Raw genomic sequence first — 143,804 nt, 5'->3', positions numbered from 1 at the left:
ACAATCATCATTTCAGTCATTTTAACACCTGATTTACCAACGTTAACAAAAGGAACACAAACACACACGTATCTTATGACATACCTGGACAACCAATTGGATCAAATTTAGAATGTTTCTTAAAATTACATAATTAAATGCCCATTGTTCTTTACCCAGAGCACAACTTGCACAGTTTTTTTTTTCTCCCATTCTTAGGAGTGGGGCAGTACAACTCATTTTTTGCTTAACCATGTTTTTAATTAGATAAAAAAGATAGAAGGACAAGGGAGAGGGTTTTAAAAAAGAACTGACATCCACATAATGGAAGACCACTGCTAAAAGTCACTGCTTTTTAACCACATAGTACATTACCAATTATTGAAATACTCTATTTTAACAGACAAGCTGATGTGCTGACCAATTTGTTTGACTGGGAGTGGACCGACCTGATCTACAGCATGTGAGAAAACAAAACAGCTTTGCATGGAATGAGTAATACTCCATCAAGGTTAGTAAAAAAAACGACATTTCAATATGCAAAGCACCTGATCACAAAAACAGCTGTCCTCAGAGAGTAGCACACACATAAACGGTAACTTGGTTAGCACTGGTCTACAGAGAAGTTTTAAGGTCAGATGAGTCATTCTTCACCATAAGTGGTGCATGTGTGGTGTACACCATGAGAACGGTACAGGCCCGAATGTTTGACCCCCACAGTGAGGGGGTCCGGAGGCTCTGTTATGCTGTGGCGGGCATTTTCATGGCATGCTTTGGGTCCACTTGCACAATGAGAAGGAAGGATCAGTTCAAAATTAATTTTGAGTGATCACCTAAATCCTATGCTGAAACTTTTCTATCCTGATGGGATTGGTCTGTTCCAGGATGACAATGTCCCCATCCACAGGGCACCAGAGTTCACTGAATTGTTTGATGAGTAAATAGAATTTTGTGTTTATGGCCTTTGTAATCACCAGACCTCAGTACAATTGAATATCCATTGGAGATTTTGGACTGACATGTTAGACAGCGCTCCATCTTAAAATATTTTAAAATAAATATATTTTTTCATTTGGGACAGTATTTTCAGGTATTGTCTGATAATAATAAAATAAGTAGCCTCCAGGAATGTGGATGGGAATACAGGGAGCCTCATCCCATTGTCAGTTTGTTGAAGACCGCGACCATAAGGAAGTCGAGTAGTGTCTTCCACCCTTTTCAAATCAAGGCAGATAGTTCTGTAATAATGGCAAACTGTATCTCTTTCCAAACAACACATCACTCACAACCAGTGACTAAATGGCCTTTGTCATGTGATAGCCCCTCTTATCCAAATAAGAAAATGGATAGATGATCTGCCAAAAAAAGGAACCGGATATGAGGCATATTGATGGTATGGCGGAAACATTGGTGGAAAGAAAAGAGGTAGTACTGTCTGCCCCCAAGCACTGTCTGATGATTAGTTATTAGATCCCTAACATTGCCCATTTGAGGCAAAACCACTGAGATCCTCTGTAGCTCTGTTGGTGGAGCATTATGCTAACAATACTAAGGTGGTGGTTTTGACACCCATAGTAAGCCAGTATGAAAATGTATCCACACAGTACTGAAAGTCACTTTGAATATGTCTGCTAAATGAATATAATATTCACATGCCGGTAACTGTAGAAAACAATTTTCAATATGGCCAATGACATTGACGGCATCCGCTAATTTAATGTTATCAAAACGGTGCAACTTAATTAGCTGATTCTTCCCAAGGTCAACAGGCAACTCAAACAGGGTCATCAAGACAGACCAGCCAATTAATTGTACTGAAACTGACTACTTAAACATGTAGATGACCTCGATGGCTCTACCAAACCAGAAAATACTCTTAATTTCCCTGGGCAGAACAAACTGACCCTGAATAAGGTATTTAAAGTGCTATACACTATATAACAGGTCCGCGGTTACCTAGATCTTGCATTGTCATGGAGCTGAATCTCCATCCGTTCACGCCCCATCTACCCGATCCCAGGGATCCTTTAGTTATTGATGCAGCTGACGTCATGAGTGGCCTTGTGTTGCCTGTTCACCATGCACCATCAGCTGTCCTGTCCTTGGTCCCCAATGTGTCTCATGTCTTATTCATGCGGCCTGTGAGGAGCATCTGAGGCTATAGTGAGTCATCCTATAAAGATGTTGCTGGAGATGTGGTGACTAGATTTGGCTAGGTAATGCTACGCTAAGATAGGCTAGGCTAAGAGCGGCAGAGATAAGATTGGCTGCGTTAGGGAAGGTTACAATAGGCTAGTCTTAAATAAGATAGGCAAGATGATATTAGAAGAGAAAGGGGGTTTACACTGCAACAGTCTCCACCCTATCTGACCTTTTTAGGATTTTATTAGGATCACCATTAGCCACCACTGAAATCAGGAGCTTCAGGTATTGAATTTCCAAGCAAACATTCATATAAATGAGCCCCTTGTACTTTCACCGCTCCGTTCCACAAACAATTGCAATGAGTCCTACTCATCAATCCATACAACAAGTCTTTGTCTTCACTGCAAAACCAGCCAGCCACTTCCTAACACAAACAGGTAAACACACACACACACACACGGATTGAGGAGGGAGGGACCTATACATCTATATGAATAACAAATATCTGAATACCATATTCAGACATAATAAGCCAATTGACCAAATCGTGTCAAATGAGAAGCATGGATTTGATATTTTCAAATCAATCACTAGCCTTGACAGTTTTATATATACAATGCCTTTATCAAAATGTTGTTAAGAAATAGACTCCATTCATAATTGCTTAAATAAAATTGCCATCAATCCACACACAATACCCCACAATGACAAGATGAATACACATTTTTAGCAGTTTCCAATTTATTTAAGATAAAAATAAATATATTCAGATCCTTGGCCATGACCCTCTAAATTGACCTCAGATGAATCCTGTGCTTTGATCATGTTTGAGATATTTCCACAACCTGATCGGAGCCTATCTGTGACAAATTCAGTTGATGGATTAAGAAAGGCACACCTGTCCATATAATGTCCCAAACTTCAAAGTGAAATGGTAAAAGTTTGAAACCACCAAGACTCTTCCTAGAGCTGGCCATTGTGCCAAACTAAGTAACCGGACAAGAAGAGCCTTGGTGTGCAAGGTAACCAAGAGCCCAATAGCCAATAACACAGCTTCAGATATCTCTGCAAGGATGGGAGAACCTACCAGAAGGAAAACCATTTCTGTAGCACACCATCAATCAGAAGAAATAAAGGACTCAGAGCTAGAGAAAAAGTTCCTCTAGTCTGAGGAGAACAAAATCAAACTATTTGGCCTGAACGTCAACTTTTGGTGAAAACAAAGTACAGCTCAACACCTACCTAATACCATCCCTACAGGGAATTGTAGTGGGAGCATCATGCTATGGGGATGCTTTTCAACAGCAGGAACTTGGAGCCTGGGTTGGGTTGAGGGAAGAATCAATGGAGTGAAATACAGCAAAACAATATTCAGCACAAAAACACCCACCAACCTGAAACACATAGCAAAGAAAACATTAAAGTGGCTTTGTGACATGTCTGTGAATGACCTTGAATGGCCCAGTCAGAGGACCTGATTGAACATCTGTGGGGAGAACTAAAGATCACAGTTTCCTGACGTTTCCCATTAAATCTGACAGTGCTTGAAAGGAGGAATGAGAGAAACTTCTCATATCCAGGTGTGTAAAGCTTGTAGTGGCATAACAAAGACTTGATTGTTGCCAAAGATGTTTACAAAATACTGAATAAAGCGTCTGAATATTAATATCTATATTTTCTAAGTTTCAATGCAACGGAACAACCGTTTAAAAACATGTTTTTGTTTAGTCATTATGGGTTATTGTGTGTAGATTGGCAAAAACATTAAAGCCCTGGAACTCAGCAATCGCAAAGGGTCTGTGTATGCCAAGGAAGCTTCTGCAATGGATAACCCAAGAATGTTCACCATACTGAAGAAAACAAAAACTAAATTTTCAAGAACATTTTCAATACAGAGCCAAAAGTAGAAACATGTATTAACTGTCCCAGTACTTAACAAGGGCACTGTGAAAGGTCTTGCAGGCAACTATCAAAAGTCAAAGTAAAGGAACATCCATAGATCTTTAAACAATGCTACATGTAATTTTCATCTGGTGCTTAAAAATAACATTCAATCAAATGTATTTCATAAAGCCTTTTTTACATCAGCAATTGTCAAAGTGTTTATAGAGATATACAGTGCTAGCTTATGAGCCACTTGAGACAAAAGAAAAAACAGGACCCTAAGAACAAAACAGCAAGTCTGTGCTCATCTCTAAAGACAATTAAACTATGTGTAACTCTGTAAAACGCCCTAGGATACTCCAGCAACAATGCATCCACCTGCTGTATTGAGAGTGAGGGAGCACAGGCTGGGGGTAAAAGGTCTCATTGTGAGATTCCACCTGTTGTCAGCCCTACAGTGTTCCAAGTGACAGGGCAGTCCCACCCAAACTCATTAACCACTGTTTCCCCCTGCCAACAAAGAAAAGGATTTAAGGTAAATGCACAAAGGCTCTTTAAAGTTTATCTTTAAAGGAGGGGAACTGTGGATTGTAGAAGCAGCTTTTCAGCCCTGAGGATACTGTAGCTAGATAAAACACAACACAGTGATTGTGTGTGTGTGTGTGTGTGTGTGTGTGTCATTCCGACTGTAGTGTACATGGGGGGACGAAAAGCCCCAAAGACAGGAAAACCTGACACATCGGTTCTGACTAAGGTTTTTAGCTAGATATTACAAGGGAAAAATATATTTCCAGCTTTGGGGTAAAGTTCCCGAATTGGGTTCAGGCATAGGCAGGTTATTGTTTCAACCGAACTGAAAAACTAAGTGTGTTGAATTAAGTCAATCAGTGAAGTGATAAATTAGCTCAGATAATCAGCTCAGTGACTTAGTCTTCCAGAGCGGTAAAATAACATCTTGCAGCTCTCCAGGAACAGGATTGCCCCCTAGCCCATGTAGACATCCCATGAATCTCAAACCAACCCCTATGCCCTGCGCACTTACTTGGAATGCCATCTAGGGTCACGTGTGGTTGTACCTTAAACACTGAGGGTTCCTTCCACAGAGTGGATAGGGGTTTAATAATTAATGGATCAACTTAGAGACACACTTGTGACTTGAATTCCTAGTCCACTTTAATTGAATAAAATGTGCTTGATATTCAACTTAAATTCCACATATCGTTTTAGAAGAAATTAACCTCAATTTAACATTTCATTTTAGTTTTTTTGGGTCAAGTCACGCAATCAGAAAAACAAATGTAGGTACACCAAGCCATTCTATTACGTGGAATTGCAGAAGTAATTAAGAATGTGGTACCTTATGTCTTAGAGGATCGCTCATAGAGGATGCATTGCTGTTCAGTCTTCGGAAGTGCCCACTGGACGGTATATTCAGCCCCTACACCCTTGATCATTTTCAGCCCATACACTCCCTCTGTAATTGGGAAGCTGTAAATGTACAAAAGAGCTAGGGCGAGCATGGGTGGGCAAAAGGAGGGCTGGAGGTTGGAGTGGAGGAAGAAGTGGTTTGAGATTTGGCAATCCTCTCCCTCACTACATCCTAAAGCCAATACTGGGGCCCTGTCTCTTCCTCCTGCACATCACAGGGTGATGAATTATCCGGCACCCCAAAGAGTTTACTTCCAGTAGATGTTTGAGTGCTTGTTAATACCCGCACAATGAAACACACACACACCAGAGTGCTAGGTAAACCCTGCAGCGCCAGTGCCTTTCATTCACACAGTAGGGGTAGAGAGAATCTGCCTCACAGGGATTAAGCCCATACAAGTCTGTCACCATTGCCGCAGTAACACTTATTAGAAGAGACCAGCTTTGTAAAAAGTTAACAGGGGGAATGGCACCTATGCTCTTGAACTTGTTTGTTTTTCATCCTAAATATCCTTCATCAATCTTTGGACCTATTAATTCATGATATTTATCAATTCATTCTTGAAAAAATATAACCCATAAATGCATTAAGAGCTTAGTTTAACTGTTGTTACCCTATCAAAAACCAAAATGTCAGCTGTTTTACTACAATTGTTTTAAACAAATATGTAAACAAACACTGCACAGCTATAAAACATAGTTCAAACTATAGTGTTAAATAAAGTAAATGAACAGTCATTGCACCTATAAATCTAATAATGGACTTGAGTGGGTACATTTGGGTACATTTGACAGCACGGATATATTTCACATGATTTTTCATAAAAACAGGAGGAAAACTCAGAGTACGATTTCTCATTGACTCAACTGCAAATGTATATCTTGACTTGAGTAAAATGTGAAAGAGGTACTTTTCCATATTGAAAACCTTTTGATTAAAGACCTGAAATAGACCTTCCTTTGTCATCTAACTAATCACTTGAAACAAATCTTACTTATTAAGATTTATTATTTTAGTAGAGGCTCTTTTCCAGCATTATATGCAGGAACAATTAGGGTTAACCATCCTTTGCAGTCAGAACAACAGACTTTGCAGGCTCAGAGGACTTAAGCAACCTTTTCAATTTTTGTCAAATACTCTAACTGCGAGGCTATCTGCTGCCTCTATCTCTACAAATGTTTAGCTGTTTCATATTGGAGTGGGTGATTTGGTCTAAAACCATGACCACTGCACAGGTCTGTGTCCAGTATTATGGGATGAATAACCTAGGGCTCCATATTCCTTCATTCCTCCATCCTCAATCATGGCACCTGACCAAACCTGTGTGAGCCCTGGCCTCTAGCCACCCTGAGTCATGTTTTTATTCATTTTTATAATTAGAAATGTGATTAAAGAAATATAAAAATATTGTTTTTATGTTTTATATATTCAGAATGCATTTCATAAAGGATTAAACATGTTAAGTTACAAAAGTATTTGGTTATATATTGTAACACTGATAAATTACAACTTGTAAGGAGGGACAGTAAAAATGGTTTTGGGGCCAGTAAATTTCAAACCCACTGGCCCCCTGGCATTTTTCTTATTTTTACGTTGAGCCCTGTAAAGTGTAGGCAACTAGAGCAAAGTCAGGCAGGAAAGTTTACTGAAATGGAACTACAAATTGATCACCACTAAGCCCCAATTAATAACTGTAACTTCCAAATGTGATAACTAGGAGATATAATCTCTTTTGATTTATGGAAATACTTGGGGACAGACTTGAAGTTATGGTCAAATTTTTTTTTTTATCTGTTGCCAACCACTGCCTTAAGACATTGGCAGAGCACCTTGAATAACAGAATACGAAAGCTTGCTCACTTCCTCATCCTCTGACAGTCTGTTTACACACAAGATGGGAGTTGGCCGGGCAAACACACGCACGCACACAGTTAAGGGAGGGGGGGTGAGCTAGCTTAGAAAACTATAGCAAACAACGAGTTGAGCTGGGGTGTCTAACTGTGTTAGATTTAACAATGATATACGTTCACACATGCACACACACATCATGCCTTTTTACAGATACCAAGATATCTGGATGCAGGAGCCTCTCAGCCTTTCAATATGAAAAGACACGACCCCTAGTCAAAAAACGGATATGCCTCAACATAACCAGAATGTCAGGAGGTTGTGTCATGGTCCCCCGGATGTTTTAGGATGTCCCCTGTTTTTTGTTGGTTGGTGGCAGCAGAAATTGCAGTTTATCATTCAGACATTGTAGGCAACAGCTTACAGCAAAAAATGCATCTCTTTTATAAGTTGTAGATTGCCTCGGGTTAAAGCAGCTGACAAATAACTGAAAAGCTGCTGGATCCAATCCCTGAGCCAGCAAGTTGAAAAATCTGTTGGTAACCCTGTTGTTCCTTTGTTGTTGCTGTAAATAAGAAAGCGTTCTCTGCCAATTTACCTGGAGAAAAATATTTGTAAGTGCTGTTTATCTACCTTGTTCTCATCCATTCTGGTCTATTGCAGAATGTACCCAAAATCCTGTTATGCTATAAGCCTGTGAAATGAGTACAATGCGTCGTCATACCTGACAATACTAACTACTCAAAATTGTTATTAGCACAGACAGAAACATAATCTGTCTATTGTTTAGAATCACACAACAGCTACCCTAACCCAAATAACATTTGAATAAATCTGCCGTTCAGTGTCTGGAGGGAATGTTAGGTAATAGTCTGAACAACAGGGGCTTTTATTAGGCAAATCCAGCTCAGATTCAGGAAAGAATGAGGATTTATGAAATAATTTGAGACAATGAGATTAAGATTAGTGCTTGGATGGAACCTGTACATTCTGACTGAACATCATAGCTCGGTACAAGTAACTCTAATTCCAAAAACTTTACATAGCCCACAAAATGTTATCCAAGTTGCTGTTCTAAGTAGCGTCTGCCAAATTCAGACTGGAACCGTATTGACCTCCATGTGGCGCAGACAGAGAGGCTCCATCCCAAATGACAGACCCATAGATTTTGACTAGAAGTTTAGGTTTTATGGGCCCTGGTCAAAAGTAGTATGATATAGAGGGAATAGGGTGTTTTTTTAGGAAAGGTTTTCAACTCTTACCCTACCAAGTCCAAAGCCTGTTGGTTTTCGGCTCTGCCTCAGCATTAATTGCACCTACCTGATGTCCCAGGTCTAAATAACAGCCGGATTAGAGGGTTGTAACAAAAAATAATTGTGAAACTGGCTTCAAGGTCCTGATTTGAATACCCCTGGAATAAGGTTTCTGTGTCAATGCAATAATCACAAAAAAGAAAGAAACATATATTTGCAATTTGCATCAGTACAGGTGAATGATTAATTCAGGGTTCAGAATTCTGGATCAAGAGGAGTTATTCAGCTGGATGTGTGAAGCATTTCTGCTGCGATAAGTCAAGATATCACAACGTGCTGGTCATATAATTAGAAAATCATCAAAAAGTTGATTTATTTCAGTAATTCCATTCAAAAAGTGAAACTTGTATAACTTACAGATTCATTCAACAAAGACTAATTTATTTTAATTTTGATGATTATAACTGACAACTAATGAAAACCCAAAATGTCAGTATCTCAGAAAATTTGAATATTGTGAAAAGGTTCAATATTGAAGAGACCTGGTGCCACACTCTAATCAGCTATTTAACTCAAAACACCTGCAAAGTCAAAAACACGTTGCTTGAAGTTCAGTGTAAAGTTTCCACAGTCAGTGATGGTTTTAGGTGTCATGTCATCTGCTGGTGTTGGTCTACTGTGTTTTCTGAGGTCCAAGGTCAACGCAGCCGTCTCCCAGGAAGTTTAAGAGCACTTCATGCTTCCTGCTGCTGACCAACTTTATGGAGATGCAGATTTCATTTTCCAACAGGACTTGGCACCTGCACACAGTGCCAAAGCTACCAGTACCTAGTTTAAGGACCATGGTATCCCTGTTCTTAATTGGCCAGCAAACTTGCCTGACCTTTACCTTATAGAAAATCTATGGGGTATTGTGAAGAGGAAGACACGATACGCCAGACCCAACAATGCAGAAGAGCTGAAGGCCACTATCAGAGCAACCTGGGCTCTCATAACACCTGAGCAGTGCAACAGACTGATCGACCGCATGCCACGCCGCATTGCTGCAGTAATTCAGGCAAAAGGAGCCCCAACTAAGTATTGAGTGCTGTACATGCTCATACTTTTCATGTTCATACTTTTCAGTTGGCCAACATTTCTAAAAATCCTTTTTTTGTATTGGTCTTAAGTAATATTCAAATTTTCTGAGATACTGAATTTGGGATTTTCATTAGTTGTCAGTTATAATCATCAAAATTAAAATAAATAAACATTTGAAATATATCAGTCTGTGTGCAATGAATGAATATAATATACAAGTTTCACTTTTTGAATGAAATTACTGAAATAAATCAACTTTTTGATGACCAGCACCTGTACTCATTTACTGTTAGGCCTACATGTTGGAACTATGTTAAATGACATTATATGACCTATCCTTCCCGAAAAAGATGCCACCACCTTCCTGTGCTACACAGACTGATCAAATTTGGTAGAAAAACACTGAAAGACAAACTTGACATGTTAACATAAATTAAACTTAAACTGATAAAATTATTCACTACAATCTTTAGAAATTCAACAAACCTTAGAAGTTTAAAAATTTCATAAATCACTTTATATCTTCCTTGGCTTAAACAACAAAAACCAAAGCTTTGAACCAAATTCCTAGAAACAAATAACTCACTGTTCAGGCTCTCAGTATACTAGATATGTTAGCAATATATTAGATACAGTGGGGAGAACAAGTATTTGATACACTGCCGATTTTGCAGGTTTTCCCACTTACAAAGCATGTAGAGGTCTGTCATTTTTATCATAGGTTCTCTTCAACTGTGAGTGACGGAATCTAAAACAAAAATCTAGAATATCACATTGTATGATTTTTAAAGAATTAATTAGCATTTTATTGCATGACATAGCATTGTATGTTACCGCTCGGGTCGATTCTGCGAAATACAAACAAACAACTAAACCTGACTGCATACATGAGAGGTTTGATAGAATTCTGTGGTTTGTTCAAAGAAAAATGTCCTGGCTATTAATGAACTTTCACCAGTCTATAAGTAGAAAGAGAGCACACTATGTGGCTTACAAACAACACATAGAACAATAACCCATGAGGGGTGAACAGAAATGAGGAAACATAAAGCAAAGGTAATTCAGGTGCGGGGAAAGGGTGTTGCTGTCATTGTTCCAATGCCAGCGATTAATACCAGCTTCAACTTCCTGGGTGTCCACACCTCTGAGGACCTCTCCTGGACCCTCAACACCTCAACCCTGGTCAAAAAGGTGCAGCAGCGCCTGTACTTCTTGAGGAGGCTGAGGAAGGTAAGCTTGTCTTCCCAGAACCTTGTGAACTTCTACCGCTGCATAATCGAGAGCATTTTCACCACCTGTGCCACTGTGTGGTTTGACAGATGCTCCGTGGCCAACCGGAAGGCCCTACAATGAAAACTGCCCAGAACATCACTACTGCCCGGCTCCTAGCCATTGTGGACCTTCAGCACAAGCGGTGTCTGTGCAGGGCACCCGCCATCATCAGAGACCCTTCATATCCATACCACAAACTGTTTGCCCTCCTACCATCAGACAGGTGGTACTGGTCTATTAGTTTCCACACCAGCAGGCTCAGGACCAGTTTCTTACCTACTACTGTAACCCGGCTGAACTCTGTGACCCAACACTAACCATACCCACCCGTCCACCGCTTAGTACTGCCTCTCAGGGACCTTGTTTCACTACTCCCCTGACACTGACTTGCAGAGTCTGATAATTAAGTTAATTTGTTACATGTACATGTCTACCTCAGGAACCTCATTGCTGCTATCCCAGTATTTCAGATGCACATACTACCTTACACCTCCAACTTGCTTCCCAGTACAGTCAGAATTGCCATTTGTACTTGCATTTGCCTCATCACAACTATTCATTCCCACTAGCGCATACATATACTTAATACTTGTAAATATGAACATTGTATGCCCTCCCCCCTTCATTGGTCACTTAGAATTGCCATTTGCACTGTATTTGCCTTCATTGCACATCTATACATTCCACTTGTAACATACACTGTACTTAATACTTGTAGATTTCCTGCCCTCTTCTATTTGCACTTCTGGTTAGATGCTAAGTGCATTTCATTGTACTGTACTCCTACTGTTCAATGACAACAGAGTTGAATCTAATCTAATCTTATCCACTGGCGAGGAGAAGTGTGGCAAAGAGGTTGGCAGCGCCACCCCCCGGGAAACCGGCATGACAAAGACTTGTGTACAACACTAAGAACTAGAAAGAATTAGGGGTACAACAGAAGTTATTCCACATTGCTAAATGTTCTGTGAAAAAACTGAAAATGTTTGGACACTTAGGTGGTGCGGTTTTACCGAGGTACTCCTCCATTTTGCGGTTACTTATTGGAACCTAACTGCTCAAATGAAAAATGATGAATTTAATCTACATAGTAGACGCTCTTATCCGAAGAAACAATTGTGTATATGCTACATTTCCATTCTATTTCATCCTGCCCCAACCCAAAAACCAAGGTATACCAACTGTTGTTAATTATCTGTATGTTATACTTTTAGTGTGCACAGACTTTACCCTCCTAACACATCTGAAGAATATACATAACATGAAACCTGTTTGATCAACACACACTGTAAATCATTCTGGCTGTGGATACCATGGATACAGAGAACAACAAAATATCAACATCTACATGGCAAAGGATAAACCCAATGGACTTGGGACTCTGCCGGCAGTTTAACTGGTATTTTGACATTTTACTTCAGTTTTACTACCAAAATCGTAGTTACAGTGAGCTTCAATCATAAATAGTTACGTACAGACAAATTCATGATTGTATAATTTCTGTCAATTTTATACTGAGCAATAAAAATAACTGTGATAATGTGTTTATTAAAAAAAAATGAAAATAAATGTATGGGGGTTCCCATAATCTCAATTTGAAAAATCTATAATGCATCCGTCAGGAAGGTTTTCTTTCTGAAAGATTAGTGTTACTAGACTTTCTCTCAGGAAGTGCAGTTATACAAATCAAATACATTACTATATATTAATGTCATAATTAGATATTCAAGCTGTAGGTTTATCCATATTAAATATTATATTGTAATAACCAAATATTGCAATTTAAGATATTTGTTTGATTTGAGAAGCAGTCATAAACATGTACAAATTTTTTTATTTTTAATTATAAATGTTTTAAAAATATCTATGATGTGGAGAGAATGAGTGACAGATATTAACACATTGCTATTCATTCTCTCCACATCATCAAATTGTTAATGGTGCAAGAGGGGCCACCTGACAGTAACTACTCTTAATTCCTGCCTCTAGTCATTCTGCTCGGCGGCTCCAACTATTTCTTCCAACCAGTCATTTTGTAATTGAGTGAAGGAAACCTTGGTTTATGTCTATAACTTTCATACCATGGGGAACCCACAATGGGGACACATATGCATCAAACATTTCCATGAATACAAATTCAAATACCACCTCCTGTTCTATAAAATACCCAGCTACATCTATATTAACTGATTTCAGAAATTCTCTTCATAGCGACTCAAACAGCCTGGGGCCCAAAAGGTTTTGGCACCTTGTTCCCTCCCTAAGGGGACACAGTTTATAGACATAACCCAAGCTCCCCCTTGGGTCGTTCACTTTGGTGCCACAATGAGGAAACTACAAAGCCACCCTGCTGGTTAGAGGCGGAATCAGGGTTTAAGTTAGTCAGCAAATGCTGGTTTTTCACCGGTATCAGGTGTAGTTGTCTGGCAGATGAAAATATCAACGGTCAAAATGTCCGGTGGGAAATATGCCAAATGAATAAATAAATAAATTAGTAACACATAAAATAGCCTAATATTTTGTGACCTATATGATCTGTTGCCAAGAGAACAGCGAGCCTTCACAGCAGCTCCAGCATACGACTCTGAAATGTCGAAGGCGATGCAGACAACCCTGGGCCGGACTGAAAAAAAAAAAACACAAGAATGGTGCAACTGCGCCCATCAAGACCACAGTAAAGCCTAGTTATTTGAAATAGCTTTCCTTAGTAAACGGGTTTCAACTTTTAATATGCAATGGGACAACAAATATCCATACATTTTAATACGCATTATCTAATTAGGAAAAATGGTTGGAAATGACAAAATGAAACTTACAATATTAGTCAAAATATTTTATAGATGCTTGAGTGTTTTATCCTTGCGTCGATCAGATGTGACAAATAAGCGACTGAAATATGTTTGTATATTAAATAATAGGCTAATTTTGCAAAAATAGGCTACATTATGGTGCAATTATGGTACAATTCTAAACCAAATCTAAAAATACTGAAATTTAGAAGCAAACAAGTTTCAGTAACTGATCTGACATCCTATGAAAAAAGACATAATTCGCATGGTATTTTTTGAGACGTCTCTAACATCGGCCTCAAAATCTATTCAGATTGGAAACATGATTTTGGAACCAAGATATTGTGCAAAAAGATTGTTGACTATAAAAAAGAATTGCTATCTGGCTCAAATAATCAGGCAATTAATAATTTCAATTGCCCTAGACGTAGCCTATATGCTCAGTTCAGAGTTGATTCTGCTGACTAAATTAAAGTAAAAAAAGAATTGGGATCAGAGTTCGTGTTTTTTTTTTTATGTAAGCAATTATATGGCTATTTATAACATATGTCCAGTAGCGGATCTAAATTCTGAAATTTTAACAGCCATATTGGCCGTCAAAAAAAAGTATAGTGTAAACTCTGAGTGGAATACAGACGTGAGGCAATCTGCCCCAAAAGAGGCCAGATGAGCAAGGCTGTGAGGCCATCTGTCCCCCAAGCCGGAAGAATGAAAGGCTCAAGGCCAGGGGCAGTGGCATAAAGGTGCACAAAAAAGAAAAGAGGGAAAAAAAACATGAGTGCCATGCTAATCTCAGTCACAGACACCCCAACTGAGAACATGCAGGGCCCACCACCCACCTGGTGCACATACTCCAGGAGGCATCACCTAATCCTTGCCACCGCTAGCCATAACAATGACCGCCACAAAACAGAGGAACAGACATTACCCCGGAAAGAAATCCACAAGACAAATGTCACAGGACCAGAACTTCCCAGTCCAGTCCAGACAAAGGCCCAACAGCTGAAGCAAGGGCCACAAAAAAAAAAATTTACACAAGATACAACCAGTACTGGACAGCGAAAGGCTCAAACGGGGCCGTACAGAATGTGTCATGCAGAACTAGACATTGTCATGACCAACAGCAACAGGGAAAATATGGCCCAACCCCAAAACACTTGCATAAAAGCAAGCACCTCTCTCTAACTGAGCTATGGAGCGCAGGAAAATATAAAAACCTACCTGAACATCTGAGTCACAGCACAGATCAGGGGATGGCCTTTGTCTGAGACACACGTACCCTCTGGGGCAAGACCACACAGCCTCCCTTTCAGAACCGAAGCAAACGATCGCTAGGTAGGGACCAGAATGGGAATTCCAACCACCAGGAGAGCAATCCGGGGCCAGGTGTCACCTGAGAGCAACAGCCGCAAAGGGGCCTGACAGCACTAGGGCCTAGCTTAAGGGAAGGCTGCAGCCCAAAAGTGAAGCCCACATAGGGTCTGAAACAAAGGTCCAACTCTCAGGGCCGTGGGCACAGAATTTGACAATAGGCTCAAGATACTATGTCTCGCCGAATCCACAGACGCCAATAAGAACAGTTAAGCAGATGGACACACTCAAGAACCACAGCTCAGTGGGTCAGCATGGAGCCACAAAAAGGAGGAACAGACTCTCCAAGTGGACTCTCCCAAGCTTGGCTAGATGAGATCCAAATTTGAGAATGTGTAGAGTCCACTGGTACACAAACCCAGAGCTGAACCAGTATGGAATATTAAACTTCAAAAAGTGTGTGCACTTGTGACTCAAATTCTTTGCAGTTGTATACTGAGGGCTGTGGTCATAAGTCTGATGTTCAAATCTGTAATTACATTTAGCAAACTTGTACACTGTGGTACGTGCTTGCAAGCTTATGGTCAAAAGTTTGTATATTTAGTTCTTGCTTGCAAGCATTTCTATACATTCAACTTGAATTGCAAGCAGCAGTAATCGTGATTGTTTTTGTATTCACAGATATGCTTGAGGCATGCACGTCCCCACCGAACTGACCAACTGATAGGGAACTAGGGATACAGATGACACAGAAGATGGCTGCCATATTTGTAATACTGTGGAATTATCCATAGGAGTTGTGGTGTGACGGTGTCATACAGAATCAACTTCTATGATGAATAAGCCTTCATGCAGCTGAAATTATATCGCCCCTGTGCTGTGGGACATAACAAAGAGACAGGCAGTAACAACTCTAAAATGATGGAGCTACAAAGACGGAACCAGCAGGTCAAAGGACCGGTTTCATTAATGTCATTGTAGAATATTACTGTGAATTCTCTTTAGTCTTTTTTAAGACAGGATTTTCCTTTAAAGAAACAAAGTCCCAGACCTGCCTGAACCAGCCTCAATTCTTTCCCTTGCTTTTTTCCGCCACTCATGCACATAATACGCACGCACTCAAGCCTGATTGCAAAATCAAAACCTGGATAAGGGGCTCAATATTTACTACAGTTTTTCTACATTTGATTTAACAATCTCATACACCTGTCAGTTGCAGATTACATAGTAAAAACATCATTAATGACTGTGGACTTCAGTGGAAGCCTGCCAGCTGTGCTAATCACAGCCCATCTTTTCTGCTCGGTTTTCACCATTAATCCTCAGAGTTGTTAGAGAAGGTAAATCTGGAGAAACAAAGCGTGCGCTCTCAAGATCGACTAAACTGCAGTCAGACTGCCCATGCAGTGCCCAGAATCACTGATCTACAAATCACCTTGACTCCCAAATAGACACTTAGTATGTGATCAAGATCACCTTACTCAAACTGATCTTTACAAAACTGTCAAAAGGATGGAAATGCAGGTGTTTTATAGTCAGCTTTCTTTTCCTAACTCCCAGCCCTTCACATTCAACTAGTGTAGCTATAATTTGTGTACAAATAGTCAATAGTCAATTCAGGCCAGTTTTGCAGAAATAGATTAAGCCTAACCTAGAGCAAAAAAAAAGAGCTCAGTGGAGTTCTCTGGCGAAGTGGTCTAAGTCGCTGCCTCTGGGGCGCATGTACTGCAAAATCAGAGCTACCAACCTTGGGCCAAAGTTTAATCCCCCTGAAAAATACTCCAAAAAGCACCGTTTCACAAACCCTGTCTAACATAGAGAATACGTGTAGCAGATAGGTTTTGTGTGCACAGGAAATTAGTTGGCTGCATAGTAGGTCTCATCAAATATAGATGACATTGTCCCCAAACAATACAAACAAAGTTGTTATTCTAGAACGAGAGCCCAGAGAGAGTTGAAAGTTATGGCAACACAGCGCGTTGAAAGATGTTCTGTGTGGACATATCTAAAAGAAGCTCTGGCTTTACAACATTGCCTATAGCCATGTGAGCATTTTTTTAAGAGGGTATTTCTGTCAGGAAAAGCAATCCAGATCAATTGACCAGGGGGAATGAGTGAAGGGAACACAAAACAGGCAAACACAGTGAATGGAGCTGAGGATCAAAACAAAGGATTGAATAAGTCCTCTTTGTTCCATTGTTAACAGGTGGTGAATGTCCAGCCTGGAGGTAATGAAATACTGAGGGAGCCTCTTGTATTTTATTGTGAATTTTGGCTAAATAAAAAAGATAAATAAAAATAAAAAAGAATGTTTCATACAACAGTACTACCGCACTTACCTTTTAAATAGATTTTAAAAACTGATAAAAATAGATTTTAAAAACTCTTAACTCTGATAGTGACACCTGACACAGAAAGCTGATCAAATTGGCCAAGGGAGATAGAGTGGTAGGCGTCTGGGTTACCATAGAGATGGTAGGTGGGGAAGCAGGAAGCAACTGAAAACACCTGATGTTTACATCAGTAGAAAACCTAAGTAACCAATGCTCAGTGAATCCAGATAAAGCGCTGCTTTATGTTTATTTATTTCAAGTATTATCATAGCTAATCCGGAACAGTTAAAACATAACTGTTCCATCTCCTTTGGGTATACCTAAACAAATTATGTAATATGAATCATAAAGAAGTTTAACTATTTCGTAATAGTAAGTTACACAGACTTTTAAAGTCTAATTATTCTCTTTCCAATGGATATTGCGGCTTCAAATCCTTTGGCGAAGTAACAACATTGCATTGTTTTTTTACCCCATGTAATCCTGAATGAACTTTACAACACTGACCTTTTCCATCTCCATGACAGTGAAGCTCAGCAGCAGTTAAATGCTGCTTAAAGAAAGTGGAAAGAGGAAAGGCTAATCTTACAAAACATTTTGGTGATGTAACATTTTGGTGACATCACCATTTTAGACTTAATCTTTCAATAAAATCACATTAAGTGTATTATTATTAGTATTATTGTGCAATATGCAGGTGCCTCGAAAAAAAACTTTTCAATAATCTAACCCTATCATAAGAAATATTTAGGAGAAAATAATTGTAGAATTTAAAGTAGACCCCAACTTCCCACCGATTTAATCATCCTGCTCCCACACAAATCAATCAAGCTTCTTCTATGGGTCCTTTTGCTATCGGAAGGCCATTGGTGTCACAAAATTGAGTTTTCCCCACTAGTGCCGGCATCCACGGTAACGGGGTGATACCAACACACCCCTTTGACGTGACCTAGGGAGGGAAGCAACTTTACCCCCCCCCTTGGGCATTGTTCCCAACACTTCAATGGATTGTCTCTAATTCATCTCAGCATGCAAAATGGCGTACAGAGGCCAAGGAAAGCAGGCTTTTGGGATTTGAACAAACTGACCGACACAGATACAAAGCCTTACATGTACACAAACAGGTTGAGGGGTCTCACAGCTTCTGGTCGCATTGGTTTTGCCGTTGATTTTTAAGATGTTCTATTCTGTTTTGCAAGGACTTGTTAAAAAGCCACATTAACCATTGCCAATGTCAAGAACAGCAAGGAAGTTATTATTTTTTTTTTTAATAAATACAGTTTTCCTATGACAGTCTAATACTATGTTGGTCAAAACATTATATCAGTACCTTAGATGGGCTAATGTCACACTTTGAAATATTCCAGGCAAGCCAACATAATATATTCATGGCAACTGAAAAACACCAAATACTGAGAAAGCTGAATCGATTAGAATATTGAATGACTGTTAAAATCATTAAATGAAAGATATGTGTATGAATTACAAAACCTTAAAGTGTCAAGATGATATTGATATATATATATATTTTTTTTTTTACACACATTTGGCTATTTGGAAACACTGTTACCAATAGTAAAATTTTATGATAACAAAAAAGAATACTGTATACATACGTGCCCAGCAAGAATAGATTAACATAAACTATTGTATGATGCCACATCACAAGTAATGCGCGATGTTATCAAAGATAGGCCAATATGCAGTTTCTTAACTGGTACATTTGTCCTGTCATTGTTCATTAGAATAGGCTATGTTGTACTTTGCAATAGTAATCCTAGCATATAACAGAAAATACGTTGTGTACCAGCTCAAAAAACGAAAGATCGCATGTAGGCTCGCAAACTCAAGGTTGAAACAACCATAACCACATACATCGATACACAGAGCGTATATAGTTATTAACATCAACTCTAGAACCACTGAGTTGCATGATGTCATTTTACACATCTTCACAGGTGCAGTAAACAAACGACTGATAAACGACTTACCCGGAGAGATAGGAAGGTAAAATACATAATAGGTAATCCGCAAGGATAATGCTGTAGTTAGTAGGTGGAGTGATCAGAAAAATACAAGGTATATAGTTGGTAAATAGAGCAAGGACGGTGTCCTCTGTTCGATGCGGCAGCTTTGAGGGACCTGCATGAATCTGTTGAAGGGTGGCCGAGACAACAGCAGAAGGCAGCAGCAGCGGATGCGTGCACAATCTCAAAACGTGATTGGCTCAGGTGAACGCGGTGTATCCAACCATCTCTTGCGATGAAAGTTACGTTAGCTATTACAATTTGGTGCAACGCGTTCTCATGCGGTTACTGAGTTGAAACGTAATAACCGTATTCATATTATAATACGTTATTGTACGGCAATATTTTGGCACTGAATTGTTTTTGTTATTATTTTGTACAACTTGTGTCCCAAATAAGTGAACTCCTGATGTGATAGTAAGGTTTCTGAATATGATGTGACCATCTTTGTTAATGTAAACATAAACACTGGTTCTTCTGGTGACTTGAGGCGTCTTTAGCTATTTCATTTAGTGCAAATTGCGAATCTTGTCCCTATCATCACATTTGTCATTATTCAAAATGATTAAGGCTATACTTTTTGGAGTTTTTTCTCTTCAACCCCATTATTGACTAACCTGATTTAGTTTTTCATCGATCTAATTATAAGAATCAGGTGTGCTAAATTGTTGGTGAAAAATAGTTGGTGAAAAAAACCTACAGGAAATTAGATCCGCGATTTGAAGGCTTTGGGATCCACAACCCGGGACAAATATATCTGAATGTGAATCAGCCTATTCATCACAGTAGCGATACCATGACCCAACATCAAATTATGAACTTGATTCCAGAAGTCCACCGCCACTGGACAGTACCATTTCATTGTGACAAAATCTGCACAGTGCTGACTGTTCAATTCTCCATATATTCAGATTTTTGTAGGAAATAATTTTACCGTCTGTACTATTCCTGCCCTTAACAAACATGATCTATTTGCCATATATGTTTTCTATGAAAATCTCTATTAATATATTTGAGTGATATTATATATATTAAATAATATATTTTGCAATATTATTTGCTGTATTATCTGACATAGGTCTTCTGCAGGATAGAATGGGAATAGTCACCAACTCAGTATGGATTCATTTAAAAAGGTAAATGTTTTAAACATTGTTCCATCATCTATCCATTTAAAATGACAAGTTATCATCTGTACCATCACAAAGAGACCCCTTTTAAATATTGGATGAGCCTTTCTTATTTAGCTGTTTCAAAAACCATTTTGGATTAGGATTTTGGTATGATTGATGCTTTCAGAGACTGATATAAAGCCCTAATTAATAGAACTATCCCCAACTTACATTCATTACGTAAATGTACCTGTTTAACTTTGTTTGGTTTACCATTCAAAGTGGTTTACCACAAATGTGGCTCGGGAAAGGGAAGTTTGGGGTCCCCTGCTGGAGCTGCTGCCCCCGCGACCCGATACCGGATAAGCGGATGAAGATGAGATGGTTTACCATTCCAAAATAACGTGAATACTTTTTTACATTATATAAAAAAAGATGATCTTAGTGTAGATAGAGCCATGAATACTAAGTGAATTGTTAAAGTAGATCCTCAGGAGGTTGACCAAGGCAACCATAAACATTTAGATGCAGTCCCTTTCAAAGCTTCAGTATCCTATCTAGTTTGTCAATTTTCCTATCAAAGTTACTAGAGGCATGATCTGTAATCATTTTTGGTATGTATTTACCAAGGACATCCATTTCACCATCAGCCCATCTGACAGTAAGACCACATGGAAGTTTAAAGCTTGGACCTTTTAACAATCCTATACTGTACGTAATATAGCATACTTTGGTTTATAATTTGGTTTTAGTCCAGAGAGATTGGAAAAGTTATCTACGTCCTGGATAAAACAGTAGAGTGATTACATTTTTGGACTTACAAGAAAACAAGTTTCCCCAGACGCTGATTTTAGTGCTGGACCAGGTAAAATGTTTAGTTATGGGCTTCAAAATCATGTTCTGACTGGACTTCTCTATATGGGGCACACATGACTTATTACCGGTATATCTAATTTGAGTATTCATATCCAAAGTCACTTAAAGTTGTAAGTGCATACATTTTTATAATGGCCACCATGGGAATTGAACCCTCAAATCTAGTGTAGCAAACACAATGCTCTTACTGACTGTGATAGGGCCCTTGTAGCTCAGTTGGTACAGCTACAAGGGCCCTATCACAGTGACCATGAATGCAGGAAATGAATGAATGCAGCTAACTGACAATTGCAGCATTTTAACTTTGTCATGGCAAAATTGGTAGAATTGCAATAGATTCACTCTATGATAAGTTATCACTCCTCTGTGGCAAATTAATTAGAATTCCATGAAATGTTTCATAATATTGCGATATATCTTATTCACCAATTGGCAATAGCAGCAGAACTGCAGGAAATATACATACTTTCAATCTTAAATTTGTCTTTGCTGTAAAGGGTGTGGCCGCTAAAATGCACCAAATAGAGATCAACAAAAGAAATGTCCACAAAATTCTCAGGCATGGGATCTTAGAAATCTTGAGTGTGCACTGTGTAATTGCTCATTGAGCTTCTGTTAATTAGCCCATGGATCCATGTGGTGTAGCTAGTGCTGAACCTGTGCTGAATCAGCATGAACATGAAAGACATAATGTCTTAATTTAAAACATTAACGAACACATACAAGTGTGTGTGTGGGCTTAATCACCAGTGTGTGTGAGTGTGCTAAAACATATGCTCTGAGTCAACCCTTAGGTCACTATTCGCAGTGTCAGCCTACAACTCATCATGACACTAATGCTTCATCCTATTTGAATTGACCATTCACATATAAGCCCATTCACATACAAGCCCTCTGAAAATACATTGCAATAATTACCTTAGCCATAATGCCAATGAGGTACTGGAACCTTTGATAATTAATGAATGCACATGACTAGGATATGCTATCTGATAATCTGATGGCTTCTCACAAAACGACAATCTTTTTTCTTCAGCATTTATTTACTTCCCATTCAGGTGTGGTGGAAGGGGTACGGCATACAATATAAACAATTTCAAACTGGTGTCAGTGGTGAATTTTTATGGTTCTTAACCACTGTAGTTATTAGTGTATTTAGGCCTGGGATGAGACAGAATCCATTTAAATATTCAATGATACACACTTGGAACTACAGGTGCTGGTCATATAATTACAATATTATCAAAAAGTTGATTCATGTCAGTAATTCCATTCAAAAAGTGAAACTTGTATATTATATTCATTCATTACACACAAACTGATATATTTCAAATGTTTATTTATTTTAATTGTGATGATTATAACTGACAAATAATGAAAATCCCAAATTAGAATATTACTTAAGACCAATACAAAAAAAAGAATTTTAGAAATTTTGGCCAACTGTAAAGTATGAACATGAAAAGTACACTCACCTAAAGGATTATTAGGAACACCTGTTAAATTTCTCATTAATGCAATTATCTAATCAACCAATCACATGGCAGTTCCTTCAATGCATTTAGGGGTGTGGTCCTGGTCAAGACAATCTCCTGAACTCCAAACTGAATGTCAGAATGGGAAAGAAAGGTGATTTAAGCAATTTTGAGCGTGGCATGGTTGTTGGTGCCAGACGGGCAGGTCTGAGTATTTCACAATCTGCTCAGTTACTGGGATTTTCACGCACAACCATTTCTAGGGTTTACAAAGAATGGTGTGAAAAGGGAAAAACATCCAGTATGCAGCAGTCCTATGGGCGAAAATGCCTTGTTGAGGAGAATGGGCCGACTGATTCAAGCTGATGGAAGAGCAACTTTAACTGAAATAACCACTCGTTACAACCGAGGTATGCAGCAAAGCATTTGTGAAGCCACAACACACACAACCTTGAGGCAGATGGGCTACAACAGCAGAAGACCCCACCGGGTACAACTCATCTCCACATCAAATAGGAAAAAGAGGCTACAATTTGCACAAGCTCACCAAAATTGGACAGTTGAAGACTGGAAGAATGTTGCCTGGTCTGATGAGTCTCGATTTCTGTTCAGACATTCAGATGGTAGAGTCAGAATTTGGCGTAAACAGAATGAGAACATGGATCCATCATGCCTTGTTACCACTGTGCAGGCTGGTAGTGGTGGTGTAATGGTGTGGGGGATATTTTCTTGGCACAATTTAGGCCCCTTAGTGCCAATTGGGCATGGTTTAAATGCCACGGCTTACCTGAGCATTGTTTCTGACCATGTCCATCCCTTTATGACCACCATGTACCCATCTTCTGATGGCTACTTCCAGGACGATAATGCACCATGTCACAAAGCTCGAATAATTTCAAATTGGTTTCTTGAACATGACAATGAGTTCACTGTACTGAAATGGCCCCCACAGTCACCAGATCTCAACCCAATAGAGCATCTTTGGGATGCGGTGGAACAGGAGCTTTGTGCCCTGGATGTGCATCTCACAAATCTCCATCAACTGCAAGATCCTATCCTATGCTTTCAGCACCTTGTTGAATCAATGCCACGTAGAATTAAGGCAGTTCTGAAGGCGAAAGGGGGTCAAACACAGTATTAGTATGGTGTTCCTAATAATCCTTTAGGTGAGTGTATGATAATGTACACCACTCAATACTTAGTTGGGGCTCCTTTGGCCTGAATTACTGCAGCAATGCGGCGTAGCATGGAGTCGATCAGTCTGTGGCACTGCTCAGGTGTTATGAGAGCCCAGGTTGCTCTGATAGTAGCCTTCAGCTCTTCTGCATTGTTGGGTCTGGCGTATCGCATCTTCCTCTTCACAATACCCCATAGATTTTCTATAAGGTTAAGGTCAGGCGAGTTTGCTGGCCAATTAAGAACAGGGATACCATGGTCCTTAAACCAGGTACTGGTAGCTTTGGCACTGTGTGCAGGTGCCAAGTCCCGTTGGAAAATGAAATCTGCATCTCCATAAAGTTGGTCAGCAGCAGGAAGCATGAAGTGCTCTAAAACGTCCTGGTAGACGGCAGCGTTGACCTTGGACCTCACAGTGGACCAACACCATCAGATGACATGGCACCCCAAACCATCACTGACTGTGGAAACTTTACAGTGGACTTCAAGCAACGTGGATTCTGTGCCTCTTCTCTCTTCCTCCAGACTCTGGGATCTTGATTTCCAAAGGAAATGCTAAATTTACTTTCATCAAAGAACATAACATTGGACCACTCAGCTGCAGTCCAGTCCTTTTTGTCTGTAGCCCAGGCGAGACACTTCTGACGCTGTGTCTTGTTCAAGAGTGACTTGACACAAGGAATGCGACAACTGAAACCCATGTCTTGCATATGTCTGTGCGTGGTGGAACATAACTCCAGCTGCAGTCCACTCTTTGTGAATCTCCCCCACATTTTTGAATGGGTTTTGTTTCACAATCCTCTCCAGGGTGTGGTTATCCCTATTGCTTGTACACTTACCTACCACATCTTTTCCTTCCCATCGCCTCTCTATTAATGTGCTTGGACACAGAGCTCTGTGAACAGCCATCCTCTTTAGCAATTACCTTTTGTGTCTTGCCCTCCTTGTGCAAGGTGTCAATGGTCGTCTTTTGGACAGCTGTCAAGTCAGCAGTCTTCCCCATGATTGTGAGCCTACAGAACTAGACTGAGAGACCATTTAAAGGCCTTTGCAGGTGTTTTGAATTGATTAGCTGATTAGAGTGTGGCACCAGGTGTCTTCAATATTGAACCTTTTCACAATATTCTAATTTTCTGAGATACTGAATTTGGGGTTTTCATTAGTTGTCAGTTATGATCATCAAAAATAAAAGAAATAAACCCTTGAAATATATCAGTCTGTGTTGAATGAATGTGTACATTATACAAGTTTCACTTTTTGAATGGAATTACTGAAATAAATAAACTTTTTTGATGATATTCTAATTATATGACCAGCACCTGTATTACGTTCTTGCAGAATAATACATGCAGAACCAATGATTCTATAGTACACTATTATCATCCGATTAATGCTGTGTTACTCTGTAGCTGTAAATTGTGCAAATAGAAAGAACTGGCCCTATTACACATCCTAGTAAATGTCTCTCCCAGCAAATATTGAGATAATGTGGAAATTTACCAATGTTATGGGTTATGGTAATCCTGACGTTCATGTTGCCTTTAGGGCTATTCATACCCAAATTCAGCTTCAACCAATGATTCTTAAGGTTTCAGCATCCCAATTGCTGACTCAGTAACATATTTTTTACTTGAGTTTAGTATCTGGAAAAATTCAAGATTTATGGAAATGGCATATATATTACTGCTCAATTTCCAAGGTGCTGTTAGTGCTCCTGACATCTATCGTCCTCCTATACCGTGCCTGGCAAAATTCATGAGTCTTTAGCAAATGCACAACTTTTTTTCTTATATGAAAATGTTATTTTAAATGTAAAACTATCAGGTATTCGAGCGGGTCACAAAACCACTACTGCTGCATCTTTGGTTGAATGTCAATGTTAATTTTGTTTTAAAGAGTCTGGATAGTAAAAGGCACTATGGAGCCCTTTTTATGTATCTACTGAAGGCTTTTTACACTGTTAATCATACGTTATTGATTCAAAAGTTGTTTAGGATAGGTATGAATCATATGGATCTATTGAAGGCTTTTTACACTGTTAATCATACGTTATTGATTCAAAAGTTGTCTAGGATAAGTATGAATCATATGTATCTTTTGAAGGCTTTTTACATTGATAATCATACATTATTGATTCAAAAGTTGTTTAGGATAGGTATGAATCATATGTATCTATTGAAGGCTTTTTACACTGTTAATCATACGTTATTGATTCAAAAGTTGTTTAGGATAGGTATGAATCATATGTATCTATTGAAGGCTTTTTACACTGTTAATCATATGTTATTGATTCAAAAGTGGTCTAGGATAGGTATGAATCATATGTATCTATTAAAGGCTATATAGTGCAAGTAAAACTAAAGATATGGTTTTAATTACGTAGCTTGTCATGGTTTCTGCCAATGTCAATGTCACTGCCACAGTGATACAACTCTTTGGATAATGTGTATCACAGCGCTTAACATTTTATTACTGGTGACAAGATAGATGAAAATACATTATGATATAATGGTCACATGCACACATTGACAAATTTTTGCCATAAAAGTCTGAAGCTCCTTTGAAGTTGCCATTGGCTTCTTGGTAGCCTCTTTGATCAGTGTCCTCCTTGCAAGTTTGCAACTGCAATTTTAAGGGGGATTGTTCACTTTTCCAAATAGGTTATTTTTACTGTCTTAATATATATATATATATATATATATATATATATATATATATTATTTTTCACCTTTATATTGTGGGTTACTGTGTGTAAATAAAACCGGCAAAAGTCTGAATATTTTCAAAAGGGATGATTACTTTTTATACCCACTGTATTGTATATTGTATTGAAAGGCTGGCTGGCCCACAGATTTAATCAGAAACCAGTTACCAATGCAATAAGACCAGTAAAAAGTTATATTATATATGTTGTATACAGTTTCGTATATTATGGTTATCAGCATTCAGGATTCAAACCACCCAAGTTATAAGAGACTTTATAAACCAGTCAGTTTGAATCTCAAATGCTGATTGCCATAGTATGAGACAATATACCATGGGTAGGACATCACATCAAATGCTTTCCTCTAATTGCTTTGGTAACCGGTTTATAAGAGCAATAGAGCATCTTGGGAGTTTGTGATGTATTTCTAATATACCATGAATGACAGCTATGTCCAGGCAATCTGCGATGCTTCAGCCCAAAGACCGGCACTTGGCTCTGGTATATTGACCTTGTTACTTATTAAGTATACTTAAGTGTACTATGAGTCTGACATCACATAATTTTTTACTGTTGTAATTGCATTGTGTAGAACTGTATGAATGTATGCTTGTTACATATATTCATACAGTCCGTACACAGGACGTCACATTCAGTCAAATCGTGACAATAATCAGCCAGTGGGCTTACAGTACTGTGTTGTGTATTCTGAATTGTGATGTCTATAAAGTAGAGGATGACCGGAAGATTCTTTGAGAATCTCTTGACGACCAGGTACACAATCATTATTTCAACACTATACGAACGGCTGGATATCTTACAATTGGTAATCGGCTGAAGTAGGTAACCGGTTTATAATAGTAATAAGTCACCCCAGGGCTTGTGGTGTACAGCCAATATACCAAGGCAAACGGCTGTATCTTGGCAGTCCATGTTGCGTCATACATAAGAGCCCTAAGGCCTTATTGTTAAAATATATGATTCTGGTAAACATACAATATAAATGCTGATTTCATACCTCAGGCTTACCCTCAGTTGCCTGTTTATTTGGTACAGCCACCCAGTACCAATTTAGAGCCCTTGCCTCCAGAACAGGTTGAATTCTTCGGTGAATGGATTGTACAAGGCATTGAAAATGCTCCCCAGGAATGTTAGTTCATGCTAATGCAATGGATGTCAGTTTATGTTAATGCAATCATGAACTAGCTGCATATTGGACAACTTTATATTCCCAGGAGGGTGGTTGTTTCTGAGATACTGGAACCGGTCTGTCTGGCACTGATGTTCAGATCTGCAGGAACTGTTCAATATATATTTATATACTTTTTAAGTATAAACACTTACTATCCAAATAAATGACTTTAGTTCGACTGCCAGGTGCCTAAGACCTTTGCACAGTACTGCAGTTCTGACATAGCTTGGAGGTATATTTTAGGTCATTATCTTGCTGTAGGATGCAATCGCATACAAAAACCCTGCGTGAAGATTTTCAATTTTCACTCATCAGACCATAAGGACCTTCTTCCAGTCTTCAGTAGTCCACTGACAGTGCTTTATGGCCCAGGCAAGCCTCTTGTTCTTATTTTGCCATTCTAGCAATTACCTTCTTACTGCCACTCAACCTGTCAAACCTGCAGCTCCAAGTCATCTCTTTAAAGCTGAAACGGAGACTTGCTTACTTTGACATGCGTTTTTACGGTGAGTTGCCGATCATGCAAGCCGTTGACACACAGAAACCTGTCCTCTGATCATGCCAATGTCTTTAGGTCCGCCAAACCTTTTCCTGTCAGTTTCCTCCAGTTTTCAAGTGCCTCTGGTGTAGGAAACTGTTCTCAATGACACCTAGGCTTTCTTTGCAATTTCCTTAAAGGAAAGCTCTACACTTAAAGGGGTTAAAATGGTCTGTCTGTCTTCCTTTGTTATTTGCCTATTTCTCTCCATTTTGATAGCAATGTACTACTAACTGCAGTACAATACTGTCAAAATAATGCTTAAGAGGGTCTGTTCCAACACCACTTTTATACTGACATAAAAATGTAAAAAAAAGAATATCAATGTGTAGGGATTAAATATCTTTGCAAGCGGCATAATTTTATTTTACTTACGAAAATGTCCCAACCTTAGAATAATTGATTTTGAGTGCCAGTATTTTAAAAATAAATAATCGAACAGAATGAAATGTGAATGTAACATTTGTAATTCAGTTACATTTGAGAATTGGTTAAAAATACTTGTGCAAAGCACTGTATCAACATAAATATACTTCTGTTTAATAAATAATAATTTTTAGAAACCAACTGCAACAAATTCTTTTGAAAATATTGTGACCAACAAGAACATCAATAATACCCACACTATATTTGCAATGGTTAACAAGCTTACAAAATCTCTAAAGCAGATAGCATCAGAACTCATGTCCACTGTGAAATGTAATTAATTTGTGTTTCTTTAGTGAAAACATTTGATGGACCAACAGAATTACACAGTCAAACAATGACACTGCACATTCACTACGACCACCAAGACATAACTTGGTAATTATGTTGCAATTTAATACAATTGATGAAAAATCCCTAGAAGAAACAATTCGACATCTTAAAGCTTCAATATGCTGTCTCGACACACTGCCTTCTGACTTTTTTTTAACTATTTTTAACTCTATAACAATGGATCTACAGCAAATAGTTCATGGCTCTCTGCAATCAGGCATTTTCCCAACATCTCAAAAACAGCTGATATTAAGCCCCTATTAAAAAAAGAGAACACTGGATGCATCTATATTGAACAACTATAGACCTAATCTTCCTTTTATAGCCAAGATTATTGAGAAGGTTGTCTTCAATCAACTCAGCAAATTTATGAACTTAAGCGGTCTCTTAGACAAATTTCAGTCAGGCTTCCAACCTCACCTGAGAACTGAAATGGCTCTGATGAAAGTTTTAAACGCTATATGACTGAATACTGATTCTGGAAAAATAACACGTCTGGTTCTATTAGATCTCAGAGCAGCATTTGACACTGTAGATCATAGAACACTTCTAGACAGGCTGTAAAATTGGTTAGGACTCTCTGAGACAGTCCTTAATGGGTTCAGATCTTATTTAGATGGCCGGAGTTACTTTGTTACCATTGGCAATCATGAATCTGATGGCTATGGCTATGACATGCAGAGTTCCCCAGGGATCAGTTTCTCGGACTGCTTCTGTTCAATCTGTGCAGAATCTTGGTGTTCTGAGAGACTCAGACTTCACATTCAACATTCGCCAAAACAGCATTCTATCTTCTCAAAAATATAGCCTGAATCAAGGGGTTGGTGTCCCCAAAAGACCAAGAGAAGCTCATTAATGCTTTTATGTATAGTAGTGTTGACTACTGTAATGGCCTCTTAACTGGACTCTCCAAAAAATCTGTAAAACAGCTGCAGCTCATTCAGAATGATGCTGCTAGAATGTTAATCAGGACCAAGAGGACATCACTCCTGTTCTTAAATCTTTGCACTGGCTTCCAGTCAGTTACAGAATAGATGTTAAAATGCTTTTAGTCTATAATTCACTGAATGGTTTAGGCCCCAAATACATGTTTGAAGAGTAAAAATCAAGCAGGGCTCTTAGATCCATGAACTCAGGTCAATTAATAGAGCCCAGAGTCCAAACTAAACATGGCAAAGCTGCGTTTAGCAGTTATGCGCCACACAACTGGAATAAACTACCTGAAGATCTTAGACGTGCACCAAACATATCCATTTAAAAAATATGTATCTTTTCACGTGCCTATGACAGAGCGTTAAAACTCAACCACACAGTTTAGGCTTACAGCTTTTATATCTTCCTCATGGAATCTACTACTGAATATATCCATTAGGTTTTTTTATTTTTCTAATTCCTTATTTCCTTATTCAATATTTTATTATGTTTTATTGTTTTTGTTTTAGTATTTGTTTTTATTTTATTGTATTTTAATATTTCTCATTTTCTTTGTAAAGCACATTGAATTGCTTCTATGTATGAATTGTGCTATATACAGTGGGGAGAACAAGTATTTGATACACTGCCGATTTTGCAGGTTTTCCTACATACAAAGCACGTAGAGGTCTGTAATTAATCATAGGTACACTTCAATTTTGAAATCCAGAAAATCACATGGTATGATTTTTATATAATGAATTAGCATTTTATTGCATGACATAAGTATTTAATCACCTATCAACCAGTAAGAATTCCGGCTCTCACAGACCTGTTAGTTTTTCTTTAAGAAGCCCTGTTCTTCACTTATTACCTGTATTAACTGCACCTGTTTGAACTCGTTACATGTATAAAAGACACTTGTCCACACACTCAATCAAACAGACTCCAACCTCTCCACAACGGCCAAGACCAGAGAGCTGTGTAAGGACATCAGGGATAAAATTGTAGACCTGCACAAGGCTGTGATGGGCTACAGGACAATAGGTAAGCAGCTTGGTTAGAAGGCAACAACTGTTGGCGCAATTATTAGAAAATGTAAGAAGTTCAAGATGACGTCAATCTCCCTCGGTCTGGGGCTCCATGCAAGATATCACCTAGTGGGGCATCAATGATCATGAGGAAGGTGAGGGATCAGCCCAGAACTACACAGCAGGACCTGGTCAATGACCTGAAGAGAGCTGGGACCACAGTATCAAAGAAAACCATTAGTAACACACTATGCCGTCATGAATTAAAATCCTGCAGCGCACACAAGGTCCCCCTGCTCAAGCCAGCGCATGTCCAGGCCCGTCTGAGGTTTGCCAATGACCATCTGGATGATTCAGAGGAGGAATGGGAGAAGGTCATGTGGTTTGTTGAGACAAAAATAGAGCTTTTTGTTCTAAACTCCACTCGCTGTGTTTGGAGGAAGAAGAAGGTTGAGTACAACCCCAAGAACACCATCCCAACCATGAAGCATGGAGGTGGAAACATCATTCTTTGGGGATGCTTTTCTGCAAAGGGGACAGGACGACTGCACCGTATTGAGGGGAGGATGGATGAGGCCATGTATCGCGAGATCTTGGCAAACAACCTCCTTCCCTCAGTAAGAGCATTGAAAATGGGTCGTGGCTGGGTCTTCCAGCATGACAACGACCCGAAACACACAGCCAGGGCAACTAAGGAGTGGCTCCGTAAGAAGCATCTCAAGGTCCTGGAGTGGCCTAGCCAGTCTCCAGACCTGAACCCAATAGAAAATCTTTGGAGGGAGCTGAAAGTCCGTATTGCCCAGCGACAGATCTGGAGAAGGTCTGTATGGAGGAGTGGGCCAAAATCCCTGCTGCAGTGTATGCAAACCTGGTCAAGAACTACAGGAAATGTATGATCTCTGTAATTGCAAACAAAAGTTTCTGTACCAAATATTAAGTTCCACTTTTCTGATGTATCAAATACTTATGTCATGCAATAAAATGCTAATTAATTACTTAAAAATCATACAATGTGATTTTCTGGATTTTTGTTTTAGATTCTGTCTCTCACAGTTGAAGAGTTCCTATGATAAAAATTACAGACTTCTACATGCTTGGTAAGTAGGAAAACCTGCAAAATCGGCAAATTTTTTGTGATTTTTGCTTCTCTTTACCAAAGGGGGCAACTAATTCTGAATCACACTCCATATTTACAGGTGCTGGTCATAAAATTAGAATATCATAAAAAAGTTGCTTTATTTCAGTATTTCCATTCAAAAAGTAAAACTTGTATATTATATTCATTCATTACACACATACTGATATATTTCAAATGTTTATTTCTTTTAATTGTGATGATTATAACAGACAACTAATGAAAATCCCAAATTCAGTATCTCAGAAAGACCAATACAAAAAATGTTTTGGGGGAAATGTTGGCCAACTGAAAAGTATGAACATGAAAAGTATGAGCATGTACAGCACTCAATAATGGCCTTCAGCTCTTCTGCATTGTTGGGTCTGGCATATCGCATCTTCCTCTTCACAATACCCCATAGATTTTCTATAAGGTTAAGGTCAGGCGAGTTTGCTGGCCAATTGAGAACAGGGATGCCATGGTCCTTAAACCAGGTACTAGTAGCTTTGGCACTGTGTGCAAGTGCTAAGTCCTGTTGGAAAATGAAATCTGCATCTCCATAAAGTTGGTCAGCAGCAGGAAGCATGAAGTGCTCTAAAACTTCCTGGTAGACGGCTGCGTTGACCTTGGACCTCAGAAAACACAGTGGACCAACACCAGCAGATGACATGGCAACCCAAACCATCACTGACTGTGGAAATTTTACACTGGACTTCAAACAATGTGGATTTTGTGCCTCTCCTCACTTCCTCCAGACTCTGGGACCTCGATTTCCCAGGAAATGCAAAATTTACTTTCATCAGAGAACATAATTTAGCAGCAGTCCAGTCCTTTTTGTCTTTAGCCCAGGCGAGACGCTTCTGACGCTGTGTCTTGTTCAAGAGTGGCTTGACACAAGGAATGCGACAGCTGAAACCCATGTCTTGCATATGTCTGTGCGTGGTGGAACATAACTCCAGCTGCAGTCCACTCTTTGTGAATCTCCCCCACATTTTTGAATGGGTTTTATTTCACAATCCTCCCCAGGGTGCGGTTTTCCCTATTGCTTGTACACTTTTTTCTACCATATCTTTTCCTTCCCTTCGCCTCTCTATTAATGTGCTTGGACACAGAACTCTGTGAACAGCCAGCCTCTTTAGCAATGACCTTTTGTGTCTTGCCCTTCTTGTGCAAGGTGTCAATGGTTGTCTTTTGGACAGCTGTCAAGTCAGCAGTCTTCCCCATGATTGTGTTGCCTACAGAACTAGACTGAGAGACCATTTAAAGGCATTTGCAGGTGTTTTGGGTTAATTATGTTATTAGAGTGTGGCACCAGGTGTCTTCAATATTGAACCTTTTCACAATATTCTAATTTTCTGAGATACTGAATTTGGGGTTTCCATTAGTTGTCAGTTATAATCATCAAAATTAAAAGAAATAAACACTCGAAATAGATCAGTCTGTATGGAATGAATGTATACATTATACAAGTTTCACTTTTTGAATGGAATTACTGAAATAATTCAACTTTTTGATGATATTCTAATTTTATGACCAGCACCTGTATATAGCAATCTTCTCAATACCAGCAACACACAGTACAGCTATGCTATTTTCATTATTGGAAACCCAGTAAAAACACCACTGGAGCCATTTATGAAGAAAACATTTATTTTTTTCCCAAAAGCTGTTACACAACATTTAGCAACCTGTTTTCAACTGAACATATGTTAATCAGTATGTTTCATTATTACAAAGTTACACTCCACTAGTAAAGTCTTCATTCATATACTGTATATCCAAGGTAAAAGAGGAAATTACAAATATATATATTTATGCTTGTCAGTTAACACCATATTTGCTGTACAAGACACAGTACATTTCCTGCTGTAAAACAGCGTAAGTACAAACTGAAGAAACCCCAGTGGGCAGAAGTGGTTGCAATAAAGTCATTTTTACAGTTTGAATATGGTGCAAAATAGAAGGTGGGCAGGTGTACCAGATGAAAACCAAAACAAGACTTCTGAAAATTAGGTCTATACCCAGTTATTGTTTGATGTTTCAACAACAGAAATACATTTTGCAACCAGAATATTACATGACATTCTATGCCACAATACAACAGAATTATCGGTAGTCCTCTAGAAAACAGAGTTTTCTAGAAGTTAACAATTTAAGCTCAGGCTGAGAATGCTGATCTTTTCTATGTACAAGCAAAAAGTATTGTCTTGTCCAAATCAGTTTGGTTGCCATTTTACACAATTATTCTCTAGGTGTTCATGAGCGGTTGAATGTGGAGAAGAGGAAAGGAAAATTATAAAGACAAACTATATAAAGAATGAGCTGTTTTCAGGGGGTGTTAACAACGCTAACTAGTGTAGAGATTGTCATCATACAATGCCAAGCCAGATTGTTTTATTCCCTTTTTCTTTGTCTCATTCCTCAGTGCAATACATTTCTTGCTAATGTTAAAGTGTAGTTTGGGTTTACAGAACATACAAATGCAGCTTCGGCATTCTTTCTACATGGGTGGTCATAGTGAAATAGGGTTACTGAGTTTAACCATGTTGGCATGGAGTGTATGTAGTGTAGGTGATTGGTCCATTCCTCATCTTTTTAATGGTATGTTACAAAAGCCATTGCCAAGCAATTTGAAGTACATCCTTCCACTTTGAAAATGTATATTCTACAAACAGGGAAAATTCCAGACCACTGGCAATCTACATAGAACAGTGGGGTTACATAAAAATCCACCCAACAGCTGACGTAGAAATGCACATACAAGTCTTTAAGAAACCCAGGGCAACATCACAGTTTCTAGAGTCAATGTCAAAGCACATGAGTGAACTGTCAGAAACTGACAGCACAACCTTTACCTACATGGGAGGTCAAGAAGGAAGACGCCCCTGCACACAAAAAAGAATATCATAACTAACGTTTGCTAGACAACAGCTGGAAAAGACCATAACTCATGGAAAGATTTGCTCTGCATAGTTCAGTCAAAAGTGGAGTTTTTTTTTTAGACACAATGAAAGGCACCATACGGTGAAAACAAAAACTGCCTTTGAACAGAAGAACCTCAAACAAACTGTAAAGCATGGAGTGGATTTTGGGCCAGGCCAACTAGTCAATAATCAAATCCATAGTATACTAAAGTCAAAGCCCAGACCTCACTCATATTGAAATGCTGATGGGGACTTGAAGCAGGCTGTGCATGAAAGAAAGCAGTTTCAACATGACACAGTTGAAACTGTAATGTAAAGAGGAGTAGCCTAAACATTTGTCCCAGTCGATGTAAAGACTGATAGAAAGTTACAAGAAAAGGCTACATTAAGTTATTTCAGCACAGAATGAGGAAAGACCAGCTATGGAAGCTAGGGGTGTACTTGTTTCATTCTACCTTATCTGTGATTTTGATTAATAAATATACATTTCAGTGTAATCTTTAACTGAAATATGTTAAACTAGGTTACCTTTATGTCAATAGTGCTGAGGTTTGAAGATAACATATCCATGACAAAATATGTATAAAAAAAAAGGGGGTTGTAATAGCTTTTTTACATGACAGTATATATGAGATTTTCCTTAAAAATTAAGTACAAATAATGTATTCATACTATGTAATCATTCCACAAATATAAGCCTGGTGTACATCTAACATTGCAACCCAAGCCAATTCAACAGTTCGAGCTTCTTGCTATGGGTAGACAGGCACAGCTAATGCCTTTGCTGTAAATGGCAGCATTGTCTGTGGGCCCAAATTTAGCACATAATCTTTCTCATCAAGCAGGTGTACGCTAATCCTAAACTTGTAGCCTTCATGCTGGACCCTGTTACAGTACGGAAAACTATTGCCATAACATATCAGAATTATTGTTTTAATTCATTATTCTATTAGGGATACAATATTATTCCATTGCAAAAATGTACAAAAGAAGCTGACCAAAACCGCTTATTTAACTGTTAGTTTTACAGCTTGTAAAGTAAAATGTGACTGTGGATAACAACAATAGTTGTTACAGACATTACTAAATAATCATAGCCAACTAAACAGCAAAAAACATCACTTCTCACAGAGTAATGACAGCTCGCAAACCAGATTCATTTTACCTAATTCTTGACATGTCTTTCTATATGCATGTGCATATAGACACATATACAGTATATACATAAAGTGTACGATGCATGATTTCACCAACATCATAAAACTTCTCCTTCTTCTGACAAGTTATTATGGGCTGCTTTTTTATAAATTTAAGTCAGAAATGTGAATTGGCATTGGCAGTCAGAAACGTTTGTACAAACCCTGTTAATGCAAACCTAAAACTAATACAGTCTGTATAACAGGTTTCCCGTCAAGCTTATGATGTATCATGCACACGTAACGACGTCTAACATTAGTGTTACTTCATCAATCATCCAGACATTAACAAAATCTCAAAAACATGGGGTAAACTTGATGGAATCAAACTGACAGCAGAATAGTTTTCTCCCCTAAACAGCGCATCAGTGCAGAGATAGAACATTCATAAGCTAGAGTAAAAAGCCGTAGTTTCCAAAACATATTTATCATCTCCTTAGATTTGTCAGATCATACTAAAAAGTGCAATTCCCATGATTAGAAAAGAACTGCAGCCATTCAAGTAAAACAGATGTGGCCGAGATGAAAAGGCCGAGACAAGAAACCAGAGACAGCTACTCTTCACCATTGGAAAAAAGGTCAATGGATTTTCATGAACAGAAAAAAACAGGAGCATAGTAGGAAACAGAACGTACAGTTTATCAAACAAGAGATTATAAATATATTTTTTTATATATAATTTTGGTCCTTTTTTGCTTCATCTAAAAACATTTAACAATTTTGAAGAATAGAATAAGGTAGGCTGACAGGTAGAGCAGAGTGTTGTTTGTCAAAAAAAATCACTAATTAATTCTGTAGTCTGCCCCAAAAAAATGTTGGGGGAAGGGATGATTGGTTGATTAGTGCTCCTCCAACCAAGATGGCATGTCCCCACCAGGCATTTTCAACTTGATGTGGAACTGCTTGAGCGTCTGTTCCAGCTGCTGCTGGTTTCCTGCATAGTATGCCGCGATGGCATTGTGGAAGAGGATCAGCTGATTGTGCAACACTTTCACCTGGAAGAGAGGGAGGAAAAAGAAACAAAAAGAAACAACATTACCATGCACAGCACAAAAAAAGAAAGCACAGAAAGTCTACAACTCCAGGTCACACAGCAAAATATTTGAACCATAGCCCAGCTTACATATTTTGCTGTTCATTTTGTTTTGCTCAGGGAAAAGCAAAGACTTTTTAAAAACACCAACACTCTGGTTAGCTTGATTTTTCATAACAAATATTGTTGTCATGATGGCAAAAACAGTACTAAGACCACTATATCCTAAAGACAGACAATCTAATCACGTTTATTTTACTAACCCTTGACACAACTACAAAAACAAGCTAAAACTAAAACTAGCTTTGGATATACCTTGTTCTCTTCCAGGAACTTGAGCTTGATGGACACATCATTGCGCATCTTCTCGTACTTCTCACGGTAGATCTGGAACTGCTGCTGGGAATGTTCTATTTTGGGCAATGTGGTGGCATCCCGTGGTCCCAGGTTTAATTCCTCCAGGTCTGTGCGGTACGCGTCATACTCAATCCTACAGGAAATGTCAGAGAATGGATGTCGACATACATCTTTTTCATCTTACAAAGAACATGGGGTGCTGCTGATACAGTAAAGAGACAGGTATACAGCAGAAAAATATCTGGTTCCATGCTAAATGTTGTATATACCCGTCAGTCAAACAAACCCATATAAAACACAAACCTGACAAACACAAAACCTCCGCGATTAGACATCATGACTAAAAGCATGAACATAGGCTCTCAAAATGAATTATGGGGATGTCAATTAGTGAATGAATCACTTTGAAGACATTCAGATTACCTGGCAGTTTCATACTGTTTGATGTTAATCATGGTGTCCTCGATAGTTTTGTCAACCAGTGTGTTCACACTGGCGATGAAGAAGTTTATTGCTCCCAGTAGGGTCTCGCCATTTTTGGACAAGAGTTTTTGGGTGTCAGCATTGTAGCCAAACTCCTCCTAAAAGGAAAACCATTATGTTATTAATTCTGCAAGATAGGGACAACCACAGAACTATTTTATTACAAAGATGCGAATTCCCTGAAATATGACAAAGATGGAAATAAATCATGAAGAGATTAATTTAGAGTGACCCATGAAGTTGATTGAGGATGCAGGTTCAATTCCTACACAGTGTGATTCAAACTACTTGGAAATGGCTCTGCAACCCCTCCCAAAGTCACAGGTATCAACATCTTTTGAAGGCCTGGGAACTCTTTTGATCATGGCATTATCTGTTACCACACACCTCTATGGTTAAGACCAAACCAAACCCAGGTCTCTAACCTTTATGTAAGGCTGGACCCACTGAGTTTCAACAGCATAATTATTTTCTAATAGTGTGCACCTGTTTCTATGTAGGGGTATACTAAAAAGGAAATTACATTTTCTTTAATTGCATAACATTTGTGCAAAGAGTATTTTGGTTACATTAATCAAAATTGTAAATCTATTATAGAACATATCAAAACATATTTGAAACATTTCCTTTTTGGGTGGTGTAGTAACTTCCTAAGAATATTTAATCATTGCATAAGCCTCTAAAATGCTTTCCAACAGAACATTCTTTTTGATAAGCAGTTAAATCAATGGTAATCCAATGACAATTTCTAGTCACAATCAACTTCCAACCATGACGTGTGTCATTTAAATCTTTTTATCCCAACCTTTCACATAAAATGACAGTCTTAACTACAAAGAATCCATTAACATCTAGTGCTGAATGTCACAAGCACACAATCCACTTTGGACAGGCTGATTCATCATAAGGTTGGTGGAATCTAACATGAAACATAAGTGTTAATCTTATAAACAGAACATTGACACGCAAACACATCCTCACAGGCATAGTCATACACCTTTCATTAGGCAGCAGCTGGGGATGTACAGAAATCCTCTAACAATAAGTAAAGAACATGTACTACGTGTCCCACCCAGTTCACTGAACATAATTGCCTTTAGATCTAACAGGGGTTTAAGGAGGCTATAAAATACTATAATTTACGCATCGACAATTTAAACATTATTCACTGTTTAATTTTTAATAATGATTTTTAATACTGCAATAATTTATTTGACGTACCTTCAAAACCACCATCTAATCCAGTTTCATTTGCTCCGGAAGATTACATGAAACATTTACAATATTGATGATGGAGATCATCCCTCCAAGAACTGCCACCTTAACGTGGTGGAGGGGTTTGAGTACCCGAGTGACCCTAGGAGCTATGTTGTCTGGGGCTATATGCCCCTGGTAGGGTCTCCCAAGGCAAACAGGTCTTAGGCGACGGGTCAGACTAAGAGCGGTTCAAACCCCCCTTAATGATGAAAAAAATATTGAGTACCGTGACGTCGCTCGGTATGGCTCAGCCGGGGCCCCACCCTGGAGCCAGGCCCGGGGTTGGGGCTCGTATGCGAGCGCCTGGTGGCCGGGCCTTCCCCCATGGGGCCCGGCCGGGCTCAGCCCGAACGGGCGACGTGGGGCCGCCCTCCCGTGGGCTCACCACCCACAGGAGGGACCATAAGGGGCCGGTGCGGAGAGGATCGGGCGGCAGTCAAAGGCAGGGGCCTAGACAACCCAATCTCTGGACACGGAAACTAGCTCTAGGGACGTGGAATGTCACCTCGCTGGCGGGGAAGGAGCCTGAGTTAGTGCGTGAGGTTGAGAGGTTCCGATTAGAGGTAGTCGGGATCACCTCTACGCACGGCTTGGGCTCTGGAACCACACTCCTTGAGAGAGGATGGACTCTTCACCACTCTGGAGTTGCCCATGGTGAGAGGCGGCGGGCTGGTGTGGGTTTGCTTATAGCTCCCCAGCTCTGCCGCCATGTGTTGGAGTTTACCCCGGTGAACGAGAGGGTCGTTTCCCTGCGCCTACGGGTCGGGGATAGGTCTCTCACTGTTGTTTGTGCCTACGGGCCGAACGGCAGTGCGGAGTACCCGACCTTCTTGGAGTCTCTGGGAGGGGTGCTGGAAAGTGCTCCGACTGGGGACTCTATCGTTCTACTGGGGGACTTCAACGCCCACGTGGGCAACGACAGTGACACCTGGAGGGGCGTGATTGGGAGGAACGGCCCCCCTGATCTGAACCCGAGTGGTGTTCAGTTATTGGACTTCTGTGCTAGTCACAGTTTGTCCATAACGAACACCATGTTCAAGCATAAGGGTGTCCATCAGTGCACGTGGCACCAGGACACCCTAGGCCGCAGGTCGATGATCGACTTTGTTGTCGTCTCATCTGACCTGCGGTCGTATGTCTTGGACACTCGGGTGAAGAGAGGGGCGGAGCTGTCAACTGATCACCACCTGGTGGTGAGTTGGATCCGATGGCGGGGGAGAAAGCTGGACAGACTCGGCAGGCCCAAGCGTACTGTAAGGGTCTGCTGGGAACGTCTGGCCGAGTCTCCTGTCAGAGAGATCTTTAACTCCCACCTCCGGCAGAGCTTCGACTGGATCCCGAGGGAGGTTGGAGATATTGAGTCCGAGTGGACCATGTTCTCCACCGCCATTGTCGAAGCGGCCGCTCAGAGCTGTGGCCGTAAGGTCTCCGGTGCCTGTCGAGGCGGCAATCCCCGAACCCGGTGGTGGACACCGGAAGTAAGGGATGCCGTCAAGCTGAAGAAGGAGTCCTATCAGGCCTGGTTGGCTTGTGGGACTCCTGACGCAGCTGACGGGTACCGACAGGCCAAGCGGGCTGCAGCCCGGGTGGTTGTGGAGGCAAAAACTCGGGCCTGGGAGGAGTTCGGTGAGGCCATGGAGAAGGACTATCGGCTGGCCTCGAAGAGATTCTGGCAAACCATCCGGCGCCTCAGGAGAGGGAAACAGTGCCCTACCAACGCTGTTTACAGTAGAGGTGGGCAGCTGTTGACCTCAACTGAGGATGTCGTCGGGCGGTGGAAGGAATACTTCGAGGATCTCCTCAATCCCGCTGTCACTTCTTCCATTGAGGAAGCAGAGAATGAGGGCTCAGAGGTGGACTCGTCCATCACCCGGGCTGACGTCACTGAGGTGGTCAAGAAACTCCTCGGTGGCAAGGCACCGGGGGTGGATGAGATCCGCCCTGAGTACCTCAAGTCTCTGGATGTTGTGGGGCTGTCTTGGTTGACACGCCTGTGCAACATCGCGTGGCGGTCGGGGACAGTGCCTCTGGGATGGCAGACCGGGGTGGTGGTCCCTCTTTTTAAGAAGGGGGACCGGAGGGTGTGTTCCAACTATAGGGGGATCACACTTCTCAGCCTCCCCGGGAAAGTCTATGCCAGGGTTCTGGAGAGGAGAATACGGCCGATAGTAGAACCTCGGATTCAGGAGGAACAGTGTGGTTTTCGTCCGGGCCGTGGAACACTGGACCAGCTCTATACCCTCTACGGGGTGTTGGAGGGTTCATGGGAGTTTGCCCAACCAATCCACATGTGTTTTGTGGATTTGGAGAAGTCCCTCGCGGCATCTTGTGGAGGGTGCTTGGGGAATATGGGGTCCTGGGTCCTTTGCTAAGGGCTGTCAGGTCCCTGTACAACCGAAGTAGGAGCTTGGTCCGCATTGCCGGCAGTAAGTCAGACTTGTTCCCAGTGCATGTTGGACTCCAGCAGGGCTGCCCTTTGTCACCGGTTCTGTTCGTAATTTTTATGGACAGAATTTCTAGGCGCAGCCAGGGGCCGGAGGGTGTTTGGGGACCACACAATTTCGTCTCTGCTCTTTGCAGATGATGTTGTCGTGTTGGCCCCTTCTAACCAGGACCTTCAGCATGCGCTGGGACGGTTTGCAGCCGAGTGTGAAGCGGTGGGGATGAAAATCAGTACCTCCAAATCCGAGGCCATGGTCCTCAGTCGGAAAAGGGTGGCTTGCCCACTTCAGGTTGGTGGAGAGTGCCTGCCTCAAGTGGAGGAGTTTAAGTATCTAGGGGTCTTGTTCACGAGTGAGGGAAGGATGAAACGGGAGATTGACAGACGGATCGGTGCAGCTTCTGCAGTAATGCAGTCGATGTATCGGTCTGTCGTGGTGAAGAAAGAGCTGAGCCGCAAGGCGAAGCTCTCGATTTACCAGTCAATCTACGTTCCTACTCTCACCTATGGTCATGAGCTTTGGGTCATGACCGAAAGGACAAGATCCCGGATACAGGCAGCCGAAATGAGCTTTCTCCGCAGGGTGGCCGGGCGATCCCTTAGAGATAGGGTGAGAAGCTCGGTCACCCGGGAGGAGCTCAGAGTAGAGCCGCTGCTCCTCCACATCGAGAGGGGTCAGCTGAGGTGGCTTGGGCATCTTTTTCGGATGCCTCCGGATCGCCTTCCTGGGAAGGTGTTCCGGTCCCGTCCCACCGGGAGGAGACCCCGGGGAAGACCTAGGACACGCTGGAGGGACTATGTCTCCCGGCTGGCCTGGGAACGCCTCGGTGTCCCCCCGGAAGAGCTAGAGGAAGTGTCTGGGGAGAGGGAAGTCTGGGCATCCCTGCTTAGACTGCTGCCCCCGCGACCCGGGCCCCGGATAAGCGGAAGAAGATGGTATGGTATGGTATGATGGAGATCATAAGTTGGACCTCTAAGATGGTTCTGTGTGGGCAGTATGAATTAACTTGTCATCTATGTAGATTAAAGGTGGACACCCGTTCACCACATTGGAAGTACCAAGCTCCTACAAAAACACACTGTTCTGAAAAGGTGATTTCACCTTGTCTCTGATAGATTACCACCAATTACAATTCGGATGAAAATGTGCAGGTGTTTAGGTGTGCAGCAGGTTGGCGATGGAGGGGGATGCATAGCTCTGTCTGTTTTAATAAGTTAGAAGCCTATTAAACAGCAGTCACTCTTATTTTGGCTTCCAAATAAATGGCTGGTTTGCGAGTTGGTATGGTTTAGATTAAAAGAGATATCTGTGACAGGAGTGCGACAGGAGTGCACCAAAGAGTGTTTAATAATAACAACCTATCAAATTTATCCCCAAATAATTCAACTAAATATGCATGTGTAATGGTTGATGATGTACATAACTAAACTAAATCACCTCAAAATCACCAATCTTTTCAGGTTAATTTACTCCTAGGAATTGAGTAAAATATACTGTGTCCAATAAAGAAAAAATGTAATTGTGATTCAATGTGATTGTTTGATTAGAGGAATTAAACGATGTAATTCCAAGCACTCCGTGATTGTGTGTATGAACTTGCCAGTATTGCAGATTAGATGTTTGATAGCAATCTATCCAAAAAGATAACTGACATACAATGGGGAGAACAAATATTTGATACACTGCCGATTTTGCAGGTTTACCCACTTACAAAACATGTAAAAGTCTATAATTTTTATCATAGGTACACTTCAACTGTGAGTGACGCAATCTAAAAAAAAAAATCTAGAAAATCACATTGTATGATTTTTAAGTAATTAATTTTATTGCTTGACATAAGTATTTGATACATCAGAAAAGCAGAACTTATTTTTTGGTACAGAAACCTTTGTTTGCAATTACAGAGATCATACGTTTCCTGTAGTTCTTGATCAGGTTTGCACACACTGCAGCAGGGATTTTGGCCCACTCCTCCTTACAGACCTTTTCCAGATCCTTCAGGTTTCGAGGCTGTCGCTGGGCAATACAGACTTTCAGTTCCCTCCAAAGATTTTCTATTGGGTTCAGGTCTGGAGACTGGCTAGGACACTCCAGGACCTTGAGATGCTTCTTACAGAGCCACTCCTTAGTTGCCCTGGCTGTGTGTATCGGGTCGTTGTCATGCTGGAAGACGCAGCAACGACCCATCTTCAATGCTCTTACTGAGGGAAGGAGGTTGTTTGCTGGAATTCTTACTGGTTGGTAGGTGATCAAATACTTATGTCATGCAATAAAATGCAAATTAATTATTTAAAAATCATAAAATGTGATTTTCTGTAGACCTCTACATGCTTTGTAAGTAGGAAAACCTGCAAAATCGGTAGTGTATCAAATACATGTTCTCCCCACTGTAGCCACTGAATAAATATACGTGTTTTTACTCTTTTACATTTTTAAAGAGCATCTACTGCAGGGATTCATCTCTCCTTGATGACTCACTGACACTTTAACACAAAACCTATATGAAAGGTGAATCTAAAGAATCAAAATCAAGAGTTTCTCCTGTAACAACTTTTAAAACATAGCAATGGATAACCTAGCAAATTATAACGGTTGTCACTAAAATGACTAATATTGTGCAAGACATTAAAAAGAAATATTATGCTAAATGATCGGCGCAGATGTGTTGTGCAAGATAAGAAATATGCCTCACTTTTATTGGTCAAAGTGCAAAGCTGGGCAATTCACAGTTTGACTGATCTAGTCTACATTGGCATGCAAAGTTAAAGTGCAAATCAATGACTGTCAAAGGTGACTGATAGAAATGTAGGTGCTAAGTTCTTGAACTGTAAGATCGTATTTGAATTAATTCTCTAACCAAAGTCTCACAAATCAAAATAATGTGAATGGGGGATCCTTGCAGACTATTTTATCATTACATCCCTACCGACCCGAGATCGTAACCTTTGCTATTAAGCATGAATAAAAACAAAATAGTACTTCTGTGGTAACATTCAACTGCTTCACCCACTCCAGTTACAGGGTGCTTGATTAAGGCCAAAAAGTGAATCACTGACTCACGTGGAGCTCTGGAGACTTCAGGCTGAGGTCGGCAAAGGCGTCGCCCAGTTGCCTCTGCGTCTGCATGATCTGAGTGAGCTGGCTGGCAAGCGTCTGGGCCAGTTTGACCACTTGCTCATACTTGCGCTTGTTTTCACGTAGCACTTCAATCTGTCCCTCAAGCTCCAGGTCCACGGTCCGCGAGCCGCGACCCAGCTTCTCTGACAAAATCTGCCTGGTGCACTGTGGGGGTAAGGTTATTTAGCAATCCAGCATAAACACACTAAAGAAATGGAACAAGTCTGTGTTAACATTATAGGAAAACTGCCATTGTGTTTTGTACAAGCTAGTGTTAGCTAACTAACCTGGGTTTCAAACATGTTAGCATTAGCATAATTTACATCAGAGACTAGAAGACCTTGGGTTGTAAATGTGTTAGCCCTAAGAATGTTAGCATTCTAGTGTATCTAATCTGAGTTTCTGAAAAAATTAGCTTTATTCCAGGATTATTGACAAACTGTTTAAAACAAGTATTCAAATAGTTATCAGTTTTCTTGAAATAATCCAGGTATTAAACCCAGGTCACTGACATGACTCAAGAAGACAATGTTAACCCTCAAAGCGTAAGTTTAGTTCTGGAAGGAAAAACAATACTAGATTTAAATATATTTACAGATTGTATTCTCTAGGCTAAATTACACATTATTTTTCACTGGTTATATTGGCAAGGAAATTTAATTCCAACATCATGGTACAACAATTAAGCACAGGAATGTAAAATACATCATCATTCAAACAAAACAAAAAAAACTAGAGAATTACATAAGAAAGTCATTAATCATGCAAATGAGATGTAACTAGGGCTGTCACGATTATGACATTTTAGTTGACGATTAATTGTCACAAATAATTGCAATTAACGATTTCATTGTCTATTGAAAATGCTTTACCACTATTATAGTGTAAGCTTATACATGTGCTGGATCCGGAGATGGTTCTTCAGATTTGTGGTGTTTGCGCTTTTGAGCGCAACTTTTCTGGAGCAAATCTGACAATTTTCCTCCTATTGGGGTCACCGCTTTCATTTAAGCTTAAAAACAAAATGTGCTGAGGGCAGTGCAGTTTTGTTTGGCTTTAGAACTACCACTACGTCAATGTTGTTAACAATTGCGCTTCCCAAAATGCAACCGCAAATCAATGACAATTAAATTTTCCTACGCGTAGTGACGTTTTACCTCTCGCTCAGCTGCAAATATTATAGCCTAGTTATTTGAGTTCATTAACTCATTTAAAAATGTACAAGGACGATGAATTTACATTTTCAAACATTTATATGCCATAACACATAAATTCATGCACATTTCCATCCATATTTTCTAACTGGAAAATGACAAAATTCTATTTTACACATGCTTGTCAATCCATCAGATGTATTTATTAAGCCCTTTTTACAACAGCAGTTTAGGAAGAAACCTAGAGGACCCAGAAATTAAAGAAGAAACCTAGAGAGGACCAAGGCTCAGAGGGGTGACCAGTCCCTGTGTTTTTTCTTTTGTCGATCAGAGTTGATGTGACAAATATATGCAAAGTATACTGAATAATAATGTTGCAAAATACATAATGCTGCACTGCAAAACAATTCTGAACTAGGTTTAAACATAATGAAATATTAAGAAGCAAAAGCGTTTCAGTAAATTGTCTTAACTTTCCGCAGAGCTATGAAACACTCTTCTGCTCTTGGGCTATACATCCTAACTGATGGAAACGGGCTTAATTTGCATGGTATCTGTTGAGAAGTTTCTAACATTGACGTAGAAATCCCTTATTCAGATTGGGAACATATAATTTTAGAAACAAAATATTGAGCAAAATGTTGTCATTAAAATAATTATGATCTGCCTCAAATAATCATGATTAGGCAACTATTTAATAATTGCGACAGACCTAGATGTAACATTCATACTAGTCTATGATCACAACTTCCTTCTTATCATTAATGATTAATCAAACTTCAGTGGATTTTATTATAATCTTGTGTTCTGTAATATGAACAGTTTGGCTACATCAGATGTTCTACCTCAAACCTTTTGTCTGGTCCTTTCGTGAGCGTACAAAGAAGCAGGCAAGTCAAGCCATCAGTAAACATTCATGGCACAATGTGGAATTGCAGGCAAATGAGATCATGGGTAGCTCACCAATTCAACAGTAGATATGAAAAGATGTGTGTTCGTGTGTGTGTGTGCTAGCAGGAGGTAGTTTCAAAAATGAAAAGAAGTTGCCCTACTGGGTCTGAAATGGATTGTGTGAGGAGGGTTGGACTAAAGAAAAGCAGCTGTGCAAGAGAGTGGGGTTACAAGTGAAACAGGAAGCAAGAGAAAGAAATAGACAGTGGGAGAAATGGGTGCAGGTGGGAAAGATTACTTTGTAGGTGTTAATGCTCCACTTCCTCACTAGGTCCAGTTTCTCCATGGCAGGGTTCTTAAGGTCGTCTGCAAGGACCACCGGCCCACTCAGTGGCTGCCCTTGCATAGTGCCTGAAGAGAAAGGTGACGGTCATGAATGTTGAGAGTCTAAAGGGTCCATACACTTTAGATGGGAGTCTATGGAGAATATTATACAACACCAGAGAATATAATGTTGTCATGTAAGATTATGATGAATCATTTGAAATCAGATAAAGGATAATTATTTACATATATACAATTGTGTCAAGCTGTAACATGGATGCAATGTTGAGTCAAAGTTGAATGCAAAAAAAAGTCCTATGTCATCCAAAGGTGAAATACTACACAAACTCGAAATGGTTCAACTGCAAGGGAAGAAAACTGATTATATACACTCACAAAGACTTTCATTTCACGTAGAAGGGGAGGCTTTTCAAATTCAGGGAGCAAGAAAGAACCTGTAGAGATCTATGGGAGCCCATTGGTGCGGGAAAGATTTAGGAGTTAATCAGCGATACTGATTAAAACTCGGGTGAAGCTGTTAAGGGTTGGGTTGGCTGCAGCAAGTGTGTGTATGAAAAAAGGAATAGGACTGCTATAACCAGCTATGGGAGAGATCCAGACAGCGGTCAACCTCAGCCGCTACAAACCTAAGGCCACCATCACACTTCAGGAAATCGCATTCAACACAGCTCAAAGTCAAATCGCAAGAAAAGGGAGGGAGAGAGAGAGGGAGGACACTGATGAAAAATGTCTGACAATCCTGCTAAAAGGATGGAGAAAGTGAGGAAAGCCCAACCAGAAAGAGAGAGGGAGCAAAAAGCTGTTAGTGCAGTTGTAGGGCAAGCGACAGATCCTGCTTTGTCCCTCTCGCTGGTACCTTTCTGAATCTCAGCATGAGAATCGCTGGCGAGTCTTGCCAGGCGGCTAGCCGCGGCTGAACTAGGAGCTACAGGTGCCACAGGAGACCTGGGCTGGAACGCTGACCCTGGAAACGGTAGGTGACAGTGGCGATTGGTTAATGAGACTTTATTAACACACCCCAGAAAAACTGAGTCTCCCACAGGTTGTCTTCCCTGGGCACTGTAAAAAGGATGGCCCACCACTAAGACAAAAATGTGAGAGTAATCCATAGATGACAGGCACAGAACAGTACCACCACTGTGCTTGTCCCTAGACCTGGGGAATACCTATAGGATTTATGTTGCCAAGGGGTGGGAAAAAAAGTTCTCATTAACGTCTCAAAACACATTACCCCAATCAAATTAATCGCTTTGATAGGGTTAATGTGAGGGGCTTATAACAGGTGCTCATGAGAATAATGGCTGCAGTGCAAAAATAGCACGGTGACTTTGAGATTTATCAATATGGACGTTGGCGTACGGCACTCTCAAATCCTACGCCAGCTCAGGAGGTGGTGTACGCACGTTTTTGAGTTGCAGAATGTGCAGAAAAAAAATTCTAACGCACTGACAAACTGAAAGATATATTATGACCCACTGTAAAAAAAACAACAACATAATTACAAACTTCAGTGTTTATTTTTGTGCAACATGGACTTCAATGTTTAATTTGTGTGACTTTACCAAAGCATTTGATTTATATGTATTCCTTAAAACGAATGCCCACTTTAATGTTACTGAAATATCTGATGAGTTTTAATTTAACAAACTCTAGCGCAACTAAATGATATCTGTGAAATGGAGAGTAACTTTTCAAATATTGTACTACAACAGAGTTGATCTCAAACCTCTCATCTGGGATACACAGACATTCCAAAAATGTGTCCAGAGCTAGCACATCTGATTCTCTAATGAAGTGCTTCATAATTAGAAGAAGTCTCTCTTTGACTTCACTAAGAAGGCTTGAATGGGTGTGCTAGGGTAGTTGGTAAGTACTTCCCAATTCCTATCTCTGCCTGAAGTGATTACAGCTTGTGTTAATCACAGTCCGGTCGGTCTTGATTTATTCCAAGTGATAAGCGATATCTACATGACCTGTAGAGAAGGTGGCCATAGTCTGCTGCAACTCCCAGGTGCCAGCGCCTCTAATCCATTGCCAAGGTGGAGAGATTTAATTTATGTGAAGGATGTGCTACTAAAAGGCGAGCCGGGAACCAAACATTGAGATCAGAGGAAATTCATTCAGACTCATTTGGATGTCTCCTTTATATATTTAAATGAAGAGAGGAGTGGCTTGTTAGGGCAACACAGGAAGCGTGTGATGCTTTTGCCACACAAACTGGAGAACCTGCTGTGAATGGGAGGGTGACCGTGGACAAATAATAATTGACTAATCAGACTTGAAACAACATTCATATGAAGCCAACAAAAATCCCTAAAATAGTATTTCAAAGGATTAAATAATGATGGCTTCCTAACCTTCTTTTTGCCTCAGTGAAGAGTAAATAGTGGGATGCAAGACCACATTCTCTATACAAGATCAAAATTAAGACAATCAAATTAAGACACTCTTTAAAAAAAAGCATGCCTAGTAACATAAAAAAGAAGGAAAAACTGCAATTACTGGAACATTTTTAAACTATTGGTTGATAGTCTGGCTACTGTACCTGTGAAAGGTCCCGATTCAATAATGCCTTCTGTTGTCGAGGCAAAGTTCCCAGAGCTGACATGGCTTTCTGACAGGTTTAGGCCGCCAGGGACACTGTGAGAAGGGTCCTGTGTACCAATGAGAAAATGCATTATCAGAGAAGAGTTTTAAGAGTATGTCCTTGACTTGCAGCAAAGTGGACACAAAGGCGTGATTTATATTATGAAAGTACTCCGGACAGAATCGAAAGTGCAGGAAACAGGAGTGTCCTGCACTAGTTTTATGAGCATAGATTCTGAATCCCATCCTTGACCCATAAATAGTAGCTAGTTTAAGATTGACTAGCCACCATTGGACAAGACAGATTTACTTAGAGGGAGACAAATGTACTGTATACCCTACAAAATGATGGCAGTTCCACCAGGAACATAACATTTTACTATTTTAAATTGTACTTTTTAGACCTACCGCTAAGGTATTTAGTAATTTACTCTGAAAGCAATAAATTATGCTAGGAGAGACAGTCATCCCCTGGTTTGGCTTTCAGAGTTATAGTAAGCGAAAGCGCATTAACACATTTGAACTACGGATGGCAGTCTCACCTGGCTGCATAAACATAATTAAGGAATATTTGTAAGGCAATATATGAATTAACATGAAATCTAGCAATTACATATGGAATATAATGAGTATAAAGTAAAAGGTATACACAATCATTTTGAAAAAAATCTGAAATGACTGAAATGTCTTTACTTAATTGGCTCATTGAATACATCTATCTATCTATCTATATCTATCTATCTCTATCTATATATCTATATATCTCTATATCACTATATCTCTCTATATATATCCATATCTATATCTATATATCTATCTATATATCTATCTATATCTATATCTATATCTATATAGGTGCGAACTCTACTGTGCTATACCAGAAAGCTGAAGAAAAATGTCACCTTTCAACATGACTCATTATTGTACCAACATTTTCAGCATTAAACATTTGTTAATATAGGACTGGGTTCATTCTGTGAAACCAGCCCTATGAGATAAACCAATCCTAAGTATGCAATGTTCTCCTTTATCAGTGACTGCAACAAACAGGTACTTCAAATTATCATAATCTAAGGTTTGACAGTTTATCTTTTGGGATGCTTTTTAAATAGGCTTTGGGATGCTTTTTAAACAGAATTTGACACAGACAACCAAATATCTTCTTTAAAGTGTAGAGGTCAATCAATCAATCACATTTATTTATAAAGCCCTTTTTACAACAGCAGTTGTCACAAAGTGCTTTACTGAGACACCCGGCCTTAAATCCCAAGGAGCAAACCACAGTAGTGTTGAATTTCAGTGGCTAGGAAAAACTCCCTAAGAAGGCCGAATTTTATGAAGAAACCTAGAGAGGACCCAGGCTCAGAAGGGTGACCAGTCCTCTTCTAGCTGTACCGGGTGAGATATTTAGAGTTCAATTGGAATAATTAATAAATGCATGTGGGCCAAATCCAGAGTTTAAATTTAGACTAGGTCAGAAGTATGACCAGATGGACAAGGACAGAGAAAGCAACAGGCCCCCCAAACCAGGTACTCTGCAGGTGTGGACCAGGACCTCATGTCCTCCTAAGTTTAAAACGGGAGGAGACTGGGAAAATTCTGAAAATGCATTCCTCATATCAACAACGATTTATAGTGGAGAAGGAGAACTTAGTGGGGAAGGAGAACTGACCCAATCCCCCAGCACAATAGTATAGCAGCATAGAGGTGAATCCCTGTAACCTGATCCTACTGTATAGTAACTAATCCAGTAGTGTCAAGATAAAAATACATTTGATGTTTTTGTCTTAATAGTTCTATGGGAATAAAAATGGCTTAGACTATCTTTGATGTTTCCCAAACTAGGGTTCACAAATATTGGGGGAATATGGGGTTCTAACAGAGCAATTGTAATAGAACAACTTGTTATTGTCCTACAAATGAAGTTCCAACCTTTTAATGGTTTAAGCAAATACATATTAAACAACCCATTCCTAATAGAGAAAGCTCTCTGAAAGATGTGGGTGTTACCACTTAGAACAGAGTTGACAGGATCAATCAGTAAATCAGACACCAGAGAAAGAACACCATCGATAAGGTTGTTGTTTGTTATAAAAAAGAAAATCATAATTATTGCTTGATGAGTTCCCCTCAATGTTTTCCTGAACGTCCCAAACCTTTCAGATGTATGACAAACTTTATTTCCTGCAATACATCCCTTTATTTAGACAACTATATCATGAGTCTTTTTGCTGGACCACGCAAGGGGAGCCGGCCTAGAAGAGCGAATGTCTCCAACTGACCAACCATGTTAAATAGCGTGGTGGTTAGAGAAGCGGACCTGCAAGCTATAGGTTCCGCGATCGAATCTCCTCACAGTCAAATCAAAGTATGCATTTAGATTTGTTCCAGATAGACAAAAACTTAGCTGGATTTGACATCCAGTATCTACACTATAGTAGGCAAAAAAATAAAACTTAACGGTTTTATTGCAACTCTTTCTGGTAGATTTTCGAGGTACACATCCGTGCATTAGTTTTGGGCTCAGGAAGGACAGACAAACATTTAGCTGGCTACATACAACATTCAATAGCTAAAACTAAAAGTCTACACTAAAACAGTTTCAGGTTTGTGATGGCAATTCCATCGATCAGAACTTTTAAAGGAGGAAGTAAAGAGACAAAATTCTCTTGGCACAATTAAGTTTTATTTGCAAATAGAGAGACACGTCAAATGCTTACAAACATAATAATTCGAGGAGTCTCTAACTTAATACATGAACAGTTTGTATTTATAGAGGAAAAAAGGGTGTGGCAAGATGCTGTCCTAACTCAACAGAACACATTCCCTTTGTTCTATTACTACCTAGTCTTCACACAAGGGGCAAACTGTCCTCCCCGTCATGGGTAACCTCTTGAACTCTAAAGAGCTCTTACAGCATCTGGACAGACAATAGATGCCCTGATGAGTTATACAGATGCGCAAAAAAAGAGTAACCATTTCATCTGATGATACCAGTCAATGATGCCCCCTAGGCAAATACCAGATCCCCCACATTCCTTTTCTAATTTGAACAAGGGGACTCAGTCCTTTAATCAGTGAGAATACATTGGTTAGAGAAATTAGAGAAACAGGTTATATTGTTGACTGTTTCTGGTGTGCATGCTTTTGGTGGTAATAATATAGGCTTTATCAAAACCTCTTGGGCAGTAAAAGAGTTGGGGATTCCATGATTCTTTCGTCTTTTCACTTGACGAGAAAGCCAGTTCTCATCACCTATAGCTATTGCATCAACGTCATTCACGAATGAAAGAAAAACTAATGTTTTTGCGCCACAAAATGAAATAGCTTTGGCAGGGAAAAGTTCAACTTTAGTCTTGCTAGCAATTGCTCAATTCTTATGACTATTCCTATGAAGTTAGTAGATACAAGTAAACCTATTACTGGCTAATAAGCTGTTAAAACGGCCAGTGGCAAAAGCCATAGTTCATAGACACTATTTGTGGTGGAGGTAAACTTAATAAGAAACGTTAGTCAGTTTAACACAATGCTGAATGGTGTCTATCGACTGATAAAACATGAAGCGCCTTGGTGTAGTGGTTAAAGACAGTGCCACTCATGTGGGAGACGTGATATTCATACATTTTAATTGCTGGCCGCAATAATACTGTTAACGGTTATAGTGGGACTATTTCTTGTGGATTTTCGAAATATGCACCCGAAATATGCAAGCCTCAACTAAAACAGTTTATGGTTATACAGTATTTCGACTATTTCTGGTGGATTCCACGATTCTCTTGTCTTCTCACTTGACGAAAAAGTCAGTTATTGTCACCTAGTGATGGTCATTCAAGGCTTTATTAAGCGTTATTTTAGCAGCAGGATATTATGCTGGCAGCACACAGATTTTCTTTATCACAATAAAAGCCATCATTGAAAAGTATGCGGCAATATAGTTAATCTAGTCTGTGAAAAAGAACTGACAAGAATAACATTGGAACAGACATTAAACAAGAAATGTACTGACTAGATTGTTAACTATATTACCTTATATATTTAAATGATGGCTTTTATTTAAAAAAAGAACATCTGAGTTAGCACTGCTAGCATAATATCCTGCTGCTAGAAGAATGGTAATGAAGCCTCAAATGGCCATCACTATCGTTACCTATATTGATAGATACTGTATCAATGTAATTTACGAATGGCTTATTAGCTGTTAAAAGGCCAGTGACAAAAGAGGATTTGTTCAGGATAGACAAAAACTTTGCTGGCTACAACCTTCAGTAGCTACGTTATAAGCCTAAAATTAAAATGTTTACTGTTATAAAAAATATGACGCAATGTTAATGCGTGACAGAATTATATATGTCAAGAGGCTATATCAATGTATAGCTTGGTGGTGTAGTGGTTAAAAACACAGCCTTTCACGTGGGTGACCTGGGTTCGAATCTCGGAAGGGCAACAATGATTGATGCTTTTTATTGCGGGCCGGCTGAACTAGGCTTGCAAGGTTTCTTGTTTACATGGTAATGGGATAATGAAAATGTCCACCCAGGATGGACAATCAAGTTATTTGTGTTAGTTTTTTTTTTTATTCAAACATGGTCAGGGAACTAACTACTTTGGGAACCCCCAAAAGTAGGGAGTGATTGTCTCCAGGAAGTGGGTAATGAAATAAAAAAACATTTCACAACTACAGATGTGTACAACTGTTGTTGTGCTTGTACTCACGAAATAAGCCAAATACTGTATTCTGTAAGCACCTTTGAGTGAGTGTATGCGCACTGCCACAGGGGATGCTCATTCCAGGCCTTACCCTGAACACATCTTCGTGGCTCTCCTCCAAGTCTCCATTGCTGGTAACGGAGATCTCTGCTGCAGGGCTGTGGACCTCCTCTGCCATAGCAATCTCCTGCAATCAAAACATTATTGGTATCAGATGAACACTGTTTCATACATCCACGTTACATATTTCCTTGAGTGTGTACAATACACCAGTGCTACAGAATAGATCTACACTTATACTTTTCACATAGTTTGGCAAGAACAGCAAACAGAGGAGACTCAACAGAATGTGACGGCTCTGGACTGCCATCTTGTGGTCACAGCCAACAGAATTAATAATGAACAGTACACTGAAATGTGATGCAGTATCAGGATTTGTTGTTCCCAATTTTTCTCTCCTCTCAATCCCATGCTGTCCAATTTGCAGTTAGGGCAAACTCCACTAGTTTGGGAGAGTAAAAGATTGAGACATGTTTCCAACGCACATTTTGCTTTTGTTCTGTTTTTCATCACACACTGCCAACTCAATCAGAAAGTATTCACTGGGACATGTGCAACAATCACAACCACCATAAAGGTTCCCACATGCAGTCACTACCACACAAGAAGACAAGAGCCCATATAACCTCTGCAAAGCTGGGCTAATTTGCACTGCCCTCTGTTGAAGCCTTCACCGTAGGCAGCATCTTCAGATGGTTTTCAAACATGGAATCAACCTCAAGCACCAATAAAGAAATAGTCAACCTACAGAGCATTTCACAAGTCACTTATTTTATTGTGTTTATGTGAGTCATGTGTCATATTGTTTCAATATTAATGACTATTGTTGCCGGATTGTTGATAGTCTAATACCTTATTTACCACATAGTGTATAAGGCATTAAACACACCCTAGTCGCTCACATGCCACATGTATACCATACAGCAAGGTTGAATTGCGTGCAATAAACAAGCAAAAATCCTTGAAAGTGTAGTTTGTACTGTGAGCACGCCAAATTTGATTTTAGTGTGTTGCGCATTAACCGGGTTGTTGGCGTGACCGGGTCTTTACGACAGGCAAATGTAATGTTGCTATTAGTATAGCTTCCTCACTGAAATAGCGCTTCACCCCACAATGAGTGCAAAACATGAATCCTCGGCTTTGAAACATGTAACTCTCCTTCTAGGCAACATTTCAACCATTTGAACTCAACAAAAGGAAACATTAGAGTATCCCCATCTAAGACATCTCAAAATAGCTGAAGAATGACCTTACAGTACCTTCTTAACTGGCTACAAAGCAAGCTAGCCGGGCAGTTGATCTGTGCTCAACTTACGATCCGGGTCACGGCTCCAGTGAAACCAATGTTGAACATGCGCTTGCTAACAATATAGCTTCCTCTCTGACAGTTTGCCAAATGCCACACTGGGCGCAGACTTGGCCCCTGATTTCACAACACACAACCGCCCCCTTAACAGCATTTCAACAGTGTGAGCTATTATCTTGGGGCCCTCAGGTGGCGCTGCATTAAAAACAGACATGATTCTGTAGTGGAAATCACTGCCTGGGCTCAGGAACACTTCCATTGTCGGTGATCACAGTACATCGCTGTGTCCACAAATGCAAGTTAGACTGCATTTCATTGTACTGTACTTGTTCAATGACAAAGTTGAATCTAATCTAAAACTCTACTATGCAAAGAAAAAAACTGAAAAAGATCCAGAAATGCCAGATTATTTTTGGGAATTATGGGAATTATGTCACCGCGTCCTCCAGGCTAAAGAGAAAAGGGACCACCCGGCTTGTTATCAGTGCACAATTCAAAAACCAACACCTGTGATGGTATGGGGCTGCATTAGTACACATGGCATGGGTGACTTCTAAAGGTGAACATCGCGAGGCCCAGCAACGACTCAGTTTTGCAAACTAGCAATTACTTACTTAATATTTTCTACTTTATTAATTCGGTACAGCCTAGAATACAGATATATATATCTATCTATATCTATATCTATATATCTATATCCAACAAGAACTCCTGAATATTGGAACACAATGCACAGATAGAAGTTGTCAAAAACTCTAACCCCCACCAGAGATTGTAAAGATGCACTGGGAGACGCCAACTACACCGCAGACAGGAAGTGCACGTAAGCGGCACCGAGACTGTAAACAAAAATGTGGGAAGCGGGGTGGCCTCCGGGCAAGGCTAATGCTAACCCCCCACCGGCCTTCACTACCTAACCTCTTCCTCAATAACGTACAGCCTCTGGCGAACAAAACGGAAGAAATATAACTAAAGAATCACCTCAACATAATCCAACTGGAGGGACACGATGTCATTCAGATCTGACTGAACAGCAGTGCATTCCGGTAAGACCAGAAGAGGTGGCCTGTGCATTTATGTAAACAAAGCATGGTGTACAGACACTAACCTGACCGGGAGTCACTGCTCTACAGATCTGGAGTACCTGATGATTAAGTGAAGGCCTTTTAGTTTGCCTCTGGAGTTTACATTTACTGTTGTTACTTCAACATACAAATTCTGTCAAAGTGTCTCCTGCCCCACCAGAGAAGACAATACACTGGACCAGGTGTACACAAAAATTCCAGAGGCCTACAAAGCCATTCCCCTCCCACACCTAGGTCAACCTGACCACCTCCCATTGTTCCTACTCCCCAAGTATTTACCCCTCCTTAAACAGCTGAAACCATCAGTGAGGTCAGTCAAAGTGTGGCCAGAGGGAGCAGACTCACTACAACAACACCGACTGGAGATTGTGTGCCACTCAAGCCACTCTTGACTCCCACCCAGACACTGAAACATACACTTCCTCTGTTCTAGATTACATCAACACCTGCACCAACAACATCATCCCCAACTAATGAAGACCATCCCCAACCAGAAGCCTTGGATGAACAGTGAGGTCCAACAACTACTAAAGGCACGCCATGCTACGTTCAGATCTGGCAACACAGAGGCGACATCCGAGATCCGGCGACATCCAGGGCCAACCTGATAAGGGGCATCAAGTTGGCTAAAAAGGACCACAAACTGCGAATTGAGGAACACTTCAACAACAACTCTGATCCTCGACGCATATGGCAGGGCATCCAAGCCATCACAGACTACTGGCCAAATAACCACACAGCCAGCGATATCTCAATTACTGATAAGTTAAACAGGTTCTACGCTCACTTCGACAGGGACAACAAAGAGCAAGCCATTGAACTCCCGTCATCTGGGGGGAGTTCAATGAACAGGGTGAATGCACGTAAGGCTGTTGGTTCTGATAGCATCCCCAGGTGTGTGCTCAGAGCATTTGCTAGGGAGCTAGCCTGAATGACTTTCGACCTGTCCCACTCACCCCCAAGATCACAAAGTGCTTCGAAAGACTAGTTCTGGCCCACCTCAAATCCTGCCTCCCCACAACATTGGATCCCAACCAGTTTGCCTACTGGTCAAACAGGCCTACAGAGGACGCCATCTCCACAGCTTTACATTCTGCCCAGACCCACCAGGACAAAACCAACACCATGTGAGAATGCTATTCATGGACTTTAGCTCAGCATTCAACATGGCCATCCCCTCTAGGCTGGTCAACAAACACCATTACCTAAGGATCAGCCCTTCTCTCTATAACTGGACTTCCTGACTAACAGACCCCAGTTTGTCAGGTTAGACAACCTCACCTCCTCCACCCTGATACTGAACACTGGTGTTCCACAAGGCTGCACACTGAGCCCCCTCCTGTACTCCCTCATCACCCAAGACTGTTTTTTGTACACAGCTCCAACATCATCGTCAAGTTTGCAGACGACACCACGGTGGTAGGCCTGATCAGTGACAATGATGCGTCAGCCTACAGGGAGGAGGTCAAGTGCCGAGTGGCATGGTGCGCTGATAACAACCTGGTTCTCAATGCAAAGAAAACCAAGGAGTTCATTGTGGACTACAGGAAATCAAAAGGCTGCAGTCATGCCCCAGTTCTCATTGATGGCACTGAGGCGGAACATGTGTCCAGCTTCAACTTCCTGGGTGTCCACATCTCCGGGGACTTTTCCAGGTCCCTCAACACCTCTGCCCTGGTCAAAAAGGCGTGGCAGCGTCTGTACTTCTTGAGGAGGCTGAAAAAGCCCTGTCTGTCTTCCAAGATCCTTGTGAACAACTACCGCTGCACAATCCAGAGCATTCTGTAAAACTGTGCCACAGTGTGGTTTGGTGGTTGCTCCGTAGCCAACCAGAAAGCCCCGCAACAGGTGGTGAAAACTGTCCAGCACATCACGGGAGCCCAGCTCCCAGCCATTGAAGACCTGCAGCGCAAACAGTGTCTGTGTAGGGTGTGTGGCATCACCAGGGACCCTTCACACCCATGCCACAAACTATTTGCCCTCCTCCCTTCATTCTCTCACCAGCAGGCTCAGGAAGTTTATTTCCATCTGCTGTAACCCTACTGAACTCTATGACTTCCCATCACTAACTATGCCCACCCTCTGCACTACTGGAATAGTTTTAAAAGATTTTTCAGTTCACGTGTCATTGCTACTATTCCTGTATTTCATCTGCACATGCCGACTTGCACCTTAAACTAGCCCTCACTGCACATTGCACATTTAGAACTGCCAATATACTTCTAATTTCAACTGTTACATACACATCTACCTCAGGTACCTCATTTCTGCCATGCCTGCATTTCAGTTGCACATGCTAACCTACTCCTTCAATTTGCCTTGACAGCAAATTCAGAATGACATTGAGAACTACTTCTCTCACTTGTACATACATTATACTTAATGCCTGTACATTTGTGAATTTTCCACTGCACATTTAGAATTGCCATATGTAATGCATTTGCCTTCATTGCACATCTACACCTTCCACCTGTAATATACAAATACTTAATACTTGTAAATACTTGTACACTTTCAGCCCTCTTAGCACTTCTGGATAGACGCAAACTGCATTTCGTTGTACTGTACTTGTGACAAAGTTGAATCGAATCCAATTAATGCTGAACAATATAAACAGGTTTTGGAGCAAGAAATGTTGCCATACAGACAACATCTTTATCAGGGAAGGAAGATTTCAGCAAGACAATGCCAAACCACATTTTGCGCATATTACAACAGCATGGCTTCATTGTATAAGAGTCTGGGTGCTAAACTGGCCTAACTGCAGTCTAGACCTGTCACCCATTGAAAACATGGCGTAGTATAAAACAGAAAATAAGACAAAAGAGACCCTGAACTGTTATGTAGCTGAAATCCTATATCAAGCACAAATGGGAATACACTTCTTCGTTTTCACTTCCAAAACTATAGCAATTGGTCTCCTCCATTCCCAAACACGTAGTGTTATTAAGAGGATATGCAACACAATAATAAATATGCTAATTGGTTGCGAGATGTTCCACCAGGTTATTTTTTGTATTACACAACTTTTCCAGTCTTTTGTTACCCTGTCCCAACTTTTCTGAAACATGTTGCAAGAATCAAATTCAAAATGGCCATATATTTTTATCTAAATGACTTTGAAAGAGGGTTCATTATTTGGGCATGGAGATTCACAAAGATTGCTCAACAGGCTGGTGCTTCAATAGGGAGAGAGAGAGACATACGTGACATCTGCATTTAGAGCTAAGAGAAAGACATCAGTCAATAGGGCTGGAACTTAAGGCCAAAGGCGCACATTCGATATCAGTGATGCTAGTGCATTACTGGAATATGTAAGGAACCAGACAAGCCTAGTTCAGCTGGCCCGCAATTAAAAGTGATAAACGTTAAAGCCCTCACAGGATTCAAACCCGGGACTCCCATGTGAGAGACAGTGTCTCTAACCACTACACCATGGCTCGTTATGGTCACCCAGTGGCTAGACACTATTAGGCATTGTGTTAAACTGACTAACATTTCCTGCAAACCTTCCCTCCATCACAAATAGCATCTAACTGCATGACTTTTGCCACTGGCCGTTATTAGCCAGTACATCTTATTAGCCAGTATTAGGCTTACTAGTATCTACTAACCTATTAATTGGAACAGTCATACGAATTGAGCAATTGCTAGCGTGACTGAAGATAAACTTTACACCAAAGCTATATCATGGCACAAAAGCATTTGTTTTTCTTTCATCAATGACATTGGACCATATAACTATCAATATAGGTGACGAAAACTGACTTTCGTCTAGTGAAAAGATGAGAGAATCGTGGAAAACCCTACTGTTTTGCTACAAGGGGTTATGATTTAGCCTATATTACCCCAAAAGCATGCACGGATGCGTACTTCGAGAATCCACCAGAAATAGTCGCAATAATGTATAACTGTAAACAGTTTTAGTTTAGGCTTGCTATAATGTAGCTACTGAAGGTTGTAGCCAGCAAAGTTTTTGTCTATCTGGAACAAATCCTAATGCATAATTTGTTTAGACTGTGACAAGATTCAAACACAGGACCTATTATTTGCAGGTCCACTTCTCTAACCACTATGCTATTTAACAAGGGGTGGTCGGTCGGTCGCTCACTGCCTCACTAAGAGACATTTGCTTTTCTGGGCTGGCTTCACTAAACTCTGGCAAAAACAGAAAAGCAGATTTTTCCCAGGAGAATGAGAACAGCAATGCAGGACATAGCAAGAACATAGGCACTGACCTACAGAGATGTGGAAAAGAGACATAAGGTCAGTCGTCCTTCACAAAAAGTGCCTCCCTGTAACCATCAGCATTCAACAACATCAGGAGATATTGGGTTACGCCCTGATGGCTTATTTACATGATGTTACATTATCCAAGACATATAGAAGAAGACTTGAGACGCTAAATTATTTTGTTGTGTAAACTTTCAGATATCGATATAGCTTTACACGTCATCTTTTTCGATAGAGCCTCCCTGGAGGTTTGTATTCGTGTAAACAATTGTCGGAAGTGTATTACATTTCTGTGCAGCGCAGACACATCGCACAATTCTGCGTAATAGGTCTTGAACATGCTGGTGTAAATTATAATACTATGGAAATTATAATGCAAACTTTAGATAAGTCATCTCTTTCTCGTAATGCAAATAAGCCTAAAATCTGGGAACAGGTTTGAGATTGGCTTGTCAATACTGCTCGACTTATTAGTTTCTATTATCAAGTCAAACAGTGGCTTAGTGTTAAACCACTTCTCTCTAAGAAAATACATGGTTCTATATCTAAAGAAATAGATGTTTTCAACAGACTACTCAATTTTTGTTTTCTTAGTAAAGGACAACTCAAAAACAATAAATTGTGCAGAAAGTGAAACGTAATTCAAATAAATCAGTTAAACCAAGTATACACAATGCATACATTTTACAGAATATGAACAGCCTTAGAGATCAAATCAAGATAACAGAGTTTCGGGCTTCATTAGGGGGGTAGAGGCTTTACTTGCAGTGAGCCTAGGTTCCTGCAGAAAACTTCTCCCACATTTTGTTTCATTACAAAGTTAGATAAAAATAAAACAAGAATATATTGTGAATTGTCAATTGTTGTATGGAATTCCGTGTAGGAACATATTGTTTGCTGCAAAGAACCCATGCAGAAACAATTTTTGATTGCTTTAGCAGCAGTGTGTCAATGGGGCAGACAGCACTAAGTAGAAGCTGCCCACATGCAGGAATGCAACAGAGACATTCACAATTAGGGTAGTCTAACTGTGAAAGTAGATATGAGACTTCAATCTACCCATCGTCCCAGGGAATAATTTGTAACACGTCATCAGGGAGCTGTCGGGTCTTCAAATTTTACATCTGTAAAACTAAACAACTGTATTGATACTGGGTCATCTAACAGCCTTGAACAACTATATCTAGGACTAGGTAAAATACATTTGGTTGTAAAAACCAGCACCAATTCCTGAAGCACAAATGGAATGGTTCTACAGTTCAGAAAAAGCAAACAAGGGGGTAAAAGGTGTAGCGTGTCAGAGAAAGCAAGAGCGTTTTCAGGGCACTAGAGTTCAGTAGCCTGGAAACAAGATAGCAAGGGGGAGGGAGGATATCAGCAGTCTGTTAGCTGTGCTGTTGGAGGAAAGAAGTGCTACTCTTGTTTCTTAAAAAGGAGGAGAGAATATAAAACTGAATAGAGATATGAGTACAGTAATAGCATGGTGTGTGACTACTTCTTTTCGCCCATAAACAAGGCAGGGTTAGGCACCTAAAAGACAAAGATGCTATTAAAAACAAGCCATTTCTTACGAAGAAATAAAACTTCACAAGGGCACTGTCACAAGACACTCAGTTCCAATACGATATTACTCACTCAACATTGGGTCTGGGCCCAAGTGAATAGTAAGTAAAACAGACAGCTTGGTGTGGTCAGACAACGACAGCTGATCTGATATTGCCTAGGAACATGGATGCAGCAGTCCAAATCCCTCTGCCAACAGCAATTACACAGACAGGCCTATTCATGGTGCCACCCACACATATACACACACACACACACAAGTTGGTATGGCTATCCTCATGGGGACCAGAAAATAGAAATTGCATGCTCCCTAATCTTAACCATAAAACTAACCCTAACCCTGACCTAACCCTAATCTAAACCTAACCTTAACCTCAATAAAGTAACATCTATGCCTAAACTTTACCTAGATGTAATGCCTAACCTTAACCCTAAACTTAGCGCCTGGACCTTAAAGAAACCCCAAATCTAACACAAAAATTAATTGTGAGTTTGACCCTAAACCTAAACCCTGAGCCGGAAATTGTCAAATTCTTTCAGGTTTTTCTATACTCATAGGGACATTTCGTCCCCATGAGTATAGTTAGACCTAAAATTTGCACACACACACGCACACACCTTATCTGAGACCTTGGCTGAGATCGGTCCCACGCACAGGCTACATTGGAAAGCAAACCAGTGAAACCACGCCATTACTCGCATTGTCACCATAGCCTAACTTTACTGTTGTGCTGATAAGCAATCATTATGGCATCTACCTGTAAACAAAGTTCAAGTTAAACAGAAGAAAATTATTGTACTTGCATTATAAGACACAGCATGTAGGGTAATTCACAGGAAGCATAGGCCATCACCAGTCATTTCAACGGCTCTACCAGACACCACAATACAAAACAATAAAGCCTACCCCAAAACAAAAGACAGAAAAGCAAAGTTAAACTAACAACACAAATGCAGTAACTCCTATTAGATTAGCACCAAGCAGACATATGTTCAACCCGGCCACCCTGAATTACAAAAATGAGGTAAACAATTAAAGAACACCCAGAAGAAAGCGAGAAGAATTGATTCAGAGCTTCAACTCGAGTTCATGTTGTATTTTGTAAAGAATTCAATCAAAGGCTATATCAGCATTGGAGAACATAATCTTCAAGATAAACTTTAGTGTAACGCTATACACTTTTTGGTGACATAGCAACATGAACCGTAGTGTTGTAATTAATTATTCACAAGGCGGTTGTCTGCATTGAAGATAAATATGTCACCTTGGTATGAGTGTGAGAATCTTCAGGTTCCTTTTGGGTATCATGTTCCTTTGGCGTTTTATTATCAGTTGTCACTGAAGGGTAATTTTCATTTTGAGCAGAAACTCCGTCAAAACGTGCTGTGCCACAGATGTTTGAAACACCATCATGCACAGCATTCACACAGTTTTCCGTTACATCACCTTTGCTCTGAACATTATCACTTTGACAGCCATCTATGTTTTCTGCAATATTGCTGTTGTTTTGAACAACACTGTTGCTTCCAACATCGGCTTCATCATCAAGAGGCACTTCATCGTCTGGAATATACTCAGCACTATCAGAGCTGTAGTTATCATCCTCGCACTGTATTTGAATGTCCTCTGTATTCTGAACCTCCTCTGGGGAATCCATTTGTAGGTCCTGGGCTGGAGCATTCCTGGACACAGCCTCAACACTAACTTCTGACATCCCTGAAAATAAACAGATAGGAGCGCATGAATAGGTCCCCGCTGGCCACCTCACTGAATATTGAAGGCTAGGATCGATCCAAGCTCCTGCACTGGCAGTCAGCACCTCAAGAGGCAATATAGCAGCCCTTCTCAGTCAGTGTTGAAAGACCACAGCCTAAATGCATGGCACCCTTGTTTGTCTGGGGCTAGCAGATTCATTATGGTTTAAAAAGTGTCATAGTATTACAGACTGATTATAAACAAAATAAATAGGATACCTACAGTATATTATTTCTTTTTAATACTCCATAGGTTGGAGCAGAATAAAGAACTTGGGCTGAGACACTATTCCAGGGAGACAAAGGGAACATTCTTGGATTCATGAACAATTGATATAAATTAGGACATCTATGCTGTTAGATAGGCTAGTTCAAAAAATGATTGTGCAGAGATCTTGACCCATGTCTGGATTTGGAGGGTTGGAAGCATTCACTCCAACATTGAAGAAAACCTTGATGGACTTGAGAGGTGAGGCCTTGCTGTTGGCTAAAAGATGAAATAATTGAAATACGCTTTACATTTAATTAACAAGACAGACATTCCTCTAGCAAATATATTCAAGTCATTCAACAGGCGATCTTATAAGGTGCCAATTACAATAGTTCATACACTAATAGCTACCAACTGAGCTATACAAGAGACAGTAACACCAGTTCATTTTTCTTTCATCATAACTTTTAAGACTTTATGACATCAGAATGTTTCCTGGTCGAAGAGACTAAAACTAATGTGCTGGACGTATTGGCTACAGACTACTAATATGGGTATTTTCCCCATTCTTGCTTATGCCAAGCAAATTCGTAAGAAAACAAATGTGAATCTTGACTGGTTACTAATTTCACTTCGTATATTTTTAGATTAGACATAGAACAGGATTGCTGTTATCTCTTAGCTTCTGTAAATATCAAAAACAGCAACCAAAGAAAACACAGTAATACCGTTTTATGGAGAAGAAAAATTACCATTTAGACAACCTCTCCAGAAAGAACATTATTATTCTTCTTCAATATCTTTATAAAAGAGTAGGTCAACCTTTTTCAACTGTCTATGGGACACAAATTTTTTGGGTAAGGAAGTGATTGTCATGATATCATGAGAGCCAACTATGACAAATGTATCCAGATGAAGAAGCAGAGAGAAAAAGTTGTCAACATAAGGTTAAGGATACGGTTATGAAATGGGAAACAGGTTGTTTCATCAACCACCTCCAAGTTCAAAACGCTCATGTCTTTGTGTAAAGTATATTTCAATGTGAACACTAGATCAAGTTTTAAATTAAAGTCAGATTTTTTGTGATATGCAGGCTTATCCTCAAGACTTCCAAAACGTCACTGTTCCTTTAAGAATAATGAAGGAAACACTGGGCTAAATTGCATAACGGACACGTAAACGGTAGTGGCACAGGTTTTGACATAAAAAAAAATGGGACCTACTTATTAGGAGTAATCTATACAGTTCTCCAATTCATTTGTAGTTCCCCTTTTTCCATTTGTAATTAAAATAACAATAACAAGACTGACCAACTTTTAAATTATTGTGAGCTGAACCCTAAAATGGTGACTAACTTGAATGTCTGCAGAAGTTAAGAACAGTACATTCGAACAAGCCACAACAGCATGACTGAACAGTGATTTTTATTTTAAATAGTTCTCAACAACTACACATAGTATTTATTAATTAACTGTAAAAAAAAAAGTACCGCAGTCGACATTGCAACACCTAGTTGGTTAGATATAGCAACAGTAGTAGTCAGGCTATTGTACAACGTGGGGTTAAAGTAGCTACTACAGCAACAGTTGACTGTGATAGCAACTTTTATGAATGACAGTCAGTCAGAAGAACGCAAAATGTTTGAATATGCCAATTTTCCAAAGCCAAGCGAGGTGAAACGAACAATTATGAATAACTAACTCTCTTTAAACACATACGTTACCGATGTTACCACGAAGCCGTCAAAGCCCATCTCTGGCTAACGTAGCTAGTAAGCTAGCTTGACTGCTTGTTGTGCAGAAATACGTGAATGTAGCTGACATGGTCTGAAACTTTACCTGCAGCTTTTGTCCTGACCTTTATTTCTGTTCTTCTTTTTGCAAAATGTTCCACACCTGGGATTTGGGAAGAATATACAGTTATAGTAACAACTCACTGTGTGAAATGTAAATTAGCACCCATTGTCGGGTCCCTGCTTCAACTCAAACCCGGAAAAGGACGCGTTCCCAACTGTGGGTGTGGCTCCCCCAACTGTTAGATCGCTAAACACGCCCTGACGGATGTCCAGTCGACGTCACACTAACGTCATGCAGGGATCCGCACGCACAATGGATGCAAAATAATAATAGGGATCAATCCAACCAGGCTATAAATACTAACCAGAAACAAATATATTTACATATTCTTTGTAATGATGTAACTCTTTGGCAGTGATTGTTCTTGTGAAATGAAGCTAACTATATCATGCTCTGTTGCCTGAAAGTGAAACATAACTTATAGTAGTTACCACAGCAACTAGAGCTATATTAACTTAACCTTCAGTTGCTGAACGTTAGGGATGGGAAACCGAGGCTTTCTGAACCATTGAGGCTTGTTTCGAAAAAACACTTCATTACTCAACGTTTTCCAACACAGTGCACAGCAGGAACATCTGCTGGACTAAAAGTAATACGACATGTTTGATTTATACGTATTGTATTTAGCCAGAGCGGTGTATTCTAAGTAATGGTAAGGATGAAGAAATAATGAAGACCATTGAAAAGGGTCACCTCAATAAACTGGACCTTGGACCGTATTAAACGCAACAGGAAGAACCAAGCCAGTGACCATGTGTACAGCAGTCTGGAGTAATAACGGTTGGGCCACAGAGATGGGTTACTTTGGTATTTGGTCATTGTGAACTGTGGGGTGTAGCGTTCGGTGTTGTCAAGAACCCCCCACCCCTTCGCGTACTCCACTCTTTCGAGTCTCATTGCTGCGACTTTCTTGCGAGAGGTCTCCATGTCACCTCCGTGGCTCCGTAGTTTAGCATACATTTCACTGATCTTCCTAGCAAAAAACATTTGTTTGATTGTGTACTTCAAGGCAGCAATCGATGACCACGTTAGGCTGCGTTTCATTAGATTTTTTAAGGCAGGTTGATCGCGTGGGAAGGCACTGTATATTTGAGTAAATCACTGCGGTCAACCTAGCCAACTGTTGAAAACACTCGGTCAAACTCACTGCTCTGAACAATTTCTGCGCGGCTATACCATATTATTCCCGAAAGCGCTCTGAAAAGCGGTCTGCGTCGCTAGACATATGCGTGTCTTGCTCTATTGGTTACATTTTTTATATTTCAAGATACATTAATGGAATAAACATTTCTGAGGATACGATGTAGTAAGAACTTGTTTTAGTTTTTATATATCGGATACAGCCTAAATTCCCATAATTGTTAATGATTCCACTTGATTTGAGTTAAGGTACGTCCCCTCTACATGTATAACACATAAAGACAATTTCTACTATAGCATTTCTGAGAAATTTGCATTGAAATGTGTAGTGCATTTCTATGGAGACTTGGATGCTGTCACACTTGAAGCTACATTATAGCATCAATTCCCACAATTAGTTAACCATTCCACTTGATTTGAGTTAAAGTAGGTCTCCTCTATGTATCCATAAAGAGCAACTTTACTGTGGCATTTTGGAAAAATTGAAAGGTATATTACATCTCTATGGAGAAGTTGGTGCTGTCACACTTAAAGCCACATTACAGCCTCAATACCCATAATTAGTTGATGATTCCACTTGATTTTAGTTCAAAAAAGCAGAAAAGGAAGGTTTTGAGTGAGGAACAGAATGGTTAAAATAAAGAGACCACTGCAAATTGAACGCTTCTGTTCCTCACTCAAAACTTTCCTTTTCAACTTTTTTGGAAAGGAAAGAAAAAGGTGCAGTGGTCTCTTAATTTTTTCCGGAGCTGTAAATGTCAAAGAAATATAATTTACTTTAAAATGTACAGGCGTAAATTCAATTTCATGCCATTACTTCTCAAATGTCTACTAAACAGTTGATAGGAAATCAATTTTAAAAAATGAGGGAATGAATAAAATAATGTGTTAAGTTTGTCTAAAAGAAAAAACAATAATCTGGCAACTAGACATACATTTAGAATGAAAGACAAGATATAAAAAGAAAACTGCACACTTTAAAGAAAAACAAAACATACCAAAAAAAAACATCAGCAAAAAAACTGAAAGATTATTGAAATATTAATTAAAGGCAGAAAAATACAATTTTTTAGCCAAAATTTTAAAGTGGTCAACAGTGGATCAAGTCTAAGATTTTCTGGCAGTTTGTTCCAACTCTGCACAGCATAATGACTAAACGCTGCCTCACCAGCCTTTTTCCTTAGTCTGGGAACTGTTAGCAGACCGAACCCCGATGACTTGAGGTGTCTAGAGTTTTCATACTGAGAGAGTAAGTCAATCAATCAAATGTATTTATAAAGCCCTTTTTACAACAGCAGTTGTCACAAAGTGCTTTTACAAAAACACCCGGCCTTAAACCCCAAGTGGCTAGGGGTTTCAGTGGCTAGGAAAAACTCTCTTAGAAGGCCGAAATTTAGGAAGAAACCTAGAGAGGACCCATGCTCAGAGGGGTGACCAGTCCTATTCTGGCTGTGCCGGGTGAAATATTAAGAGTCCAATTGGAATAATTAATACGTTTATGTGGGCTAAATCTAGAGTCTTTTTAAATATAGACCAGGTCAGAAGCATGACCAGATGGACAAGGACAGGGACAACAAAGGGGAGGGGGAGGTGTCAGCACAGTGGCAGCTGAAATCATCAGGTATTGTCTTGATCTGCAACACAACCAGGAAGACTTTGGTCAGGGACAGCATCGGGCCCCCCAAACCAGGTACTCCGCAGGTGTGGACCAGGACCTCATATCCTCCTAAAGTTTAAAACGGGAGGAGACTGGGAAAATTCAGAAAATGCATTCCTCATATCAACAACGATTTATAGTGGAGAAGGAGAACTTAGGGGGGAAGGAGAACTGACCCAATCCCCCAGCACAATAATATAGCAGCGTAAGATCTTGGGACTGAGATAGTGGGGGTCCGGCGACACTGTGGCCCTACCCGGGGGAGGCCATGGACAGGGCCCAACAGGCAGGAAATCAGTCCACCCACATTGCCAAGCATCAACCCAAGGGACACACACCAACTGCTGAGATCTAACTTGGCCCTGAACCATTGAGTGGTTTGTAGACATAAAAAAGTTGACGCATGTCACAAAGGCAGACGGGCACATGTCACCTGTATAGGGCACTAGATAGCAAAGGCGCATGTACAGGTTGGGCCTTACCTGTGCATGTGCCTGATGTGTAGAGTAATTTGTAATATATTTGTATTTATAACTTAGGTTTCTGGCAGTGAATTGTAAAATAGCTTGGATGGGTAAGACAAAGAGAAATTCAGCTGTAACAAATATTGACTTTTTTTGGCATGAATATAAGTCATGATGTTTTCTTCACATGTCAAACTAATAATTCCAGCATCTGAAAGGTCGATTGTGTATTAGCCAACTGTCATTTCATTAGTGTTTGAAATAAATGGTGCTTGCCTTCCAATATGCAGCCCCTGTATTTTAGGCTGACTGGCAAAGATTATGACATGATATACACTTTTGGGCAGACACTCATAAATGGGCTAAATATTTGTAAATATGAAAAAGAGGAAGCTGTTTTTTGGCTTTAGATTTTTTGTGAAGCATCTTTGTTAGGTCAATATCAATGTCAACTTTATTTATAAAGCACATTTAAAACAACTGTAATTGACCAAAGTGCTGTACAGGACAAAATATCAAAGTATACAAAATATATTTAATGTACAGGTAAAAATGACGTAGATTCACATAACAAGACCCACAAACAGGAAGCCAATGGAGGGAGGCCCAAATTGGTGTTATGTGCTCCCGTTTTCTTAAACCAGTTAAAAGTCGAGCAATGGCATTTTGTACTAACTGGAGCCGATTTAGGGTTTTCTGATCTACGCCCAGGTACAAGAAATTACAGTAATCCAGTCGAGACGTAATAAATGCATGGATAATTTTCTCAAAATCCCTCGGAGGAAGATAGACCTTAACCTTTGCCAAAAGTCTTGGCTGAAAGAAGCTAGATTTCACTACTAGTCTATTGAATTTGAAGGAGCTATCAAAGATAAAACCAAGATTCTTAACAATCGGTCTACTATAAGAGACTAGAGGGCTTAGGGTACCAAGAGCATCACCCAGAAAGTTACCCTGTGCACACATAAGAATCTCTGTCTTACTTTCATTTAAAGTGAGAAAGTTTGGCGCCAACCAGATTTTGATGTCCTTTAACAGTCTAAGACAGAATGTACAGAGGATGTTGTTTTTATCGGCATGTACATTTTTACATCGTCGGCAAAGCAATGAAAGGAGATATTGTGTTTTTTAAAAATGGACCCCAAGGGCAACATATATAGTGAAAAAAGGATGGGTCCTAAAATGGAGCTTTGGGGGACCCCACAAGTGAGAGGTGCTGTGGTTGATGAAAGTTCGGCTAGGTGGACCGAAAAACTCCTATCTGTCAGGTATGACTGAAACCATTTCAGGACAGTTCCTTTGATGCCAATGGACTGTTCAAGGCGTTTCAAGAGAATCCTATGATCCACCGTGTCAAAGGCTGCAGACAGGTCCAGAAGCACCAGAATAGCGGGGCTCCCTGAGTCAACAGTTTCAAGGAGATCATTAAAAACTCTTAAGAGTGCCATTTCAGTACTATGACTTGGCTTGAAGCCAGACTGAAACTTTTCCTGGATATCATGATTTTCTAAAAACATTGTCAATTGGTTAAACACTACTCTCTCTAGTACTTTAGAAAGAAAAGGTAGCTTAGAGATGGGCCTAAAATATGAAAGAACATTAGGATCCAGGTTAATTTCTTTGTTAAGAGGCTGTACTACAGCATGTTTAAAAGCAGCTGGAACACACCCAGAAATAAGGCAAGTATTAATCAGAATTAGAATACTGGGCCCAACAAAAACATATTTTAAAAGACGAGAGGGAATGGTATCTAGGGGACAGTTTGTGGGGCGCATGGAACGGGCTACCTTTGTAAATAATGAAAGTGATACAGGCTCAAACTGTTCGAAGACAGCTGAGAAAATAGAGGGAGCAGAAGGGTCTATGGCGGAGGATCATTGTTGGCCATGTCCTAATCAAATATGTGATCTTTATTGAAATATTTTATTTTAGACAGTCGTGGAGGAGTAACAGGGTGGGCTGGTGTGAGGTTCTGTTTTGGTTTTGCATTTGTTCTTGAATGTAGCCTGTTCTGTTTTGTTTTCTTCTTTTGTTTTATTTTTTAAGATAGCCTATCCTTTTATCATTACTGTTTCCACATGTCTAGTTAGCTCTAGTACAGCGCACTACCAAGCTTTTTAGTCATCTCTTTGTAAAAGCGTATTTCGCCAGTGTGCCGTCAAAAAATGATTTGTGATCTCGAAAGCACAGTTTTGATGCCTAAACCCATTATATACCTGCAGCCGCCAAGCGCTGTGGATCTGCCGCTACCCATTTATTTCCAATGGATATGCCCCATCAGAGCTATATTGACTACAAATTACTAGAGGGCACTCACAAAAGGGCATAGGGCAGCAGGCATTGTTTGGATTTCACAAGAGTATACTTCAGTTTCATTAATAATAAACATTTTGTTGCTCACATTGTATTTTGGCAAAAATCTAAAGGTAAGGGTGAAAGTTAACATTTGCAGACAATGTTGAAATTGTTAATGACATCAATATTGTGGAAATACTCTTGACATTGATGTGTAATCTCAGTGTTTTGACCCTGGTTCAATTCCCACACCTGTAAACATTTTTTTATTACTGTTACAGTAGGCAAGCCGGCATAGGCAGTGTGATGCTTTGGGCAATGTTCTGCTGGGAAATTTTGGGTCCTGCCATTCATGTGCATGTTACATGGCAACGGTATTCTCTGATGGCACTGGCCTCTTGCAGGAGAATATTGTGCCCTGCCACAAAGCAATAATGGTTTGAGGAACACAACAACAAGTTCAAGATGTTGACTTGGCTTCCAAATTCCCAAAATCTCAATCCAATCTAAAAAATTAAGAGACCATATACATTTTATACAGCATCTCTACATGTATGGCATGTGTGTCTGTTAAATTCCAACACATGCACACCTCATTTTATTTAATGAGGTACTGCTTAGGTGAATACCTGAACCAAATCTAAATTAACAAGGTATAAAAACCACTGCTGGTATATGAGAGGAAACACTGATATATGAAAGGAAAATAGTATAAATAGGAAAAATATATTATTGTGGGATTTCCCGTAATTATACAATTTAACTTTGCACTCTGCAGACCTACAGGGACATAAACCAAAAAAATCTTTATTATGGTGTAGTTATTTTGTAGTCCATTACTTAAAATGTTTTGTTATTTGTTTTTAGCCTTTCTATTGTTGCATTGCTGTGAGGTTAGTATTGCATACAGGTTTTATTCACTTTGACTATTTATTTTCTATTGTTACTTTGCCGTGTGGGAACCTGCAAGTAAGAATTTTACTGTTTTTAGTATGTGTCCTAACGTTAATTTGATTTGTATTAATATAGTTAAAATTTTCTTGCTACCCTGTTAAATAGTTTTGAATACTTTGGCGGCCAAAGTTTGGAATAATGTACAGTTTTTGCTGTTTCAAAAGGAAATTGGTACTTTTATTCACCAAAGTGGCATTCAACTGATCACAAAGTATAATCAGCACATTTTGATGTATGTTACGTATATTAAGTAAATATTTGGACACATGACTAAAAACAGCAATGTAATTAAAAGTGCAAATGGTTAAGTTTAAAGTGAAAATCCTTGCTGGTAGGTTCGCACACAGCAATACAAGAATTGAAAGTTCTCAAAAGTACACTGGCAGCCAAAGGTTTGGAATAATGTACAGATATTGCTATTTCGGAAGGAAATTGGTACTTTTATTCACCAAAGTGGCATTCAACTGAACAAAGTATAGTCCAGACATTACTGATGTAAAAAACAGCACCATCACTATTTGAAATATACATTTTAGGAAATCGCTTCATTATATCAAACACAGCTATTTGGTTTGTTAAAAGAAACTTAACATTATCTTTGTGTTGTTTTTGAGTTGCCACAGCATACAATAAATTGGCATGTCTTAATCTCGATATTAGGTAAAAATGGCTAAAAATAAACATATTTCTCTAGAATCTCATCAGTTGTTTTGAGAAATTAAGACTATACAATGCTTGACATTGCCCCAAAATATAAATATTGCATACAAATGTGTAGACGTTAGAGTTTTCAAAGACGGTCAGTGTTGAGCGGGTAGAATTCAATGCCAGCTGAGGACATGTAGGGGTCTATTTCTCCAACCAGAGACTCTGATGTATTTAGCCTGTGGTTTGCAGATTGACTGGGCCTTCCACCACTTTTTAGAGCCTGTTGTAGTGTACACCTTTCAATTAAATCTTCAGTTTTTGGGCAATTCCAAGCATTTGTATAGCTTTCATTTTGTAAACCATTGATTGACAAGTGTCAAAAGAAAGCTGTTTCTTTTTTGCAATGTTTGACCTAATATTGATCTTAAGACATGCCAGCTGGGAACAAGCAAGCAAGCATTTTCACTTTAAACTTAACTGTTTGCAATGTCTTCAATTACATTGCTGTGTTCAGTAATGTGTCCCAATATTTATTTGATTTGAATTAATATTAGATATGTGCTTGTTACCTTGTTACACTGTTAAATACTTTGTATACTTTAGGGCAGATGTCTCAAACCGGTTCCACGGAGGGCCGAGTGTCTGCAGGTTTTCTCTCTCACCTTGTACTTAACTGACTAATTAGGTCACTAATTGGTTCGTTTCTACCCCCACCTGGTTGTTTAGGTCTGAACTGGGAACTAATTTAAAGGAAAACCCAAAACCCTGCAGACAAATGGCCCTCTGTGGAACCGGTTGGAGACCTCTGCTTTAGGGAATGTTCTGTGTTTTGCTTTTTACACTAACTGTTGTACATCTGTTTATTTTTACACATTCATTGTAAAAATGCTGTTTTTATTGCACGTTAAAAATAAAAGCATTTTACTGGTATATGCTGTGGCTGATTAAACATGGGTGGTAGGAAAAAGAAGGGGGGATAATGGGGGGGGGGTGAAAAAGAAGGGGGGGGTAATGGGGGGGGGGGTGAAAAAGAAGGGGGGGTAATGGGGGGGGGGGGGGGGGTGAAAGTCCCAAAACTATCCTAATATCTTTACTGGTGGACACTTGTTAAATGTGAAGGGCTGGAATCATGGCCAGTCATGATCTGTACTCTGTTAACATGTTAATACCTCACAGCGGGGGTGGGCGGGGTAGGGTGTAACAATGGTGAGGTGTGTGTGTGTGTGTGTGTGTGTGTGTCGCGATATTTCCTAATGTCTAGTGGTGGGGTTTCCTTAAAAGTAGGGAAGAGTAGAACAATGTCCCATGCTGGACACCTTCGTAAGCGGTGTAAAGATAACTAGGACTAGGAAACAAGTATTTGGAGCAGTGTAAAGCAGTGTGCACTGCCACCTGGTGGCATGACTCCGCCACTAAGTTCCAATTGAGCAGAGCTTTCCCGGCTACCTTGGAAAAGGAGCATGAGGACAGGGAGAGATGAAAGAGAGGACCAGGAAGTTGCCAACACTGCCACGAAACAAACCTGAGACACTTAATGTGTGTCTCAGCAGCTGGTAACAGGCCCCCAAGAAAGCTAGCAAATACTTGTAGGGAAAGGAGGCAAAACCAGTACCACTAGATATGTCCACTGGCAATTCGGGGAGAAAATAGTAAGAGCCTACCCAGACAATCTGTAGGATGGACTAGGGGAAAAAAACATTCCACTAAAAAAGCTATCACTAAAATCAAGAGGGAGGAGATGGCTGCAGAACTACAGTATCTGCAGGCTGCTTCCCAGAGGCAGCTTACACTGCAGTGCGGGGCAAAATGGAGTGGAGAACCTGCAAGAGTCAGGGACGCCAACAGGAATCCCAGAGCCCGGGACAGAATTGAAGATTATTGGACCTAAACCACGGGTCAAAAAATTTATAATTATGATTATTAATCACGGGTCAAAAAACAGGACTTAAATGTTTTATGTTTAATATTTCAGTTCATAGCTAGGCCACATCCATATCACTTTGTATTCAACACAGGTCATTTCATATGTCACATATTTTTCACTTTCACCTCCTGCCATGGTTACTGGCAGTGTACAGAAAATGTGCAGGGCAATACACACGTCCTGTGTTCAATTGGCAAACATATGTTTTTGATGGCCACATAAAATATTTTACAATAAAAAGAATCTCCTCCCTTCTGGTTATCTTTTACTGCTGTTTCATTGAAAAACAATGTAAAAAAAAATTATCCCAATATGTTTTGCCAATATTTTTATTTTTCCTCTGTTGTCTTAACCCAGAAAGAAACAATGGTTCTACTCCCATCTATACAGTGAGGGAACAAAGTATTTGATCCCCTGCTGATTTTGTACATTTGCCCACTGACAGAAATTATCAGTCCATAATTTTAATGGTAGGTTTATTTGAACAGTGAGAGACAGAATAACATCAAAAAAATCCAGGAAAAAGCATGTCAACATTTGTATTAATTAATGTGCATTTTAATGAGTGAAATAAGTATTCAACCCCTCTGCAAAACATGACTTAGTACTTGGTGGCAAAACCCTTGTCAGCAATCACAGATGTCATCTCAGGATGGATTTTGTCCCACTCCTCTTTGCAGATCTTCTCCAAGTCATTAAGGTTTCGAGGCTGACATTTGGCAACTCGAACCTTCAGTTCCCTCCACAGATTTTCTATGGGATTAAGGTCTGGAGACCGGCTAGGCTCTCCAGGACCTTAATGGGCTTCTTCTTGAGCCACTCCTTTGTTGCCTTGGCTGTGTGTTTTGGGTCATTGTCATGCTGGAATACCCATCCACAACCCATTTTCAATGCCCTGGCTGAGGGAAGGAGGTTCTCACCCAAGATTTGATGGTACATTGTCAATTTGATGCGGTGAAGTTGTCCTGTCCCCTTAGCAGAAAAACACCCCCAAAGCATAATGTTTCCACCTCCATGTTTGACGGTGGGGATGGTGTTCTTGGGGTCATAGGCAGCATTCCTCCTCCTCCACACGGCGAGTTGAGTTGATGCCAAAGAGCTCGATTTTGGTCTCATCTGACCACAACACTTTCACTGAGTTCTCGCCTGAATCATTCAGATGTTCATTGGCAAACTTCAGACGGGCCTGTACATGTGCTTTCTTGAGCAGGGGGACCTTGCAGGCCCTGCAGGATTTCAGTCCTTCATGGCGTAGTATGTTACCAATTGTTTTCTTGGTGACTATGGTCCCAGCTGCCTTGAGATCATTGACAAGATCCTCCAGTGTAGTTCTGGGCTGATTTCTCACCGTTCTCATGATCATTGCAACTCCACGAGGTGAGTTCTGGTATGGAGCCCCAGACCGAGGGAGATGATAGTCCTTTTGTGTCTTCCATTTGCGAATAATCGCACAAACGGTTGTCACCTTCTCACCAAACTGCTTGGCGATGGTCTTGTTAGCCCATTCCAGCCTTGTGTAGGTCTACAATCTTGTCCCTGATATCCTTGGACAGCTCTTTAGTTTTGGCAATGGTGGAGAGTTTGGAATCTGAATATTTGATTTATTCTGTGGACAGATGTCTTTTATGCAGGTAATAAACTGAGATTAGGAGCACTTCCTTTAAGAGTGTGCTCCTAATCTCAGCTCGTTACTTGTACAAAAGACACCTGGGAGACAGAAATCTTTCTGATTGAGAGGATCGAATGCTTATTTCACTCATTAAAATGCAAATCAATTTATAAAATATTTGACGTGTTTTTCTGGATTTTTTTGTTGTTATTCTGTCTCTCGCTGTTAAAATAAACATACCATTAAAATTATAGACTGATCATTTGTTTGTCAGTGGGCAAACATACAAAGTCAACAGGGGATCAAATAATCTTTTCCCTCACTGTAACTGTGGCCTCAGACAACACAATCTCCCATGAGTGATGTATTAACCCAATCTCCCCTCAAGTACTTTAATATTAGTGTGGAGGATCAAGTTTTGTTCTTCAATGTACTGTAAAACCTTCACCCAGAAGGCAAGAAGCACGGCCGTGAATAATTTAAAATAGTTTAAACCCTTTGCCTCTGACTTGCTTTCAGTTACAAGGTTGCCGTGGCAAAGGATCCTGGGTCTCGATCACGCTCAGTAAGTGGCCACAGGGCACAGTGATTTGAGCGCTATATCTTGTATCAGACAGATGGTGGAGAGAGCTGCCGGTCTTCTCTGTTATAAAAGCCCACATGTCTGGGTTTGCACTGAACAGAGTGTACAGGAATTTGACATAACTAATACAGCTCTGGAAATAATTTTGACCACTGCAAAAGTATCAGTTTCTCTGGTTTTTTTGTTTGTAGGTATGTGTTTGGGTAAAATGAAAACGTTTGTTTTCTATGAACTACTGACAACAATTCTCCCAAATTCCTAATAGAAATATTGTAATTTAGAGCATTTATTTGCAGAACATTTGATCATTACAGCTGGTCAAAATACCAAAAAAGATGCAGTGTTAGACTTCAAATAATGTAAATGTTACAACGGTTGTGGAGTGCAGGATAGGAACCAGGCGCAGGCATGACTCCGGTTCGTGGGTTTATTGAAAAATGAAACAAAACCAAACCAACGAACGGAAAACTATAACTATTAACTGATTGAAATCAAAGTGCGCGACACAGTGTCTTATACATAAAACAGTTAACACAATAGTTGCCACTCACCAAACAAACATGAAATAATGACCCACACAACACACACAAAGGGAGCGAACTACATACACAGATAACGAGACTAACACAAGACAGCTGGGAGTGAAGCACTGGTGTTAGACATCAACCTAATTAACTAGGGTATGGACAAGACAACATCACACTAGGACCACAAGAGGGCAGGACAACACGATAAACAACCTGCCCTACTCATTACAGAAAAGAAAATAAGTTCATATTCATTTCTTAAACAACACAATACTAATATTTTGACTTAGGAAGAGTTCAGAAATCAATATTTGGTAGAATAACCCTGATTTTCATTCACAGCTTTCATGTGTCTTGGCATGCATTCCACCAGTATTCAGGCAAATGTCATCCTACAGTTGTTGAGTGACATTCAAATTATTTGGCGGTAATCCTAGTCAGTGGACAGTCATTTTAGCCCTCTGCCTGTCTGTAAATTTGTTGTCCCCAATGTCTGATGTGTGACCTTGTTCTTATGAACCACCGTCTTTGAAATTTTAAGGATGGAAGCAACCTGACGCTCATTGTATCCCTCTGCCAGTAAATCCAGAATTGAAACCTTTATTTACTTTCCTTTTCAACTCTTGGCATGGTCAAAGGTTTATTGTTTTATAAAAATTACTTTTGAAGTTCTATTAGCACAGTTTTTGCCATCCAGCTTGTCCTTTTGCAAGAGGATAGTGATGACCACAGCAGTGGTTTTCATACTTTTCCTTGTTAAATAAGATTTTGTTCAGGTGACCACCTAACTGAACCTCATTCAGTAGAATTTAACTTCAATTTTCCAGAGCTCTAGATCCCTGGGCACAATTCTGCTGCATGGACTCCTTTCCAGAATTTGGGTTTGACAAACGAATTGATGAGAATCTGCCAAGGGAGATTTTTTTCTAATATTTGGGCTTGTACTCCCTTAACTTGAAATAGCTGATAATATATATTATAAGAAATGTGGCCAATACTTTTGTGATGTTCTCCTTTAGTTTTATCCTTGCTTTTCTGTGTTCCTGATTTAGATTTCATGGTAGCAATGTTTAACCAGATAGCTACTGTAACTAAATAAGTTTATGTTAACTTTAAACAGTTTTTAAATAAAGTTGTGTTGGTGATAGGGTATCACTCAGATTTGCTGTTGGTAGAACAAACTATTTTTTTCTGAAAAAGGTTGAATCACAACATTGTGTAGAAGAAAAACAGCAAAGAGAAAAACATGAATCACTTCATCAATGCGATTCTTCTATTTAATAACTGCGTACATTTCTTGATATTATTGAATACTAACATTGACTAACAATTAAGTAATTATATTTCAGCCTGCCAAATAGACCCCACCCCAGGCCTGGGCCTGGGACAACATTCCCAATTGTCCTCCCTGTTGGCCTCACTGCAAGAGCGAATACACTGCAGAGCACAACCACAGAACACAACCTTTCAATTGTAAATCAGTGAATACAGGCGGTGCCGGATATTTAATAGCACGAGAGCTGGGGCCCCCAACTGCTACAGACCTGCAGCCTTATCAGGTGTGATTGTTTTCATAGACAAGCTTGACACATGCATGTTCCCAGTCATGGCGCAGAAGTGACCAATCTTGTCACTTCCTGTTTCTGCATTCAGCAATAGGTGATTAAGGTTGGGTAGGCTTCTGCAGTTGATGATATAAACCACTTTTTTTCTTGAGGCTATTATCTCAACCCCTATCACCTGTCTAAATTTTTTCATATCTGTCAACAGTTAACATCCCATTTTGAGTCCTACGCATTCTCCCTGAAGTGCAGTCAGGCGGTATTTTGTGTGGTGACTATAAACAATGTCATATCACAGGGCATGCTGTCTATACCCCTAGTTGTATGTATGGGTTTGATTGTTGGACAAACTTATCCCTATATATATGAATACTACTCTGCTTGCTGCTGGTAAATTCCTAATCCACATATATGTCGACAACACTATCCCATATATTATTGGCCTCTGACACTGTAATGACTATCATACAACTGCCATACATAGCATTAATAACCTCCAAACATGTTTTCTTAGACCTCCGTCTACTTCTAAATACCATAAATGTATACTTTTCAATGCAAACCTGTTTGCCCCTTAATCATCATCAACCTGAATAAGTATATAGATGCTATGGAAATACCATATTGTATGACTGGAGTGCTTCACCCATGCCAACAAGTATACTCATAAAAATGCTGACTTAGACTATGGTGATGCAGTTCATAGGCTTGTCTACTAAAATATTACTCAGTATCAATGTTTAAAGGTTTTATTGTATTTACACATTATTTCTGTGATTTTGTTTTTCCACATGCATGACTTTGGTCGTTATTCTCAGTTGATTTACCCGGTACATAACGATGAAATAAATTAAACTGTTTCAAAAAAATTCCAGAACACAGAATTTTTTAATCCAGAGGTGACAGAGTGAAGGATGTTCAGACATTTTTATTAAGCAGACTTTACAAACCATATAGAGATGTACAGGTAAATAAGATGAGTGCATAATTTCTTACATAACCTATACTCCTGAAATCTATGGACTTTGGCTAAAACTGTTTTTGTACAACAATGTGGCTGAGATACGGACGTTTTTATTTGGGAGACAATAACTACTTTATATCAAATATGTGACCTGGATTTGACAGCCTGCATGTTTGCAGTGATCTGGGATTTTTACTGAAGGACTTTTGGTGTATTTTCTTAATAAAATGTCTTTGGTCTGCATATATTGGATGAGCAGAATGTAAGACTTTGTTCTCATGCAGTCAGATACAGTGGTTGGTTTCATCACAGGACCATTGGTTCGCATCAAATGTGGGGCAGTCAGTGGAGGAAGCTAAACTTTTAGCAGCAGCACCAGCATGTTGAAATTGGTTTCGCCATGTGATTTTTAGATCAGACAGTAGGTTGTCACCTGTAGATGTTTTGGTCTTCAAAACAGCAAAGAAGTTGTTCTAAAGTCCTTTGGTTTTGAATCTAACATCCATTCCCAGAGAGAGTAAAAATGGTGGTACTCATGGGAAGATTACAGATGCTCATTAGAGACAAAAAATACAGCTCTGTAAGAAATTAGGAGACCACTGCACCTTTTTCTTTCCTTTCCAAAAGAGTTGAAAAGGAAAGTTTTGAGTGAGGAACAGAAGTGTTTAATCAACAGTGGTCTCTTAATTTTAACCCATCAGTTTCTCACTCAAAACCTTCCTATTCAACTTTTTTGGAAAGGAAAGAAAAAGGTGCAGTGGTCTCTTAATTTATTCCAGATCTGTACAACCACACCTGATAAAGCAGGTGGGAAGAAGCTGAGAGCGCCACAGGCACTCACTGATTTCAGGACCATTCCACTGCAGTTTGAATGGCGTGGAACCCAAAAGGAGTCTTTGTTTAATCCCTCAGCAGCAAGAGGCAGAAAAAATGACGCGAGGGGCCACTAAGTTAAGGAGAGGCGATGAGGGCTCATGTTGGAGCCACCCACAGAGGGGAGGGAATGCTGAGCGGTGGGGGGCACCACATTAGAAGGTGAGGGGTGGGGGGCACCACAAAGGTTGAAGGAATAGGATGGGACTGAAAGAGTCACCGACACAAGAATCGGCCAAAACTAGGACTAGGAGGGCAACCAGGCCACAGTGTGCCCTTGAGCCTACCAATGTGACAGAGAGACAGCCACAGAAACCCTGTCCATCCTGGAGATGAAAATAGCTTGCACTGGTGACTGGTCCAAACCTAACCAAGCCTCCACCCCAACACAAGGCAAGGCAGAACCCACGTGAGCAAGGACAAGGCAGACTACTTACCAACTTAAAAAAATACATTCAGAGCCCAGTCTGTAGACAGTGATGGTCTGCAGAACACAAACTCAGACAACAACACTACCCCGGGTGTTGGTGTATCACAAAATGATAAATCAGCAAGCAAAGCTTGCAGATGAAATTAATTTATTAGCAAATGCTAGCAAAAGCAGTTCTTAGACCACTTAAGTGCATGTGGCAAGCGGGAAATCAGTGAGTGCAGGTGTTCGCTTGGTAATCATAGCACAGGCGGTGGGGTTCCCAGATGCTTCACACCTGCTTGGCCTTATTCTGTGTGGTTGTATGTTTCATCACTAATGAGAATGCATGAAACATCTCCATGTGAGAGGCACTTAAGTGTTCAGCCAAAAGGGAACATGCACTTGTTGCGGAAATTGATCCACTACGCTGCTTACTTTCTGCATCTGAGGAATGTAGCTTTTTTGTTTAGATTTTTATGAACCATATTTTTGTAAATTTCCGAATGGTCGTGAATGGGACATTAATGGGCATTTTTCACAGGTATTTTGCCCACGTTCGAAGATACAGTCAGAAAACCCAACATACAATGCTAATAGAGAGACATCATTTCCCATAATTCCAGAAATAGAGAGAGTGGTACGTACTGTTGCGACGCAAGCTGGAGCACTCTGTCCAGTGGCCATATTGGAATCTGAAGTCTGTTAGCACTGAAGATACTGGGTGGCTGTCATACTGGAAGTCTTTAAAATATATTTTATTTATATCAGAGGGATTTGAGCCAATCATTCCACCTGAGACCCTGCCTATACTGGACGGCAAGTTGTCTCTGACTTTTGTGGAAAATGAGTCCAACTGATGCTAAACGAGGAGCTAAACGCAGGAAGAACAAGCGGGGCGGTGGCAGCAGTAGCTGCAGTAGCACTGTCTGCAGTACCAGTGGCAAGGCCGGGGTTTCAGCCACGGCCCTGAGTCCTCAAACAACGGCAACACCCGCGACTGTCATGGGCTTTTTGACAACAGGGAACTCTGGTAATGGAAACATGGGCTCCATCACAGGCCTGAACGGAGAGGTGAGAATGTACAGCCGACGTGTTAAGCGCTTGAGATTGCGATTACACATCTTCATCGACACACGACAGACATTTGAGGCCTGACATAAGCTACAGTACTGTACTCCATTAGCTAGCTAGCTTGCTCGCTAGCTAACGTCAGTACCCTGTATATGGTACCCTGACGTCAACATCTAACTAACTACTATAACTAACTCACTAACCAACTAATGTCAGTTATCTAACGCATGACCGCATTGTAAACACGTAATTTAAGGAGCTTGTTATGACCAAACTGATCGCCACTGTAATAAATTGGACTGTCTCTTGACTTGACGGTCTCTTGACGCGGTAAATAGCGCTAGAAGGCTAACTAGCAATAAACTACCTGATTTACCATAGCTAGGAGTGCGCAGCAAATTGGCCTTTAATTTCTTGTCTGATATTATATTCTTGTTCTACATTTCAGTAGGAGTATATTGCTTACCAGTCCACTGCGCTGTGTACAAACAGGAAGTCAGACATAATAACTGAGAGTCAACTGTCAGTGCCATCGGATTAGCCTGCTAAGTATAGTGTGTTATAACTCAAACCGCTGATTTAATAGCTACCTAGCTAGGTCACTAGTTAGTTAGATCAGCCACAGTGTATACAGACCGAAGAATCAGGTGTAAAACAACTGCAAGACAATAGCCACAGTCCTGGAATGGAGTAGCTAACATAAACATTACATCATGACATACTTGGCTGTCAAATGGCATATTGAGTGTCATCCGTTTACTCATGTTGTCTTGCCTCGGTTATGCCGTGTCAGTGTTCTCTATATCATAACATTAGCCAGTAAAACAATATCCATAAATCACCAACAACTACTGTAGGCTTATTAAGTGTTTGACGCATCCTCTAACACTAACCTAAAATTGTTAGGCCTAAAGCAAAGGACCTCATATGATGTGACAATAATCCTGTAAAAGTCAGACTAATAAATAACTTGCATATCTAGTCACAGGCTATGCCAATCTAAGGAGGGTTCAATTTGAATAAAATGCAACCCATTGTATGGCATTCACTTATTCAAGGATTGAGTTAAGTTAGCATGGATAGCCTATGTAATATTCCAGACAATTTCCCCATGTATATTCAAAAGGCCTTTGGAGTTTACCAATTTAGCATCTGCTACCTGTCATGGGGAAGTTGAGACTAACATAGGGTCTTGCAGGCTGAAATTTGACTTTTATGAGACATGGTGTGCGTCTCTATTGGTTCTCTCTCCCTTATATGCTTTTGGGGGCTCATAGATCCTGATTCTGACTCACTGCTATGGTCCACTTATCCATAGTGATAAGTGAGAGACTAGTTCAGCTTTTAGTTTTTGAAAGCTCCATGTGAGCTTGGCTTATTAACACCTAATTTCCAGCAATGATGTTTCCTAGGTGAGGATGTTTGATCTGTCATGCTTATATACACAAACTCAACTAAAGGATTTAGGAACACCTGTTCAGTTTCTCATTAATGCAATCATCTAATCAACCGATCACATGGCAGTTGCTTCAATGCATTTAGGGGTGTGGTCCTGGTCAAGACAATCTCCTGAACTCCAAACTGCATGTCAGAATGGGAAAGAAAGGTGATTTAAGCAATTTTGATCGTGGCATCGTTGTTGGTGCCAGACGGGCCGGTCTGAGTATTTCACGATCTGCTCAGTTACTGGGATTTTCACGCACAACCATTTCTAGGGTTTACAAAGAATGGTGTGAAAAGGGAAAAACATCCAGTATGTGGCAGTCCTGTGGGCGAAAATGCCTTGTTGATGCTAGAGGTCAGAGGAGAATGGGCCGAATGATTCAAGCTGATAGAAGAGCAACTTTGACCGAAATAACCACTCGTTACAACCGAGGTATGCAGCAAAGAATTTGTGAAGCCACAACACGCACAACCTTGAGGCGGATGGGCTACCCCAGCAGAAGACCCCACCGGGTACCACTCATCTCCGCTACAAATAGGAAAAAGAGGCAACAATTTGCACAAGCTCACCAAAATAGGACAGTTGAAGACTGGAAGAATGTTGCCTGGCCTGATGAGTCTCGATTTCTGTTGAGACATTCAGATGGTAGTGTCAGAATTTGGCATAAACAGAATGAGAACATGCATCCATCATGCCTTGTTACCACTGTGCAGGCTGGTGGTGGTGGTGTAATGGTGTGGGGGATGTTTTCTTGGCACACTTTAGGCCCCTTAGTGCCAATTGGGCATCGTTTAAATGCCACAGCCTACCTGAGCATTGTTTCTGACCATGTCCATCCCTTTATGACCACCATGTACCCATCCTCTGATGGCTACTTCCAGCAGGATAATTCACCATGTCACAAAGCTTGAATAATTTCAAATTGGTTTCTTGAACATGACAATGAGTTCACTGTACTGAAATGGCCCCCACAGTCACCAGATCTCAACCCAATAGAGTATCTTTGGGATGTGGTGGAACGGGTGCTTTGTGCCCTGGATGTGCATCCCTCAAATCTCCATCAACTGCAAGATGCTATCCTATCAATATGGGCCAACATTTCTAAAGAATGCTTTCAGCACCTTGTTGAATCAATGCCACGTAGAATTAAGGCAGTTCTGAAGGCGAAAGGGGGTCAAACACAGTATTAGTATGGTGTTCCTAATAATCCTTTAGGTGAGTGTGTGTGTGTGTGTGTGTGTGTGTGTGTGTGTGTGTGTATATATATATGTGTGTGTGTGTGTATATATGTGTATATATATATATATATATATAAGTGTGACGTATATATTGTTCAAATTCAAGATGCTATGGGCCTATCATTTCTTCATACTAGCTTTTAGTTGACCTTAACAGGATATTTTGATTACTTCTTGATGGTTCCGAAATGAAATGTGTTTTGTGTCTTTATGTTTTTGCGTAGACAGGCGTAACTCTAAGCTCATCTTTGCGTAGTGCAGGCCTAGACTCAGTCTTTGATTTCTTAACTCCAATTGGTTACTAACTGTACTTGTGTACTAAACAGTGGTTAAGCATTCAAATGGCACGTAAACTCAATGACTGTTTCAATATACTGCTAGGCCAAACATTAAAATGAAACACTATTTCTGCATGTTTCCTTCAACATTTCAACCCACGGTATCAATTTGTGTGTTTTATTTCTATTCCATTGTACAGAATTACAGAATAGAGACAAACCGTTGTGTGTGGCCAGGGAGCCCGCATCCAGGCCATGCACTAACATGCTTCAGATAGCCTTGTAATTGATGGTTAGTATCAGTGCTAATAAAGGGGGCCGCAGGTGGTGTTAGTTCATGTCGGCCCCTTTGTGCCCTGCAGGTCCCTATGAACAGTAGCGTTACACCACAGTTTTCGGAGGGGCCGGTGAATTCTGACTTCTCTGGAGTCCTTCAGGTAATGCATGGCTCTCTGTCTCTGCAGGTACTTTACTTGTTATACTGTAACATGGATACGTTAAAGGCAGACTTTGGGCCAAATAAATGCAATAATGACAGCTTAAAACTGTACAATTTACTGGTATACCTTTTTATTTAATGCACAAAAAAATTTTTTTGCTAGTTGGCAACAGAATTGCCAGTTCTTACCAAGCTATATGCCTGCCATAATCCTGTGTATATGATGTATACTAATACTGAAGGAGTGAATGGGTGGCAGTCTGCAAGCCCCTTCTATGGATAGTGTAGCGTTTTCTGGCGTTTGATGTAATTATCAACGTCATATGAACCACTAAGTCACACCCGTTGTCTGATTTCAAATCGGAAAAGATGAGTTTGACATATTTTTTAATATTATTTTTTTTATTGTTTTTTTTAACGTCCCAACTCAGCCTTTAAGAGCATCATCCTAACAGCTTGTCTGCTGAAAAAGCCCAGGGCTGGCGTTCAGTAAGCACAACGTATGAAATGTTTATACAATGTTTGAGGCCTTATGCACGGTGTGACTAGTATGTCTTCTACCAATCCCGTTAAAAAAAGTTTCAATTTATTTAAGGACTATTATATTCCCTTTTAAGATTGATTTCAGTTCATTTTTATGCTCTAATGGATAGTGACAGTGGAGGTAGATTGTTTTCTGCTGAATGCAGTGGACCACTTTTGCAACAGTACATGTTCACCAGAGACAACGAATTAGACCACTGTACCACCTACTGCCACAGCAGTAGTATGGTAAAGCACTCATCTAACTGACAACCATCCCTGTCTTTAACTACCAGACCCCTTTCACATTTGGCCTGAGCCAGAGAGCACCGTACTCCACCACCGGTGACCGCTGCCTCCTCTGCCGAAGTGAACGTAAACCGGACAGTGCCCTCCCCCCTGAAACGGGGCTCCCCGGGGCAGGGCAAAATGGTACAGCGCAGCTGCCCAAGGCCTCAAGTGCCCTGCAGCTCCCACTGTGGGTGTGCCCAGACTGCCGGCGCACAGTGGAGAAGGAGGACCGCCACGCCGCCCTGGAGCAGTCGCTGGTGGTGAGTAACAGTAGTTTTTGGATTGAGGGACAGGGTGGTACCAAGGTTGCTGCTCCTCTGATAAACTGAATGACAAAGGCTTCTTAGGTGGATATTTGGCATGTCTGTATAGAATTTTGTGAATAGCCAAGCCCTGGAACCGATTTCAGGAAGGTAAAATCTGAGGAAAACTGAAACCTTTGTCTCGTTTGATCAGATCGCTTTCGTCTAGTCAGTGACTATTTTTGGACTCTTAACTCCCCACATACAGACTTTGCCTGCGTTTTCTGATTCACCTTTCTATTTTTAAAACAGTTTTATTTGTATGATTTTTGTACACCTCCAGTGAAGCTGATCAAACGCTAAAGAGCCGCCTTCTTTCCTCTCATGGACCCCTCCACATCCTCACCATAAGCATTCCAAACTCCCAGTGTGACACAGGGGGAAACAAACATATAGGCTATGTGTGTCACAGCATGTAACAAAACGCTGTCATTGTTTAACATTACAGTTTCTGTCTGCTCCTCCGATGACTCACTCATCATTACAGAGGCTTGGTTCCTCCTTTCCTATCAACAGGAGATAACAACGTTAGCCAGATACCAGCACCAGTGTTTAGACTTCTCTCTTGATGTTCCCTGCTTGCTTATAGCTGTTCTGTGCATAGATATAAAATGAAAGCTACAGGAACCTATAACCCTGGCCGTTGATTTGACTGCCTGGTATTGGTATTTTAATATTTCAAACAATGCCAACATGTGGCTAATGGAATTGTTGTAATGTCAGTGAGTCAACAAATTGGAGCACAGATTGTTGGGTACTCTTCTTGCTTTTACTTCCTTCTTTGCTATGGGTACACTCTTAATGGTTGTCAGTCCACCCATTATGTCGTTGTTGAAGATATTAGGGGCATATGTTTTATTTATACTTATTTCTGTGGTTCTGTGCACACTAGCTTGTCTCACTTAAAACACCAAGGCGCAAGACAGTCCATCCAAGCTGAATTGAAACTCGAGCAGGCATGTTGAAAAATCTGTTCTGCCCTTAAGCAAGGCAAGTAACACTACTTGATTGCGTTCTCAAAATGTACTGCGTTATTAGTAGTATCTGAACAAATTAATATTCTCAATGTGTTATTATTACTGAGTAATACCAAAAAAATTGCTTAATTTATACAGATATGCTTGCTTCTTTTTCCCTTGACCAGTGTGCCGGATGAGAGACGTGTAGAGAATCTCTGTTTTGTCTTAGTATTTGTGGAAAATCCCACTTTTTAACGCTAGAACTGCCAGGCATTTAAGACCCCCAGTACGCCAAATGTCAGAGCCAAACGCCATTTGGCGTCATTAGCATATGAATTGAATAAGAATACAAAGAAAGAACATTTCTAAAAACACAGGCTATTTTATTTTCATTTGTTTATTAGGCCCTACAAATGTACAAAATTAAAATTACACACAGCCAATCAATAGGTGACATGAATTGTCTAAAGGCGGCATGAATAAGTTATCGACAAACAGAGAGGAGTGCGTTTCTCCATTACTCCAAATGAATAGGCTATGCGAACGACGTGTTTTTGCAGGTCTCTCTCACAGGTTCTAGTGGGACTATCAAGCTGATTTCAACTACAATGCATAGCTCTAGTCTCCTAGATAACCTACAGTGGGGAGAACAAGTATTTGATACACTGCCAATTTTGCAGGTTTTCTCACTTATAAAGCATGTAGAGGTCTGTAATTTTTATCATAGGTACTCTTCAACTGTGAGTGACGGAATCTAAAACAAAAATCCAGAAAATCTCATTGTATGATTTTTAAGTAATGAATTTGCATTTTATTGCATGACATAAGTATTTGATACATCAGAAAAGCAGAACTTAATATTTGGTACAGAAACCTTTGTTTGCAATTACAGAGGTCATACGTCTCCTATAGCTTTTGACCAGGTTTGCCCACACTGCAGCAGGGATTTTGGCCCACACCTCCTTACAGACCTTCTCCAGATCCTTCAGGTTTTGGGGCTGTCGCTGGGCAATACAGACTTTCAGCTCCCTCCAAATATTTTCTATTGGGTTCAGGTCTGGAGACTAGCTAGGCCACTCCAGGACCTTGACTTGCTTCTTACGGAGCCACTCCTTAGTTGCCATGGCTGTGTGTTTCGGGTCGTTGTCATGCTGGAAGACCCAGCCACGGCCCATCTTCAATGGTGTTCTTGGGGTTGTACTCATCCTTCTTCCTCCAAACACGGCGAGGGGAGTTCAGACCAAAAAGCTCTATTTTTGTCTCAGCAGACCACATGACCTTCTCCCATTCCTCCTCTGGATCATCCAGATGGTCATTGGCAAACTTCAGACGGGCCTGGACATGCGCTGGCTTGAGCAGGGGGACCTTGCGTGAGCTGCAGGATTTTAATCCATGACGGCGTAGTGTGTTACTAATGGTTTTCTTTGAGACTGGTCCCAGCTCTCTTCAGGTCATTGACCAGGTCCTGGTGTGTAGTTCTGGGCTGATCCCTCACCTTCCTCATGATCATTGATGCCCCACGAGGTGAGATCTTGCATGGAGCCCCAGGCCGAAGGAGATTGACCGTCATCTTGAACTTCTTCCATTTTCTAATAATTGCGCCAACAGTTGTTGCCTTCTCACCAAGCTGCTTGCCTATTGCCCTGTAGCCCATCCCAGCCTTATGCAGGTCTACAATTTTATCCCTGATGTCCTTACACAGCTCTCTGGTCTTGGCCATTGTGGAGAGGTTGGAGTCTGTTTGAGTGTTTGGACAGGTGTCTTTTATACAGGTAACGAGTTCAAACAGGTGCAGTTAATACAGGTAATGAGTGGAGAACAGGAGGGCTTCTTAAAGAATAACTAACAGGTCTGTGAGAGCCAGAATTCTTACTGGTTGGTAGGTGATCAAATACTTATGTCATGCAATAAAATGCTAATTAATAATTTAAAAATCATTTTTTGTTTTAGAGTCCGTCTCTCACAGTTGAAGTGTACCTATGATGAAAATTACAGACCTCTACATGCTTTGCAAGTAGGAAAACCTGCAAAATCGGCAGTGTATCAAATATTTGTTCTCCCCACTGTATAAGGTTTTTCCATAGGTGACACACTAAGTGGCGTGTGCTTTTGACGGATTACGTCAGGTAAATAGTCTGAGTTTGTGAGTTTAGAATTCTGTCAACGGAACTATGTAATATACGCCTATTTAGGAAAACTCATGGAAGGAGGAGGGTGTACCTTTCAAAATGGCAGTTTTCATTTACAAACTCAAATGCCAATTGGCGTAGGTATTTGGCGGTTCTAGTGTTAAACAACGCTCACTTTTGGGAGAAGTAGCTGTCTATATACAGAGGTGCATGCACATGTTGCACAGTATAAAAGAGCGCCGCTATAGCAGAGAATGAATTATTATTGATTATTATTAGTGCAGAGTACATATTGTGCTAAATTATTATTCATTATTATAAGCGCAGAACTCCAGCTTATGTCGACATTTGAAAACGTCATCGCTGATATTGAATTTTTTTGTTCTGTAAAACATTCTATCCATTGATTTTTTCTATCCATTGATGAGTTTTATTTTCTTGCTGTAATTAAAGTCTTTTTTTTATTTCTTACCTAACTTATGGTTTAAAAAGAATCTATTGTTCGTACCTTTGTCAAATAGTTTTGGTTATTGTCATATGCATATTTATTATAACATTTTGCACAGTGTCTCCAAACCTTTCGGTAAGAAAATGAATTACATTTATTACTGTCAAATAACCTATGAGGCATTTGGTTTAAAGTCTTGTTTGTAGGGCTGACACGATTGACATTTTAGTTGACGAGTAATTGTCACGCAGATAATTGTGATTAACGATTTAATTGTCTATTGTTTATTTTATGACACTATTCTAGTGTTGGCCTAATAATATTGTAATAATACACATGGTGGATCCGGAGATGGTTCTTCAGATCTGTGTTATTTACGGCATTGGATGCACTGAGGCATAACGTCCCTGAGGTTCTCAATTGGATTCAGGTCTGGGGAATGTGAGGGACAGTCAATGCCTTCGTCATCCAGGAACTGCCTACACACTCTGGCCACATGAGGCCGGGCATTGTCCTGAACCAGGAGGAACCCGGGGTCCACTGCACCAGCATAAGGTCTGAGGATTTCAACCCTGTACCTAACAGTAGTCAGGATACCGTTGGTTAGCACATGGAGGTCTGTGTGACACTCCAAAGATATGCCTCCCAAGATTATTACTGTCCCACCGCCAAACCAGTCATGTTGGATGATGTCACAGGCAGCATAACGTTTACCACTGCGTCTCCAGGCTCTTCCACGTCTGTCACATGCTCAGTGTGAACCCGCTCTCATCTATGAAGAGAACAGGGTGTCAATTCTGGTGTTCTCTGGCGAATACCAATCAAGCTGCATGGATGTTTCGCCCTCATTCTGACAGTTTGGTCAGAAACATGCACAACAATCGTCCGCTGTTGGTCATTTTGTAGGGCTCTGGCAGCGCTCCTCCTGTTCCTCCTTGCACAAAGGAGCAGGTACAGGTCCTACTGCTGAGTTGATGCTCTTCTACGGCCCTGTCCAGCTCTTCTTGTGTAATGGCCCTTTTGGTATCTCCTACATGCTATTGAGACTGTACTTGTTGACACAGCAAACCTTGCGACGGCACGTATGGATCTGCTATCCTGGAGGAGCTGGACTACCTGTGCAACCTGAATGGGCTGCAGGTACTGCCTCATGTTACCAGTAGGGACAAGGTAGCAAAACCAGAGAAGAATCAGTCAGGAAGGAAAAGGAGGGAGCAATTGTCTGTGGCCATCACCTGTAAAACAATTCCCTTTTTGGGGATTGTCTTGCTGTTGCCTCTCCCGTGCACCTGTTGTCACTTTAATTTGCACCAAAACAGGTGACATTGAATCACTTATGCTTACTAACTGGAGAGATTGGTATCCCTGAAGTTTAATTGACTTGGTGTAAAACTGCAATGATTCTGTTCCATAAATTTTTTGAGCGGTGTGTACTGAAATGAAGAGGCTAATTACTATCAGTGAATCACCTGGGCCTATAAATCTGTAGAGCTGTCAAACTCTCTGCTGCACCCCTGGCCTCAAATAATCACGATCAGGCAATTATATAGTAATTGCCACTCCCCCCTACTACTGTCTTTGGTATCTATGATTTAGGGACTAGCATTGGCACCTGTTTTTAGTTGTGACCTATGACCCAATGCTAGTAGCCTAATCTGAGATGTGAAGCACAGGAATCTAATCAAAACATTGAATGAAATTACTGAATTTGTATTTAAGAAACAATAAACAAATGAATTAAATGTTTTACTCAAATATATAGGCTATAGATTATTTTTAGGTTGCGACCAACATGTACTGGTGCCACCAACTGAAAAACTAAGTAGACTGTTAGTCTGGGGCCCTTTAAGCATCTGCATCTGGGGGGGGCATATTTGTATGAAATCACTGTACACTGTGATTCTCTCTGAGTAGGCTAGAAAACTAACTACAGCTACATTCTGCTGAAGTTGTGTGTGCATGTCACACATACCAGTTTTACTACATTCAAGTGTGATTGGTACAGGCAAACATCCAATTGAAATGGTGAGGAGCCAGTGCTCATGAACACTTCAAATTATATCAAGAAGCTTGCAATTCTCCTAACATCTGTGAAAGAGTTTCTTTGCCTTTTATGTTATAATGAATTATGTGCTAAATAACTTGATTATGCTAAAATTCAGTGTTGAATGTTTGGTCAAGATAACATTCACTTGCGTTTTTGATCCAGCTTAAAATTTTCATGAGCACTGACTCCTCTTCATTTCAATTGGATGTTTGCCTGAACCAATGAGTTTCTTTCTGCCCTCGGAACATGTTTGAGTAAGTAAAAATGTTATGTGCAGCATGTCTGCTTCCAATCAATAATAAATGTTTATATGTAGCTCACAGTTGTGCCCCATTTGGCCAGTTTGCGCAAGGCTAAATCTAGCTTAAAGACAATAGGCTTCAGTGTGGGAAATTTACTTTTTTGCCTACCAGCCACAGTATGCTAGATTTCACCAGCCAATTATATTTCTTTACCAGCCAATCTTTTCCTCAATAAAAATTATATGACGGAGAGTTCACTAGCATATTTTGAATTGCTTCAATACTTTCATTGTATTATTAATATAGGCAAATAACTAAAGTGACATGTGAAAACAAGCCTATGAGACCATGGATTTCTCAGATGGTCAAATTGTGCCAGTCCAGTTTGGTTATATTCTACAGTAATTGAAGGCCTACAAGCTGAAATTAATTTTCTTGACTCATCTCTCAGAAACATAGCATGAAAGTCTCACTTTAGTCTTCAGAGTCATCGTCTTCCTCTTCAGACGTCTCCTTCTCATCTTCAAGTTTGGTCGTTCTCTTCCTGGCTCCTCTTTCCGTAAAATCCGGTCTCATGGCTCTGACACTGGCCTGATGCCACCACTGTCTGGCTTACTCAGGATCAAAAGTAATTAGAATGAGAACTGTGAATTTGATAACACTGACCTAGCATTACAAATATGTAACTCGCCTTATCCATTTAACAATATGAGTTATACTGCACTATTTCCTTGTGGCTGCTAAATCTAGTTATCTAGCATCACAAAACACAAATTCAAGTTTGTTATTCATTTTCTTGAACATCCAAACGTAGTCCCGAAAAGGTCTTCCCTTCTTGCCGATGGGATGGATGTTTCTGAAGAGAATTCTCCTTCTGTCCAACTGGGCTGATTGAATAGATCAGATGGCCTTTGTTGCCACAATCCGCTTCTGGGGTCCCGTCTTTGCTAGCTGTGTGGCAGTGTACTTGGAATGGGACTTGGTATGACTAGTGTTCTTTTATTCCTTCTAATTGAAGGTGGTTTGGTCCTCTAACAAACAGGGTTTTAGAATTTTCTGACGACGTTTAAGCACGGCAATAAGAACAGTGCATGGACTGCCCTTCGTGGACAGAAGCTAACCATTCCCTCATTTCCCCCCGGTTGTTGAGGTGCCACTCGAAGTACCTTTTTCTTTTTCTTCTCTTTTCCATCAACCGTGTATACATTCACCTTATCTACTGGTGCTGATCCGACAGCAGACCTTTTAACTCCGGGGATATGTCGCCAAGTTTCAACCATTAACTAAGTGCATCATTGTTACTTAGCAGCAGCATTTTTTCATCAAAAACTGTCCTAGTAATATTTTAAGTAGTAACAAAAAATTCAAGATATATACAGTGGGGCAAAAATGTATTTAGTCAGACACCAATTGTGCAAGTTCACCCACTTAAAAAGATGAGGCCTGTAATTTTCATCATAGGTACACTTCAACTATGAGAGACAAAATTAGTAAAAGAAATCCAGAAATTCACATTTTAGGATTTTTAATGAATTTATTGGTAAATTATGGTGGAAAATAAGTATTTGGTCAATAACAAAAGTTAATCTCAATACTTTGTAATATACCCTTCGTTGGCAATGACAGAGGTCAAACGTTTTCTGTAAGTCTTCACAAGGTTTTCACACACTTTTGCTGGTATTTTGGCCCATTCCTCCATGCAGATCTCCTCTAGAGCAGTGATGTTTTGGGGCTGTCGCTGGGCAACACGGACTTTCAACTCCCTCCAAAGATTTTCTATGGGGTTGAGATCTGGTGACTGGCTAGGCCACTCCAGGACCTTGAAATGCTTCTTACGAAGCCACTCCTTCGTTGCCCGGGCGGTGTGTTTGGGATTAATATGAAGACCCAGCCACGTTTCATCTTCAATGCTCTTGCTGATGGAAGGAGGTTTTCACTCAAAATCTCACAATACATGGCCCCATTCATTCTTTCCTTTACACGGATCAGTCGTCCTGGTCACTTTGCAGAAATACAGCCCCAAAGCATGATGTTTCCACCCCCACGTGTCACAGTAGGAATGGTGTTCTTTGGATGCAACTCAACATTCTCTCTCCTCCAAACACGACAAGTTGAGTTTTTACCAAAAAGTTCTATTTTGGTTTCATCTGACCATATGACATTCTCCCAGTCCTCTTCTGGACCTCAGACGGGCCTGGACATGTATTGGCTTAAGCAGGGGACACGTCTGGCTTTGCGGGATTTGATGGTAGCCTTTGTTACTTTGGTCCCAACTCTCTGCAGGTCATTCACTAGGTCCCCCCCCTGTGGTTCTGGGATTTTTGCTCACCGTTCTTGTGATAATTTTGACCCCATGGGGTGAGATCTTGCGTGGAGCCCCGGATCGAGGGAGATTATCAGTGGTCTTGTATGTCTTCCATTTTCTTATAATTGCTCCCACAGTTGATTTCTTCACACCAAGCTGCTTACCTATTGCATATTCAGTCTTCCCAGCCTGGTGCAGGTCTACAATTTTGTTTCTGGTGTCTTTTGACAGCTCTTTGGTCTTGGCCATAGTGGAGTTTGGAGTGTGACTGTTTGAGGTTGTAGGCAGGTATACTGATAAGTTCAAACAGGTGCCATTAATAGAGGTAACGAGTGGAGGACAAAGGAACCTCTTAAAGAATAAGTTACAGGTCTGTGAGAGCTAGAAATCTTGCTTGTTTGTAGGTGACCAAATACTTATTTTACCGAGGAATCTACCAATAAATTCATTAAATATTTCATTTTCTTTTTTTCTAATTTTGTCTCTCATAGTTGAAGTGTACCTATGATGAAAATTACAGGCCTCATCTTTTTAAGTGGGAGAACTTGCACAATTGGTGACTGACTAAATACTTTTTTTCCCCCCACTGTATGTACAATCCACCCGCCACTGTTGCTTGTATACAAGTTACCCGCCACTCTGAAAAAGTACCCGCTTGTGGCTGGTGCTAATTTACCACCCTGATAGGCTTCTTCTGAGCAATATTCACTTAGGCATTATTTTTGGACAAACAACCCACGATGCATGTTTGTTTTTCTTAACATTTTGCAGAGAACACCAGGTTGTAACACTTATCCAGCAAGAAATGGAATCAATGAGTATCTGGTCAGACAACTTAGATAGCTAACGTTAGCTTACTGTCTTGACCAAAGACAATGGAGAAACCTTTGTAAAATGTATTTCGCTCATAAAAATAAAATATTGAATGGTTTTAATATTCTGTGTTTTATGATTTATGCTAATTTTATCATCAGTGTCTAATAATGTGAATGAATAAAACTTCAACTATTTAACATAATGTAACAGTACATTTGTATTGATGTAATGCAATATTGGACTTTTTAAATTTAAAATTTAAACTTATAGATACAGTGATAGTTAGCTAAATGGAGGGGCTAATAGGTGCTGACATTATGCATGGCTATATTTCACCCCAATAACTCATCGTTTGGAATATCACAATTTGCGTGTGAATAATTCACATTGCAGAATGTAAATGTAGGCTATTACAACGGGATTACAATAAGCATGCTGGGTAGGTGAGTAGAAAGGTAGGCAACTCTATCTCGTTTCACACAAATGTCAGCTCTCGCCATCAAATACAAAATTGACCCTCATTTTACTCTGTGCTTTGTCTTATGCTGGCATTGCTTCCGTATCTTTTTTTTTGAGTGTTCAGTGTTGGCTACATGAACCCAAACAAAGCTTGTCATAGGCCTTCACCTCACGTACTTCAAGGAAGTACACGCCTACAAATTTCCTGGCCTTCTATGTTTTGCTTGCAACCATGGCAGTCTGGATAGTGTCAGTCCTGACACTGCCAGAGACTGTTTTTAATGTTGCAGTGAGGAATACTTTTTCTATCCCCTGCTGATTTTGTATGTTTTCCCACTGATAATAAATTATCAGTCTATTTTAATGGTAGGTTTATTTGAACAGTAAGAGACTGAATAACAAACCAAAAAATCGAGAAAAACCCATGTCAAAAATGTTAGAAATTGATTTGCATTTTAATGAGTACGTATTTGATCCCTCTCAATCTCAAGGTTTCTGTCTCTTTTATATAGGTAACGAGCTGAGATTAAGAAGACACTCTCAAAGGCAGTGCTCCTAATCTCTGCTTGTTACCTGTATAAAAGACACCTGGGAACCAGAAGCAGTCAATCAGATTCTCCACCATGACCAAGACCAAAGAGCTGTCCAAGGATGTCAGGGACAACATTGTAGACCTACATAAGGCTGGAATGGGCTAAATGGGACAAAATCCTTCCTGAGATGTGTGCAAACCTGGTGGCCAACTACAAGAAATATCTGACCTCTGTGATTGCCAACAAGGGTTTTGCCGCCAAGTACTAAGTAGTGTTTTTCAGAGGGGTCGAATACTTAATTCACTCATTTAAAAAGCAAATAAATTCATAACATTTTTGACATGCGTTTTTCTGGATTTTTTTGTTGTTGTTCTGTCTCTCACTGTTCAAATAAACCTATAGACTGATAATTTCTTTGTCAGTGGGCAAATGTACAAAATCCGCAGGGGATAAACATATTTTTTTTTTTATCCAAATCTTGCAGCCCTACACAGAAGTGTTCATATATAAACTAATTAATGGGACTTGCATGTTGCTGTATTCGACATCTTTAGCATTGAACACGAACCACACTTCATGGCAGTAAAGTTTCAAACTGGTTTTGGATTATTCTGTACATTTGCTTGCTTAAATAAATTTAATGACACAGTTATGTTTTCATTTCCTAGTTAGCGGAAATGAATTAGAACCCTGGTCTGTCATTGAATAGTGGCGCCAAGAGAGCTGGCATCTATCCTTATCATACTTATCCTTTGTGTGTATGTGTGTGTATAATTTAATCCTTTCTCCAGAGCCAAGACTTCCTATTGCACATGCCCGTCGGTAATGGAAGCTTGGGCCAGGAGCTGCCCGCCACTGGGGGCAGACTGACGAGTGGTGGCATGCCTCCATCCCTCCCCGTGCTCCCTGCCCAGGACCTCACCACCCCCCTGACCGCTGACACCATGTGCAGCTGTGAGGCCTGCAATGAGAGACGGTATGCCGGATGGGTGCTGTTGTGGTGGTCGCTTGATGGCCAACCTCGAAGCAACTAAAGTGTCTGTCATTTAACGTGTTGAGCTATCCTTGTGCTTCAGCTTTGTGTGTTCTGGAATGTGTATAATTACGCCATGTGTTACTATCCTTTTTTGCATTATCTGATCATTATTAGTCCCATATACATATGGAAATAGATTTCTATCAACATGTTAACTTGTAAATAGCAAGTTACAAATATATACAGTGAATGACAAAATTCATAATGCCACTGTCAAATAGAAATCACTGTAAAGAAATGTACGTATATACTTTCACAAACATGTAAAAATCCAAAAACAAATGAGTTGTTAACAACAAAAAAGGATGATTAGCGAACTTGGTAAAATAAATGTAATTTCATACAAATATTCAGTTTGTTGTGCTGTTGCATCACTATTTAGCAGCGGTGGATCACCGCTCTCATTACAATAAGAGGGAAACAGTGGCACAAACTGCGATAGAGTTCCACGAGACACACCATGGAACACGCACACACGTTGCATCCACAGCTGTCAGAGCCGGATGTTCTTTCAGATCCATTGCACTTTCAGAGTAGGCATTATTATATATATATATTTTTTTTAAAGAAAATAAAACAACAAAAATTATTTCAATTCCGTGTTTGTCTGAAGTTCGTGTTTATATCTGGATTCCGCAATTCCGTCCGCGTTCCCAATGTATGAATTATATAGCCATATTAATTAGACTTTCGTCCCTTCCAGGGAGATCTCTGCCGAGTCGGAGCGGGAGTCTCAGCAGCTGCAGAACCACTGGTCGGAAGTGCGCTACCTAGTGCGGTGCATCTATCGCCAGACAGGCACTACGCTGGCTGACGATCACGACCAGCCGATGGACCGCAACAAGGAAGGCATGAAAGAGCTGGTGGACAGGTAAGCCGGTTTAGGCAGGAACGTTGCAGTAAGATATCATGGCACAATGGTGCTGAAACAATATGTATTCGGATTTTCACTCTTCTTTGTGTGTTGTGATTGGATGTTCCGAACAAATCTCAACATGTTATATTACAGTACTGTTTCTGCAGAGGGATAAACTGCAACAATTTTGAAGTTGTGGAAATAAGTGCTGAAAACAAGATCCCTAATTAAAATAGATTGAGAACAAGTTTGGTAGAACATACTGAAATCTGGTGCAAAATGTATCCAGCAATAGTTTGAAATGATTCCGTCAGGGTTCGTACATAATTGAAATCCTGGAAAATTTTTGAAAAGAACTTTAACATTCAAGCAATGGAAAAGTCAGGGAAATTGCTTATTTTCATGTAGTTCATTAATTAAATCTTTAATTTTGTATCTCATAAAAATGATTTACTTATCTACTGTTAGAAATCAGCCTTTTCGTATAGTGTTTGTAATAATTATCGCATACCCGTTTGTCAAGAGAGAGAGTAATTAAATTATTTATTGCAGCATTAGATAGTCTTGTTCATGAGGTTACGGACCTGGTCTTCCTTATACAGCGTCAATCTCATCTCACTGTAATGTTGGTTACAAGCTGATATATACATTGAAGGGTGTGTCTACCTAGCAAAGATCAGGTTTCCAAGACAGTAACCCCCATGCCAAATGGTCAATGTAAACATTCCTGTGGTTATCATAGTGCAGCCTACAGAGAGAGAAACTAAACAGAGATGTTTCTGTTGTTCTCATTATCTAGACACATTCCCTTCCAATGAAATGTACATACATATTGTAATTGTTAATGCTCAATTCCACACTACCAAGACCTGAATGTGTCACTGCTTGTGCTTGAGCTTATGTTTCGTTATGAATCCCTAGTGTACCTTGCCTCTGATATCTGCTGGAGTGAATAACTAACGTTTGTGTACTTGCTGAACCCCAGTTTGTCTCAGATGATCAACTCTTAAGCTTGTCATATCGACTGCTTGCTAACTTTGACTGCTCAAGCTTGTCATATCAACTGCTTGCCACCTTTCACCTCTCAAGCTTGTCATATCTTTTACCTTACACTTACGTTGTAATGCTGTGCTCTCTGATTGTAGCCAACTAACAGAACATAGCTAGCATGCTAGCTACAACTTGCTAAGAAGCAATGCCGGGAAAATGCTAGATATGTGTTAGTTTGATGTTTCAAATATGGGTGAGGCTGCATTATTAAGCCATATGAGAGGGGAAAAGAACACATCAGTCGTGTGGCAGCTGAGGCGACCATCACCCCATCACATGCATATTAATACCTGTTATGTACATTTTGGGGCGGTTTCCCAGACAGGGGTTAAGCTTATTGTTAGACTAAAATCAGAATCAGAGTTTTATTGCAAAGTAAGTTTCACAACAAGGAATTTGTTCTGGCCTGTTAGTGCTGCAATTTTATACAAAATAAATATAAACAAATGAAAACCATTTCAATGCAGATTTTTCATTGACCGTTATTTTTACTCTCGAACTATGCTTTATACCTGTCTGGAAAACCACCCATAATGTCCTACTGTTAAATATGTGGAGGTACCGTATACATATTTATAATTTTACATATTGATACTGCTATGTGTATATATAGTTGATTTCAAAATATTTCTGAATAGATTATAGATAGAAATACAATAGCAACTACAATGGCAGAATCAATATGTAAAATTATTTCCAGAGCTGTATGTGTCTCTCTCACACACACACACACACACACACACACACACACACACACACACACACAGAGCTCTGGAAATAATTAAGAGACCATCTCTACATGTATGGCATCCATTCCATTCCCTTGTCTGTTAAATTCCAACACACACAACTCATTTTACTTAGGTACTGTTTAGGTGATTACCTGAACCAAATCTAATTTAACGAGGAAAAGTATAAAAACCACTTCTGTGGTCATCACTATCCTCTTGCTAAAGGACAAGCTGGATGGCAAAAAAAAGTGCAAGTAGTACCTCCAAGGTAATTTGAATAAAAAAAATATTCAGCATGACTAAAGAGTTGAAAAGAAAATATTTGAGTGAGGAAAAGAAGGGTTCAATTCTGGCTTTACTGGCAGAGGGATACAGTGAGCGTCAGGTTGCTTTCATCCTGAAAATTTCAAAGACAGCGGTTCATAAGAACAAGGTCAAGCAACAGACATAGGAGACAACATATATACAGACCGGCAGAGGGCGAAAACGACTGTCCACTGATCGGGATGACCGTCAACTCATTCAAATGTCACTCATTAAACTTAGGATGACATCAAGTGACCTAAAAAAGAGTGTCAAAAAGCAGCTGGGGTGAAGTGCACGGCGAGGACAGTTCGAAACAGGCTTCTAGGGGCAGGGCTGAAGTCGTGCAAAGCTAGAATAAAGCCCTTCAACAGTGAGAAGCAAAGAAGAGCCAGGCTGAAGTTGGCAAAAGACCATAAGGATTGGACCATAGAGGAATGGAATAAGGTCATCTTCTCTGACGAGTCAAATTTTCAGCTTTGCCCAACACCTGGTCATCTAATGGATAGACAAAGACCCGAAGAGGCCTACATGCCACATTGTCTTGCACCCACTGTGAAATTTGGTTGAGGATCGGTGATGATCTGGGGATGCTTCAGCAAGGCTGGAATCAGGCAGATTTGTCTTTGTGAAGGAATCAAGCCATGTACTAAGTTATCCTGGAAGAAACACCTGCTTTCTTCTGCACTGACGATGTTCCCCAACTCTGAGAATTGTTTTTTCCAGCAGGACAATGCTCCATGCCACAGCCAGGTCAATCAAGGTCTGGATGGCGGACCACCAGATCAAGACCCTGTCATGGCCAGCCCAATCTCCAGACCTGAACCATGTTGAAAACCTCTGGTATTTGATCAAGAGGAAGATGGATGGTCACAAGCCATCAAACAAAGCAGAGCTACTTGAATTTTTGCGCCAGGAGTGGCATAAAGTCACCCAACATCAATATGACTGGTGGAGAGCGTGCCAAGACGCATGAAAGTATTATTGATTTCTGGTACATTAGTATTTCTCTTCCTAAAACATTTTTGTAAATATTGGAGTATATCTTTTCATGTGACAACACTGAAGAAATGACACTTTGCTTCAATGTAAAGTAGTGAGTGTACAGCTTGTATAACAGTGTAAATTTGCTGTCCCCTCAAAATAACACAACACACAGCCATTAATGTCTAAACCACTGGCAACAAAAGTGAGTACACCCCTAAGTGAAAATGTCCAAATTGGGCCCAATTAGCCATTTTCCCTCCCTGGTGTCATGTGACTGGGTCTAAGGTGTGTTCAGTTTGGTGTTATCGCTTTCACACTCCCTCATACTGGTCACTGGAAATTCAACATGGCACCTCATGACAAAGAACTGAGCAATGATTTGTTGCTCTACATAAAGATGGCCTAGACTATAAGAAGATTGCCAAGACCCTGAAACCAGACCAGTCATATCCAGACGTTGTCTTTTGGAAATAGACGCGTGAGTGCTGCCAGCATTCCTGAAGAGGTTGAGGGGGTGGGGGGGTCAGCCTGTCAGTGCTCAGGCTACATGCCGTACACTGCATCAAATTGGCCTGCATGGCTGTCGTCCCAGAAAGAAGCCTCTTTTAAAAATGATGCACAAGAAAGCCCGCAAACAGTTTGATGAAGACAAGCTGACTGAGGAAATGGATTACTGAAACCATGTCCTGTGGTCTGATGAGACCAATATAAACTTATTTGGTTCAGAGGGTGTCAAGCGTGTGTGGCGGCAACCAGGTGAGGAATACAAAGACAAGTGTGTCTTGCCTACAGTCAAGCATGGTGGTGGGAGTGTCATGGTCTGGGGCTGCATGAGTGCTGCCGGCACTGGCGAGCTACAGTTCATTGAGGGAACCATGAATGCCAACATGTACTGTGATAACTGAAGTGGAGTATGATCCCCTCCCTTCGGAGACTGGGCCACAGGGCATTATTCCAACATGATAATGACCCCAAACACACCTCTAAGACGACCATTGCCTTGCTAAAGAATCTGAGGGTAATGGTGATGGACTGGCCATGCATGTCTCCAGACCTAAACCCTATTGAGCATCTGTGGGGCATCCCCAAACGGAAGGTGGAGGAGCGCACTTTCACGAACATCCACCAGCTCTGTGATGTCGTCATGGAGGAGTGGAAGAGGACTCCAGTGGCAACCTGTGAGAGTTTGGTGATCTCCATGCCCAAGAGGGTTAAGGCAGTGCTGGAAAATAATGCTGGCACAATATTGACACTGGATGTTTTCACTTAGGGGTGTACTCACTTTTGTTGCCAGCAGTTTAGACATTAATGGCTGTGTGTTGTGTTATTTTGAGGGGACAGCAAATTTTCACTTATACAAGCTGTACGCTCACTACTTTACATTGTAGCAAACCTGTTCTACCATCTTACCTCATTATCTTTACTTTCTGTTATCTGATTCTCTGTAGGATTACCAGAGATCTTGGTCAAGTGCTTTTGAGTAATTAAGAGGTGTGCTTGATTTATCTTGTACATTGAACAAAAGTATGTATATAAGGTCATAAGTCAATTGATAATTGCTCTTCTATTTCTGTATTTCACATGAGAAATAAGCTTCTTGTGTATATATAAATATTTCAGGGAACTTTTATTTCAGCACATGAAATGTAGGACCAACACTAGCATTTTTTGGGGTTTATTGTAGTTTGCACTTTTTCAAGTTTGATATAGGCTTGGGTGATATACCATAGTTTTTTTGCCGGACCGCCAAGAAGGGCAAATGTCTCTTAATGAGTGAGTGACTAACCCTTGTTAAATAGCGTAGTGGTTAGAGAAGCGAACTTGTGAACTATAGGTCCCTTCCCTTGTTTCTTGTTTTTAAAGAGCATCAGTATAATTTTCATTTATTTAGACGTTTTAAATGCATATGAATGTTATTTGCTCCTTTTTGAAACAATACCTGCCAACGGCATGTAGAAAATAAGATTTCGTAGATTTAGTGTTTTATGAAGTAATGAACTTCCTGAATTATGCTTCTCTCAGTTACAGCAGAGCATCCCTTCCTGGATCAAGACTCTTGCTTTCTAGTATTTATGTGCGTGCAGCATTTGAGTTTGCAGTATAACCTTAGGCAAATAGTTTTTGCAAGACACTAACTTTGCCATTGGTCTGACAATTTGATCCCCATAGCCCGTCACTACAAATGTTGGCCTATTGTATTGGTTTTTATTATCTTAAATTTGCCTTCAGGCTGTGTGAGAAGGACCCATACCAGCTCTACCAGCGGCTAGAGCAACAGGCCCGTGAATACGTTCTGGAGATGAAGGTGCGTCTGCTAAAGCACCTGTCAGCTAGCTCCAAAGCTGCGGCAGCGGCTGCCCAGGGTCCCCCACAGGCCCACCAGTTCATCTCACTGCTCCTGGAGGAGTACAACACCCTCTGCCAGGCGGCACGCACCATCAGCAGCTTTTTGCTCACGCTGGTGAGTCACCCACTCACGACAATTAGCAATAGCATTTACAATAGCCAAATAAATATTGTATTTGTTAAAATGGGGTTTAAACTTGTAGCTGGTGGTTTCCCTTTAATTTAGAGTGAGAGGATTGTTGGAGGGAAAGTTAGAGGGAGGACAGTAGATTTGAACATACCATAACATGATGGACTAAATTATTGTTAATCAAAAAAGGCCATAAACTCCTGTTTCTAAAAATTTACTTCTGTGGGTTCCACAGGAGAATGAACACCTGCAGAAGTTTCAGGTGACGTGGGAGCTGCACAACAAGCACCTTTTTGAGAACCTGGTGTTCTCTGAGCCCATCCTGCATAGCAGTTTACCCGCACTGGTTGCACAGCTGAGGTAAGTCTATGAGTCTGAGTCTATGGACAGAACAGTTACTGGAAAGAGGATTTCTACATACCCCTGTTTGCATTAGTTGGGTCTACGTGCTTTATGTACAGCTTGTTTTTGCCGGACCGCCTAAGTGGATTATTTCTGGTCGATTCCACGATTCTCTTGTCTTTTCACTTATCGTCGCCTTTATAGTTATTGTATATATGTCATTCACGAATGAAAGAAAAAATGTTATGTTGTTTTGCCATGAAAGAAAAAATATGTTCTTCTGCCATGAAACTAAATAGCTTTGGCAGACTCGCTAGCAATTGTTCAATTCTTATGGCTATTCCAGTAAGTTTTTAGATACCGGTAAAGCTTATTACTGGCTAATACGCTGTTAAAATGGCCAGTGGCAAAAGCAATACATAGACGGTATTTGTGGTGGAGGTAAACTTAGTAAGAAACGTTAGTCAGTTTAACTGTATCAGTGTCATTCACAAATGGCCAATTAACTATTAAAACAGCCAATGGCTATTGAGGATTTTTTCATGATAGAGAGAAGAGGCTATACTGACACCCAGCAAATGTACAGCTCTGTGGTGTAGTGGTTAATGACACAGCCGTTCATGTGTGCGACCCCAGTTCAAATCCTGAGAGGTCATCACTTTCTATTGCGGGATGGCTGAACTAGGCTTACCTGGTTTCTTGTATTTTATAGTATTGCCACATCATTAATCACAAATATGTGATTGTTATCATGAACTAGCTTAGCTCTCTTTTTATTTTTTTATTTTACATATATTCAAGCATTTTTATGTGTTTTCGGGAAGTGGTTAAAAACACAATTGTTTGCCCAAATAGCAGCAGATTTGATCCCATGCCGTGGCAATACATATGCCCTGGAGACAGCAGCTTAGACCGCTGGGCCTCTCTAGGCTTTGGCTTCCAATGTATTTGTAAAAATCCTTATACAATTTCTGATCAGGCATGGGAAGGCCTCCCATGACTGGTACAGTGAGGACATGTACAGGACCCTGCTCGAGAGCTACCAACAGCTTGAGCAGGAGATGGCCTCCGTTGCGGCAGAGTGGCAGGAGTGTGAGAAGCGGATCGACGACTACGTCGATGAACAGGTACACTCACACTCAACCACACCAACAGAGGCACCCACCCTCTTTTCATTAGTTTTTACCAGACCTGCAATGAAATGTAAAGTTTAAACATAATGACCAGTAATTATTAGGGACTCACTGATATATCGGCCAGCATTCAGTATTGACCGATTATTAGCACAAAATATCTGTATCATGCAATTGCTTTGAAATTGCTGATGTTTTTGACTGACTGAGGTTTTGTCTTCTCTTTTTTGCTTGATTCCCTTATCCTCTTTTGTTGTTATTATTCGATTGCTATTGCAGTTTTGTTGAAGTCTGATTTGCTAACTGTTTTATTTGCTAAATGTCAATCCAAGCAATGTGTAATGTGCAGTTACAGATAGAGAATGTATAGATTTTATTGTCCTGGAATTACTTCTGTTTCTACTCGTTGTGCTTATGTTTGTTATTAGAAAACATACAGAAAGATAATTTTTTTTTATCTGATTGAATTTGCATTTGTTGAAATTTGAAGCATCAATCAGAAGCTACATTTATTTAACTTCATGCCAGGGCACAAAGTAGCAAAATTGACACAACATCGTAATCGACATTGGCCGATAATGTTAAAACAATATCGGCTATTGGTATTGGACAATAATTTCCTTATAGGTGCATATTGATAAATATTAACCATCTGTTTTTTTCCCCTTTACTCTCTCTTTGTCAGCTGCTTTTTAAGGTTGAGGGCCAGAATCTTACAAATCAACGGACAGAACCACATAAGTCTTTAATTAGCAAAAATGTAAGTCTGTTATCACAAGATTATTTCATTACATATTTGAAATATTCCTGAAGATATCAACATTCTCTCTTTTCATTCCCCAACCCTGGGATTACCAAGCATTTGTCGACCTTGAATTTTTTTTTTTCACTTGCCTAATTGGAGCTGTGACAGTTGGTCAAGATATGTTGTAGACTGTTAGTAGTTAGTAATAACATTGAAATTCACAGTAATTTGAGTTAAAAATACTTGATCCGTATGGAATTTCTTTGCAAACAAATAATTGGTGTGTATTTGTAAGACATGGTGAGGTCACTTATGTGTAGGATCTTCTGTATTTACAGAAATTATAGTTCATGATTATTGGCATGTCCTGTACACTCTGTTTTAAGAGGTTCTGAAGGAAAGTCTATATTGAGGTCCTCGTTTTGTTGATTTAGAAGGTAGTTACATTAGTAGGAAAAAACAAACTGCTCATTAATTCAACAGCAGCTACCAAAGGTAGTTATATATCAAAAGTGTTATTCCAGTGTCTTTCACAGTCTCTTTCAAATCAGGCTACCCTTGGGAAATGCTGCCCTAACCCCATATCTATTTTATATAATACATCCCTTTAGTTCAACAGAGCTTCAAAAGCTGACCTCTGTCTTTCCTATCAAGTTTTATTTTATTTACTTATGTTTTTCTCTTATTTGCAGACTTTGAAAACAAAACAACGGATGCTGAAGGAAGACTGGGAATTCTTTAAGCAAAGGAGGTTTATAGAAGAACAGGTTAATGGATATATCATCTATAAAATTGGTTATTTGTTAAACTTGCCGTGCCAGATCTTGTGACTGCTCTGTTTATTATGGTAACACTTATTTTACCGGTTAAGTAATTTGAGATTCTTATTTTAAATGGCAACATGGCTAAAGGCATTTAATTGCAAGAGGACAGAACAAATCACAGTCACATAAAAATATAAATGAATGTTAATTTTAGTGTTTTTCACTTTACAGTTAACCAACAGTAAGAAATCCTTAGCTGGCGATAGTAACTTTACAGACACCATGAGAATGCTTTCTACCCGGCTCAGCATTCCAGACTGTCCAAATTGCAATTACCGAAGACGGTACGTTCAAAGATTCGTAAATATTTTTTTATCTTCTGTTGCTGATATTTTTTTATGCATCTTTTATTAACCATCTAACATGAATGTTTTTAGCCTGTAACCTGTTTTGTTCTGTGACAAAAAATTATGACATCTGAGTAACTACATCAATACACCGATCAGCCATACCATTATGACCACTGACAGGTGAAGTGAATAACACTGATAATCTTATCATGGCACCTGACAGTGGGTGGGATATATTAGGCAGCAAGTGAATATTCTGTCCTCTAAGTTGATGTGTTAGAAGCAGGAAAAATGGGCAAGCTTAGGGATCTGAATGACTTTGACAAGGGCCAAATTATGATGGCTAGAAGACTGGGTCAGAGCATCTCCAAAACTGCAGCCCTTGTGAGGTGTTCCTGGTCTGCTCATTGATGCACGTGGGGAGCCTTGTGGTCCGATTCAACAGACTTGCTATTGTAGCTATGTTTTGCTGAAATATTGCTGAAAAAGTGAATACTGGTGCTGAGAGAAAGGTGTCAGAACACACAGTGCATTGTAGTTTGTTGCGTATGGGGCTGCGTATCTGCACACCAGTCAGGGTGCCAATGCTGACCCATGTCCACTCCTGAAAGCACCTACAATGTGAGCATCAGAACAGGACCACAGTGCCATGGAAGAAGGTGGCCTGGTCTGATAAATCACGTTTCCTTTTACATCACGTGGATGGCCGGGTGCGTGTGCGTCGTTTACCTGGAGAACACATGGCACCAGGATGCACTATGGGAAGGAGGCAAGCCGGCAGAGGCAGTGTAATGTAATGTTGTGTAATGTTCTGCTGGGAAACCTTGGGTCCTGCCATTCATGTGGATCTTTCTTTGACACGTACCACCTACCTAGGAATACAACAACGAGTTCAAGGTGTTGACTTGGCCTCCAAATTCCTTAGATCTCAATCCAATCGAGCATCTGTGGGATGTGTTGGACAAATCAGTCCGATCCAAGGAGGACCCCTCTCACAACTTACAGAACTTAAAGGATGTGCTGCTAACGTCTTGGTGCCAGATACCACAGCACACCTTTAGAGGTCTAGTGCAGTCCATGCCTCAACGGGTAGGGCTGTTTTTGCAGCAAAAGGGGGACCTACACAATACTGGGCAGGTGGTCATAATGTTCTGGCTGATCGGTGTGTATGATTATGATATAGTTTATCAGCCTTTACAAACTGCTACAGAATGCAAACCACTGGCTGCCTTTAACTTAGCCTTTCTGAAACCACCTCTAACCGTCCCCTCCCCAACCCCCCAGATGCACTTGCGACGACTGCAGCCTCTCTCACATCCTGACATGCGGCATCATGGACTCTCCTATCGCTGAGGACCTCCATATCAAACTGCCCTTGCAGACCACGGATCCCATACAGCACCGGGACTACCTGGCCGAAGTGCACCCCCCAAGCATCCCCTCCGGGGGCAGCTCGGCCTCCGCCTCGGCTTCCAGCTCCCCCATTACCATACAGCAGCACTCGCGCCTCATCCTCCCAGAGGGGGGCGCAACCACCTTGTAAGTCCCCCAGGCACTGCTTATTATTTACGGTTCCTTTAATCCCCTTGAATTTTTGGCATTTTGTAACTTTACAGTAACAAAGTTACAGAAAATAAAGGCCTAAACCAAGTTAATCACATTTTTACTCAACCTCCTGAGCCAATGCATGTTAGTAACACCCTTGGCAACAATTATAGCATATTTTTATTGCAGTTTATATATATTTTTGGCTATTTATTATTGATAGCCAGATGTTTTTTTTTTTTTTAAAGTCTTGTTATAGTGTGTAAAGTAAATTTGAGTCAAAAATGGTTCTAGTCCACTTAGGAAAAATACATTGGCATCTTGGTCAGTAACAATAAGATTTGTCTTTGTTTGGTTATTGTTTCGCGTAAAGGGGAATACATTTTTCAGTGTATTTTGGGAAGCAGGTTTTTGTATGTGCCTGGCTCTATTCAGTTTTGATTTAAAAACATGTTTTTAAATTACTGTGTCCTTGCCCTTGACAAGCATACCCATAACATGACAGGCACCACCATGCGGTAGGGATACTCAGTACAAAAGTAATGTATTTTGCATATAAACATTTTGACAACATGCGATTTCTTCTGCTTTTCATGCTTCATATGTTAAACAGTTAGTTCATGCTATCAGCAATTAACTGTAGAAACACACATTTGTAATTGATTGTAACATATGGCCCAAATTACGTGGCTGTGGTATGTGTCTTGGACCTAAGAACTGCCCTAATCACTGGTATGTTTGCCAAATATGTTTACGCCTAATTATAAACTGTCAGATTTTTTAAACCCTGAATGGTGGAATGCTGTTCTATATAAGATCATATACAACGGTAATGACAACAACAACAAAAGGTTATAGTGTTGTTTTTGCATTGGTAGCCAGTTTAGATTGGCATTAATGCGTCTCTGTATTCAGTGGTGCATGTGAGCAGAACATTGTGCATAGGAACTGTATATTGGCCATATGCCACACTCCCTCATGCCTTATTGCTTAAATAACCTTAAATAGGTAGGGATTTACCATAAAAAAGTAAAGGGAACTTCTTATACATTGATAATGAAAACAGAGCCATTCCTGTTTTCAGAATTACCTGTCATTCTTTCGCTTTCACTTTTTCTCTTGCAGTGGCAGCGATGATGATGAAGTGCCTCCACTGTCGGGCAAGTTTTCCAACATCTACCCCATGGCCAGCTATGAGGACCCAGGGGTGGTGACGAGCATGAACGGCATTCATAATGAGCTCAATGGGGGCGCGGAGAACATGGCACTCAAAGATGAGGTGTGTGCATGGTCAACAACACAGATCTAGGGTCAGCTTCCTCTCCCCCATTCCTGACTTTAACCATTTACTAGGGGAATTGCCAGGCCCAAAGTCAGTCAGTAGGGGGCAAAGTAGGTCTTGTGTAATGGCTCGCTGCAGGAATCCATGTTTCAATGTCCATCTCCATCCTTCACTACTGTGTCTTCACCTCACCCTTTTTCTATCTTTTTTTCTTTTCTCTGATTTTCATTCACTTTTCTTCTCACTCTCTCTTTTTTCTCTCTGTCCAGTCGCCTGGAGGGAGCAGCAGCAGCAGCAGTTCATCGGAGGGAGACGAAGAGGAGGCGGATGGGGAGAGCAGCGGGGAGCCTCCAAGGCAGCAGGGGGAGCGCTCCTCTGGGAAGAGCAACAGCCCTCCACCCTACTACCCCCACCAACAGGTACAACCGCAACTGGCAACTAGGGCATCATGGATTATCTTGATGAGTAAAATTAAAGGTCTTTCCGCTGCCAAAGAATGAGAAAGCAGCCCTTACTGTTTGTAACAGCCAACAAGACAGCCTACTGCTGGCTCTTAGCAAGCTGTTGGAATTTTTATTTGTATGCCATGATGCAATGTTATTTTTCCACAAACCTATGAACCGACTTCCTGTATGCTTATAGAGGCAGGCATTAAACTAAAGCAAATGACTGATTATGTGTCTTTTGTTTTACTCTCATTTGAAATGCAATTTATGCTTTTGCAGCATTCCTTTTTATATACTTCATGTATCATGTGATTCTTTGCTTTTGTATGGACCCCAGAAAGAGTAAGATGCTTTTGGCCGTAGTAGGGGTCAGAGTGTCTGATGCTTTTGGCATTTGCAAATAGGTGTCCAGATGAAACTCCCCCTACCCGTAAAATACACTTGAAATACCATTTGTGTCCCAATGTAGCTTAATTATTTCTTAAAGGAGGGGAGGAAAAGATGAGCAGCGCTGGGACACTTGAAAGGAAATCTCACAGCAGCAATTTGGTTTCTCGTCCCAGGCGGAACAGGTCCAGCATGCATGCGAGTGCCACGTGTGCAACCAGGACCTCTCCTCCTCCCCCGCCCCCCTGGGCCCCGCTGCCTCGCTCCCCCCCAACCGGTTCCACACGCCCTCATCTGGCCACCACCACCAGTTCTTCACCGGGGGTGGGGACAAGTCTCCCAGCCACCCAGCCCTCCACCTGTACCCCCACATCCATGGCCACCTGCCCCTGCACAACCTCTCGCACCTGCCCAGGCCCCTTTTGCACCCCACGCTCTACCCCAGCCCCCCTCTCTCGCACAGCAAGGTGAGTGAACAGACTCGCGCCGCTGCCACTTTGAGAAATTGGGTTACCACTTGTCAATGAGGAGTGTTTTTTCAAGTGTCTTTAGATTAGTGTAAACGCAAATGTTGGTAGCTTTAAGTACCTGTTGCCCTTAGCTACAAATAGCGTGGTGGTTAAAGACACAGTCTTTCACATTGGAGACCGCGGATCGAATCCAGCCAGGGCAACAACATTCATTCCTTCTAATTGCGGGCCGACTGAACTACCCTTGACTGGTTTCTTGTTTTTTAAATATTTTTTTAATGTCTGGATATCTCTGTAGAATTACACTAAATACAAAGACGAACAATGCTTAGATTGAATTAATTATTGGCTACTCTTGTTCTATTCATTGTTTTTTTGGATTTCTTCTGATAGAATCCAAAATCCAAAATTGAGATGCAGGGCTAAGAACCCTGAGTTGTATTCGGCGCTCAAGTATTTCAATAGCTTGAATAGCAGACATTTACTTGATTTATTAATCAGCTTTTCGGCTGTTGTGCTTATGTTTCATTTGTACCTGTAATACTTGTGGGTGTGTTTCATTTGTACCTGGAAAGCTGCACATTATTATGAGGACAACCGCAGAATCATGGAATTAGACTCTGCTTTTCATGAAGCGTTCCATTGCAGCCTTTTTTGTTTGAAAATGGCATCCAATACTCTTCGATATCTTATATGGCTAGGGTGAGAGGAATACCACTGCTAGCTTACATACACAGGCTTCATCATTATCCTGATAGTGTCACAATTCTTTGCCAGTAAGCCAGCTCAACTAAATTATAGAAGAAATAATACGCAGGATTCCTTTAAACCACCCATTTAAACAACTGAAACTGGTAATTTGATCATTATAGGTTAAAATTAACAGCCCTCAATTGCTGTTACTAACATTATAATTTGTCTCCCATTAAAAAAAAAAAAAAAACATTTGATGGAGACTTGACACAACAGTCTCAATGCAGCACAGTGCAATTTAGACCATCCAAATTTTCCCCAAAACGCATTGACATTTTTTTTACTATTTATTTTCCCCATTTGTTGATGAAACAACATTCATTTAGGTCAAATTATCTCCTTCCATATTACAGTTAGGTCCTAGGAAAAGTCTTTGAATTTGACTTGCCAATGTCTGTACAAACCATGTATTTACTACTCAACAATTGACAGAAAATCATCTTTGCTTCCTAATTTACCACTGATCTTTATGGGTTTTAAGAGTTGAGAGCCATGCCAATTGCCTTGTGGGAGAGAAGACAATGAATAGTAGTCATTTAGAGTATTTTGGGATGGAGCCAGTCAAATACAGACACTGTCTAGAAAACTGAGGGGGATTAACATTGTTATGTTTTGAGTGGTAATATCTCTCATGTCCCTCAACTGGTATTTCTGGGTGTTTTTACCGTGGGAACTTTTCATTGATACATTCCCTTCTTCAGGGGATTTACAGACATCACAAGGAAGTGATTCAGCTTATTACACCTTCAGATTGATGTCCCACTGTAGTTGCATGACTTTGCCAGAAGGGGTCGTGCTTTATCTAATTCGTTGAAATTCTCTAGGAAGGTTTGTCTCTCGGGTATCCAAAGTATCTGTAAAAAGCCTTAACTATGAAGAAAGAATGTGTAATATGTGGAGAAACCAGGGGTCCAAGCGTATTCAATTGTAGCTGGGACATCTTAGTACTTTAGCTGGTCTTCCATAACACATTAAACCTTGTCCTTGATAACTTAGATTCTTTGTTAATTTTTTTTATGCTTAGAGACAATTTGAATGATGTGTATACACACACGGGTAAGGATATAACAGAATCATTAGGTTATCTTTTCCTAACTGGAGTTCATAGCGAATGAAACTCAACCTCAGAGCAAATTATTGGGAAGTTTTATGAAAAGCACATTCACTGTTAGAAAATAACCTGAGACTGGAGCCCCCCCCCCCCCCCCCCCCCCCCAAAAAATACATAATCCAGATTTGAACCAGATAAAACCTACCCCTGCACTAAAAAGCAAGGACTAAAATTGAGAATCTTGATTGGAAATGTTTTTTTTGTTTAGGTCAATGACTCCGTCTGTCTTGGAAACTGGGCCCCCCCATGTATGTTTGGTCTTTTGTCATTTGTGTCATTGGAATCAGTCACTAGTAAAACAATCCTTCCGTCTTGTTGCCAGCCTCTTCCCCCAGCCCCCACGTCGAGCCACACAGGGCCCAAGCAGCAGGCCTTCAGTTCCTCCCTTCCCGACCACGTCTACCAGAACTGCTTTGGTGGTGGCGCCGGTGACTGGAATAGCTCCCTGCAATGCCTGTCCCTCAAGTTTGAGAACATCTGTGACGCCGCCATGATGAAGAACTGGAATCCGTCTGTGCTGCTGCAGGAGCCCCTGCCAGGTGGGAAAATACCTTGTCACACAGCCCAAGCCCCCTCAAGAGAGCTGGTTTAGGGCGAACTTGCTAATTCTGATCTTGGGTCAGTTTAACATTTTCGACATTAATGGGTCAGGTTTGAATGGGAGATTATTAAAATGATCCTAAATCTGTGCTAAAGAGAAACTTCTACCCAACACGGACGAGCTAGCTACCCCACTACAGGACGATAAGTTATCCCCAATGTAGACTAATGGAGGGACCCGTTTTATTTGAACTCTTTCAGTCAAAGGGGGTGGGGTTTTTCTCAATTGCCGATTCTCTTACTCAACTTCTCAGAAGCAATTGGAGGTGAAAGTACAATTCATCCACTCCATAGACCACTGACTCCCGACCTGCTTGTGTTCATTTTGCCAGTAGGCTTGTACTTTAATTAGTCTTCTCAAATGCCCCTGTGGATTGGCCATGTACCCACAGGAGTTCTAGTACCTATAGACTATACACTGTGTATAAATTGACAGACGTTCTTATTGTTTGTTTCTAGTGGATTTTCTCACGCATCTGAATCTTTGGACTTGACCAGGATATTATACTGTACTTTACAGCCAGCTCCCAGCTTGTCTTCCTGTTTTGCAACTAATTTCTCCAGCCATTAATAATAACTTCTACTGTAAATAATAACCTTTACTCTGAATTCCACCACACTGTTAGCCTCATGTTTAAAACTAATCTTACATAAAGACCAAAAAAGTACAATTTGGACTTTGTGGCTATACACGATCTATTAATGACTCTCAAATTTGTTAGAGATCCTCTTCCTGGATGTGCATTTACAACACAAAGCATGATAAAGAAAAAATGCTGACACAAAGCTGTACAGTAATTAATGGGCGTCAGATAGCCCAGAGAGCTTAAATAATCAATAGTTGAAACCATCTGTAAGCCAAATTTTGCTGAATTTAAACGCCTAGCCTTCTTCTGTCTTTGAGCAAGACAATTTGAATGTGAAAGTGTTCTGAAGACATTTGTGGCTGAATTAAAGTACGTTTTACAAACAATGTTTGTTTTTGTTTCCATTTCCAGGGGACATGTTGGGTCCACCCCTCCACCCAGACATGCCTCTCACCCCCCCCTCCTCTGGCCACTGCCACGGGGACCACGCCCACGGCGTCACATCAGAGCCCGCCCCACTCCACCTCCTCCCTCCCTCGCCATCGGAACAGCAGCAGGCCCCACCCCGGGAGAGGAAGAATGGCGCCAAGAAGAAGTGTCTCTACAATTTCCAAGATGCCTTCCTGGAGGCCAACAAAGTGGCGATGGCCACCTCGGCCTCCAGCGCTTCGGTCTCGTGCACAGCCACCACTGTCCAGTCAAGTAATAATCACATCCAAGTTTCATCTAAAAGACCCAACTCCTTAGGTAAAACTGAGGACGGAGTAGCGCAGCTTAGGGCTAACCCCATGATGCAAAGTATTGTATTTATTAAAAATGTGTACAGTGAAATGCTCACTTAGAAGTAATTTTTCAACACTACAGATATAAATGTTTCTTACTATTTTCTGTGCTAAAATGGGGTTTGGAGCAGAGCTAGTATGGGGTTTGGAGCAGAGCTAGTATGGGGTTTGGAGCAGAGCTAGTATGGGGTTTGGAGCAGAGCTAGTATGGGGTTTGGAGCAGAGCTAGTATGGGGTTTGGAGCAGAGCTAGTATGGGGTTTGGAGCAGAGCTAGTATGGGGTTTGGAGCAGAGCTAGTATGGGGTTTGGAGCAGAGCTAGTATGGGGTTTGGAGCAGAGCTAGTATGGGTTTTGGAGCAGAGCTAGTATGGGTTTTGGAGCAGAGCTAGTATGGGTTTTGGAGCAGAGCTAGTATGGGGTTTGGAGCAGAGCTAGTATGGGGTTTGGAGCAGAGCTAGTATGGGGTTTGGAGCAGAACCTTGAAGGGTCTACCTGCACTTGTCACCTGGACGTCTCCTAGAATGTTCCGATGTGAAAGACCTGGGAATCAGTGGTCATTTGGGTGGAGTTAACATGGCTACCGTTAACTAGAAAGAGGGGTATGGTTTAATTTTCTGAAATGAATTCCTCTCCTTGACATTAAAGAGCCACTCCAGTCATATATCATTAATTAAATCATCCTTCCTGAATTCTATGCATCTGAAAAGTCTCACCATGCAAAACAATTTGTTTATAATAGGGTCTGCATCCTTCCCTCCCTCTTCAAACAACCTGCTTCACACCTCAATCATACTTAGATTTGAATTGGTAGGGATGTTTCTGAGACAGGGTGAGATCACTTTTCAGGAACAGTGTGTTTTTGAAAAACCATAGGATTTTAAATGGACTGAGCATTTAACCCAAGTGCATGTTTAATTAGTGAAATTAAGTCTCGGAGAGGCTGTTTCTGGGATTCTGCTGTGAGTGAACAATGAACATTCATATAAGAATAAAAGGCAATTTTAGACATGAAGTGTGGCCGACGTGTTTCACAGGTCTTTTGGCATGGAGGAGAGGGTGTTTGAGAATGGGAATTTGTCTAAATTGTTTCATGCATTGAACTGAATTTAGAATGTTCCAAATACAGATACGAAAAGATAATAATTTCATAATGATCCACCAATGACTCGCTTAACAGAATTCTGAATGGTGCTGATCATTGCATATTTTCTCCGTTGTTGCGCTATTCAAGATTACTTCTTTCACTTACCGGCTGCTGAATGTGCAAATTTCTAATCCATTTCTTAAATATAGTCTTTTTGGTCTCTGCCAGGTGATGTATTTCACACTATAGGTAAAGAGGACCATAGACAACAACCCGCCCCCGTCGCCCCTAGGAATAGCCCCACAGGCCCTCCTTCGCTCCCTCCGCTCTCATCTGGCTCGGCCCTCCCACCTGGATCTGCAGGCCACTCCCAGCACCACCTCCCCAGCATGGGTTCACAGCCCTTCTCAAAGATGGCCACTCCGGCCCCAGGTTTCATGGAGGCCCACCACCAGGGAATGTGTCTGTCTCCCGCCGAGCCGCCCTCCTCCGCCCCAGCTGATGGGCCTATCAGTGCCCCGCCCAGTGTGTGCAGGTGAGTGCTTTTTTGCTTTGTCTGGCTTCTAATGCAAATATTACCCAATGAGATGTATGAATTCATATTTGATATTGTCTTGGTTGGCACAACTTGGTCCCTCCTTTATCCATGCCTTTTGGAAACCACTGAATCACAAAAGGTATTTTAGCTGGCTTCTAGCCAACTAGGTTTTATGTGTAACAAAAATAATTTTATTTGACAGTAGAGAGAGATCCAGACATTTACTTTTTTTGACATACATTTTTTTTTATGGTTAGTGTCATGTTGACACTTTACGGTGTTTTTTTGACATTTTAATTTTTTTATGGTTAGTGTCATGTTGACACTGTTTTTTTTTTTGACATTTTAGTGACCCTGAATGTGAGGGCCACCGCTGTGAGGCCAACGGGGCTTACGACCACCAGGGCTTTGACGGGGAGGAGAGCCCGGATGAGGACAGCTGCTCGGAGCACAGCTCCTCCACTTCCACCTCCACCAACCAGAAAGAAGGGAAATATTGTGACTGCTGCTACTGCGAGTTCTTCGGCCACGGCGGGGTGAGACACACGTTAACGCCATTTTAGTGTATAGACCAACAAGCAGGAAAATCCAGAAATTAGCAACAAAAGCCAATTTTTTTTCTATGTTTCTCTTTCTAATTTCAAAAAAGCTGTTGTCCCAAGAAACATACCGTAGCAATTAGGATAAACATACTTCCATTTTGTCGGATTGAGGATATCTGGCCCAAAACTAACCACTTTGGAATCTGCTAAATACTGAAGTATACAAATCTTCACTGGAATGACATGGGGTATTAACAACTAGACAGTATATAAACTGTCCTGTTCTAGTGAGTTGACACTTTGTAAATTGCATTTGGCATTATGGGCCTACTCCTACTTATCTAGTATTGAACCCTAGGGTGATCCAGTAGACCTTGATGACACCAATGCTTCACATACTTTACACTGCAGAATGCATTCCATTCCAGCCCTCATCTATTTCAGAGTAAATGCTTCCCACTTTTACTCCACAACTGAGCATATAATGATTAGAAAGTATATTCTTTAGATAAAATTATTGTGCTCTAGGGAATATGGAACACAGTAAACACACAATTTGCTTTGAAAACTCCTAGAATTGAAAACCCCCTATCCCTTCCTTAAGCCCCCAGCAGCGCCCACCAGCCGCAACTATGCGGAGATGCGCGAGAAGCTCCGTCTGCGTCTGACCAAGCGGAAGGAGGAGCAGCCCAAGAGGGAGGAGCAGCCGCCCGCGGTGGAGCAAGACAGTGGTGCTGGCAGCGTGGAAGACCACCGGCGGGTGGAGGACCTGCTGCAGTTCATCAACAGCGCCAGCGACAACAAGCCTGCCTCTAGTTCCAAGGCTGCCAAACGAGCCCGCCATAAACAGAAAAAGGTAAAAGAGTTTAAAGCTTTTTAAACATTTGTTTTGTGACTTTTTCCTTTAAAGTTGTGCTTTGTTCTAACTGTGAAGTGTTAAAATTCAGACTTGATTTTGGGTTGAACAGTCCCTTATGTGAGATTGTAAGTGGTTTTCTAAGCGAGCCATGTCCAATGTTAGTAAAAATTTTAAGTTTGTTTAAACAAGAGTTTTATGTTACAAAATGAGGCAGAGGACGAATGTAATCAAAACCTTTCACATCCCTCAGATGGAGGAAAAAGCGCGTCTTGAGGCGGAGGCTCGGCAACGAGAGGAGCAGCAGCTTCTGGAGGAGCGGCGGCGGCGGGAGGAGGAGGCCCTCCAACGGGAACTCCTCCGACTGCAGGAGCTGCAGCACCTCCGTGCTGCCAAAAAGAAAAAGAAGGAGAAAGCCAAGGAGCCCACCCCCGTACCTCAGAACAACCCCCAGCCCCTCAAACAGACAGCTCAGAACGTCTTAGAGAACCTCCACAACGGCAAGAGCCAGCTCCTGCAAAGCCTCATGCGCCTCCCTGGCCACAAGGAGCCCCGACCGGAGCACCATCCGCGACCCCAGCCACAACCCCGGCCCCAGCCTCCCTTCTCACAGCACAGCCCAAAGACTAACAGGGAGAAAGCCCCCACTCCAACCCCTTTTGTCCCAGAAACCACCAACTCCAACCCCCCGGACTCCTTCCTTCACAACGGGACCTCCACAGCACCCCAACCAACTGAGATCAATGGCAAAGCAAAGCCCAAACAGCAGCCGCCACAGCCAGCAATCAGGCAAGCTCCCAGCGAGGCTGTTGTGGTCAAGAAAGCCCCGGAGGCTTCCAAGAGCTGGGAAACAGCTTCTAAGATGGCAACCACCAACGGTACGCATCCACTCCCTCAAGACGCCAAAGTAGCTCGCCCCAGACCCGCCGAAGATCTACCCTCCCCTCCGGCACCCGAACAAAGGAGGGAGGAGAGGAGCAATGGGAAGAGGCAGCACCATCAGCAGTTGGCAAGCCAGGCAAAAGAAGAGAGGAGCCAGCCATTGTCAGAGCCCTCGCCACCTCCTACCTCACAGACGGAGCTGCCGCTGCAAAACGGCAAGCCCCCCACCGCTGAGTCCCCCCAGCCCAAGGGAAAGGCCAAAAAAAACAAGAAGAAGAAGGCTGACAAGACAAACAACTCAATAGGTCAGCATGCTAGGCTAGGCTATGCTCACTTACTGTATAATATGCTATGCTACACTACACTATGCTATCTTAGGCTACCTTTATCCCTGTAGGACCATAAGCATTAGGGCTGCAGATGTTCTTCGGCACTTACGACATCCAGACATTTTAACTGGAACCATACAAAATTTAGATTTACGATGCATACGATATTTGACTCAACAGAAACACAGGTAGTACCTTAACATTTTGGGTTTTGCCATCTGTTTAGTTAGCTTTTTGTGACCCTGTTCTCTTCTTGCAGATGATGTTTTTCTGCCCAAAGACATTGATTTGGACAGTACTGAAATGGATGAGACTGAGAGGGAGGTGGAGTATTTCAAAAGGTATAGTCTTATTTCTTACACTTATTTTGACTTGAGCTACGTACAGTTTTTCAGTAGGTGGCATGCAGCCTAGGGGGTTAGAAGGTTGGGCCAGTAACTGCTAGCGTTTTGTATTTTTTTGTATTTTATTTTTTAACCCTAATTACTCCAGGGTTACTGTTAATAATGGTTGATTCCCAATATATGACCCAGAATAAAAACACATGGGTATGATTTATATTTACTGGACCCGCCTATTATATTGTGATTATTACTTACCATATCTAAAACCATTGGATTTGTTGAGTAATTATTTTCTAATCAGTTAAAGAAATATGCACACTTTAAGTGGAAGAAACGATAATTGATATGTAGCTTGAGCATACTTACCTGCTCAAGAATGTCGCAAATGTTTTATAGTCATTTTTAACTGCCTCCTCAGGTTCTGCTTAGATTCCGCCAGGCAGACCCGACAACGGCTCTCAATCAACTGGTCCAACTTTAGCTTGAAGAAAGCCACATTTGCCGCCCACTGACGGGTTAAAAAAGTACTGACTGTGGCAGAAAGCAATCGGCAACCACCCCCACATCCACCACGCAAACTGCTACTACGGCCCCCATCACCCGCATCCCTGCTGTGCCCAAATCACGCCCACCCATGCTGCTTCGCCTTGTTCCGTGTTGCTGTGCGATCCCACCATGAACCCATTGGGCTGATCCTCAAGCAGAACTGAGAGAGAAAAAAAAAATGAAATGACACAAAAGAAAATTCACAAAATGCTACTTTCTACTCAATTTTGTTATTTTCTTGCGTGCTTGTGTGCTTTTAGTCTGTGAGTGGGGCATTTCTCTTCACTTGAAAAGCCATGTTCTGACTTTTTTTTTTTTTTTTTTTGGCTTCCTTAGTCAAAAGATGCTCACTTTGTTTGGAAGAAACACTTCCAAAAATGCATACATGGGGAAAAAAAATCCGAGAGAAAATGAGCTATACAATGAATTAAAAGCCTTTAATTCAGTTTCTGTGGCTTATTATCCCCCTGTTATCCCACAATTCCTAGCACGGCATCTCATTCAGATGACTGACAAAGAAATGGGCATGGTCCGTAGCACCCTCCCGTGCTCCAACAACTCTCACTTAACTGAGAGGAACTTGGCTTAATACTTGACAATGTTCTTTTTGGGGGGTTTTCAGTTCCATTTAACAATCCTGTTAAGTAAAAGCGTACCAGTTACAGTTTTTCATATTTTTTTTTGACCTGTAGCCAGCTTGTATCCGAATACTTTCAGAATGAAATTGGAAAAAATGAACAATACTCACACTATCAATCTGTTATAGAGTGTATATTGTATTAACACTGAAGCCAAACTGGCTACTTTTTAACATATTGTTAAGTAATATTAAAATCTTGTCTTTCTTTTTTGAAAGATGGAATACAGTAGTATGGCAGGATGTGTCTTGTGTCCGTGCTTCTTTTTCCCATGTCGGTGCATCTTTTATAGTCCATTATAGTAATCATGTTTTAGTATTATATGTACAGTGAGGGGAAAAAAATATTTGATCCCCTGCTGATTTTGTACATTTGCCCACTGAGAAAGAAATGATCAGTCTATAATTTTAATGGTAGGTTTATTTGGACAGTGTGAGACAGAATAACAACAAAAAAATCCAGAAAAACGCGTTTGCATTTTAATGAGTGAAATAAGTATTCGACCCCTCTGCAAAACATGACTTAGTACTTGGTGGCAAAACCCTTATTGGCAATCATGAGGTCAGCTGTTTCTTGTAGATGGCCACCAGGTAAGCACACATCTCGGGGGGGATTTTGTCCTACTCCTCTTTTCAGATCTTCTCCAAGTCATTTAGGTTTTGACGCTGATGTTTGGCAATTCGAACCTTCAGCTCCCTCCACAGATTTTCTGTTGGATTAAGGTCTGGAGACTGGCTAGGCCACTCCAGGACCTCAATATGCTTCTTCTTGAGCCACTCCTGTTTTGTCTTGGCCGTGTGTTTTGGGTCATTGTCATAATGGAATACCCATCCACAACCCATTTTCAATGCCCTGGCTGAGGGAAGGAGGTTCTCACCCAAGATCTGATGGTACATGGTACCATCCCCTTAGCAGAAAAGCACCCCCAAAGCATAATGTTTCCACCTCCATGTTTGATGGTAGGGATGGTGTTCTTGGGGTCGTTGGCGGCATTCCTCCTCCTCCAAACATGGCAAGTTGAGTTGATGCCAAATAGCTCGATTTTGGTCTCATCTGACCACAACACTTTCACCCAGTTCTCCTCTGAATCATTCAGATGTTCATTGGCAAACTTCAAATGGGCCTGTACATGTGCTTTCTTGAGCAGGGGGACCTTGCGGGTGCTGCAGGATTTCAGTCCTTCATGGCGTAGTATGTTACCAATTGTTTTCTTGGTGACTATGGTCCCGGCTGCCTTGAGATCATTGACAAGATCCTCCAGTGTAGTTCTGGGCTGATTCCTCACCGTTCTCATGATCATTGCAACTCCACAAATTGAGATCTTGCATGGAGCCCCAGACCGAGGGAGATGGACAGTTATTTTTTGTGTTTCTTCCATTTGTGAATAATTGCCCCAACTGTTGTCACCTTCTCACCAAGCTGCTTGGTGATGGTCTTGTAGCCCATTCCAGCCTTGTGTAGGTCTACAATCTAATCCCGGACATCCTTGGACAGCTCTTTGGTCTTGGCCATGGTGGAGAGTTTGGAATCTGATTGATTGCTTCTGTCGACAGGTGTCTTTTATACAGGTAACAAGCTGAGATTAGGAGCACTCCCTTTGAGAGTGTCTTCCTAATCTCAGCTATATAAAAGACACCTGGGAGCCAGAAATCTTGAGATTGAGAGGGGATCAAATACTTATTACACTCATTAAATGCAAATCAATTTATATTTTTTTTTTTACATGCATTGTTATTCTGCCTCACTGTTCAAATAAACCTACCATTAAAATTATAGACTGATCATTTTTGTCAGTGGGAAAACTTAAAAAATCAGCAGGGGATTAAATACTTTTGTCCCTCACTGTATAGTTCCCCAAATGTATTGGTGGTAGTCTATTCTACCACCTTAAATACCACTGCCAGTCCCCAGTAAGCTAAGCATGGTTGATACTGTTCAGCTGCTGGATACGACATCTGATTAGGGTGGATGAGGTGTTGGAAGCCCCATAGCGGGCACTCCTTTATTTTATTTTTTTTAATCTTGAAATTGAATGCCATTTGCTCCAGGGTAATGAAGGGAACATTGCCCTCTACGTGGTCTTCTTTGGGGACAATAAATGGGTGTCCTGACTCTGTTCACGAATCTCCCTTTTAACTTGCTAGATACATCGGTCTTCAACCCTCTCCTAGGGTCCCCCCTGCCATTCCATCTATTTGATGTATCCCAGAGCTAGCACACCTGAATCAACTATCTGTTGAATCAGGTGAGCTAGTTCAGGACTAAAACTAAACTGTGAAATGGCTGGGGGGGGTCGTCAGGAGAGGGTTGAAGACCTATGTGCTAGAGTAAGGCTGATGAAATGGTCCTGAAATTCCCAACCTCTAGACACTATTATTTTTATGGACACTTGATCGTCCACCTTATTGCTAATTCACACATCACTTTTCTACCTTAGTTGATGTGTGGTGAGAAATCTGGCCCTAACTGATCATCATGCAACACCGAGATGGGTGATACACTGATAGTAGATTTAGTGGGCTTCCTGCTTACAATGTAAAGCAGAATGAGTAGCTCTGTTGATTAAAGCCACTATATAAATGGAATGTTATTATTTTTCTGTTTTATCTGGATGGAGGCTGAAAATTCTATCCATCCACATATTGTACATTGAAATTCAGTTTTATGTAGTCGCCCCATTTAAGATTACCAAAAGTATTTGGTTTCACAGCGGTCTTTATTAGCTGTGATTGTTTCGGTAATTAGTGCATGCTCAAACAAGCAGTTTGTATTGTCATGATTGTAGAATTTGCATTTGGGGTCAGTTAATGTTGTCTGACAAAACAAGGACCACAAAGTGTCAGTGCTAATCAAGATGGCCATCATGATGCAGATAAATCATAATAATACACTCAGACAGAGTCAAAACATTAGACATACCTAGATCAATATTTTTTTGGACCTATTTCGCAGACACGGATTAAGTCTTTGTCTAGAACTAAAAGATCTAATTCAATAGTAAACTCCACTGAGCTTGTTTTTTAAGTCCTAGGCTTAATCTGTGTCTGCGAAACCAGCCCTTTATTTTTTATTCATTAAGAAGTTGAAAGCTCAGCAATGGCAAAATTCACCATAATGAAAAAACTCAGACAGATCAGGAACCCTCCTGGAGGTACTACAAGATGCGAGTCTAGTTAGTCTCAAAAAAGGGATGGCCTGAAAAATAAAAAGTACCTGCAGAGTTCTGGATTAAGGTTTTGTGGACTGATATACATATACATGGACATACAGTATCTCACAAAAGTGAGTACACCCCTCACATTTCTGTAAATATTTGAGTATTTTCATGTGACAACACTGAAGAAATTCCACTTTGCTACAATGTAAAGTAGTGTGTGTACAGCTTGTATAACAGTGTAAATTTGCTGTCCCCTCAAAATAACAACACACAGCCATTAATGTCTAAACCGCTGGCATCAAAAGTGAGTACACCCCTAAGTGAAAATGTCCAAATTGGGCCCAAAGTGTCAATATTTTGTGTGGCCACCATCATTTTCCAGCACTGCCAGGTTGCCACTGAATCCTCTTCCACTCCTCCATGACGACATCATGGAGCTGGTGGATGTTAGAGACCTTGCACTCCTCCACCTTCCATTTGAGGATGCCCCACAGATGCTCAATAGGGTTTAGGTCTGGAGACATGCTTGGCCAGTCCATCTACTTTACCCTCATCTTCTTTAGCAAGGCAGTGGTCGTCTTGGAGGTGTGTTTGGGGTTGTTATCATGTTGGAATACTGCCCTGCGGCCCAGTCTCCGAAGGGAGGGGATCATGCTCTGCTTCAGTATGTCACAGTACATGTTGGCATTCATGGTTCCCTCAATGAACTGTAGCTCCCCAGTGCCGTCAGCACTCATGCAGCCCCAGACCATGACACTCCCACCACCATGCTTGAGACAAGACACACTTGTCTTTGTACTCCTCAACTGGTTGCCGCCACACACGCTTGACACCATCTGAACCAAATACGTTTATCTTGATCTCATCAGACCACAGGACATGGTTCCAGTAATCCATGTCCTTAGTCTGCTTGTCTTCAGCAAACTGTTTGCCATGGCGAGTCCTGTTCTGAATGGAACCTGTCCTGCTAAACCGATATATGGCCACCATGCTGCAGCTCAGTTTCAGGGTCTTGGCAATCTTCTTATAGCCTAGGCCATCTTTATGTAGAGCAACAATTCTTTTTTTCAGATCCTCAGAGAGTTCTTTGCCATGAGGTGCCATGTGGAACTTCCAGTGATTGGTGTGAGAGCGATAACACCAAATTTAACACACCTGCTCCCCACTCACACCTGAGACCTTGTAACACTAACGAGTCACATGACACCGGGGAGGGAAAATGTTCACTTAGGGATGTACTCACTTTTGTTGCCAGCGGTTTAGACATTAATGGCTGTGTGTTGTGTTATTTTGAGGGGACAGCAAATGTATACTGTTATACAAGCTGTACACTCACTACATTGTAGCAAAGTGGCATTTCTTCAGTGTTGTCACATGAAAAGATATAATCAAATATTTGCAAAAATGTGAGGGGTGCACTCACTTTTGTGAGATACTGTATATGCTAACAAATATGCTAACATTATTTAATTTCACATCAAATGTGCTGGAGTACAGAGACGTAACAATAAAACTAGTGACTGTCCAAATACCTATGTACTGCACTGTACATTCTAAATAGATAAGCAGGTTGTTACTGAAAAATTATACTGTAGCACTAAACAAGCCCACTGCTGTGTGAAACCTAAAACCAAGGGGCTTCAACTGTTTCCCATTACCGTCCTCCCAAGGTGAGTAATTTTTACCAGTTGTACATTGAGGGAATGTTTCGCTCATAATTGCAATACTGATGCTGTGAGTCACACATGCTTTCTGTCATCTCTGCCGTCGATACTGTTCGGTCAATCACATGATCAGTCGGGGTGCTATTTCTGGGTCCCCCGGACCTGACATTTTTTTACGTGACATTATGCGATGAATGTGAAAAGGTAAGGAACAGTCTGGTGAGTGTGCGTACAATGCACTCTGTCCTTTAGAAAAGCTTGTTCTGATTCTTGGATGTTCAGCAAACCCTGGGTGGGGGGACAACATGGTTGATGATGGTGTCTGAAATGTTAGGTTTTCTTTCTGACGGTAAAATGGTTGTGTTTGTGGTATAACAAGAAATGGTGGTGTTCTGGTAGAAATGCAGCCTTTTGAATTGGATGAATTGTATTCAATAGTATTCAATACTATTTCTAAACTGAGTATGTATTCATGAGGGGGCACAGGAACATTTGAACCTAAAATGGCAAACCACTTGACAATACCTTTTTTTTATTTGACACCCACAAAAAAAGGGAACTTTTTGGGGCTATCTGTCATCTTTGAACTTCCTATGTCTTTTTTTGTCTAACATCCTGCCAAGAAGTGCTGCGATGAGATTCATTAAACAAACGCCAGCTTGCTCAAGGCGGGAATTAGTCCACTGAGTTATTTCTTTATAGCAGGTATGAAGAAATTTAGAAATTTCCCTAATGCTTTGAATATGCAAGTGCTTGATCATATGAGCTAATTTCCATATGAATAATCAAAAGACGAACTAGTCACTAGGTAGATTAGTGCTCAGTTTTACTATATGAGTAACTTGCTGTGCATTTTGCACTAATTGTTCACAGAAAAGAGGTCACAAAACTACCAGTATGTTTTTCCTGTGAGACCTTTTTTACTAAAGTTCAGTTCAGTAACACCTTAAAGCCGACAGGTATAAACTAGTGTTAAAACGTATAGTGATTATTGAAACTTTATAAGGGTGTATGGGGGTGTGAAGTGTTTCCTCAGTCTTTGTAGCTACTCCTTCAATGGATTAGTACATGTTCAGAACAGTCTTACAGTGCAAAACAACTGCCATAACTACGTTTTGATAGATCATAGATGAACTCAAAGACTTGACCCAGAATGGAGGAAGTGAGTAACAATGACATTTAAAGGAAGACAATCTCCTATATTGGCTTGCTTCCTCATATTTGTCAAGGATCAACTGTCCTTCACCATCAGTAGTTAATGTTCATATTTGTCTGGTAATTAAATGTGGAAAGTTTCCATCACAAAAAAAGCATGGATTCAAAAGATGCTGCCCATGGTATAAGTATAGTTTATTTTTGTAACGAATAACTGACCAACTGACTGTACAGCCTGTTCACTATCACTCCCCAGTGATGTAAGAATGGACATGCCTCATAAGCAACATCTCCCTACAACTAAGGATGGGTGAGGGTGTGCTAGAAAATGAACTAACTGAATCATACAAGACCATAAACATTTGCTCAGACAGTTGTAAAACAATTCTCTCAAGCAGAAAAATGAACATTGCATAAAACCATCGGCATTACTTTCACTTTGAATATACTATGAATACATCTATCCCTAGCCACAAATGACTAGGGTTAGAAAATCACCATGATGCTGCTGAGATTTCAGCACAAGGCAGTGCTCTTGACAATGACAGGGGGGCTGGGCAATTAGAACTATTACAAAGGATCAGCGCTTTGAGAAGGCTGGCTGTAGGTTATAATCAGTAGGTAGGGGGGTATTTTCAGTATGTAGTGCCTGAGGCATTAAAGAAACACATCCATTTCCTCTGGGGAACCCCAGTCTTTCCCAAATACTATAATCCAAAATGTACTACCGACAAGAGGCAAACAACTCCCAAGCCAATTCCCTGGTCTTCGGGAACAAAGGGATTTTGCTGTAATACCAACTGCCTTTAACCCCCCCCCCCCCCCGCTATAACTAATAATGATCTACCACGCTCAAGTATAGAGCTATCACGCTTAACTTTCAAATAAACCAGAGAGCGACGCCTACAGTGCGTTTTGGGAATTCCCTTTGCCTTATTGGGAATTTCCCATGATTTTCGGATCCACGTGAGATTAAAGGCCATATCTATCTGTTCTGTACTTTGTCTGGATGAGTATCAGTCTAACTTTTCCCATTGTTGAAAAAGTGCATGACACCAACAAATCTCCTAGACACCCAAATGAATGGAAACCTGGTGGCGCCAGGAACTGTTTTTGGCTCATGTCATCTGACTTGAGATTCATGGGTTTGCAAATGTAGGTAGTCAGCCATTGTTTCTATCAAAAGGTCGCTGAGCACAGCAAAGGGATGTATGACACCATATGTTTCCACTCCATACAGGTGGGTGGTGTGTGGTGTGTGTTCACATATAGACCAGTCAGTAATGTAGGTGGTTGTGTAAAGCGTGTGAGGGGGGAAATCCCTGCCTACCCACCCATGTCTTTTTGGGGGTCTGTGTGTGTGATCCAGGACTGACAATACATAGATATTTAAACCTGACAAATCAGTCCCCACAAGATTTCCTGCTTGGAAAAGGTGTATTTCTGGCCTAGAGATTGGGTTTTGGGTAAAAGTGGGAATAGGTTTTACTTAGGGTTTAGTCATTTAGGGTTACATTTTAGGGGTAGCTTAAGTTTAGGTGTAAATCTTAGGTTATTGAATTAAAACTCCTCAAAGAATCACCCATCTTTCGCTAAACAGATGTGAGACAGGAGGGAACTGGTCTGACCACAGACATCTTCCCCAGAGAGTTTATGGGTATCTTAGCATGCCGCTTTACATCATCTCAAGACTGTGGTTGAGTCTCAAACAACACCCTAGTCCCTATTTAACACACTATTGTTCCAGCTCTCTATAGGAATAGTACCTACATAGTCAGTAGGGCGCTATTTGAAATGTTGCTTGTGACGATGTTTAGAGGACTTTGAAACCACTGACAGTTTCTCTATCTCTTTCAGTTGTAACAGTACCTTGACACAGTTAGCTAGGGTCTTTCTCATAGGAGCTCACAGTTCTCATACGTTAGGCTACACCTGCATTTAAGAAAGAGTAACTAAGGTTTCTGTCCCTTACTTTCCCTACTTACCAAGAACCCTTTTAAAAGATGACGTTTCAAGTTTAGAATTGTTTATTGTGTTAAGTTTTGTGCAAAAGAATTATGTCACATTTACAAACTTCAAAAGCCCATTGTGAAACCCTTTTGTTACAATCCTCCGCCATAGGAAGTAATATTACAAAATTGCATCATCATAAGGGTTGAGTTCTTTCCAACAGGTAAATGTCCAGTTCCCCACTGCCAAAATATTCCCATAACAACTGGTTCTGAACCTGTTGGGTTGTTTTGTTTCAAATTATTTAATTGATAACTTATCTAAAGACAACTGATTTCAAACTGGAGTTAGAAGAAGGATGTAACCAGAGCCACAGACTCACTGGTCTCTGGTGCCCCTTTCAGTGTTCCCTTCAGCAACACAGAACAGCTGAGAATGCAGTAACCACACAGGACAGCATACCCATTCAGGCTACTCTGGGAAGGGGTTTTCCAAAGTGTGCACAGATAGTCACAAGAACGCTACCCCCCCCCCCCTCCCCCACCCACCCAGTCACGATCACAGGAATAACAACTTGGGACAAACACACCCACACAAACTTAGAGACACAAACACACATAGACTTGTGTCCAATGGGACCTATGTTTTAATGGTTTATCTATGGTCATAACCTCTTGCCTTCTCACACATTCACTCCTCACTACTGCTGCCATCATCTCAATGCTATTCCATTCCATCTCAACCTGAACTTGACCGGCAGTGACCCAGAAACCACTTCCAAATCCAACATAGGCACCTTAAGATGATGTGTTCTTTAATATGAAAACCACTCTATTACATGCCCAGGAACATTACTTTATTACAAAAATACCCTTTCATTTGAACAGGTTACAACAGATTACCACATTTTAATGTTTTATAAATCTGTTATAAAACTAGCTTAAAAAAAAAAAAAATATTGTTAGTTTGAAAGAAATATCTCCAAAATACAGTTTGACGTTAAATAGCCACGATATGGATAATTTGGCTCCTACATTGTCTTGTTGTATCGGGATTCAGATGACACCTCAAAACATGATTTGAAGACTGTGTTTATTTTATGGCTGCACGTTAAAGATTGTCCAATTTAAAATAGCCCTACTAACAGGAAATAAATAATAAATCATATATAATATTGTGAATACATATGGCAAAGAATCACAGCGATCATAAAAATATAATAGGTCTTCATAATATATATATATATATATATATATATATATATATATATATATATATATATATATATATATATATATATATATATATATATATATATATATACACACATATATTAATAATAAAAAATATTTCTTAAAAGAAGCATAAAACGTGAAGATATCACATCACAATACATAGCACAGCAAATAGCACCATGTTAATCAAAGGCAGCATTCCTAAAACTTTCTTCAACGAGAAAGAAGCTTATGTGTTTCAAACCCAATACATGTCAGAAAAGGAAACTGCATTAAAAGGTAACTTTGGCAGACAGTTTAGGAAAGTGCAATAAGTAACTTAAATTTCATACCGGAATACTGAATTGAATAACTGTGACAATAAAATATCACAAATAACATTCAATTCCCATCCAGATTTTCTACAGACAACTCAATTAACCATGTCTGCACCCACCAATGCAGTATCATGTAATCCTGAATACAGATCAATGTCAAACATTGAGTGGGTTTTCCCTGGAAATAAATCTGCCAAAACAAAGCTGTTTAAAAGCTAGTAGAATTTTATTTGACAGTACTTGATGCTGTTATTTCCTTTAAGAAATGTAACACAATTTATAACCTTCTGTTACCAAACGTTAGCCAGTGGTGTTCATTCTGATAACATTTTAGCATCTAGATTCCTGCTAAATGTTTTTTTCATGTACTGTTAAATAAAGTGCTACTGCTATTTCTCTCATTATGACCACCAAGGTAGTACAGACATTCCCATTCAGTATTAATTATCTATTCACTATTCTCCTTTAAGAACCAAAATGCAGGGTAGTGTACATTCGGGCACGCAACTGAAAAACTATTTAAAAACTCTGAACTACAGGCATTTACCTCCCTGTTCAGTTAGTTTTCTTCTATTTGGTACCTAATGAACACAGTCCAGTTGAACTAGTCTGTTTTCCCCACTCCCAAACCCTTATTAGGGTGCATGTAGTGCTTCTGTGCTCAGTTATTGTCAGAGAGCAATCTTAGTCTTGGTGGTGCCTCTTGTAGCTTGGGAGTAAGGTGAAGTTGCCACTAGATGCTCATCTTGGGTAAATCTAGAATTTCCTTACTACTAATTATGGGTTGGACTCGGAGAAGGGAAGCTGAATCCTAGATTGGTACCTAGGGGAAACTTCACACCAGTGATCATAGCTTTGCACACTCCTCACAGTGATTTAGGTACTCCGCAGTATGGGCGTCATCGTACGTGGTGAGGCATCGTGGGCATTGGAGTTCTGATAAGCCTTGGCGCACTGTCCAAGCGGGACCAGTGGCTAGGGCCGCAGCAGGCGCCCCAGCCAAATTCACGCTTTGTCGCTTGGCTGCAGGCGGTTCGGCAATGTTCCGAATCACCGGTTCGGCTGAGTCTGGGCGAGAGTGTGGGGAGATCCGGTGTCTTAGTCGGCAGGCTGAAGTGGCATCTCTGGCAGGAATCTAGATGACAATGGAATGATTACAATTAGAAACATGTTTTACATTACATAGTGAAGATCTGGTGATAACACAGTAATGTAATCTCTTAGTCACTCAGCAGTTGTTCTCATCCAGATAGTGCATACATTTTAAGATAGCTAGATGGAATAACCACTCTGTGGTCCTAAGTACATCTTACTCAGTGCAAAAGCATGAATCTCTGCAGCCATACACATTTATCACTATGTTGTCATTATTATCATTTTAGGGAAGTGATCTGTCAAGTTCCCCAATGTGATACTGTAACATATTAACCCTCTGTAAACTGCACAAAGATATATGGCTTGAAATAACATCATGAATCCTTAATAAGAGGCGATGAGATGGGCATGAAAGGATTCTTATCATGGACATTTTATGTATTGTAATGGTAATGACTGAGCGTTTGTGTGGCCTGACCTTTGCCTGAGCATGCAGCTGCTCCTGTAGCCGAGACACCTCCTCTTGCAGGTCCTGGATCCTGCCATGTGCTCTCTCCCTGTCTCTTCTTTCTGACTTAAAGTCATCTGTGTAGATGAGAACCTATGAGGGAGAAGGGGTCATGTTTCTTATTTAACTGAAATGAGGTGCAAGGTTCCTTTTAAATACGGGCTGCATGTGAGAGATAAGAGAGAGGGCTTTGTTTTACAAGTAAGGTTCGTTATTCAATATAGCCTCTTTAAAGACTGTGCTGTGTGACACTTGCATTCATGCTTATGTGTTTCTACCTGAGAGAAAGACATTAAATAGGGATATTAACCCACAGGTAAAAGAATGAGATAGAGACAGTGAAGGTGAGAGAGACACACTTTTGTGTTTCTAATGTCTTGTTAATATCTTCATCATTATTATTCTTCACTTTCTTTGGCAATGTAAACCAATGTATCCCATGCCAATAACAACCTTTAAGTTGATTGGGATCAACAGGGAGGAGAAATGGAAAAAGAAGGCTGTCACACTAACCTGTTGCTCCAGTGTTTGGATACGGTCCTGATGTCTTCTACGGCTCTCCTCCAGCTCTCTTCCCAACTTCCTACTGTCCTTAATCTTCTCCTCCAGTAGGCCATTGAGCCTCACTATCTCCTGCTGCAGCAACCCTGTGTTAGCTGAGGCAAACCCGGGCACCATACCAAGACAATTCCCAGGTTCCTGTATATGCCTGGGTCTGACTGCTGTCCCCACACCTGGAGCAGGGCTGGAAGAAGTCATTAGGGCACTTGACTCCTTCAGCCTTTGACACAAACCCCTCACATACTCTTCCCGGCTCAAGTCATACTTCTGCCATTTGGAGTTCAGACCTTCCACCTGTGAAGAAAGTGGGAGGGAAGGAAGTGAAAAATGAGTTAAGTGAACACTTACACATTTTGCAACCCTAGCTATGACAATGTTGGATTTTTATTTGAATCTTCAATATTTTTAAGTTTGTATAGTTGGGAGTTTTGTGGCATAATTAGTTTTTTCTCCTCAAATTCCCAGAAATCTTGGTTGGAGGTTTTTTAAGGTACCTTTCATTCACTTCTGATTCAAGGAAATGTCTATCTGTCAGATTTTTGGAACACCTGGAAATTTGGGGGGGAATTACTAGAATTGTGCAACTCAGAGGAAGTTTCTAAAGTACAGTGTATTATTGCTTACGTATGCCACTCTTTGTTTTAGTAAATGGTTCTCTTCTTGAAGTTTGCTGACCAGGGATTCAACGCGTTCAGCTTCAGAAAAATCCAACATCTGATGATAAAAAGAGGAAACAATAGCTCAAATTGAAACAATTCACCCAGACATCCAACAGAAATTACTTGACTAACTTGTCTGATTAGCACAAAATGGCAGAGACAGGGAGATTCCCCAGTCTACACTCAAAACACCACCTTTTCATAGCTTTTGTTTTCAGGTTTGATACAGGTACTATGCTCTCTGCATCAGATGTTATTGCCTTAAACCCCAGGATGGTCTGGCTGTAGGTTCAATTCCCACATTGGCTACATATACTGAATATAAAAGTTACTACACACAATTTGTGGCAACTGTAAGAACTTTTTTGGAGAAAACTCCTAAATAACCATGTTATTATACATGTATTATATAACCTTGACACGCAACACACCTCTTTTGCCTTCTTTTGCATTTCCACCTCCTCTGTCACAGTCTCTCCTCCTTTATTTGCTCTCTCTAGTCGGGCAAGTAGCTCTTGACACACCCTGACCGTGGCCCCCAGTTGGCCACGGAGCTGGTCGGCCTCTTCAGCCAACGAAGAGCACAGGACAGCCCGAGTGGCCTGGACACGGTCCCTCTCGGCCAGGGCCGAGCGAAGCTTCTGAATCTCCTGGTCCTTCTCGTGGTCCGGCCGACGGGTTACACTTTCTATCTCTCGCTCCTTCTCCCGCAAATCCTGTTGCAACCTCTGTATCTGCTGTGGAGGGAGTGGGGAATAGGGTGGGCCTGAGTGTCAAATGGGAGTCAAATGCTAAATATATGTTGTCTGACAATACCGATTGATAATTTGGCTTTTTAAATTTATTAAATTGTGGCATTAATGTGATAATAATGTATTCATTTTGGGGGGAATTGAGTCGAAATAACACTAAATTCTAAGTAGAAAAAGAGAGGTATTTTTTTTAATCCAGTCTGGTTGGTTTGTTTGGTCAACTAAATTCCCTAAACACCTTCTAGTAAGAGGTTAGGGTCTCAAACAAAGTGTTTCAATTTGTAAACCATTAACAGTAGACTTAAGCTACTGGAAAATACCTTTACTTTCATAATATAGTAATAATAAAAATATGTAATGAATTGTAGTTGTAATACATGAAGTAGTTAATATTTCATGTAGGACTATCAAATACGTCAATAGGCCTATGTTTTATTGAGATATGTAATATTTAATTCACATAGGCAACATGTAGAACACATATCATTTTGTCAATTATACTCACTTGTTGGCATAACTCTGCTTGCTGAGTTGCATTTGTTTCTGTGTCTTTCCATTTTTGCTTCAGTTTGCAGATTTCTTTGCATAAACTTTCCAGCAAAGACTTTGATGGACCTATGACAACTGGGTCATATCCTTCCACATTGATACAAGTATTCTCGTATTTTCCCAATCTCGATTTTAAATCAGCGATTAAATTGTCTCTTTTGCAGATTTTCTTACTTAATGTGTCAATTTCCAGTTGGGTTTCGTGGTAGAAAGTATTCAGTGTATTACAGCTCCGTATCTTTGCTTTCAGCGCATCATTATCCAAATTGACATCCATTGTCTATGTTGTTCCCGAGGTAGTTTATGAACGCTCTTTCTGACAGATAAGTCCAAATCTTCAATATTCCATCAGTTTTTGAAGTTATTATGTCTGCTTCGATAGAGTTTCTGGTCGTGAGTTAACCAACATGTCTTCAAAATTATACTGAGGAGGAGGTCAATTGTGTAAAAGATATATCTCGAAAGAAATATTCCGACATACAGGGGATTTCCTATCAGAGGGACTTCCCCAAACCAATAGGCGGACTTTTCTTGTATTTTAGCCTACTTTTTATACAACACCGGATAAATTGACTACTCCTTTTCGAGTTCTGTGCAAATAATCAATTCTAGTCCCAAATGTAATACATATTCGTTATTCACTTAATTTAAATACTTAAAGTATACTGGACTCAATTTAGTTTTGACAGAAAGAAAAAAGCGCAGCTGCAATAACTATTGCACATGCGTATAATATTTCCGGTAGGCCTACCAAGAAACAGTGAAGAGCACAAGACATCCCACTATTGTCTCCACTTTGGTCTCCTTAATGCCCCCGCCCCGCGGAAGGGGTGTCCTAGAGCGTGAGATCTCATTGGCGCGTTTTTCTTGAGGAGGGGTGGGTGGTGCGAGAGACTGCAGACTGACTGTGGAAACCTTTATATGCATCATAAATATTTAGATCAGTCAGTCAGTGTACCCATGATACCTTGTGGTTTTGATCCTTTTGAATACAGCCTGTTTTTATTCAAATTGACAATTCGATCGCGAAAACCGAACATAATGGATATTCTTAATAAAATATGGTTCATGCATCTTCCTGGACATTTCGATACCCAAAATATAACACACTTTGAAAGTCGAGTAACAACGTCGATCAACGTCACGTACTCCCCTTGAACTTGTAGCTTTCTCGCACGCCCATTTCATACCCAGGAACTATGACCAAACCATTATTCATCGGCAAATGGCGTGTTATGTTTTTTATTCGTCCACCAACTGTGTTCCTATTACTCGTCACCCTCTTTCCTGTTACATGGGTAAATCCACAGATCATGAAATTTTGGATGAAAGGCATTAGTAATCCGTAAACTGTTTTACTGTAAATATATAGAGTTGGCAACTGAATCTGAATTAATACCAATTCAAATGTATTTAATGAAAACTGGTTGAGCAGTTAACTAGTGTTAGCCTAGTCTTAATCTAGTGGGTTTAGTACAAACATGTAAAATCACTCAGAGAAGTTAACACTTTATGAATACATATACGTACACACACAACCCTCAACTAAACAAATCTATGACTCCACATATACACTCACCTAAAGGATTATTAGGAACACCATACTAATACTGTGTTTGACCCCCTTTCGCCTTCAGAACTGCCTTAATTCTACGTGGCATTGATTCAACAAGGTGCTGAAAGCATTCTTTAGAAATGTTGGCCCATATTGATAGGATAGCATCTTGCAGTTGATGGAGATTTGTGGGATGCACATCCAAGGCACGAGGCTCCCGTTCCACCACATCCCAAAGATGCTCCATTGGGTTGAGATCTGGTGAGTGTGGGGGCCATTTCAGTGCAGTGAACTCATTGTCATGTTCAAGAAACCAATTTGAAATGATTCGAGCTTTGTGACATGGTGCATTATCCTGCTGGAAGTAGCCATCAGAGGATGGGTACATGGTGGTCATAAAGGGATGGACATGGTTAGAAACAGTGCTCAGGTAGGCCGTGGCATTTAAACAATGCCCAATTGGCACCAAGAGGCCTAAAGTGTGCCAAGAAAACATCCCCCACACCATTACACCACCACCACCAGCCTGCACAGTGGTAACAAGGCATGATGGATCCATGTTCTCATTCTGTTTATGCCAAATTCTGACTCTACCATCTGAATGTCTCCACAGAAATTGAGACTCATCAGACCAGGCAACATTCTTCCAGTCTTCAACTGTCCAATTTTGGTTAGCTCGTGCAAATTGTAGCCTCTTTTTCCTATTTGTAATGGAGATGAGTGGTCTTCTTCTGTTGTAGCCCATCCGCCTCAAGGTTGTGCATGTTGTGGCTTCACAAATGCTTTGCTGCATACCTCGGTTGTAACGAGTGGTTATTTCAGTCAAAGTTGCTCTTCTATAAGCTTGAATCATTCGGCCCATTCTCCTCTGACCTCTAGCATCAACAAGGCATTTTCGCCCACAGGACTGCCGCATACTGGATGTTTTTCCCTTTTCACACAATTCTTTGTAAACCCTAGGATAGCATCTTGCAGTGGAAAATTGTGCGTGAAAATCCCAGTAACTGAGCAGATTGTGAAATACTCAGACCGGCCCATCTGGCACAAACAACCATGCCACGCTCAAAATTGCTTAAATCACCTTCCTTTCCCATTCTGACATTCAGTTTGGAGTTCAGGAGATTGTCTTGACCAGGACCACACCCCTAAATGCATTGAAGCAACTGCCATGTGATCGGTTGATTAGATAATTGCATTAATGAAAAATTGAACAGGTGTTCCTAATAATCCTTTAGGTGAGTGTACACACAACCTCAATTGGACAAATCTATAACCCTCCCCACATACACACACAACACTCATCTGGACAATTCTTGCGCTTTACATAATTTGTAGTATATTTTTTAAATTTTTTAGTGATGTATTAATACACAGTCTACTGTTTTTATGCTCAGTCCACTATTCTCATTTGTTTTTATTTCTTATGTACCAAACATGCTGCACCAATGGACCAGAACAAATTCCTAGTTTGTTGTGAAAACTTCGCAATAAAACTGTTTTTTTTCTGATGAAGAACCTAGTGAAAGCACACGGCCCATACAAGAATCGAACCCACATGCTTGGTGTCATTAGGACTATACTCTAACCAACTGAGCTAACTGGCCAACTGCATTCATGTGGTCTGTGGTTTCACATATCATGGCAAAGTAATTTTGACCAAAACAATTCTCATATAGTAATTTTATTATCATCGTTTATGTAATAATACAAGAAGTAAAATGTCATTGGTTTGGTCAAGAAAGTGGGTTCTGTCTAGAAAATAATTGACAGTACAGTGGGTATAGAAAATAATCACCCCCCTTTAAAATAATCACATATTGTTGATTTGCAGCCTGAAATGAAAACGGACAAAAAAAAGTGTTTTATTCAGCTGTATTTACAACTTATAACATCCAAGTGAAAAATATAATACCAACTTGTCAGGGAAAAAAAATTACAAATAATTAAAAAAAAAAAATTGGAAAAAGAATCACCCCCCCTCCTAAACATGACTTGTAAACCCAACCAGGTGTAGGTAATCACTTTCTCAATTGCACACAAAGCCACTTCTGTGGTCATTTTGATTAGCTCAGCATGAAACAAGCTTTTCCTGAAGCATTTCAGTCCTTGTTTTCTTCAGTTGTACTACCAATCAACTATAGGTGGCAAGGTATTGTCAAAAGATCTCCGGGATAAAGTTGTGGACAGGCACAAGTCAGGAGATGGATAAAACATTTTTAAAGGCTTTAACAGTGCCTAGAAGCACAGTGAAGTCTATTATTAAGAAGTGGAAGGTATTTGGTACAACACAGAACCTCCCTGGGTCAGGACGTCGCTCCAAACTGGATGAAAGAGCCAGGAGGAAACTGGTCAGAGAGGCTACCAAGAGGCCTACAGCAACTCTGAAGCAGTTGCAGGAATTCATGACAAGGAGTGGTCATTGTGTGCATGTGACAACAATATCACAAATTCTCCACAAATGTGGCTTGTATGGGAGGGTTGCAAGAAAAAAGCCACTCCTCAAGAAAGGCCACTTGCAGTCACAACTGAGCTTTGCCAAAACGCACCCTGAAGATTCTAAGGCCACGTGGAAAAAGGTGTTATGGTCAGATGAGACTAAAATGTAATTATTTGGTCTCAACGTCAAACAATATGTCTGGTGAAAATCCAATACAGCTCACCATCCAAATAACACCATTCCTACAGTAAAGCATGGAGGTGGTAATATCATGTTATGGGGTTGTTTCTCTGCAGCAGGGACTGGAGCACTTGTCAGGATAGAAGGAAAAATGGATGGGGCAAAATACTGTCAAATTCTTGAAGAAAATCTGCTGTTCTCTGCCAGAAAGTTGTCAATGGGAAGAAGATTTACCTTCCAACATGACAATGACCCAAAGCACACAGTGTAATATTTGCTTATTGGTTGACTAGGTTTGCTCACTGGCTAAACTATATTCACATATGAATAACTGGAATCCACACGGAGCTTCCGAACTGCACGTTTATTTTACTACTCTCCTATTCCGTCTCGCGAGAGAGATCACCTCTGCCCGAGGGCTACGGTGTCCCTTTTAGGACATACAGTCAGGATGTTACATCTCCCTTCTTAAGGAAAACAAAACATTATTTAAACACATGCAACATTAATTCCATGCACATAACAATTTTGTCTAATGCACACAGCAGTCTGATCAGTACAGTCTGTGGTCATTAATGTCCTTGTTGTAATGTGGACAAGTACGGGCAGTAGTTATGACGCAAGAAATGTGCAAACAAGTCATTAGTTTTCAAGTCAGAGACAATATTTTCAATTAACTTGAAGGTGAACTAGTTGTGCAGAAAACAGAACAGGCAGTAAAACTGACTTCACAGTACTTACTGGATCGCAGGTAAACATTTTCTTTCTTTTTTGTTTAGCAAAGACTAAAACAACAGTTTAACAACATTTTTTTTTTTTTTCATTATAAGTCAAGGATTTGTCTTGGCCTGGAAATGCGGCCAAACCTTGTTGTGTAATTGGGGTTTTGTTGGTTTGTTGGTTGCGGGTGCGCAGGTTCAGGGTGTAGTGGCTGTGTGTTGTTGGTGTGCTCGTCTGCATGTTGTGTGTCTTTAGTGTCTTGAGCATCTCTGCTTTCGCGAAGGTGCCAACGGTTGCGCCGTAGAGTATGTCCATCTTTTGTCTGGATATGGTAGCTCCTGTGTGTGTGTGCATGTTGTGTTACCGTTGCAGGTCTCCAGGAGCCGTCTTCCTGACGGAAACGGATGGGTGTGCCAACAGGTAGGTGAGACAATGGTTTGGTGCCTCTGTTGAAGTATGTTTGTTGGCGGTGTTGGCATACTTTCCGTCTGTCTTGGACAGATTTCTGAGGTGTTACCTTTGGCTGCAGATGCCTACTGGTCGCTGGGAGAATGGAACGTAGTCGTTGGCTCATCAGGAGCTGGGCCGGTGACTGGAGGTTGTCCACTGGAGTGTTCCTGTACTCCAGCAGGGCGAGGTATGGGTTTGTGTTTCCGGCTTTTGCCTTGTCCAGGATGCGTTTTGCTGTCTGGACGGTCTTTTCAGCGAGGCCGTTGCTCTGTGGGTAACGCGGACTTGTGGTGGTGTGGGTGAAGTTCCATGCGTTTGCAAAGCGGCGGAACTCCTCAGAGCTGTAGCATGGTCCGTTGTCGCTGATGACTGTCTCTGCGATGCCGTGACGAGCGAATGCGGACTTGAGTTTAGTGATTACTGCAAGTGAGGTGCTACTTGTGAGTTGCTCCATTTCAAAGAATCTACTGTAGTAGTCTACAATGACGATGAAGTTTTGAGTGTTCCATGTGAAGAGGTCTGTGCCTACCACTTGCCATGGTCTCTCAGGTATATCATGTGACCACAGGGGTTCTTTGGGGTTTGCATCGCGTCGTTCCTGGCATATGCAGCACTGTTCTACTATTGCTTCGATTTGTTTACCCATTTTGGGCCAGAACAGGAGGTCTCGTGCTCTATGCTTGCTTTTCTCCATGCCCATGTGTCCTGCGTGTATGCGCTGGATCATGTCTCCTCTGAGGCTCTGAGGAACTATGATTTTCTCACCTTTGAAGAGTATTCCTTCCATCTCAGAGATCTCATCACGATGGTTCCAGTATTCTAGGATGCTGGGCGGGCATTTCCTCCTTTCGTCAGGCCATCCGTTCTGCGTGACTCTTCTAAGTGTTGTGAGTTGTGCATCCTGTGCTGTTGCGTCCTTGATTTCCAGTAGCTTGTTGTCACTCACTTGAACAGTACTTATGAGTGTATGTACCTGTGCTTCCATGCTCTCCATAAGGCTGCTGTCTTGATGCTCGATGGATTTCCGGGACAAGGTGTCGGCCACTGGGATGTCCTTTCCGGGTCGGTGGATGATGTGAATGTTATACTTCTGGAGCTGTAGTATCATCCTCTGTAACCGCGGTGGTGCTGCGGCCAGAGGTTTTCGGAGGATTGCTTCCAGAGGTTTGTGGTCAGATTCTACAATCACTTTCCGGCCGTACATGTACTCATGGAAACGTTTACAGCCGAATAAAACTGCATACAGCTCTTTCTCTATTTGGGGGTAGTTTACTTCGGTGCTGTTGAGTGATTTGGAGGCATAGGCAATGGGCTTTTCGTCTTGGAGGATGACAGCGCCGAGGCCACATTTTGAGGCATCTACTTGGAGTCTCAGTTCTTTTTGTGGATCAAAGTACGCGAGCACAGGGTGATCTGTTATTAATTTTTTTGTTTGTGCGAATGCTTTGTCGTGATTTTTGTCCCATAAAAACTCACTGTCCTGCTTCAGTAGTTGGCGTAATGGTGCGTTTATCTCGGAGAGGCGTGGTGCGAATCTGGCCAAATAGTTAATCATCCCGAGGATGGTTTCTAACTCCCCTCTGCTTGTGGGTGGCTGCATGTCTCGTATCGCTTTCACCTTCGCTGGGTCTGGTTTGACGCCTTCTCGCGAGAGCGTGTGGCCAAAGTAGCTGACCTCTGATACGCCTATTTGGCATTTGTCGGGATTTAGCCTTACCCCTCTTTCTCTTGTGCGCTGCAGCATGGCCCTGAGGTTGTTGTTGTGTTCAAGCTTTGTCTTGCCGAAGACGAGTATGTTGTCGACAATGGCAGCTACACCGGTGAGGCCTTCATATGTCTCGTCAACACGCCTTTGGAATTCATCTTGAGCTGAATTGATTCCAAACGGCAGCCTCAGGAACCTGTATCTGCCGAAAGGAGTGTTAAATGTTGTTAGCATGGACGATGTTGTGCTCAGCTTTATGGCCCAATAGCCTGATCTGGCGTCAAGGACGCTGAAATACTTAGCTCCAGCGAGCTTTGTGGTGACATCCTCTAGTGTCTGTCAGGGGTAGTGAGGCCTTTTTATTGCCTTGTTGAGGTCCCTGGGGTCCAGGCAGACTCTCAGCTTACCAGTTTGTGGTTTTTCGACAACTACGAGGGCGTTAACCCATTCTGTGGGCTCTGTCACTTTGCAAATAACGTAGTTCTCTTCCATTTTGTCAAGCTCTTTTTTCAGTCTGTCTCGCAAAGCGATCGGTACTCTTCGGGGTGGGTATACAACTGGTGTGGCGTGCGGGTCAACATGGAGGTTGCACTCCCCTGGAAACTCTCCTATGCCCTGAAAGACATCTGTGTACTCTTTAAGGAGGCTGTCTGTGTCTGTGCATGGTTTCTCTTCTTCCTCTGACACAGCCAGTATTAGCTTGATTAATTTTAGGTCTAGAC

General features: G+C 40.8%; 3 protein-coding genes across 8 annotated transcripts; 1 reads left to right on the top strand and 2 right to left on the bottom strand.

Moving 5' to 3' along the window:
- Positions 1 to 33,874: 33,874 nt before the first annotated feature.
- On the bottom strand, positions 33,875 to 66,968 carry arfip1 (ADP-ribosylation factor interacting protein 1 (arfaptin 1)). Of its 4 annotated transcripts, none has more exons than XM_010899193.5 (10): positions 66,785 to 66,967; positions 64,246 to 64,697; positions 54,825 to 54,920; positions 49,986 to 50,094; positions 48,297 to 48,404; positions 47,394 to 47,506; positions 44,994 to 45,215; positions 38,176 to 38,333; positions 37,711 to 37,885; positions 33,875 to 37,357 (listed from the first exon to the last, which is right to left on the bottom strand). In XM_010899193.5, exons 2-10 carry the CDS (start codon positions 64,693 to 64,695, stop codon positions 37,202 to 37,204), a joined length of 1,587 nt encoding a protein of 528 aa, XP_010897495.1. In that variant the 5' UTR covers positions 64,696 to 64,697; positions 66,785 to 66,967; the 3' UTR covers positions 33,875 to 37,201. The 4 variants fall into 4 exon arrangements, with proteins under 4 accessions (XP_010897495.1, XP_010897496.1, XP_010897497.1 ...); XM_010899194.3 differs by having other exon boundaries at positions 66,883 to 66,957; XM_010899195.5 differs by lacking the exon at positions 48,297 to 48,404 and having other exon boundaries at positions 66,785 to 66,968.
- A 16,119-nt stretch (positions 66,969 to 83,087) lies between these two features.
- On the top strand, positions 83,088 to 122,672 carry fam193a (family with sequence similarity 193 member A). Of its 2 annotated transcripts, none has more exons than XM_010899191.4 (23): positions 83,088 to 83,485; positions 86,808 to 86,882; positions 87,703 to 87,957; positions 98,729 to 98,913; positions 99,677 to 99,844; positions 105,130 to 105,361; positions 105,612 to 105,736; positions 106,698 to 106,845; positions 107,537 to 107,611; positions 108,289 to 108,363; positions 108,592 to 108,704; positions 109,995 to 110,249; positions 111,381 to 111,534; positions 111,807 to 111,956; positions 112,547 to 112,837; positions 115,027 to 115,243; positions 116,303 to 116,593; positions 117,987 to 118,293; positions 118,646 to 118,832; positions 119,443 to 119,694; positions 119,948 to 120,881; positions 121,165 to 121,246; positions 121,668 to 122,672. In XM_010899191.4, the coding sequence occupies exons 1-23, from the start codon at positions 83,258 to 83,260 to the stop codon at positions 121,759 to 121,761; spliced, it is 4,893 nt and encodes a 1,630-aa protein (XP_010897493.1). In that variant the 5' UTR covers positions 83,088 to 83,257; the 3' UTR covers positions 121,762 to 122,672. The 2 variants fall into 2 exon arrangements, with proteins under 2 accessions (XP_010897493.1, XP_010897492.1); XM_010899190.4 differs by having other exon boundaries at positions 116,303 to 116,638.
- A 9,017-nt stretch (positions 122,673 to 131,689) lies between these two features.
- tnip2 (TNFAIP3 interacting protein 2) lies at positions 131,690 to 136,762 on the bottom strand. 2 transcript variants are annotated; one of them, XM_013140703.4, is made up of 6 exons: positions 135,992 to 136,762; positions 135,166 to 135,471; positions 134,700 to 134,789; positions 134,028 to 134,369; positions 133,485 to 133,607; positions 131,690 to 133,046 (listed from the first exon to the last, which is right to left on the bottom strand). In XM_013140703.4, exons 1-6 carry the CDS (start codon positions 136,310 to 136,312, stop codon positions 132,759 to 132,761), a joined length of 1,470 nt encoding a protein of 489 aa, XP_012996157.2. In that variant the 5' UTR covers positions 136,313 to 136,762; the 3' UTR covers positions 131,690 to 132,758. The 2 variants fall into 2 exon arrangements, with proteins under 2 accessions (XP_012996157.2, XP_019899193.1); XM_020043634.2 differs by having other exon boundaries at positions 135,166 to 135,500; positions 135,992 to 136,069.
- Positions 136,763 to 143,804: the final 7,042 nt, after the last annotated feature.

The sequence above is a fragment of the Esox lucius genome, chromosome 25 (genome assembly GCF_011004845.1).
Source record: "Esox lucius isolate fEsoLuc1 chromosome 25, fEsoLuc1.pri, whole genome shotgun sequence".
NCBI classification, from domain to species: domain Eukaryota; kingdom Metazoa; phylum Chordata; class Actinopteri; order Esociformes; family Esocidae; genus Esox; species Esox lucius.
This window is presented reverse-complemented; position numbering and strand designations above follow the sequence as displayed.

Coding starts and splice junctions, on each gene's coding strand:
- arfip1 (XM_010899193.5), bottom strand. CDS start 64,695: ATGTCAGAAGTTAGTGTTGAGGCTGTGTCCAGGAATGCTCCAGCCCAG. Junction 50,095..54,824: donor GCCACGAAGATGTGTTCAGG/GTAAGGCCTGGA, acceptor ATTGGTACACAG/GACCCTTCTCACAGTGTCCC. Junction 48,405..49,985: donor TGAATCGGGACCTTTCACAG/GTACAGTAGCCA, acceptor TACCGTTTCCAG/GGTCAGCGTTCCAGCCCAGG.
- fam193a (XM_010899190.4), top strand. CDS start 83,258: ATGAGTCCAACTGATGCTAAACGAGGAGCTAAACGCAGGAAGAACAAG. Junction 98,914..99,676: donor GAGGCCTGCAATGAGAGACG/GTATGCCGGATG, acceptor CGTCCCTTCCAG/GGAGATCTCTGCCGAGTCGG. Junction 105,362..105,611: donor GCAGCTTTTTGCTCACGCTG/GTGAGTCACCCA, acceptor TGGGTTCCACAG/GAGAATGAACACCTGCAGAA.
- tnip2 (XM_013140703.4), bottom strand. CDS start 136,312: ATGGATGTCAATTTGGATAATGATGCGCTGAAAGCAAAGATACGGAGC. Junction 134,790..135,165: donor TGCAAAAGAAGGCAAAAGAG/GTGTGTTGCGTG, acceptor TTTTATCATCAG/ATGTTGGATTTTTCTGAAGC. Junction 133,047..133,484: donor AGCTGCATGCTCAGGCAAAG/GTCAGGCCACAC, acceptor ATTGTCATCTAG/ATTCCTGCCAGAGATGCCAC.